This window comes from Lissotriton vulgaris, chromosome 12 (genome assembly GCF_964263255.1).
Source record: "Lissotriton vulgaris chromosome 12, aLisVul1.2, whole genome shotgun sequence".
NCBI classification, from domain to species: domain Eukaryota; kingdom Metazoa; phylum Chordata; class Amphibia; order Caudata; family Salamandridae; genus Lissotriton; species Lissotriton vulgaris.
In genome coordinates this window covers 732,595,163-732,739,341 of record NC_141700.1, presented here as the reverse complement: position 1 = coordinate 732,739,341, position 144,179 = coordinate 732,595,163, and the positions used below count along the sequence as shown (strand labels likewise).

General features: G+C 44.6%; 1 protein-coding gene across 1 annotated transcript; it reads right to left on the bottom strand.

The window, feature by feature from the left end:
* Positions 1–50,885: 50,885 nt before the first annotated feature.
* LOC147678425 (uncharacterized) lies at positions 50,886–116,896 on the bottom strand. Its single transcript, XM_086945626.1, has 7 exons — positions 116,875–116,896; positions 115,514–115,630; positions 101,895–102,254; positions 74,283–75,686; positions 70,465–70,692; positions 59,210–59,440; positions 50,886–51,247 (listed from the first exon to the last, which is right to left on the bottom strand). Exons 1-7 carry the CDS (start codon positions 116,894–116,896, stop codon positions 51,009–51,011), a joined length of 2,601 nt encoding a protein of 866 aa, XP_086801752.1. The 3' UTR covers positions 50,886–51,008.
* Positions 116,897–144,179: the final 27,283 nt, after the last annotated feature.

Below are 144,179 nucleotides of genomic sequence, written 5' to 3'. Positions count from 1 at the left end.
GTAGATTGGGACAAGTTGACGGCTTGCAAGCAGAAAAAGGATGAGGCGGTCTCAGATTTCTTTACGAGGTTTGAGGAAACGTTCATGGATTTTAGTGGACAGGATGTGTCACAGGATGGAGGGTTACGACTCTTTGTTAACAGGTTTGTCACAAATTTATTGCCTGAAATATCAGCCAGACTGCAAGCGTCGGAGAGCACGTGGACGACGTCCTCTCCTTCAGGAATACTAAGTATGGCGCAATATTACGAGCACAGGGAAAATGAGAACAAGGACAAGCAGGAGAAGAAGACTAAAGATTTGAAGACAAGGGTTTTGTTGCAGCAGGTGGCAAGAGGCAGAGGAAGAGGTGCGGCGCTGAGTCGCGGAGGTGGTTTTGGGAGAGGTGAGAGTAGGGAAAGGCTGGGACCGAACCAGTGCGCCAAGTGTAAGCAGGAAGGGCATTGGTGGCGAGACTGCCCGCTGCTCCAGTCTGGTACCGGTCCAGAAAGAGGACGAGGACGAGGTAGTGGTGATTTTGGAAGACAGGCTGCGCGATCAGAAGGAGGCGGGAGACAGGGAGGCAATTACTTTGACAATGGGACAGATAGACAACAGCCACAGAGGGGCCAGTATTACAATGATGATTACTCGGTGGACGATTTGACAGGGTTTTCCCACAACTAGGACAGCGTAGGACAGAGCATGGGACCGGTACTTATGGAAGTTGATCAGAGGGGACCTTATGTCGAAGCCGACTTACTAGGGTCTCAACAGAAATTTCTAGTGGATACGGGTGCAATGAAAAGTTCAGTGGCTCGTTCTCGGGTCCCAGGGGCGGCTCTGTCTGGCAAGAATAACATATCCGTGGGTTTCGCAGGAACTCCGGTGATTAGCCCCATTTCTAAACCTCTCACGTTAACGATTGGTCCTTTTACTGTTGATTCACTGTTTTTATTGACATCAAATTGTGGAGAAAATTTGTTGGGTTTAGATTTATTGAAGAGATTGCATGCCACCATTTATTGTTCTCCGGATGGCGTGTACATTACTCTAGGCCCGAATGTTGCCCGCCCACTACAGTGCTTTTCAAAAGACGACCCACTGCCACCTGAGTTTCGAGGCATACCCGACAGCTTGTGGGCTGTCAGTGATAATGATGTAGGGAGAATGGATATTGCCCCGGTGTCAATAAGAGTGAAGGTGGGAGCCAAATTGCCCAGAATTCCACAATACAGAATACCTAGGGAGGGTGAGAAGGCCTTGTTACAAATAATTCAGGATTTAATACAGTCTAGTGTAGTGGAAGAAACTGATTCGAATATATGTAACAGTCCCATTTTGCCTGTACTTAAAAGACGGTCACCTGATGCTACTGATAATACTCCTGATGTTTATAGATTTGTGATTGATTTGCGGCAGGTAAATAGAGTGGTGGAGCCACAGTATCCGGTGGTCTCGGACATCACTACAATATTGACTATGATTCCACCTTCGGCCAAATATTTCTCTGTCCTAGATTTGAAAAATGCTTTCTTCAGTATTCCAGTACATGAGGAAAGCCGTTATCTCTTCGGATTCTCATTGGCTGGCCGAAGCTTCCGCTTCAAGAGAATTCCTCAGGGGTACACTGAGAGTCCTAGTATATACAGTCAGGCTCTAAAGGCACAATTGGACGACCTGGAACTTCCACCTGGCAACGTAATGTTGCAGTACGTGGATGATATCCTCATAGCATCGGATGATGAGCAGGGTTGTCGGGATGCTACTGTAAAATTGTTACACCATTTGGCGAAAAGGGGGCATAAAGTGTCCCTTCCGAAATTTCAATACTGTCGAACGGAGGTCACCTACCTCGGTCACCTCCTTTCGAAAGTGGGGAGGAGATTGACGCCGGAGCGCATAAAAGCGATCACTAACATGCAAATACCTAACACGCAGCGAGAGGTGCGCGCGTTCCTAGGCATAACATCGTATTGTCGTCAGTGGATACCTAACTATGCGTTACTAACAAAACCCCTATTGTATCTGACTACCAAAGAAGTGCGCAAACCCCTACCCTGGACCCCCGCATGTCAGGAAGCGTTTGAGTTACTAAAAACGTCTTTGTGTTCGGCGCCAGTTCTTGGAACACCTGATTACCAGAAGCCTTTTGTTCTTTACGTGCACGAGGCGGAAGGTTGCGCGTTGTCTGTCTTAACTCAGTGTTTTGGGGGGAAGCAGAGACCGTGTGCGTACTTCTCTGCAATACTAGATAATGTGGCAAGAGCGCTGCCGAGTTGTCTGAGAGCTACGGCGGCTGCTGCGGTCTCTATAAGACAATCGGCAGGGCTCGTGCTGGGATCAGACCTCACAGTAATGGTACCGCATGCTGTGGACATTTTATTGAACAGGACACAGACGCAGCATTTAACAAGCGCTCGTCTGACAGGTTACGAGATGACTCTTTTTGCACCCCATGTAACAATTAAAAGGTGTGCCACATTGAACCCCGCCACCTTGTTACCTATCCCCACAGATACTGACACACATGACACAAATGATGATGACATACATGACTGTCTGTATAGGACTGAGGAAGAGACAAAGGGGAGGGTGGATCTGACAGACAGGCCCATGGAAGAACCAGACGGGGAACTGTATGTCGATGGATCCTGTTTTAAATGACCAGACGGGACATCGACAGCAGCATATGCAATAACGACATTACAGACGGTGGTAGAGACTTCTAGAATACCTTACAATTCTGCTCAGGCTGCCGAGATTATTGCCTTACTGAGAGCATGTGAGTTGAGTGAGGGGTTGGATGTGAACATTTACACCGATAGCCAATACGCCTTTGGCGTGGTTCATAATTATGGGCGACTTTGGGCAGAACGGGGATTCTTGACCTCCCATGGACAACGCATCCAACATGGTCCACTGATATTACGACTGCTAACGGCACGGACTTTACCCAAAAGATTGGCTGTGATAAAATGTAGCGCACACAAGACAATAGTGGACGATGTCGGGCGAGGCAACGCTTTTGCCGATGAGACAGCAAAAGAGACTGCTAGAGAAAAATTACCACGAATGTTTGTGGCAGGGCCAGCACGATGGGTCCCAGATGTTCATATGTTCGCAGACACGGTACAGAGTGTCAAGAACATACAGGGCAAAGCGACGGATGAGGAATTGAGAGCATGGAAGGATGGGCAGGGACGACTGGATGCGGATGAATGTTGGACGGATGTGACAGACAAGAGACGATGGATGTTACCGAATGCGTATGTCCTTCCAGTAGTGACGATGGCACACGGGCCTGCCCATGTGAGTGCCAAGGGTATTTGCAAATTGTTAGACCCGGTGTGGAGCAATAAAAATATCTCTAAGATGGCCACCAATTTGGTTCGTCAGTGTATGGTGTGTTTGAGACACAATCCTGGAAAGGGTACCCCTGTCCCAACTGGAAATTTTGCACCCCCCTCTTTCCCTTTTGAGGTGATTCAGATGGATTACATCGAAATGGAAAGAGTCAATAACTTGAAGTACGTCCTTGTAGTCGTATGTGCTTTTAGTAGGTGGGTGGAGGCGTTCCCAACGAAAGACTGTACGGCCATGTCTACTGCGAAAATGTTGATAAAGGAGTATTTCTCCCGCTTCGGATTACCTAGGGTGATCTGGAGTGATAATGGCACGTCCTTTAATGCAGAATTAGTGAAACAAATTAGTAAAGGTCTGCACATAACGTAGAAGTTCCATTCAGCCTTACACCCTCAGGCAGCAGGACTCGTGGAGCGGTTTAATGGCACGCTCAAGCTCAAGATGGCCAAAATATGTGAGAGTACAGGTCTCCGTTGGCCAGATGCACTTCCCTTAGCTTTGCTTTCCACGAGAGTCACTGTAAATGCAAAAATGGGCGTTTCACCACATGAAGTGGTATTCGGCCGCCCGGCCAATATCTGGGGAGTGCCTAGGCCTAAATGTTTTACTGAAATACCTTACCCTTTGTTGACAGATTATCTGTATGCTTTGACTAAAGATCTTCGTTCTATTCATCAGCAGGTAGCAGACACTCTGAAACCGTTGCCAGAGGGGCCTGGACACACCATCCTCCCGGGGGACTGGGTCGTCGTCCGAAGATATCAGCGGAAGTCTTGTTTGGAACCGAGGTGGTCAGAGCCTCGCCAGGTGCTCCTCACTACACGCACGGCGCTTCGGATTGACGGCAGGAAAGCGTGGACCCTTGCCTCTCATGTGAAGAGGGTCCCGCTCCCGTTGCCCTATGATCAATGGGTACAAGATGGCATCGCTGACCAGGAGTGTGAACATATCCCGAGGTATGTTCCTTTCTCGGATGCTCCACTGATTGGAGAAGAGCGAAGCGGAATTGAGAATACTGTGAGCTCTACCACTCCCTCTGTTGCTAGCAAAGAGATATCGGAAAGTTCAGCATCTGCCGCTGATACACCTGCTTTGTTTCCTGACCCCGAAGTGCCAGGGAGCACTCGCTATAATTTGCGGCCCCGAAGAAAATAAGTAACAGTGCTGGAATATGATGGACGAAGGGCTTAGTGGACATTATGTAAAAGAAGATTTAGTGGTAGGGATGGACTTGTAAGAGCCCTGGTGTTTAGCCGAAGATTGTGTTCTTTGAGACTATAGAGTGGCGCGGGGCCCGAATTAAGTGCTTCCCTTGTTTCAAATAATTGAACAGCGACGTTGGAGTAGGTATGGACGGTAAAAGCCTGCCTGTGAGGCTTTGAAGGACACAGGGAGAAGATCCCTTTTTTAAGGGTTGAAGAACCCCTCTGGCCGGTTGAGGATTGTCTGGGACTATTTTTTTAGTAACAGTGTGATTTTTATCTTTTTGGATTTTTGATACTTTTGAACGATTATTAGAAATGTATCCCTTTGGGCGGCCCATCCCTGATGAGGAGCAGCCTTTTGCAGCTCCCCCGAGACGTGAGCCCGATTCCCCCTGGTTGGCCCTTCCCCGAAAGGGAAAAATAGTAGTGATCATAATAGTTTTAATTGCCTTTCTGGTGACTCTTGGAATACTGTTTTTCCTAGATAAACACTATCCCGTTCATACATTTGCACCCACACCTACTGCTGTTCCGGAACACAAGATGATAACTGTCGATTATGGAGAGAGAATGATACGTAAAAATTATAAAGACAATGTTTTTATTAAAACTTTGCATCATGCACATGCCACTACCAACATGACAGATTGCTGGGTTTGTGGGCTTTTACCTTCTGCTGCCTATAAAAAAGATAGGTTCCTCGCTCTCCCTTTAACGCCAGTGAATAGTTGGGGTGGGGTGTGCTACCTGGCTTATATGATTCCTCCCGTGTATGTGGCTCCCTCTGATTACCATAGAACTCATCAACGATTCCCCAGTCCTCAGGAGCATCCGCAAGAGCAGCGTAAAAGGAGGGAACTTCAGGTAGAGGACGTTGATCAGACAGATACCTCGTATCAGCAATGGACTGATTTTTCTAAGGGTTTGCTTCCTTTCTGGGGTCCTATATTCAACAGTAGAGCTATTAGACGACTCTCTAGGGTAATGGAAAAGGTGGTTCTGGTTGAGGCTGACATTACGACTAACATCTCTGTTGAGGTTCAGGCTATGAGATTATTTACGATCCAGAACAGGATGGTTCTTGACGTCATACTAGCTGATAGGGGCGGGGCCTGTCGCGTCATCGGGACCTCTTGCTGTGTTTATATCCCTGACTCCGCCCCGACTGTTAACTTGGCAGTGCAAAAATTGCATAGATTAGCGACTGAACTACACCAAGATAATGGGACATGGTCTCTCCAAGGGTGGCTCTGGGGTGCCTTTTCTTCCTGGGGCTGGAAAATATTGATGGGTTTGGTTGGAGTGGTGAGTGTAATTCTGTCATGCTGCCTTTGCATATATTGCCTCCCTCCATGTTGTTCAATGTGTGCTGCGAATATACGTCCGAAAAAGAAGTTACATGGTCAATATGCCACTTCTATGATTACTGAAATTCCTGCTGATGCAAGTTGGTTAATGTTTATTGCAGAAGATGTTCTAGACTGAAGAAATAAAGTATTGCCCCTAGAATGGATGTCGGCACTACCTTTTGCAAATAAATGAGGCTATAGTTAGCCAATGATGCTAAAAGGAGGGTCTGATAGAATTCACTTTTCGATGCCCTTATTACCCTATGATGACGTGCGAGTTAGCATCATATGACTAACTAATGCAGTTCGTATATGCACTTATGCTGAATTCATATTCTTACTTATTTTCTTATATTCAAATGTATGCGTGACCATATTAGTTTCTTAGCTTAGCCTGTGTGCCACCATTTTGTGTAACTCTCTGTGCCTGCGGGCTCTGCTCGCTCATGCCCCTCCCGCAGGAATACAGAAATATACTAAGACAGCAGTTTTCGTTTCTCGGCTCACTGTGGCCGAAACTAACACTTCTCGTTATCTGTAATGTTCTCATGCCCAGAGACGCCGAAGCCTAGCTCCATGGCCTTGAGCAGAGATAATAATGTATCCCTTGCAGGTGCAGATGCCTGCTGTATGAGAGCATTGTCTACTGGTCTGAGGCTCAGTAACTTTCCACAAGGGGCGTACCCCATTTACTGTATTGCATTATAATGTATTGCTGTGATGCAGAGAGTCAGTCCTCTCGTTCGCACTCCTAGGAGTGAGGTCGGACAGGGCCCTCTCATATGAGTGTTGTTTGGCCTAATAAAGACTTTTGTTTATACTTCTCCACTGTCCGGCTGACTTCCTATAAGGTAATTATAGGTGAGTGCTGTAAGTCACTCCAGTGGATTTTGAGCCACGCTTATCAGATGTGATTCTGAAAATCTGGCATGGATTAGGCTCTGCTGGATTTAGGCTGGACACCCCTGCTCTGGTTACTTTCAACTACCAAGGATGGGTTGTTGACATCTATGCTGAAAGTTGTGCCCACACAATGTCTATTTCAGTAGATGGCAATGCCAAGGCCTTTACTCTTCTAAACAGGGTTCTGCGAGCATGTTGGGAGCATGTTATTCTTAGTGCCGCTGTTCCTATTTACAACCCTATTTATAGTATTATATATCCTGGAAGCGCAGTATTTATGGTGGTGGTTTTTGTGTGTTTCTTTATTTTAAATCAAATCGCTGCCTTCCTGTTGGTATTTATTAAGTGCATGCATTCATTTGTGATGAGTATTTTCACAGCTGGACAACATTTTGACTTATGTAAGATGCTGACCCTTCTCTCGACTGCCTGTTTTGCAAAAAAATTGGCATAAAGACACAATTTCAATTAGGAGTGTTAGCACTGTAAATGAAAGACCTCTAAATGACACATATATTTGGCAATATTTACATTATAATGTACTACTGAATGCCATTTTGCAAAAAACATGTTTACTAGGATTTTGCACCCACTGAAGGAATTGACAAATTCACTATTGACACAAAATAAAAAAAAGAGGTTTTATAGAGCTGGCGCCTTTATGCCAGCACCTCCACTCTAAAAACTGCTCCAGCACAACTCAGTGGGAGTGCTTCAGCACCCCCAAAATATCCATGCTGTAGTTCAGAAGGTGAGTGGGCAGTAAAGGTGCCTGTCATTTTTTTATTTTATTGCATTTGTTTTGGATTTAATGATAAATATCCAATGATTGCTTCTTATTCTTTTAACGTGGCATAGGTGTTTACTTTTCTTTCTCTGATGCAAAGTGAGAGAATTTTTTTAAAAGTGAACTGTGCCCCAATCTTGGTGGGGTTAATGTAAAGTGAAAGAAAAAGCTGTCGGATGCTACTTTTTTTCTGAACACACAAAATGAAAACACCTGTAAATGAACTGTGAAAATATGTCAGCAATTAGGAAACATCCTCTAACTGCAAGATGAGAGGATTCTTAAAAGAGAATTGTACCAAAACTTTGCTGGGGTACAGGGTGCTTGAAAGAAAAAAGGTGTAGGATGCAATTATTTTTCGAATGCACAAAATGTAAGTACCTATAAATGAACTGTAAAAATATATCGACAGTTAGGAAAGCAAAAATGATGCACATTTTTCTTGTAATTCTGAAGTGTACTGAAAACATTTTTTTTGATTAGGATTGAAACAAATCTATACACTTTACTTAGTGATGCACAAAGGATAACTAGTCACTGAAACCCAATGTCCCCAACCATCCTTGTGCACTACCTAGTTTTATCAGTAAAATTTCATATCTGTACAAATTTCCATGGAAAGGTGCTGTATGTAAACGACAGCGCACTACTACACCATGTTTCAGTAATATATTTGCGACAGGCTGTTCCAATAGGCAACACTGGTGACATGCCACAATCTTACCACACACCTGCTGAATGGGCGTGGCTAATTTACTACCCTATCAGCCAGATTCATCAAGCGAAATGCGCTCGCAAAAGATTCTCAGATTCTGAGAATCTGGCCCTTTGCAAGTGCAATTTTTGCATTTGGGATTCATCATCCCAAATGCAAAAATCGCTAATAAAGAATTCGCAAATTTGCGAGGATTAGCATTTAAGGAATCTCTATTAGAGATTCCTTAAATGCTATTCATGAAACATTTTAAAATTGCGAATTCGCAATTTAGGACCGCTATTTACCACGAAGTCAAACCTCGTGGTAAATAGCGAAAACTTAGAAAAATGCATTTAAATGCATTTTTCTAAGTTGCATGTTGCGCACACACATGTCCAAAGGACATGTGTGTGCGCAACACTAATGTAGATTACATTTCAGGGGTGCTTCAGGGTGTCCTTTGGACACCCCTGGCACCCTTGAAATCGCATCCTTGTTTGTGATTAGCAATTTGCTAATCGCAAATAAGGAATGTGTAGGAATCGCAATTTATTTAGCGATTCCTACATGAATCCCGTTTTGCAAGTCCTTAATAGCGATTCCTTAATATTCGCTATTGAGGACTCGCAAATCGGGACATTGATGAATCTGGCCGTTTGTGTGACCCCTGGATTTCCACAATCCCTATGACTTTAGTGATGTAACATTGAGGGCAGCACCCCCACTCTGAAAATTGTTAGACCACCACTGTGCGGGAGGGGAACAAAGAGGGCACAGTGCCAAACTCAGGAGCCAGACAGCACTGGGGTCGGTAGGGGGCGCTGGGTCGAGCCCGGGGAGGGGTGTGTGGGTGGGGGGCAGAATCAGGTGCTGCACAGCTGGAAATGCAGGGCTCTCAAGTTCCGAAAATTCAATGACACAGCACGAATTCAGGTCTAAAACAAGGGTGCTGGTTTCATACAATTAATGGTGTAGCCCGAGTCGAAAGATCTAATTTCGAATATAAATTGTAAAGAATTACAGGTAGGGAGGGAGTGGGGAGGGCCAGTCCACTCCTGAAATGTAAACAATTGTATCCATTCTAGATAATGCTTGTAACTTCATTACCACAGTCTCTGCTCCAGCCCACACAGCTTCCACCGCTCCCTGCGACCTCCAGTTGCCAGTCGTAACTGGTATTACCAAGCAAGCTAATTCAGTGAGCCCGAGTTTTTTGGGCAAAGGAGGCAGCAAATAACATTTTGAAAACAGAGGGATCAAATAGAGCAAAGCCCAGTATTGATGGTGTGTTTGCTAAGCAGCCATGGGCTCGGAGCGGGCACTGGTGAACTCTGCCAGCACCTTCATGGGCACCAAGGAAGCCTGACCATCTTTGGGGCTTGACCCCATTTTCTTCAAAATTTGCAATGGGCTCACCCCATATGTCAGGAATGCCCTCCCGTATACAAGGGCAAGAAGTTTGTCATGGGTGTCCCCCTATGCCAAGAATTACATACAAAATGGCAGTGGCAGACATTTGCCACGGTGCCATATATGTAAAGAATTCGCTCCAGTATGACAGGCAGTGCTTAATTTGTAAAAAAAAAAAAAAAAGAAGTGTCAGGGCCCTTTTCAGGATGCCACTGCAGTTTGCACCAGACATTGCCTATGCCAGCGCCGCCAGGGGCAGTGCTAACACAATTATTAATCATCACACTCCAACATGTAAGTCAATTCAGCCTATTCCAGTCCCCCAGAGCCATAAGAATGGTTTGGGCAGCAGTAATTTTTAATGTACTGAATTAAGAAACAACTGTTGTGCTGATCTCTAAATTAGACAGAACAGTGCCACCATGTGGCAAAATGTTACAAGCCCTGGCAATCAAGTGCTGATGCAGAGCACCAGACACCACTGATGCCAGGGTCCAGCGCACTCACAAAAATAACAAGCATTTACAATGCAATGGTTTCGCCTTTGGAAAAGTTAGAGTTATTGGCATTGTAAATGAAAAAATTTGTATTTATGTGTTGGTTTTGAAAACAGATAAATAAATGGCATTGTCATTTACATTGCCATTAGCTTAATCTCTGCAGTCACCACTCTGCACTCCCTAGTCACTCTCCACTCCCTAGTCACTCTCCATTCTCATTTTAAGCCTAGATTTTCATGATGTCCACTTTATTGACTGGTCCGAAGTTACTAGTTTTAACTAGGTGCAGGCCCACTACCCTGAAAATCAGCATGCAAACTATTTCAACAATTGTGGTCTGAAAAGTAGAGAATCGGTTTGTATTTTGACCATCCCACACAATATTATAACCTTTGTTAATTCAATTAAAATGAGTACATTTCTCACAAGAATTACAAAGGTATGGAGAATTGTAGGCATCAGCAACAGGTACTGGATATCAGTTTGTGCATTAAGAATTCCGGAAAAGAGTAAGTTAAAACGCTACTCTACTGCCACTGAGAACTGTACCTAAACCAATAACGAGCACTGGCAAAGCCAAAGAGTCTGGCTTTATTATCCGGCCTTAACGCTTTTGGCTTTTGCAATGATGGTTTTGTTTGATAGCACTTTATCAGTTTTCTAACCAGGTAAGCCAAAGAATTTTTTCAACACGTCGGCCATCTAGGAACAGTAAAATAATTAAAGTACGGGGGAAAAAAACATTAGGAAAACCATTAAAAAAAGACCAATCCTGCATATGTACATACAGACAGCATGCTCTGAATACTTTGCTAACTTTACCATTCTTTACCCTTCCCAAGATGACTAACGTGTTATGGATCCATGAGTGACCCATCTTAGAACGCAAAATAATTAGAAAGAATTTTTAAAAAAGTATTCAAAGATAACACCCTATGTTTGCACACCGATGAACAGAGTCTTGATTGCCTGCAGGCTTTTCTTCAACAGTAAGCCTTGTCAGCCACTAACACATTTGAAGTTGTAAGGCAGTGATCTATTTAACACTTTCCAATCTGCCTGAACACATGTCTTTTCACTTTACCACTCACTAGTGTGACGTATTAACTGGACCACTGCTGCTAACTCCAAGCTGCATTTCAACTAATATTGTAATCGTAAATGTAAATTAAGGAGTGAGGCCAAAAAAACGAACCAGTTATGAGGCTTGCAACCGTAGGATTATTGTGGATACTTTTTTTTTTTTATTACTGGTCGAGTCATTTCCTTATTACTCTCTCCATGTATTCGTCCCGTACATGCAAAAGCACAATAAAATTCAGAACTTGCCACCCAAAAGAATCAAACAGCATACATGTTTCCATAGTAGAACTCCTTACAAAGTTGACAAGTGCCATCTAACCTACACAGCAGTCTTTGACACCCTGGAACATACTCAGTGATGAAGGCAGATTATTATAAGGCTCAGACTGACGTATACCCCGATTGTCATAAAAACGCAATTGTGTACGCTTAAATAACTGTGAAGGAAATTGATTTTTCTATACTTATGAGCACAAGCAGTGCATACTGTGTTAGTTACAACATTGTTGATCCTTCCACAAACCCCAAACCGGTTTATAAACATCTGGGCGTGAGAAAATACGAGTGACTATCCAAGGTGCAAAAAACGTTTGCTAAATCTATTTTCCGAGGGGATGAAAGAACCGCAAATCCCAGCAGACGCCGCTATTCTGCAGCTAGGGATGATGTCATCTACAAGTCGGGCACACGGACAGCGGGGGGGCGGGGGGGGCGGAGGCGGACAGCGGCACCGATTTGGAAAAATGATACGGTGGTACCGTATTCCTTCTCAACTGTAACTCTCACCCCTCTGAAGAGTTAGTTCACTTTAGTCATGCCGACTATATAACGATGGCAAGGGCTGTACTGTGCGGGAACAGACATTCACTCTCATTAAGGTTCAAGGCTGCCCGCACAGCTTATGGGGTTTACTTGGACATGGGGGAGGGGTCCAATTTTTGTAAGCAAGGGGGTACAGATACCGGTGAGATGGTGCCAATCTTACAAGTGTGTCACTTTCACGCCCTTAAATAAGTGTGTCTCAATGCACAAATAACATGAACAAATTCATTAAAGAGAATCCCTTTCTTTGAAAACACAGTAAAAACAAACATTTTAGAAACACTTCATTATAAACATTATGCACGATCATCTCACACCCATCTTCCAGCTCCTCGATAGTGGAACATGTTAAAATCGTAAAACATTGACGACATCTATACACAAGCACCATACTTGTAATGGAATCCCTTTAACACAACATGCATTGAGCACTGTTCCGGGGACAGTGCTTACGCATCTCTTATCATAAACCCACCTTCGGCTCAGTCTACTTTATCAGTGGACCACTGTAAGTAAATCGCAGACCCCGGGACGAAAATCCTTGTTCTGATGACCGTCAGCTCAAAGGTAGAGGATCACACACTTACACGCATACGTTACTGCATCCCAGCCTTTATTACCATTTTACTTAAAATGCAAACCGTCCACACGGGCATTGTTTTCTTCCCGCCGACCACTATACTCTCACCACCAGTTTTCTACCCGCCAACCACTATCCTCTCACCACCACTCGGTGTTTCTCAAGACCCCTTGAACCGGATGCCAGCTTCCAGTTACCGCCAGACAGGGATGTACTTTGTAGTGAGAATTACAGTACCACCACACACTATTATGAACACTGTCGCACACAGGCATCGAAGGGCCCTTGTACAGCACAACTAAGGAAGGTTCTTCATAACTAGGTGGATTTCAGGTTCCCAGATACACAGCAGATTCCGAATGCACGCTCGGTCTATATTTATTACAAGCTCAAAAGCTAAAAGTCTGTTAATCTTTGGTAAAGACATCTACGGCCCGTAAGACTGCTCACTCGCAGACCCCTGATTTACTTCCCCAAACACACACTTTCATGCCATGGCACCCTGCCGTATAAATAATGCTGCAGAGCCCCCGCCCCCCCCAATTGTGGAGCATCCTTTACCACCGACTTCGCCCCTACTTCTCCCTCCTCACCTGCAGACTCGCCGGTGTTGATCCAGTCGGGGTTGGCGATGCTCGCGATGGCAAAGATGTCGGCGGCTAGAAAAAGACATCCTGATATGATGGTCAGTATATCCATATCTCGCTCACCGCGGCCTCAGCTCGCCCCGCCACCGCCGCCACTGGGCCTCAGAGCGGGGAGCAGGCAGCGCCGGAGGGGAGAGTCCCCTCCACTGGCCGCGTACGGGAGCCAGCGGCAGAAAGCTGGCCGGAGAGCGCTGGGACGCCGTACCGGAAGTACAAGTCCAGCTCCAGTGCTTCCCGGAAGTACACCACCCCACTGTCTGTTCTCATGAGTGTTATGGGTTTTCTGCGCTAGAAAAAGAAGAGTGACAAAACCCACTGTTTCCAGGTCCAGAAAAAAGCATGCCCAGGCACTGAACGCAAAGACTAAAGCAAGCCCCACCTACAAATGAAAATAAGCGGCTAACAAAGTGAGCGATAAAGTGGCTGGCTTAATGTTTCAAAAGTAACACAAATACCGAAGCAGAACTCTGAAGTTTTCAAACTTCATGCGAGAGTAGCTTATCCTCATCATCAGCTGCGGCTCGGCTCGGGAGGCGGGGATCTGCTGTGGGAGGGAAGGGGGAGAGCGGAGGCCGTGTCACAACGGCATCGGGACCGGCTGCGTCTCGGGAGGCGGGGATCTGCTGTGGGAGGGGAGAGGGAGGCGGGAATCTGCTGTGGGAGGGGAGAGGGAGGCGGGAATCTGCTGTGGGAGGGGAGAGGGAGGCGGGGAGAGCGGGGATCAGCTGCGGCTCGGGAGGCGGGGATCTGATGTGGGAGGGGAGAGGGAGGCGGGGATCTGCTGTGGGAGGGGAGAGGGAGGCGGAAATCTGCTGTGGGAGGGGAGAGGGAGGCGGGAATCTGCTGTGGGAGGGGAGAGGGAGGCGGGGAGAGCGGGGATCAGCTGCGGCTCGGGAGTCGGGGATCTGATGTGGGAGGGGAGGGAATGCTGCAAAGACAATGGGACACAAGGGTTGTTTTGCTTCTGTGGGAGGGGAAGGGGACACGGACGGCCGGCGGGAAACGTGCACAGGACAGCGAGGAGGGGGGAGGGGGGACGGAGGGAGGAGGGACACAGAGTAAGGCAGGACAGCAGCAAGCACGGCCCGGCCGGACCAGATTCGGGGGCGTTCCCGGCTTTTGGCTGACGTAGCCAAAAGCCAAAGATTCTCGGGAACGCCCCCGTGTCTGGTCCAGCCATGACGGACGCCTCTCTGTTCCAATGGCTAGGCTCCATTTATGGAGCTAGCCAATGGGACGGGGGGCGTGTTCCAGAGTGCTTACTGTAATCAATAGATTTCTCTGGAGGCGGAGCCTAACGGCTCCGTCCCCCAGCGAAACCTAAAAACACACACACACTCTTGCACACCCTCTAAAACACTAATTTGCGCTCTAACATTCACTCTTGCATACACACACTGAGTCTCACACTCCTATTTTTCCAAACCACTTGCATGGTCAGAAAAGCTTGCACTGCTGCATTTCCTGCCAGTGAAACATTTCTATACATGGCATTCAAAAGTCAAAATAAATGGCATGATGTGAATGAAATGTGCACTTCCATATAAGAGGTGAACAGGGTTTCGATTAGTTCAGTAGGACAGTAATTGTATTGGGAAAGGACTAGACCGCGTTGTAAAATATAGAAATGTGGCACCCAAGTGATGTTCTGTCATGTGTGACTCTTGCAGTCTTTTTGTCAGTCAACATTTTGCTGGCTGGCTTTTTCAGCTCCTATTCAACGTTGGGGGGAGGGAAGGGGGAGACTACATTTCCCAGGATGCAGCATTGGGTTGCTTCTAAACCCAGAACTGATTGTATTGTAATTGCATTTATATAGTGCTGATGGGGGTGTTGAAGCGCTTTTTCAGCAGGTAGCACCCAGAACCCATAAAGGATTAGTGGTGAATTAGTATAGTGAAATCTGAAAGTAATTTGAGTGCTGGATATGTTAGTCAGTTGTTTGGATTGAGAAGGATAGAGGATAGTGGACAGATAGAAGAGGGGAAAAGGTTTGCATTCATATAGCGCTTGCTACCCCTGATGAGGTGTTGAAGCGTATTGTTCAGTGCGTAGCACGGTGCTCCGGAACCCGTAAAGGATTAGTGATGAATTTGTATAGTGAAATCTGAAAGTAATATGAGTGGTGGATATGTTAGTCAATTGTTTGGATTGAGAAGGATAGAGGATAGTGGACGGATAGAAGAGGGGAAAAGGTTTGCATTCATATAGTGCCTGCTACCCCTGATGAGGTGTTGAAGCATTTTTTCGGCAAGTAGCACACTACTCTGGAACCCATAAAGGATCAGTGGTGAATTAGTATAGTGAAATATGAAATACATTTAAGTGGTGGACATGTTAGTCTGTTATTTAGAATGAAAAGGATACTAGAGGGATAGAAGAAGAAAGGATTTAGAGCTTTTTTTCATTTCTTTTGAAGCTCATAGCAGTAAGAGTAGGCTTGGTATGCTGCTGGCTGTGTTATCAAACCACTGTATACTCTAAGCAGAATCTGCTGCTAGCTCTGTTATCAAACCATTGTATACTGTAAGTAGGAGTGGCGGATGGCACTTTTATCAAACTACTGTATACTAGACACAGACGGTGGTGCCGGCTTTGTTGCCAAAACATTGTATACACTTAGGAGGTAGGCGAGAATGGGATAAAACCACTGCACCATACATAAGAGGCTACTGACACTATAGTTAAATGCCTCTATCCCCATACACAAGGGGCTGTTGAAATTAACAATTACCCAACGACCATTAACATCGCATTCATGTGAAACTGTAGAAACATGTAACTTTTTATGAAACAAAATCAAAACGACATTTTTCTTACCCGCAGCAGGAGAGAGAAATACATGTCCCACCCAACAACGTTTGAGTTTCAAAGCCTCTGCCTCTGAGAGATGGGATTCTTGAAGGAGGGCAACATCACTTTTAAGTCTGGCGAGATGGGATAACACCTGTTGCCTTTTAATCGGATTATTTAAACCTTTAACATTCCAAGTAGTAACCGGGAAAGGTGAATCAAAGAAAAATATAAAGCAGTAGTATGCTTACTTAGTACAGAAAAGAAAAAGTGTAAAGAACAATGCAAGAATAAGGAAAAAGAAGCCAGGGAGTAAAGTGAGAGAGGGAAGAGGAAAGAAAAAAGAGAAGCAGAAGAAAAACAAAGATGAGGATAAAGAAGTGAAGGAGGAAGAATTGTTGATGAGATAAATAAAGAATAGAAAGAGATAAGGAACAAAGAGACAGTACAGGTCCAAAACAGACGACTGAGAAACATACTTACGAGAACAAAAGAGAAACGAGGGTGCCTGCGGTAAAAGACGACGGCGACAACAACGAGAGCGGACACCAGACCTCCGCCGCAAAAATGCCAAAACATCACAAAAACAAAGTGACACACCGGGAAAGGAAGAGGGAGAAGACACCTGTAAAAAAGAGAGAAAAAGTATAATATAAAAAGAGGAAACATGGAGTCAGGACATTTCCGAACAAGGGATAAATATAAAGGGTAAAAGAGAACGACAATCAGAACAGGAACAACGAGATATGAGCAGGATCAACAAGACCAAAGTGTTATCGAGTCCAATTAAACTTTTCTGGAAGTGTCCATAGCGTATGCTCCGTGATGACGAAGGAATTCTTGTAGAGCTACAGGATCTTCAAACGTGGTAGTCTTATCCTTGTAGGCAACTTTGAAAAGACACGGGAGAAGTAGACCATATCTAGCATTGAGAGCTCGCAATTGTGGACGCATGTCTAGAAATTTCTTCCGGCGGTCGGCAGTGGCTTTAGCTACATCTTGTGACAGGAAAAGATGATGACCTTCCCATATAATTTTCTTCTTGGCCTTTGCGGCTGAAAGAACCTGTAGAAGGTCTGTATATTGTAAAAACAACATGATGACACCTCGAGGTTTAGTAGAGATCTTGAGACCAAGGCGATGAGCTCTCTGAATGTTAATGGAAGATAGAACAGGTGAGTCCAAAATTTTGGGAAGAAAGGATTGGAAAAAAGCAGTAGGGTTTGACCCTCCCGAAAGTTCAAGAAGTCCATAAAGGCGTAGGTTGTTTCTGCGATTTCTGTTTTCCAAATCCTCCGCCTGTCTTTTAAGTTGAAGTCTGTCAACCTCCATGGATGGGATACGAGAACAGGAAGATTGAAGAGACTCCGTCGATTGCTCTATAATCAGAACACGAGAGTCCAGGGATGACCATTTATCATGCATAGTTTGTAGGGTTTTAGTGGTCATTTCCATAAATGGCTTGAGAGCTCGTATCTCCTCCATGATAAGATCCATAGATGAAGAGGATGAGGCATTACCTGGTGAAGGAGGGTCTTTCTTGAGGCGTTTAGTTGACGCTGAGTTTGTTGGTAGTATTTTACCATTATGAGGTTTAGGAATTGTCCCAGGTAACATTTCAGGTTTTGACGTTGAGTTATCTTCCATATCCTGTATCGCAGAGTCGGAATCAGAGCAAGCAGGCAACTTGTTATTGGTAGAGAGCTTCAAGTTACGGAGTTTCCCCATGAAGGAACAAAGAGGACTAATTAACCAGTGCACAGGCCACCAAAAGTAATTCCATGGGTGAGCAGTTAGTTAAAACAAGGAAAAAACTTGAGGACTGAGTGGAAAAACAGACAAAATGGTGGCAATCCCGGTTGAGACAGGATAATCAGTGAATACAAGCATTGGAAATGCAATAGGTCTCGCACCATTAGAGTTAGTGCTTTTAGAATTGTTTATGGGTTTTTTTTGTAAATGTTTAGCATTTTTGTTTCCTGTAGCCAATGCTAAAGAATTACAAATAAAAAAAAGCCATAAACATTTCTTAAAGCTGTAACTGAAATGGTCTGAGACCTATTGCACTGTGTGAGGGTGAGGGGTTGAGGGTGAGTGAGGGTGAGTGAGGGTGAGGGGTTGAGTGTGAGTGAGGGTGAGGGGTTGAGTGTGAGTGAGGGTGAGGGGTTGAGGGGTTGAGGGTGAGGGAGGGTGAGTGAGGGTGAGGGGTTGAGTGTGAGTGAGGGTGAGGGGTTGAGTGTGAGTGAGGGTGAGGGGTTGAGGGTGAGTGAGGGTGAGGGAGGGTGAGGGTGAGGGAGGGTGAGGGAGGGTGAGGGTGAGGGTGAGTGGTTGAGGGTGAGTGGTTGAGGGTGAGTGGTTGAGGGTGAGTGGTTGAGGGTGAGTGGTTGAGGGTGAGTGGTTGAGGGTGAGTGGTTGAGGGTGAGTGGTTGAGGGTGAGTGAGGGTGAGGGTGAGTGAGGGTGAGTGAGGGTGAGGGGTTGAGGGTGAGTGAGGGTGAGGGGTTGAGGGTGAGTGAGGGTGAGTGAGGGTGAGGGGTTGAGGGTGAGTGAGGGTGAGTGAGGGTGAGGGGTTGAGGGTGAGGGGTTGAGGGTGAGTGAGGGTGAGGGGTTGGGGGTGAGGGTGAGGGGTTGAGGGTGAGGGGTTGAGGGTGAGTGAGGGTGAGGGGTTGAGGGTGAGTGAGGGGTTGAGGGTGAGTGAGGGTGAGGGGTTGAGGGTGAGTGAGGGTGAGGGAGGGTGAGGGTGAGGGGTTGAGGGTGAGTGAGGGTGAGGTGTTGAGGGTGAGTGAGGTGTTGAGGGTGAGTGAGGGTGGAGGGTGAGGGGGTGAGGGTGGGTGAGGGGGTGAGGGTGGGTGAGGGGGTGAGGGTGAGGGGGTGAGTGAGGGTGAGGGGTTGAGGGTGAGTGAGGATGAGTGAGGGGTTGAGGGTGAGGGGTTGAGGGTGAGGGGTTGAGGGTGAGGGGTTGAGGGTGAGGGGTTGAGGGTGAGTGAGGGTGAGTGAGTGTGAGTGGTTGAGGGGGAGTGAGGGTGAGTGAGGATGAGGTGTTGAGGGTCGGTGAGGGTGAGTGAGGGTGAGTGGTTGAGGGGGAGTGAGGGTGAGGGTGAGTGAGGATGAGGTGTTGAGGGTGGGTGAGGGTGAGTGAGGGTGAGTGAGGGTGAGGAGTTGAGGGTGAGTGAGGGTGAGTGAGGGTGAGGGTTTGAGGGTGAGTGAGGGTGAGGGGTTGAGGGAGGGTGAGGGTGAGTGAGGGTGAGGGGTTGAGGGTGAGTGAGGATGAGTGAGGGGTTGAGGGTGAGTGAGGGTGAGGGGTTTAAGGTGAGTGAGGATGAGTGAGGGGTTGAGGGTGAGTGAGGTTGAGGGTGAGTGAGGGTGAGGGGTTTAAGGTGAGTGAGGATGAGTGAGGGGTTGAGGGTGAGTGAGGGGTTTAAGGTGAGTGAGGGTGAGTGAGGGTGAGGGTGAGTGAGGGTGAGGGGTTTAAGGTGAGTGAGGGTGAGGGTGAGTGAGTGTGGGGGGTTGAGGGTGAGTGAGGGTGAGGGGTTGAGGGTGAGGGGTTGAGGGTGAGTGAGGGTGAGGGGTTGAGGGTGAGTGAGGGGTTTAAGGTGAGTGAGGGTGAGTGAGGGTGAGGGTGAGTGAGGGTGAGGGGTTTAAGGTGAGTGAGGGTGAGGGTGAGTGAGGGTGGGGGGTTGAGGGTGAGTGAGGGTGAGGGGTTGAGGGTGGGTGAGGGGTTGAGGGTGAGTGAGGGTGAGTGAGAGTGAGGGGTTGAGGGTGAGGGGTTGAGGGTGAGTGAGGGTGAGTGAGGGGGTGAGGGTGAGTGAGGGTGAGGGGTTTAAGGTGAGTGAGGGTGAGGGTGAGTGAGGGTGAGTGAGGGTGGGGGGTTGAGGGTGAGTGAGGGTGGGTGAGGGTGAGTGAGGGTGAGTGGTTGATGGTGAGTGAGGGAGAGGGGTTGAGGGTGAGGGGTTGAGGATGAGTGAGGGTGAGGGGTTGAGGGAGAGTGAGGGTGAGGGGTTGAGGGTGAGTGAGGGTGAGGGGTTGAGGGTGGGTGAGGGTAAGGGGTTGAGGGTGAGTGAGGGTGAGGGGTTGAGGGTGAGTGAGGGTGAGGGGTTGAGGGTGAGTGAGGGTGAGGGGTTGAGGGTGAGTGAGGGTGAGGGTGAGTGAGGGTGAGTGAGGGGGTGAGGGTGAGTGAGGGTGAGTGAGGGTGAGGGTGAGTGAGGGTGAGTGAGGGTGAGGGGGTGAGGGTGAGTGAGGGTGAGGGGTTGAGGGTGAGAGAGAGTGAGGGTGAGTGAGGGGTTGAGGGTGAGGGGTTGAGGGTGAGGGGTTGAGGGTGAGTGAGGGTGAGGGGTTGAGGGTGAGTGAGGGTGAGTGAGGGTGAGGGTGAGGGGTTGAGGGTGAGGGGTTGAGGGTGAGTGAGGGTGAGGGTGAGTGAGAGTGAGGGTGAGGGGTTGAGGGTGAGGGGTTGAGGGTGAGGGGTTGAGGGTGAGTGAGGGTGAGGGTGAGGGGTTGAGGGTGAGTGAGGGTGAGTGAGGGGGTGAGGGTGAGTGAGGGTGAGTGAGGGAGGGTGAGGTGTTGAGGGTGGGTGAGGGTGAGTGAGGGTGAGTGAGGGTGAGGAGTTGAGGGTGAGTGAGGGTGAGTGAGGGTGAGGGTTTGAGGGTGAGTGAGGGTGAGGGGTTGAGGGTGGGTGAGGGTGAGTGAGGGTGAGGGGTTGAGGGTGAGTGAGGATGAGTGAGGGGTTGAGGGTGAGTGAGGGTGAGGGGTTTAAGGTGAGTGAGGATGAGTGAGGGGTTGAGGGTGAGTGAGGGTGAGTGAGGGGTTGAGGGTGAGTGAGGGTGAGGGGTTTAAGGTGAGTGAGGATGAGTGAGGGGTTGAGGGTGAGTGAGGGGTTTAAGGTGAGTGAGGGTGAGTGAGGGTGAGTGAGGGTGAGGGGTTTAAGGTGAGTGAGGGTGAGGGTGAGTGAGGGTGAGTGAGGGTGGGGGGTTGAGGGTGAGTGAGGGTGAGGGTGAGGGGTTGAGGGTGAGTGAGGGTGAGGGGTTGAGGGTGAGTGAGGGGTTTAAGGTGAGTGAGGGTGAGTGAGGGTGAGGGTGAGTGAGGGTGAGGGGTTTAAGGTGAGTGAGGGTGAGGGTGAGTGAGGGTGAGTGAGGGTGGGGGGTTGAGGGTGAGTGAGGGTGAGGGGTTGAGGGTGAGGGGTTGAGGGTGAGTGAGGGTGAGGGGTTGAGGGTGAGTGAGGGTGGGTGAGGGTGAGGGTGAGGGGTTGAGGGTGAGGGGTTGAGGGTGAGTGAGGGTGAGGGTGAGGGGTTGAGGGTGAGTGAGGGTGAGTGAGGGTGAGGGGGTGAGGGTGAGGGTGAGTGAGGGTGAGGGGTTTAAGGTGAGTGAGGGTGAGGGTGAGTGAGGGTGAGTGAGGGTGGGGGGTTGAGGGTGAGTGAGGGTGGGTGAGGGTGAGTGAGGGTGAGGGGTTGAGGGTGAGTGGTTGATGGTGAGTGAGGGAGAGGGGTTGAGGGTGAGGGGTTGAGGGTGAGGGGTTGAGGGTGAGTGAGGGTGAGGGGTTGAGGGTGAGTGAGGGTGAGGGGTTGAGGGTGAGTGAGGGTGAGGGGTTGAGGGTGGGTGAGGGTAAGGGGTTGAGGGTGAGTGAGGGTGAGGGGTTGAGGGTGAGTGAGGGTGAGTGAGGGTGAGGGGTTGAGGGTGAGTGAGGGTGAGGGGTTGAGGGTGAGTGAGGGTGAGGGTGAGTGAGGGTGAGTGAGGGGGTGAGGGTGAGTGAGGGTGAGTGAGGGTGAGGGGTTGAGGGTGAGTGAGGGTGAGTGAGGGTGAGTGAGGGTGAGGGGGTGAGGGTGAGTGAGGGTGAGGGGTTGAGGGTGAGAGAGAGTGAGGGTGAGTGAGGGGTTGAGGGTGAGGGGTTGAGGGTGAGGGGGTGAGGGGTTGAGGGTGAGTGAGGGTGAGGGGTTGAGGGTGAGTGAGGGTGAGTGAGGGTGAGTGAGGGTGAGGGTGAGGGGTTGAGGGTGAGTGAGGGTGAGGGGTTGAGGGTGAGTGAGGGTGAGGGTGAGTGAGAGTGAGGGGTTGAGGGTGAGGGGTTGAGGGTGAGGGGTTGAGGGTGAGTGAGGGTGAGGGGTTGAGGGTGAGTGAGGGTGAGTGAGGGTGAGTGAGGGGGTGAGGGTGAGTGAGGGTGAGTGAGGGAGGGTGAGGGGTTGAGGGGGAGGGGTCGAGGGGGAGGGGTCGAGGGTGAGTGAGGGTGAGGGGTTGAGGGTGAGGGGTTGAGGGTGTGGGGTTGAGGGTGAGTGAGGGTGAGGGGTTGAGGGTGAGTGAGGGTGAGGGGTTGAGGGTGAGTGAGGATGAGTGAGAGTGAGGGTGAGTGAGGGGTTGAGGGTGAGTGAGGGTGAGGTGTTGAGGGTGAGTGAGGGTGAGGGTGAGGGAGGGTGAGGGGTTGAGGGTGTGTGTGTGACAGTAACTTGTGTGTGTGAGGGCAGTGTGTGTCAATGCAACGGGGCTCATGTTATCGACCTCAGAAGCATTAAAAGTGTGTGTCTTGGAACGTCTGAGGGCAGCTCGTGTTACAAGCTTGCTTTGAAGATGGTCATGCAGTGCTGGGAGTGGAGCAGATGGTCCTGTTTATGACCTGCAGAGCACGTGTGAAGTGGGCGCGGATGAAGTGACTGGGGGGTGAGGGGTGTGCACGTTTTAAAAGTAGATACGGCCTCCGGCCGTGAATAATTAGGGGGTGAGAAATGCGCTGGGAGGGCTGCCTTTGATGTGGGAATGCGAGGCAGGCAGGCAGGCGGCTGGTGGCATTGTGCACGCGCTTCATGCACTGCAAGGAATCGCCAGCCAGTGGTGTGTGGATAAAGACTGGATAAGCCCCTATATAGCTTGCCAGCTGTGCTGCGCACAACAGGCGAGCCCTAAAAAAGCAGAAAAACCATGTAGCGGTATAAAACAGAAAAACAGTGCTCAGGTTAAATATAGAGTGCAGGAAAAATCATCTGCAAAATGGGGTATAACAAGGAAATAATTGCAGCATCTTCGCGCTTCAGGTAAAGAACCCCGCGAAGTAAAGAAACAAAATTGGCGGCCGGGATCGGGAGATCCGAGTCGCGGAAGAATTAGGGTCAAACTGCAGCCAAAACAAATAAAATTGAGGGCGCTGGGCTCACCTCATCCTTAGAACAGTAAAACTGCGTTTTGCTGCAGAAATCCGGCAATAATGCCGCTGGAAGCTTGATTAAGACGGAGGTCGGCGCCTGAGCTCCGCCGCTACGCCGCCATCTCAGGCGACGCGTAAGCCACGCCCCCAGCCCACGCTTCTCTTGAGCCCACTTTGCTATGAAGAGCTTGTCATTTCATGCACAGTCTATTTAGAGCCATGAACCACAAGGCCCTTTTGTCTCCTGCATGTCTCAGCGTTCTATATTGCAAGACATCCACCACAACTATACATTCTGCTTTAAATGGATAAGACTATTTTTAAGAATGTGAGACGTGTAACACACCACTTTCCTGCATAGCGAATGAGATATTTCATCACCACATCCATTGCTGTCCGTCTTGGTAAATGTTTAGGTCTGCCTGTATTTAAAGAGACTTGGGTACGGGGAAATGGAATCCCTAGAAAAGGATATCTGAAGCATTGAAGAGTCACCATATAAAAAAATCCCTTTTCAGCTCGAGAACCTGTTCCTAAGTTCAGCCAGGTACATTCATTTACATTTTGATGTAACAGCTGGAAGGAGTTTTTAAGTATGGAGCTCTCATAATATTTTAAATATTTAGATTTCACTTAGTTTTAAGATTGCCAGGTCACTTTAACCGTGAGGACAATATTTAGGGGTTAATGCAGTGCATTGATTTATGCACATCACTACCTCTACACGCAACAAACGTGCTGGCTTGTTTATTTCTTGCACTCTCCATGCCTACTCCGCCTCGAACGGTCATGTGCACGCATGTGCAACACACCTGCATTCTGGTACTTGTGGTACCCTTCCCCTGCCCAGCACCGGATGCGCCTGTAATGTGAGCCCTGTGCTCCGACTCAGTAGAATCACATCATATCCTGCTTTCTGCCAAACCTCCCCTGGAGATTCAAATTAATTTACAGAAATGTAATAGTTGAAGAATAGGTTCTTATAGCTTATTTCCCCCACGTTTAAGGACACACAGACATAGCCTGATAAAATTAAGACACATTATTATCACCTTATTTTGAACCAATTGTTAACTTTGCATGCTGGAGAGTAAAGTTACTTTACGGCATCAAGAGGGACTTCATGTCTGAGTATTGTGTGAGTGCAGCCTTCTCCTGATTATTTGTGATTGGGTCTGAGGTGAAAGTTACGAAGGAGATGTAATCTTTTAAAGATATCCGTGGTTGTATGCATTTGATTAGACCTGTTTGGTTTAGGGGAGGTGCCTGGTGAGAAAAGATTTTCTAGGTGAGCTATTTTCGCAACATGCAAAGCAGACCACCCTGCTCCAAAGTGCTCGGTAAACAAAGCTAATGATTGCTCTTCTTGGTAACTTACCATAAGATGATGCAGACATCCATGTCATTGTCTGTATAAAGTCTAAATTTTCTGCTGTGGTCCTAAGATGCAAACGTTCACAACTTTTAGCCTACTTTCAATGGTTGTATTGGGAAAAGAGGGAGGGCAGATAGCATACTCCGAAAAAGAACCCTGCCTCTCCAGTCAGTGTTGGATAAAGAACACTGGTGGACCTACTGGTCACTGCTGTATTTCTCTTTTAGCATCAATCATTCAAACCTACATGTGCTGGCCATTTTTTTTTTTTTTTTTTACTTTTCTAATATAGAATTTCAAACAGTGACTTTTTTAAGTTGGGTCTTTTTTGTGTAGCTTTTAATTTTACATTTAAAAGAAATGTAAAGAATATTTCTGTATTTCACTCACTTTCCGACATACACCTGTTACATATTGCACATTTACGACATGTTTTGTTGCCCCCGTTTTCACTGGACTTGAGAGCACACTCTTTGGTCTTCTGTGGTGATACATTCTGCCCACACACTCTCGCTTGAATCTCATTACAATTGGCTGAGGGAAACACAAGTGCTCTATATTAAAGTCTCATGGAAATATGCAAGGAGCTCATATGGGGCCAGATGTAGGTGGCCATTTACCGACCGGTAAATGGTCATTTGTGATGTAGGGGCCCTATTTTACCGAATCAGTATTTTTACCGATTCGGTAACTTGCAGATGTAGGTGGGACTCTTCTGAGTCCCACAGGCCTTACAGAATCGGTATTTTACCACCCAATCCAATTGGGTGGTAAAATACCGAATCCAGGTGTGCATGCACATGTGTGCATGCACACCTATGCCATGTGACAGACAGACATGCCCTTAGGGCATGTCTGTGTGCCACATGGCACACGTGCCTGAATTCGGGGTGCTAGAGGGTGTCAAAGTGACACCCCCTGCACCCTTGCAACATTCGGTATTTACCGATTGGGTAAATACCGATTCTTACAGAATCGGTAATTCAATTACCGATTCTACCTACATCTCCCCCCTTCTATTTTACCGATTCATAAATACCGAATCGGTAAAATTCGGTATTTATGAATCGGTAAAACAGAATTACCTACATCTGGGCAATGGTCTTGGGTTTCTCTCATGACCCATATTCTTATCTCTGGCTCCATTTTCAGCATATATGAGTAGTCATTCTAGGAAACAACATTCAAAGGTATATCACTGACATATCACATATTTCCACTACACAACTTCACACCACACAATTCCAAAACAAACAATTTCAATCAAACACATCTCTCCCTTGCACTTCCAACAACCCTGTCAACTCTCTCTCGCACACCCACTGCCCTTCTCATCTCTTCTTTACACTGCCACTACCCTCTCATCTCGCAATCCCACTGCCTCCTCTCATCCCTCCCTCACACTCCCTATCTCCTCTCTATACTGCCTGCGCACACATAGTAAGCACAGTTTCTTTCCTGTCTCATTTCAAGGTTTCTGTCCCTCAAATCCATGATCTCCTCCTCATCTTGGGGAGTCTTCTTTGTATATATGCGCTCTTTATGCATCGTTATGCATCTGTGGCCTGCTCTTCCCTTCTTTCTCTCTTTCCCACACTCTCTTTCTGCTCCTCTGTCTGGAGTTCATTCAACACTTCCTGTACAAACTACCAAACTACCAATCCCTCTCTGTCTTCCTTTCTATCTGTTCTGTGCAGATATAACCCCTATCTATTCACCATGCCATATAATTCTACTACACAAATTCACTCCATACCACACAATTCCACACCTAACAATTCCAGTCCCGCCAACATACTTCTACTCCAAACCACATACATCCTTTCCACTCCTAAACAAAACATGAGTAAAAGACATTGTCATTACAACGCCAATAGCTCTAACTCTCTCAAATGTGAGACCCGTTGCATTGCAAATGTTTGTTGGCTTATATAATTGGAAGTGTTCCACCTTAATCGGGTCTGATGGCATGTGTTCTATAGAGCAGGGACAGCTTTTAGGATGTACGACCTGAGCCCAGGCGCAGTGCGCAGATATTCTGACAGCGCACGAGCTGCATTAAGATGGTGCTTAATTTGAGCCAGTAGTTTCCAGTGCTCAGCACCGGCATTCAATTGTCAGCACCAGCGCTTGTGACAACCTGCCACAAGGTGGCGTTGCCTAGCTAATTAAGAGAGGAGCACAACAACAGTTAATTATTATTGCTATATTTATTAAAAATTACTATCACCTGCTGCCCAAGCCATTTTATAGCTTTGGATGCTTGAAATAGTCAGAATGGTCACACTTGTAGTGATGTATGATGGTACAACGCGTACCTTTACGACGCAGGTTGAACAACGCAAGTCGTTACAACGACTTGCGTTGGGGGGTGCTGGATAGTGAATAGTTTAATTTACTATTCTAACTCCAGTCCCCGCGGATAGTAGGGATGGTGTTGGACAGTAAATTAAACTATCTCCTATCCTAGAGCGCCCTCCAGCGAAAGTCGATGTAACGACTTTGGTTGTAAATCCTGCGTTGTAACAGTGCCGCGTTGTAACGTTTCCGTTGTAAAGGATGTTTCCCCACTTGTAGCAGTGGGATTGTTAGTAGTTGTGTTGCTACTATCATTGGCAGCATCGCAGGGGCACTGTGTGGTGGAAGCTGCAGAAGGGCCTGACAAATTAAGCACTGCTATGGTTATGCCAACAGCAGCGCCCCTCTCATCTTGCTCCAGCCTTGCCCCTGTGTGTGTGCTGGTTTCTGTCTTATTTGCCAGTTTAAAGTGGTTTTAATCCTTCATTATCACAACCGGGGCCCTGTTTTTAACACATTGCCCTCCCATCCAATCACTGTCTTACTCCTGCTGACACACACCAAAAAAAGCATCATCAGGTACCGTGTGGCAGCTAAGCAATCATGATGTAGGTGTTCTGGGTGAGGTCAGGAGATGTTTGTGCACAGGGGCCAGTCCCTGCTCTGCCAGGGCCTGACCGTGAAACCCCCCCCCCCCAATGCTGCCTCATTTAATTTGCTAGTGTCAGGAAATGCATACAGGTTCCTATACCTGGCAAAACACCTTCCAGCTTTCCTGTGTTTTACAAGTTTAAAACTGCTCAGATTTTCCAATGTGGGCAACTTTATGGCTTTCTGATTCGCTAATGCACATACGTCAGATAGGAGCCATCATGGTGACATAGCGCGCTATACAAATGACGCAGGCGGGTGCGTCTATCAGACTGAGCACGACCAGGGCTTTAAGTGGGCAGGGTCCTGCCGGTGCTTCTTCAATGCAGGTGCTGAGACGGGTCCCTTTCGGGCTCTCCATTTGTACCCTAACGATCATGTGAAATTGTGCAAAGGCTCTTTGACGTATCCTGAGCTTTGCAAAGGGTCCGCTGATTGCTGCCCGAGAGAAGATTTTCATTGGAGCCCTGCTCAGCATGGTCAAAGGTATGGTCAGTCAGTCAAAAAGCTTTATTATCGGTTAAAAACCATAAAAGCACATAAATACACAATACAGTTAAAAACAAGTCACAAGGCAACAGTAAGATACATTCATAAAACAGCCTATACGCATAAAAGGGTTAAAAGGTTAAAAGGATCCAATGAAGCAGATTCAAGAAAGAGCAATCAATGGACAGTCCCTGGCCAATTTATGTGTAGGGTACCGTCTGTGTTACAGTATTTATGCTAACACGGGAGAGGCAGTTTAACATTTTTAATTTTAGCGCCTCTAGTGCACCACATAGACAGTAAAAATCTAGCAGTCGCAAACACAATCAGGGGGGTGGTGTCATATTTTAAGATTCTAAATCCCTGAGACCCCTAGACTTGCAGAGTTGAATGATCCTTTTAGCTCTTGCTTTGGAGTAGGAAGGGCAGAAGAGCAGAACGTGCAGATCTGTCTCTTCACTACCATCACACGCCAGGAAATTGTGCAAAGGCTCTTTGACGTATCCTGAGCTTTGCAAGGGGTCAGCGGATTGCTGCCCGAGAGAAGATTTTCATTGGAGCCCTGCTCAGCATCAGCATGGTCAAAGGTATGGTGTATCTTCCTCAAAACACAGCACAGATGGTAAGACAGACCTTGTGACATCTATTCAAACAAGAAGCCATTAGCAAGGCTGTGGATTGGAGTACAAAGACACACGGCATATTGCACATTTCTAGTTCCTTAGGCAAGGTTACATATGAGAACTTTAGTAACTCATCGTGTGAAGTTCTGGAGCCCATCATCAGTTGAGTATGATAGGAACATTCCTATCCCAAGGCAGACCCCAATGCAATATCTATGGTGGCTCAAGACATCCTCTTTGACCAATGAGCTTTCATTGAATCCCAATCCTTCATACATCCTAGCAACCGATGCCAGTGTAACAAGATGGAGGAACGACTCTGGAAAATTACATGGTTCAAGGAAGAATGGTGGTGAAATAGAAGCCACAGTCTTCAAACTGGAGAGAGCTGTCGGCAGTCTGGGAATCCTTAAAGACCTTTGAAGTTATTCTAAAGCACCATCATGTTCTCATCCAGACCGACAATTGTGTAACCATAGCTTACATCAACAAAGGGAATCAAAATCCACTTCCTTGAATCTGATGGCATAAAAGATAGGAACGTGTGGACAGAAGTTCCCCCTGTCTCTGCCAACCACATCTATCAAGGGGAAGGGCAATGTCAAAGCAGACTCCTTGAGTAAGAAGTTTCTAATATCCCAAGATCTGTAGCTCGCACGAAGGACATTCAGGGAGATATGTCACAGATTCAGAGAACTGCTCTAGGGCCTGTTGCATCCCGCAGCAACACAGAGCTAGAGAACGTTTGTGCAAAGTTTCTAACCCCATGGACATGGGTGGGTGGATGCTCTGGTACTCCCATGGCCTCCAAAAATTATTTAAGCAGTTCCTCCCTTCTCTCTGATTCCCAAACTACTGTTAAAGATTCAAAGGGAAAGGCAGGCGTGGTGGAGGTAGAACCTTTCTGGTCAAGGAGATCTTGGTTTACTCTACTTCTGTCAATGTCTCTATTGCCTCCTAGGGAAATTCCTGTGTGTTTCCCTCTCCTCTAGAGAATAAGGGGTCTCTTTCTATAGGTCATTTGACTCTTTAGGTTTGGAAGTTGAAAGAGGTAGGTTAATAAGAACCGACTTTAGGTCTGATTACGGTGTCGGTCGTAAAAGGCTCTGAACGGCATTTTGTTTCATCGGAATCCATGTCAGAACCCGTGTTTACGACCAACTCGGTAACATTTCCGAAACATTCTGAATCGGTGCTGACCAGCATTCAGAGAGTTCGAGTCAGTCAAAGCCCAATCGTAGAGCTCTTTGGGCCATGTTTCCAACCGACCGATTACGATGTCGGATTCTGACAGCTTTCCGACTTGGGGCATATTATCAAGATCGGCGATAACATTATCGCCGCTTCCCATACAAGCCCAGGTTCTGGCGTTAACCTGGGCTGCTATGGGAATTCACAAGGGCATATTATCAAGCCCATTATTGCCGCTTTAGCGGAAGTTTCCTGCCGCTAAAGCGGCAATAATTTGATCGCCGTTTCTTGATAATATGCCCCTTGGTCTGTGTGTCATGAAAAGGCTGTCAGAGACTATTTTTGGGGGCCAGTAGTACACCCTCCTTCACGTGAAGGCCTCCGAATAGGCCCCATGTGAATAATTATGGGACCCCTCTTTACAATCATGCACAGTGTGGCAGGCAGCAGGGGGTGCCCGCCACAGGGTGCAAGGTTTTCCAGAACAACCCATTTTTAGGTCGAGCAATTTATTGCTCTGAACCTATTGGGTTGAAAACAACTCTTTGACCAAGAGCGGATTCCTTCCAATGCATGTTGTCTAATGAACCGTGCCGCTTCACCAGGAGCGCGCTTGGCCTCACTCACACCTTCAGATTTAAAAGGAATGCTCTCCCCCGCCCCCCCTCTGCGCAATGCCAGAGCTTGCCACTTCACCAACCCATCAGCCTTGCTACCACTTGCTCCCCGAGCCAGGCATCAGAAGCTTAAGACTTCAAAGCAATCCCTTCCGCTCCCCAGCCCGGGCCACACCAGCCACATCACACCACCATTTGTCGCTTTCCTGCCTCGGCTATGGAATTTGCTTGTTGACGTCATTTGTGAAAGTTATTTTACTTAAGATGTAGGGTTAACGTTGGTATTCATAGCGTTCAAATTAACCTGTCACCAACGTAGTTCAATACAACATCAAAGAGATACAGAGCACGCACTGAATAGCCTATAGGCGCTGCTAACATATATTGCGGATATACATACAGCAGCACTTACTACACCCATTGATTTTTTTAAGTGTCTCAGTGATGAGATTGTTATCATGCAGTATTGATGCTTCGTATCTTCTGTGGTCGGAAGTGGTTCACACACACTGTATCAGAGCTGTGTCTTCTGATAAAACTTTAAACTGCTCTTCCTAATCCCCCGCTTCTCTCTCCCACCCCTCGCTCCATCACCCCAGAGTGGCAGAGTTTGCAGCTGCTCTGGCGTGCTGAATAGCCACGTGCTGAAGACTGCTTCATGGCGTCAAGTGAGCGATGGTGCTGACCAGAGACCCCACCAAAAGTTAACTTTTGTCTTTCCCCGAACCTCGAGAGAGGACCCTCCTGGCTCTTTCGGTTTAACATTGCCTCAGAGCCTTTTTATTACTCTCCTGAGTGGACCCCATACTTCAGAAGGCACATTGCACAGCAGCGCAAAAATCGTTAATATCTGCTTACAAGACTGCGTCTGTTCTCGCTCTCCCAGCACATCACGTTAATGAGCGAGACATGCTACCTTTTAATTCACATAAAACGTGTGCCAATAGAAAGGCAGCGTTCCTTTCTCTTGTTTACTAAACGACTACAATCATTCCACATCGTGTTGATAGTCTATTACAAAGTATGTGCATGCTTTTTCATTTTGACTAATTTATTGGTGCTGTGAAACCATTTATAAGTCTGTCTCTCTCTCCCACATGCTTTAAGGTAAAATGCCGTACTGTCTTTTCCTTCTAGTTCGCAAACAATATACGGGGGGAAAAAAAACATACCATAAAAGGTGATTTCTCCCCCCCCCACCAAATCAATGTAACTAGTTGGTTTACAAACCATGAAATACAGGAAAAACACACCACATGCGGTTTATTAGCTTCACCTAAATTATATGTAGCTGGTAATTTAGGGGTATAGCACGTTGGGATATATTACCTGTGTTTATGGCCACTTCAGTAAAGATTTTCATTCCCAAACAAGTTCGATCTGTTGTGTAGAAGATGAATAGCAACATTTTCTAGTTTTATCTTACTCTTGCGGAGCGGCTCCCATTCTACGGAGGCCAATTTCAGCCACTTCAGCAGACTTGAGGCGGCGAGGGGTGACATAAAGTGTCTTCATTCGAGGCTTTATTTATTCGCACAGCTGCTCCCACTGCACAAAGGGGAGTGGAGGGAGCAGGGAGAGCCGTGGCTGAGCCTCGCAGATAGCATAATGGCAGAACCCAGATCCTGCATAATCGCAGATGTGCGTGAGGCTAGCATAGACGCAGGCACTGATTGCGTACTTTGTGCTCTAAGCTGTCTCGGTGACTACCATTCATCAATACATCCCTCTGTGTATCCACTCACTCACTCATCCATGCATCCATTCTTCCGACCACCAATCCATCCATCCACCACTAACTGAGCCTTCCATCCATCCATTCCTCCACCCCCCACTTCATCCATCCATCCATCCATCCATCCATCCATCCATCCATCCATCCATCCCCCCTCCATCCAACCATTCATCCCCCCACTCCATCCATCCATCCATCCATCCACTTCATCCATCCATCCATCCATCCATCCATCCATCCCCCCACTCCATCCATCCATCCCCCATCCATCCAGCCATTTATCCCCCCACTCCATCCATCCCACTCCAATCAACCATCCATTCATCCATCCATCCACCCATCCATCCATTCATCCCCCCCACTCCATCCATCCATCCATCCCACTCCATCCATCCCACTCTTTCCATCCATCCCACTCCATCCATCCATTCCCCCACTCCATCCATCCATCAATCACTTCATCCTTCCATCCATCCCTCCACTCCATCCAGCCATCCACTCCATCCATCCATCCACTCCATCCATCCATCCATCCATTCCCCCAACTCCATCCATCCATCCATCCCTCCCCCGTCCCACACTCCATCCCTCCCCCGCCCCACTCCATCCCTCCCCTCCCCACCCCACACTCCATCCCTCCTCCCCCACACTCCATCCCTCCCCCGCCCCACACTCCATCCCTCCCCCGCCCCACACTCTATCCCTTCCCCCCCACACTCCATCCCTCCCCCGCCCCACACTCCATCCCTTCCCCGCCCCACACTCCATCCCTCCCCCGCCCCACACTCCATCCCTCGCCCCACACTCCATCCCTCGCCTCACACTCCATCTCTCGCCCCACACTCCATCCCTTGCCCACACTCCATCCCTCGCCCCAAACTCCATCCCTCCCCCACACTCTATCCCTCGCCCACATTCCATCCCTCGCCCACACTCCATCCCTCGCCCACCCTCTATCCCTTGCCCTCCCTCAATCTATCGCCCTCCCTCTATCTCTCGCCCTCCCTCTATCTCTCGCCCTCCATCTCTCTCTCGCCCTCCCTCTATCTCTCTCGCCCTCCCTCTATCTCTTGCCCTCCCTCTATCTCTCACCCCCCTCTATCTATCTCTCGCCCCCTGTCTATCTTTCGCCCTCCCTCTATCTATCTTTCGCCCTCCCTCTATCTATTTTTCGCCCTTCCTCTATCTATCTATCGCCCTCACTATCTATCGCATCACCACAGCATCACTCGGCACCACCACAGCATCACTCAGGGGCACCACAACATCACTATGCGCTACCACTGCATCACTGAATGCCACAGCATCACTCGTCGCCGCCACAACATCATTCAGAGCCACCACATCATCAATCTGTGCAACCATTGAACAACAACTGATTCAAACATGTTCTCTCAATGTTTCAAGCTTTATTACAAATGTCACAAAAAGATGTTGATATTTCACTTCTGTTCTTGGATTTTGTCACAATAAAATACACTGAACATAATCTTCACAAAAGTTATTTACAAAAGTTTAAGCTATTAAGCTATTGCCATTATAAATTACAATACCTTTTATTTAAGTATTAATTATTTAAAAAAATTAAAAGACATTGTTATTTGTAATATCAATACATCTAAGTCACTTAAAATACAACACATATTGCATTACAAATGCTATAAGTGTCACATTTGCGAAAGTTAAAACTATTGGCATTGTAAATGACAAAGCTATTAATTTCGCTATTTTCAAAACCAACACATAAGTAAAAAATGTGTCATTTACAATACCAGTTGCTCAAACTTTCCTGATACGAGACCTATTGCATTGCAAATGCTTGTTTCAATGGGAGCCTGTGTTGTCAGTCCGAACACAGGCTCCCATTGAAGTTAATGGGAGTCCGACCGAACGGTGTTCAGACACATCGTAATCGGTCAGTCGCACTCCCTGAACCCAAATCGGTGGGAAAGCATTCCAAAACCGAGTTGATCGGAATGCTTTCCGACCAACATCGTAATCGGCCCTCTAGTCTACAGATTGTTAGTTTGAGGTGGGTCTGCAATTTGTGTCGGATGGTTACAACAACAGTTTATCAGTAACAACATGAAGAGCTCAATGGGCAGCGATAGGAGCCTTTAGAGAGCCTTGAGGAGAGGAAGGACAGAAGGAAATCTGGGATGTAAACTTCTGAAGTTTCCCTATTTCCAGACCCATTGTACACCACCATTCTTTCCTCTGAGATACTGACTTTCGGTCCTTAAGACCTTGCAAGGTTTTTATTTTGAGCCGTTTTCCATGGTAGAGCTTAAGTGGCTTACTTTGAAGGTGATTTTTCGTCTTGCAATCACTTCAGGCAGGACAATTGAAGAATTGGCTTAATTATTTTCTGAATAAAATGTAAGGATTTTGGAGGAAGGAATTCTTGACTAAAGTTCCTTCGTTGCTTCACAGAAAGCAGGACATTTTTCTCCCCTCTTTTTCCCGAAACCATTGTGATAGGAGGAAAACATGCATCACCCTATGGCTGTGAGGAGAGAGATGTTGCTACAAATTAGATCATACCAAGGTATTAAGGAGGAAAGATCATTTGTTTGGTATGTTTAGTGGAGTTAACAAAGGTAGCAAAGCATCTGTTATTTCTATAAGTATGTGGATCAGATAAACCATCTCTTTGTCTTATGAGACTTATAAGGTTAATCTTCCTCATAAGACTCAGGGCATAGCAACAAGAGGCGCTTGGGCTGAATATAACAGTGAAATCAGTAGTGCCAGGATCTGGGCAACTCCTCACACCTTTTTGAGACATTACAGAATTCAGGGGCATATTACCAAGCAATAGCGATAATTATTGCTATTGCTTGGTTAGAGACAAAAATGTATAGCTGAGCTGCGGCGATTTTTATCGCAGATAAACCTTGGTATTACCAAGGTTTATCGCAAATACGATAAAAAACGGCCGCAATGCATGAATATCGCTGAAAAGTCAGTGATATTCATCATTACCGAGCTAATGCTCTTAGCCATGTTATCCACCTCCCATTGGATAACATGGCTAAGAACTGCTCAGGGCAGGTGTTAGCTTTTGGAGATATCTGCGCTTAGCGCGAATATCTCCATAAGTTGGTAATAGGAGATAGCGATGTTAGCGACTGTTTCCAGTCGCTAACATCTTGACACGCCCACTTTGCATGTCATTAGTGATAAATATCACTGACATGCAAAGTGGGGCCCAAGATGGTCGCTATCTCCTACTAGCTGTCTCTAACTGGTGTTAGCGACAGCTGGGTAATAGGGAGATAATTTTATCTCTGCTTTCTTGGCTTTTAAAGCCAAAAAAGCGGAGATAAACCCCCTTGATAATATGCCCCTCAGTTTGTAGGAATGTCAGCTGGCTTCAAATTTTTACACTCTGGTAATAATGGATTTTTTTCATACTAAAACCTTGATATTTTCTTTTGACTTTCACCATTAAAATGTTTATTTTTAATAACAGTGATTTCTTTCTTGTACTCTACAGCCAGGCTAGCTTTGATATTCCTTATAAGTAATGACTGGGACATAGGGGTAGTGCCCAGTATACTTGCAAGGAATCATCATTATCTTTGGTCCGTAGCGTCCTCGTCACAATATTTACGGAATGTCGCCCCCCCTAGAGCTTCTGACCTCAGAGGGCTTGGAAGTTCAGGAAGGATTGTGACTGGCGATGACTTGCTTCTTGAAAGTGTTTAGGCAGTGAGAACTGCAATAGAGAACATGCATAAGTACTGAAGAACCAGAGGTCCCTTTTGAGGAGGCACATGCAGAGTGAGTGGTGCTACACTAGCACGCATGCTTAGCCGAGCACCGCAATTTGCTGTCTTTTCGAGATCAAGACTGTCTGTTTCAGTATGTACATATTTGTTGTAGAAAACAGTTCTCAAGCCCACATACGCATGAGCGAACCGGCTATTTCCAAAGCACTCATGAATGTTCGACGAATCGCTTAACTTGTTTGAAGGTGTCGGTTCTCTTTGTTGATATGCATTTGGAGAACAACAAGAATTCAATTTTATTCCTGCTTAGAGATAATATTCACAATTGTGCGAACTACAGATTTTGCAGAAAGGCCAGGCGATCTCAAGGAAGACATCTGCAGGACCTGCCTACTTCTCAACCATCTGTTCCCCAATTCCAAACTCATTCAACCAAGAGGTTGAAGGAAAAGGACAATGCAATGGAGGTGGCAGAGGCAGCATCATTCAACTCCAGATCATCTGGGGTATGGAAGTCTACCTAACGGAGAAACCACATTTAAAGACTGACCGTCATTTACACAGTATACAGCACCAAGCTTTTCAAGGGGGGTGGTAATGAGGGAGGGTAATTGCCCACTGCTACTTTGGTTCAACACCAAATGGTATCTGGGAAGAACTAAAGAACTTCTTCCAGAAGAAAGCATGTGTAGCACAAGGAGCTCAATCTACCTCACCAGCATTTACAATGGGACCCAGGATTCATGAATCTACATCAGAACATGACCTGCAAGCAATTTGTTCTGGTTTGCACCAGTTTGACCAGCCGCTGTAGTGAGTGTGGGTTTACACTTTGAGAACTGTGACAGAAATCCACTGCCAGATCTGACACCCCTCATATCTTTCTGTTTGTAAGTTTCCTGATTGAGGACATGTTTTATTCATTCAAGGATTTCGAAGAATAAAATATAAAATACAGATTCTTGAGTAAAAAAAGATTCTTCTAGTGAATTGAGCATCCAATCACCTGCCAATAGAGAAAACACCTCTTACAGAGTTCCCATCTTCACACATATGAGAGTACAGATACTCAGTACTTGTGTTATCAGTGTAATGGCAGGTTTAGGGTGGAGAGGGAGCTGTGTTGGATGGTTCTAGTCTCAGACAGGGTCTCTCAATCCTCCAAACTGCCATGGGGGCAAGCAACGAGGCCAAACGCTGACTGGCGTAGGAAGGTAGGGCTGATTTTTAAAGAGGGCCTGGTCACAGCTACATGGGCATTTTTTCAACCATTTTGCGACAGTCCCTTTACATAAAGAAGAGGTACAGATTGCAAGAACAAAGAATATTGGGCAAAGTTCCTTGGATGTGCAGCTGTGCAAGATGCTCCTGTCTCTAAGGCAGGAGGTGAGAGAAACAGGGTAGTTGTTATGGAGATAGCACAATGCTGTCACAACCATTATTTATTTTCCTCATTTCACAGCTGAGAGTGTCACAGAGCAGGCTAATGGCAAGGTTCTGGTTGTGGTTATACACAACTCATGGTCAGGGGAGCCAGTGAAGATCATCAGAATGTATTTCCCCCATCCTGTCGGAGGGTGACCTCAACTGCACCATAAAGACGGATGGAAACACTAGAGCAGACTCTGTAGAAATGGATGCAATGTCCAGCCTACTGATGCAAATGGTAGGTGAGGCATCCCTGCAGGAAATCATCATAGGTATGGGGGTAAATACCAGGAATTATTCCTGGAATTGCCCTCATGCCTCTGTGTTCTTGGATTGACTTCTTATTCACCTCATCAGTGGTAAAACCTGTTCAGACCCCCATAGTTTTTTGTCCACTTCTCTGACCACAGAACAATCCGTTTTGAGCGGGAACCTACAGACATTCCCCGCTGGCTCAGGCTTCCGGAACTCAACCGCACACTATTGGGGACTGAGGAGTTACCTCAGAGCTGCATATATATAGTAGGTAGGCATAAAGGTTCTCTTTCACTTTACTGGCGAGTGGCGGTAAAGGATGATGGGCAGGTTCCAGAGCTTCTTTCAGGCTGCAGAGCAGCTGCACGGTAAAAGAAGAGTACGTTCGGGAGGCTACAAAGCCTCCTACAGCAACTGTATGAATTTAAGCTCAGGAAATGGGATGTGGGTGAGGAACTTGAGGGGATGTGGAAAGGATTCTCTGAGTACTTTTAAGAAGAATCTGATGAAACCATCTTATAAACCAGAACTGAGAACCTTGAGAATTATAAGAAATGCAACCTGTACTTCTTTAACCCCTTCGACGCTCATGACGAGCTCAGCTCGTCATCAGTTACGGTTCTCGTACACTCATGACGAGCTGAGCTCATCATGTAACGCAGGTTTTAAAAAAAGTCAGCGCGCAGCGGGAAAAGCTGCCGCGCGCATGGTGTTAAGAAACCCCATCTACCACTTCCACAGACTATCATTAGCACTTAGTGCTCTTGGTGCTATTTTTGTCTGTTTGTTTGGTGTCATTTTTTAAATTTACATTTAGCCAATTTTCTAATTTGTTTTCGGATGTATATTGTTTTGTGTGTTTGACTTTTGCCCGGTTTTGATACTGCATAATTACTTTAAACATCGCCTGCAGGTAAGTCTGTCTGCTCCGTGCCATAGCTACCATGGGATTCAGCTCAGCTTAATTAGGTCACTTTGGCAATCAACCCGACAAGTTAGTGTTATCATCCCTTGAGGTGGTCAACCACCAACCGCAAATAATAATCTGCTTTCTTACAAGAGTTATATTCATTTGGAATAACCACTATTGGTGTTCGCATCAACCAAACAGGAGGAGGCCTCGCCATCGTCCACAAGAACTCCATCCGCATCTCTACCAGCTCGGACGTCAACCTCTCTAGCGCCGAACACCTTCACTTCCAGATCCACACCGACCCCAAGACCACACTCAGAGGCACACTCCTCTACAGGCCACCAGGACCCCGTGCACAATTCACTGAAGACATCACTGACTTTATCACCCAACACGCCCTCTCCTCCGAGGACTACATCCTATTGGGAGACCTCAATTTTCACCTGGAAAAGAGCAACGACAACAACACCACCACCCTTCTGGACAATCTCGCCAACCTCGGACTCAAACAACTCGTTAATACCCCCACACACCTCGCAGGACACACTCTCGACCCTATCTTCACCTCCAGCAAACACATCTCCTTCACTCACACCACAACTCTCCATTGGACTGATCACAGCTGCATTCACTTTGTTTACAATAAGACCACAACCCACAACCATCCTCAACCTACCCTGCGAAGAAATTGGAACAAAACCACCATCAACCAGATCTCCACATCGCTCCTTCAAAACCCCCCTGCCCACTCATCGAACCCCAACCAAGCAGCCATTAACCTCACCCATTGGCTAACCAACACCGCCGACAACCTTGCACCTTTGAAAAAACGTCAAATCAAACTAGGCAGTAAACACGCCCCCTGGTTCAACCAGAACCTCAAGAAATCCAAGAAACTTTGTCGATCTCTTGAGAAGGCCTGGAAAAAAGACCCAAACACCAACACCAAGGACGCCTTCAAAAACGCCACCCGCATACACCACTAATTGATCCGAACTGCCAAGAAAACCGCATTCAAAGACCGACTAGACAAAAACGCCCACAACAGCAAGGAATTATTCAACATCGTCAAAGAGTTTACCAACCCCACTGCCAACTCCAACGACATCACCCCCTCTCAAACCCTTTGCGACTCCCTAGCTTCGTTCTTCCACGACAAAATCGCCGACATCCACAACAGCTTTAACAACCTACCCGAATACCAACTCACCCAACCCTCTACTGTACCTTCACCCCCCCTGAACATCCTCAATGACTGGAACCCAATCTCCACTGAGGACACCATCCGCCTGATGAACTCCATCCATTCAGGATCCCCCACAGACACCTGCCCTCACCATATCTTCAACAAAGCAGACTCCATCATAGCACCTCACCTCCGAGACGTCATCAACTGCTCCCTCAACTCAGGCACCTTCCCAGAAAGCTGGAAACACGCCGAACTCAGCGCCCTTCTGAAAAAACCCACAGCTGACCCCACCGAACTCAAAAACTACCGCCCCATCTCGCTCCTTCCATTCCCGGCCAAAGTCATCGAGAAAGCTGTCAACAACCAGCTCGCCGCCTTCCTCGAAGCCAACAAATCCCTCGACTCCTCACAGTCCGGTTTCCGAGCCAAACACAGTACTGAGACCGCACTCATCGCAGCAACAGACGACATCCGAACTCTACTGGACAACGGAGACACAGTCGCCCTCATCCTCCTCGACCTCTCTGCAGCCTTCGACACAGTTTGTCATAACACCCTGTTACAAAGACTCAGAAACATCGGAATCCAAGGAAAAGCACTAGAATGGATCACCTCATTCCTTGCCGGAAGAACCCAGAGAGTACGCCTCCCACCATTCAAGTCAGAGGCCACTGAAGTCATTTGCGGCGTACCACAAGGATCTTCACTCAGCCCCACCCTCTTCAACGTATACATGAGCCCCCTCGCAACCATCGCACGCCAACACAACCTCAACATCATCTCCTACGCTGATGACACTCAACTGATCCTCTCACTCACCAAAGACCCTAACATCGCCAAAACCAATCTACATGAAAGAATGAAAGAGGTTGTGGAATGGATGAAGCAAAGCCGTCTGAAACTGAATTCAGACAAAACAGAAGTCCTTATCTTAGGTACCTCCCCCTCCGCCTGGGACGACTCTTGGTGGCCAGAGGCCCTTGGAAAAGCACCCATTCCGACGGATCACGCACGGAACCTAGGCGTCATCCTGGATTCCTCACTTTCGATGACCAAACAAGTCAACGCTGTCTCTTCATCTTGCTCCAACATTCTTTGCATGCTCAAAAAAACATTCCGATGGATCCCCACCGAAACTAGAAAAACGGTCACCCACGCACTGGTTACAAGCCGCCTGGACTACGGAAACACCCTATACGCCGGTACGTCGGCAAAACTTCATAAAAAACTCCAACGCATCCAGAACGCATCAGCCAGACTCATATTAGACATCCCGCGTAAAGAACACATTTCTGGTCACCTGAAAAACCTCCACTGGCTCCCCGTAAATAAGAGGATAACGTTCCGCCTCCTCACCCACGCACACAAAGCCCTTTACGAACTTGGACCCGAATGCCTCAATACATGTCTTTCCTTCTACACCCCCCCCCCCGCCAGCTTCGCTCTTCCAACCAAGCCCTCGCTGCTGTTCCCCGCATCAACAAAACCACCATGGGAGGAAGATCATTCTCCTACCTCGCAGCCAAAACCTGGAACTCACTTCCCTTGCACCTTCGCCTCACTCAAAACCACCCAGCATTCAGAAAGTAACTTAAAACTTGGATATTCGAGAAGTAACTCCCCACCCATCCCCAAGCGCCTTGAGACCCTCTGGGTATGTAGCGCGCTATACAAATTTATTGACTTGACTTGACTCTTTAGTTGTAAAACCAGATATTCCAAAATGCATATGAAATCTCCATACACCTACATGGTAGGTAAATAATCAGGCCACCATTTTGTAAATCCATGTCCTCATTCCTCTCTTTTCCTTTTCGACCTGTCTGTGCAAGCCTGCACTACAATGTTCTTTGTTCACCACACCCATTCCAACCCTGAAATTCTTCAACATCCATGAGTGTAACTGCCCACGTGAATAGGACTCTTACCTCAATCCAGCACAATATGAAACCATCCTGAATGTGGCTACAAACTTTCAGCATGCCATTGACTGGTCAAGCGTACATCGGTTTGTATTCAGAACTGTTCCTAGACAGAACATTGCTTCAGTCTTAGAGACTGGCGACTATAGGAAACCTAGTTCCCAGATCGCTTACAATAAGCCTGGATACCATCAATATTTAGTCAGTTGTGGCTCTAATGTTCCAACTTGAATCAGGAAAATAAGTTACAGTAAAGTCAAATTGTGAAAAATAAAATGATCATTTTGCTTGGCTACCATTCGTACACTGCAAGTTCTACTGACAGTGAAAATCCTATGATCAGTCAGGATTTCAAAAGGTTCCTTGGTCCCACTCAACAAATATATACACTCAACACAAGCTTGTTTACAGCTAGTACTTCCCTTTCCAACACTGAATAGTTTGTTCACTGTATGACAAGACTTGAGACAGAAAGAAAACATGATGCTCTTGTCCAGCATCTTCATACAATTGTAATGAAACCGCTCCCACTTCTCTTTCAGAAGCATCAATGACCACCTTAAATTTCTTTGTGGTGCCAAGATGCTGTAAAAGAGGAGCTTGAGCGAACATTCTCCGGATCCCATTAAATGCTTCATGAGCTTGAGTCCCAACGAAAGCCAGCTTTTAAATGTTGACATCTTTATTGGATCCATCGACAAAAGATGCATTCAACCTAAATCCAAGAGACTTGGCTTCTTCCTTCTTGAATTCACATTTCCTTTGTTGAAGTCTATATAACACTGTTGATCCAGTATCTAAATTTTCAGTAAGGTTTAAGGAAAATACTAAATGTTATGCAGGTGTAACAGCACAAAATAAATCAATTCTTCAGAAAAAACTGAACACATGCAGAGTTGTAAAATGCTCAAACAGGTGTGAAAAGCCATTTTCTATTAATTTCCCTCCCTTATTCACAGGAGATGGTAGGAACCACATAAATTGACTTTGCTAAATAGGTAAATACTTGTGCCCCTTGCACAGATTTTAAAATGTTTTAATAAGAGGTACTAGATACGGTTCCTTATTTGTCATTTGATTTAACCCCCTAAAGTGGGTCGATACAAGGTCTAAGCTCTCACTCTTTCTTGAGAAGAAACAATAAGGTTGTTGTAGCAAGCAATTAATACTGTATAAGTAACTCATGCTGCACATTTTCTTTTATTTAAAACTTAAGAAACTTCTTCTTGGTCCCAGTTCATAAATCAATGTTCCCAAAGGGGACAGAAGCCATTTTATTTTTAAAACAAATAATTTATGGGTTTTATTTCGACACAGGTGCAACACAACCCACATCGACATGGTCAACATCACACCTTTATCACAAAAGCATGCAATGCAATCATCCCTTCTGCCCTCAGTCAGCCATTACATGTATCCATCACATGTTCCCCTGCCCGCAGAAACCACTCTGATTACATAGCTGGTTGAGAGCCAGTGTTCTGTGGTGGCTCCCAGGTCCCTGGTATGCTAATATGGAGACCGCAGTGCAAATCAATTCAGGTGGATGCATAGACTGTAGGCCCCCCAATAGCTTGACATGTACGTTTGAAATGCTTTCTACCCTTTGCTAAATTTTGCTTGTGTTATGAATGGCTGAAAGTTTCTCCATTGCGTAAATTGACCAAATCTTGCTCCACCAGAGATGTAAGGGTGTTGTTTTTTGTTGTTTTCATATGTGCGTTAGCGACATTCTAGCAGCCAGAAGGAGCTGTGACATTAATTTGTGCATTGGAGTAGGTAGCAGGAATACAGGGTAGTTGCTTGGGTCACCTTAAAGTATCACCATAGGATCAAAGGGTAGCTGGGTCCCGTGATGTGGCAAATATGTGTTGAAATCTCCCCCCAGCATTTTAGGTTGTGGGTGCAAGACCACCACATGTGAATCAAGGTGCCCTCTCTCCACATTCCTTCCAGCAGAGCTCAGAACTCCTGATAATGGTGTGAAGCTGAGTGGGAGACAGATAATATCTCCTCAGCAGTTTATACACATTCTCCTTATGAGACACACTAATGGAGGCCTCTGCTGCCCTACGCCAAATTTTTGACCCAAGTCTGTCCCCAATCTCCCTCCCCAGGTCTCGCTCCCATTGCATTATATATGTATGTTTGGATTTCGTGTATAGCTCCAGAAGGGAACGTTGGAGCCAGGTGATACATTTTTATATGATACCGTTTGTGAAACCGTTCTCTAATGGTGGTTTTTCCTGTCCCAATAGCTGATACACCTCCCTTGAACTTGCCCAGTGCCACAGCTGCATTATTTGATAGTGATCACCCTGATCTAGCCTCCAATTCCAATTCTCCATTAGCTCCTTCTTGTTAACCAGAGTCCTCTCCACAGACAACTCCCTCAATGTGTGTGGACACTCTGTCTCCCATACTTCAATACCTGGGATCTTCTGGCCTGGTGGGAAATCGGGGTTATGTCTGACAGGGATCATGGTGGAAGGGAAGGATGTTGAGCCTGTCTTCCTCAAAACCTTATGCCAGTATTATAGGAGCATTGTCATGGAGGAGAAGGGTGGGAGAAATCCTGCTGTCTCGCCCTTTGTGGGAGCCAAAGCAAACAATGTAGTGGATATACGAGATGCTTTGTTTAACCAGCTTTCACCCCGACCCTTCCCTGGGACACCAACCTGATCACAGTTTAATGCGGGGCATATTTGGGACGCATGTACATAAGTTTTCATGTCTAGGAATTCCAGGCCCCCATGAGCGACTGGGCTTCAAAAGCATAATCTGTGGAACTCTGGGGTCATAGTTCCACCAAACAAAAGCAAAGTTTTTATGTGTAAAAGTAATCGTAGAGTCATGCATCCTAAGTAGCAGGCATTGCAAAGTGTAGAGGAGATGGGGCAAAAAATTCATTTTTACACTTGTCATACGCCTTGAGCCAGGAATTTTCGAGCTTTTCCCTCTCCTTTACAGATCCTTAAACATTTTAGCTTTTCCCTCTCCTTTACAGATCCTTAAACAATGTGTGTAGGATCAGGGGGATGTTGGATCTATACAAGTGGGCTGATCTCAGTGGTAGATAGGCCCCTAGATATTGGAGGATCAGGGACCGAGTAAAGCCACTCTGGGCCAATGCTGTGTGGCCTCTTGATGCAAACCTGCAACGCTTATTCCGTGGGATTTAGATACGTTTACCCTAAATCCTGACACAGGCCAGCTTGAATCCTTGGTCGCCCAACACTATACTGTTTATTGCGGGTTATTTTGTATTTTTTGTGTGAGGGGTTCCATTGCGAGGGCATACAAAGATGGCGACAGCGGACATCCCTTTCGTGCGCCCCTATTCAACCTTAACATTGTGGCTAAAGCCCCAATTACTTTTAACTTGGTCTCGGGGAACTTATAATTAGCCATGAACCATATGGTCATCTTGGGTTATAACGTGTTTTCTGGAGGATCTTAGCCCGAAAGGACCAGTTGACTCTATTGAAGGCCTTCTCTGCATCGAGCGAAAGAAGAACCACCAGTTGTCTCTGTCGTTGGCCTACCTCTATCAAGATGGCATCAAGCCTAGTACTGTCCCTCACATGTCGGGCTTTCATAAATCGCTCAGTTGGTTTGGTATCAATTGTGCCCAGATCTCCCTCTTGAAGTCTGGAGACTATGATAGCTGTGAAACCTTAACATCAGTGTTCAGTAAGGCAATGGGTCAATACAAGGAGTATAATCTGGGACCTTGTCCAGCTACTCCTTCAGCATCAGCTGTGACTCCAACATGGTAGCAGTGACCGTGTTTGTGGTAAGTAGATCATTAAAGAACTTGGCCAACAGAGCCACCAGTAACCCTGAGCATGGTCCTGTTGCCGTCTGTCCAGGGAAGCATTTTATTGCATTTCAGAAATGCCATCCTCCAGCTCAAGATGGTCCAGTCTGAATAGCTCACAATGGAAGTTATCCAAGTTGTGATCCTTAGCATCTGTGTTAATTAAGGCCACGCTCAGTACAAAGGGAACTATGGTATTCTGTGAAGACCGTGAGGATGTTCTCTGTATTAGTGCGTTACTGTGAGTCACGTCCCTGCATAATCTTTTATTGCCACAATATGGTTTCGGGAGTAAAGTTGCCTAGGTTTGTATGCCAAAAGTCTGTCTCCCTTATTGCCCTTTTCATTGTATTTCTGTTTAGTGTACAAAAGTTTCTTTGCAGTCTTCCTCATTACTAAGTGCTCCAGCTCTACCCTTGCCTTTCTAAGTACCCTAAGAGTCATCAGGGAGTTGTCTATTTTGTGTTGAGCTTCAAGACGCTTTATTTCTGTCTCTAGGTCTTGTTTTGTCTGCTTTCCTAGCCGTTCAAATGTTGCCATGTGGGATAATAACTCATCCTTATTACAACTTTAGCTGCATCCCAGATTGTATCCCAGCTGACCTTCAATGTAGCATTCTCATGAAAATAATGTGTTATGGCCTCCCAATTTTTATGTACCCAAGAGAGCCACTTTGCTAGCCTGCCACTGTCTAGAGAAAGGTGGTTGTGGGGTAAGCTTCTTAAGCTCCAATTTGACCAATGCATGGTCTGATAAAGTCTTAGCTTTAATGGAGAGGCAGGCCGGTACCAGGTCATGTGATAACAGAAAGTATTCTATCCAGGAATGCATTCTATAGACATGTGAAAAAATGTATAGTCCAGTTCGCCTGGATGTTGATGTCACCAAACGTCCACCGGGTCGAGATCTGCACTTCCCTGTAGTAAAGATGGGGGGGAAGTGAGATGTGTAGGCAATGATGGAGCCCTATATATTCCCCAAGTCTAAAATTGTGGTAAAGTCGCCACTGATAAGAAGGTGTCCCTGACTGAAGTGTGATACGGTGGGCAATACCTCAGCATAAAATTGTTCCTAGCCCTCATTAGATGCAGAGAGGTCAAAGAGTGCGATGTGTAGGGACCTTAGATGCAGTCCTAGCCCCATATATTTACCCTCTTTATCCTGGTGGTTCACATCTATGTCATAGTGTAGGCTTCTGCGAAACAGCTTAGCCACCCCTCTCGTCTTTGTCGTGTAGGTAGCATGCAATTAGGATGGGAACCAGTATGATCTAAGTTGTTGTGTATCCTTTTGTAGGAGGTGAGTTTCTTGTAACATCTCTATATCAATATCTTTGTGCTTCAGCCTTCAAGCAGAGCTCTCCATTTAACTGGGGAATTGAGGCCTTGGGTATTTAAGGAAAGTACAGTCAGACCCTGCATATTAGGAAGGTTATATGGCTATATGGCCACTCTCCGCTTTCTAGTATAGTGCAGTGCCGGTGATGCATTGCCTGGTGGGGATGGCAGTCGGACGAGGGACCTGGGCCCCCGGCTCATATTATGTTGCCCCAAGTATGAGAAAGTGTTGAGAATTCCATGTGGTGGTAAAACAAGTGAAAACAGACGAAAACAACACATAACTGACACCAAATCATCTTGTGAGTCAAAATCTAAAATTCAAAATAAAATCACAAATTTGAAACCAATAAGGAAAGGAAAACAAAAAGTCAACAATGTGCAGCCGGAACAGCTGTTGTGAGGGCAAGCTCCAATAAAGGAAATCGAGCCCCCGCCGATAGTGCTAGTGGTTTCTCTCGGTGTGCCGTACGGAGAAGGCTGCCAGACACCTACAAAACCTGAGTTGAATCTCCGCTCCATCTCCACACTAGGAAATTCAGGTCTGAACAAGCTGGGGCCACCAGGGCCACAGATCCATGTGGCAAGGCAGCATATGTCAATTTCCATCCTGCGAGAGTGAGGGCCATCGTTCCTCTATTTCATTTTGATGTCAAAGTCTCCTCTTTTTGGAATGAGATCGATTAGCTTTGAGCCAATAGCAAGGCCCAAGATTACCTTTGCTTCGCCAAGTGTGAGGTTCCTTCATATGTAAAGCATAATCGGAAAGGGTGTTCCACGCAAAATTGTATACTTTCCTTTTTGAGGTGGGATATAATTTCTCTAAACTCCCGCCTACGCACCAGCATTTGCGAGGGGAGATCCTGAAAAATCGAGGGGGGTTGCCCCAAAACACCATGGGGTCCTGTTGGTGGTCCACCTTACAGGGGAGCTCGTTCCCGCGGTCCCGTTTTCGGCAAGCTGCCTCTGCCATGGCGCCCTCTCTACATGATTTGGGAAGTCGTGAGACCACCAGACATTAGCCTGTGGAGTAAATTCATGTTTTAATTGATCCGTAGGCGTTTCTGGACTAAAGACTTTCAGTCACCCAAGACCACCACCCTTGAGTGCAACACCACCTGAACACCTGGCTGACAATGGCTCTCTAAATTTGTGATTTTAGAATTTATTTGTTTGTATCTCTTCCTTAAGTCACTCTACAACTTGTACATTTGCATTTTTTTCCTCCTTTCACTCCACTTGTATATATAACTCAAACCACTAGTATATGTAGTAGACCTTTGTACTTACTACCAATTCTATGTGATTTTAGAGTTTATTTGTTTGTATCTCTTCCTTCAATGACTCTACAACTTGTACAATTGCAATTTTTTCCTCAGTTCGCTCCACTTGTACATTTGCAAAACGTTTTTTTATTTATATCTCTTATGTAACTCATGTAATCCAAAGTCCTTATGTAACGCAACTGGTTCTTTTGTAAAGCGCTCTGACACCTTCGGGTAATGTTCGCGCTATATAAAATCGCATTAAATAAAAAAAAAATTAAAAAAGAATGTGACTTCCTTGTCTTTATAGAATGCGCTATGGTGGGGACATCCGGTGTCAGCTTCCGTTGCTGCTAATATATTGAGAAGACCCTATGTGTACGGTATGATGGAGACTTTTGGGGCCGCATTCTATAGCAAATGTTTAAACTAGTCCACAACAAAGCCCTCCAAGTCCCAGTTGGAGATCTCAGCTGAAACCCCTTGCATGAGAATATTATTTTGCTGTGACTGATTTTCCAAATAATCCACCTTGTCCAACAGCTCTGCCTGTTTGGACTCCAGTAGGGACACCGTTTGCGACATTGTGTCTTGCTCCTGGATCATGGTAGTGTCTGTTTCTACTTTGTCTAGCTGAGTCTTGAATTCTTTTGTACCAGAAGCAATATCTGCTACAGCCTTGCCAACATCCTGTTTCCAGGACCAGAACTCCCGGCGAAACTCCTGTACCAGGGTAAGGAGATCAGCGTTCGTGGCTGGTGCATGCAGCAAAGGGTCATCCTTTTATTGAGAGTCAACCAGCGGCTGGTCTGAGCCCACCCCATTCCCCCCTCCTCTGTCCTTTCAGTTTCCATGAAGCATGTCTCTGTTATTTGTGGACATCACATTTTTTCCCTTGACTTGTGCAATAGTGTACTCCATGAGCAGTGGCCCTTCGGGCCCACCATCTGTTCCCGAGCTCTCCTCCACTCAAGGACCCCAGGCCGGCTCTTAGGGATTCCCTCTAGCACCCAACCTCCTCACAGTGCCACAAGCAGGGGCCACATCAATCCAACCCTGCCTCGGGTCCACGCTCCCAGGCTTCAGCAGAAGAGGGGAAAATGGAGGCAAGATTAGGTTCCTCACCCTTCTGCGCTGCCATAGATGTCTCAAAGTCAGCAGGGTGGGGTTATGCCATAGGCTCCAACAGAGAGGGGGTGAGTGGGGACAAGTCCAGCCTCCCCAACACTTTATTCTGTTCGTCTCCCGGCTGAAGCTAATCACCTCAAAGATATTAGGGAGCGGTAGAACCCCCCAATAGGACACGCAGATTGGCCCCTCCACCATGCCCACTACTTCCTCTCACCTCCTTTAACGAAGGCTACCGGCAGTTCAATGCTGGTGAGTACACTGCCCAAAAGTCTCTCGGCTGCGCAATGGGAGCCTCTCACAGGGCCGATGCCAACGAACACACATGCATGCCAAGACCAGAACTACTGCACTCTCCCCTCGCCGCCCGGGCCTTATTTCCGTGCCAACGTGATGGCGCAGCTGGACCCGGGACACTCCGGCGCCGGAGAAGAATGCCAACTCTAGTGGAAGGGCTCTCAGTCGCATAAGCAGGTGGCAGTGGCCACTTTGATGATTGGCCTTCACGGAGGCCCACACCCAACGGCCACCTCCCGCAGGAACATGAGCCACCACTGGGAACCCAGCACTCCACCCCACCCCATCCTGGGGACTTCCGGAGGCAGCTCCCTTGAATCCGCATTTCTGGTAATTCTGAGTGAGTTCAGGTGCACCTTGTTGGGTTCGCGTCCTGGCCATGCTCCCCAGCACCTTGTTTCACTGGTACTTGCAATCATACTTCTGATGCAGGGGAAGATAACACACCTCAGCTTTAGCAAAAGCCTCATCATATGCAGGATATTGGCCTGTCACTGTAAAAGATTTATCAATATTAGATTTCAAGCAACAACGTTTTTTTCAGTTTAGGAGAGCGCACACTTTCAGACATATGGAAATGATAAGACAAAACTGTGATGAAAATACTGTTCCAATAGCCTAATTCAGATAATGATTGGGCCTTTTCAGCCAAGGAATTCCAAAACTCACAGCACAGTTTGGAGAGGAAATTAAATCAAAACAGAGTATTTCCCTAAGATCCCCGAAAGAAACCTATACTATAAAGGAAGTTTCCTTGACTGGCCCTGAAGCCAACAGTGTACCATCAACAATCTGGACTACATAAGGTACCTGCTCAGCTGCCTTATGAATATCATATGTATTCACCCGATTATGTTCAATCCACATTCCATGCCCCATCAAAGACAAGTACTGCCATATGTTTAGGAGTGCCCAATACCTACCAGGTACTTGTCATATGCCTAGCTATTTCCTCCAAATGTCACTTATTCCTATATGCCTAGGTACTCCCACCACCACATGTAAGATATTGCTACAATTGTTTCAGGAAATTTTATATAATGCCTTTAATTGCCAACATGTGTCCAGGTCTTACTACTGTGCACCAGATATTGACATTATTTACATTGGCATTCTAACCACATTCCAGCCATTGCCATCATTGGCTCATTTACTTCCACTACACAGAAGCTATAATCAAATACCTAGAAACAGCCACCACCTGCAAGGTGTTGTCATCATATGACCAGCTTCTTCCAATCACACGTGGCATAGATTTTTTCACTTCAGCCCATTTACAGAAAAAAACATAGTTCTTTGCATTAATTAATGATTAAAAAAATGCTGACTATAAAACCTGATACCCCCATTAAAAATATTTACTGTGCAAAAGCCAAGTCAGATTGGTAATGGACCAGATATTGATTATTTTATTGATATCTTCAATCTCAGAATAACAGAACTCCTTTCTTATTCCAGGGATGGTTTGTACTTGGGCTAGGCTAGAGACAACATGACTGCTTTTAGAATATGCGTGATAACCAATACTTTATGCCGGAGCGGCTCCGCTTGCTCTTGGCACCTCGGGTGTTGCGATATCGGCGCTGGCTCTTTTCGTGGAATATCACATCATCCGAGTGGCTCAGCTGGGGTCGAACGTTGCTCTCCAGGGTGCCACTCTGTGATGGAGAAGCCACATTTCTCCTTGTGGTAGTACCTTTATTCACTGCATTACTGGCATTACCTCTTCTGCTTCTCAGTACTGCAAAAAAGGAAAACAGCGATCACAGTTAAAGAAAGAACAAGCAATCTCTTTGGGAGCTCCAGAAGGGTTTGAGGGACAGATACATATGCCATAAACAACTAATCTAGGTAGGTTAAACATCTTGTGCAGCCCCAATTATAAAAAGGTTCTTAAACTGATAAGATCAAAGAAAGAAATGTGGCATCAGTGTGTCCCAGATATTGAAGAGCGTAGACAACCATTCAGGCTTCACCTGCAGGAAAACACCACATCGAGTTGAGCGGACCAGCCCTGCCACATTCACTCTGGAGGCAGGCGCCACTCTATTTCTGCCTATCAGAAAAAATATCTGGGACCTGCAGGAAGCCACCACATTGCATGGATATCACCAGGTCACCCACATTAACCCGAAGGAAAGCACCACTCCATTTCTGGCTACTGGAAAGAAAATATTTTGACTTGTGTAAGCAACTACTTCACACATCACCTGGGCTGGGAACAGCAAAGAGACATTACTGCACTCTCACTAATAGGTATGCATCATATTTCGTTGCAGAGGAAATTAATTAAGCCCCTAATAGCACAAATGTCCATTCCCTGGAGGAGTATAATACTAGAGTCCCAACCTTTGAAGACAGTGTAGAGGAGATAACTATGCAAATCACAGCTTGTGACTGGGCACCACATTGCATGCAGGAGACAACTACACCAGACCTCACCATATACAAAGCATGGCATTGTCTGGGAGAGAATATCCCCACCTCTTGGAAGATGCCACACTGGTTTAGAAAAAGCTGCTTCAGTCCTCCTCTGTAAATAGATATTTGTTAGACCTGACATCCTTGGCGTGGTTTCACCCAAGCTTTTTGCCTTCCCTCCTCTTGTTATGTTGAATTATTTTTTGTTGGCCTTAGGGATCTGCACTTTTTACCACTGCTAACCAGTGCTAAAGTGCTTGTGCTCACTCCTCTAAACATGGTAAAATTGGCTTACACCCAAACTGCATATTTAATTTAGTGGTAAGTTCCTAGTATAATGGTCTGACATGTACCCACAGCCTGTAAATTAACATGCTACTTGTGGCACTCATTGTGCCTCCCTCTGAAGTAGCCCTTCAAAACATGTCTCAGGCCTACCATTGCAGCTTGTGTGCAGTTTTGAACTGCCATTTCGAACTGGCAAAATAAACCTCTTGCCAGGCCTAAACCTTCGTTATTAATACACACTAGTCACCCCAAGGGGAGGTCCTAAGCATCACATAGGGCAGGATAAAGTATATTTAAAATGTTGGGCGTGTACGTTGAAGTTTTTAATGTCCTGGTAGTATAACCCCGTTCACACAGGATAGCATTGGTTACCTTATTACATTTAACAAGTGATCATTTTTGTTTGGCAACAGGTAGAAATGTCATATTTGGCCTCTAATGACATGTAATTTAAACCCCTTGTTAAAGGTAAAGGCGCATTTTAATTCACAATTCTGAAAACGGTAGTATGCGCATCCCTTGAATCCACTTTGGCATTTTAACCAACCATTTTGGTTGCATAACAGATGAGATAGAGGGGCTTCTTTCTTTGTTTCTGAACATCCCAACAATTACTAAGACCACTGGATCCTAGCAAATACGGTACTGTCCGGCCATACTATGGACCCCGACCATATATACACTGTTTATTAACCTAAGGATAAATTCACATCATTTTACGTACAATATCAACCATAATATGTCAGTACATAACATACACAGGTGAACAGTAACAAGAAGACACAATGGTGGAATTTTGTGTCCGCCACTGATCTTTTGTCAATAAAGTTTTTACCAAAGATTTTGTTGTTGACCATTTCGAAAAGATGAATTCCGTTTTGAGAGTCACGTCAATAGAGATGAGATTCTCTTTGTCCACCATCTATTATCGTCACAAAAACCCAATGTAACTTTTTTGGTTTTGTGCGCTGAACCTCAACCTGAATCACAATCTGACCCGGAAGTAAGAACTAGTAGCACAATTCGCGGTCTAGTCTTTCTTTTTCCACTGTGAAGCAAGCGTAATGCACACATGTTTAAATAGATACCCCGCCCGCGGCTCCAGTAACAATGGAGCCAAAAGCGAGTGCACACAGGTCTACCGAGAGGGAGTAGCCTTGACGAAGTAAGTAGGGGCGTCCTGCCCATCTCAGGACACACGCTCTTTTCAATGCAGCTAAACACTGCTTTCTTGACATTTTTCTGGATCTCCCTGTTTGGCTTTGTTTGTAGGGTGTGACTACAGGCATCCCTCTTTAAACTCCTCGAAGGACTCATGGGGCCAAATGATGGTCGCATTTGAAGTATGTATCCTTAGCACGACAATGCCGGTGACATGACGTTATGTTTTGTGTTTGTATTGTCTTGTGAGTCCCATTTTTTACAGATTCACGCACAGTAGGCATGGTTTGAAAAATATATTTCACCACCACAAACCACGGAATTACCACGGTTTTATTAAATATAATATAGACCTTAGGGTTGTGCATTTTTTAACCTCTTTTCCTTTGTACCCTTACAGGTCTTTTGATATTTAACTCAGACCAATTAGGTGCTGTATATTTATTTCTATTTTTCATTATTATTGTGTTCACTGTGACAACTGGAGTGGGAACATCAGTTCTTCTTTCTAGGTCCTGACGTAATGCCTTGGGGTAGGGCATGAAACTAGTTGACCATAAAGGGAAACAATAGGTATTCACGCCTAGGGTTTTCCCACACGTCCCCCGATTTTAGTATACCATTTTAGGGGTAGGAAGTAAAATTGTTTTTGGACCCACTAATCTGGTATTTTTAATTTTTCGCTTTCTTCACTAAATCCACTCCCTTCTTAAACACCATAGGTGGTTAAGTGTATAGGGGCACCCCTGTATTTTTTCAATTAAGTGCTCCTTCGCATCCGTTAATAGTAGATCGCCCCTGTCCATAAAGGGCAGGGATGGACCCTATGATGAAGCATGCCACCAAACCCGGGTGGGTGAGGGTTTTTTCTTTCTCTGTGTTCCTGCAAGGGTAAACCGCTTTTCCCTTCTTCCAAACTGAGCTGACCCCTTTTGATTATTTGTATAGTAACGTGGAGGACGGGTCCCCACTTTGCCTACCTCTACTCTCCACCTTTTGATTTGACAGTCAAACACATCTCACTGCTACTTTGGAAGCATTATGCCACTGAGCCAGTTTTACCACTTCTGGTTCCTTCCATCGCAGCATATATTCTGAAAAAATTCCAAAATTTGTCAGATGGCTGAGGGTAGGAAGCATTTGAATCGAGAACATTTTTAATGAATGATAATGGGCTGCTCTGGAAGCAAGCGAGATAGCCAATTATTAAACAAGGACTGGAAAAGCCAATAAGTCTCACTTTTCAGACCTATTGTCTTCGCAAAGCTCTACTGCTTAGAGCATTTTCTCAGCACTGTGCAGCATAATGAAAAAAAGAGACAATGAAACAACTGCAGCTATTGGCTGTGTCATTCAACGATCACATGCATGCGTGTTGATGTATTGAGAGGCGACCCCCGCGCCTAGGGGAGGGGCGCCCTTAGTAGCACCACAGGGCTGAGACTCCTCCGAGGGCCCGGATATGGATGGGCTGGCTGGGTTGATGACATCAGGGGGTGGCACAGAGAAACAAAACTTAGAAGATATTTAAGGCTGTGGCTGGGGAGTTTCGTTCTCTTTGTCCCCTCGGACCACAGCAGGGCTACAGGAGCATCGTCGACCACCCACCCACCCGGCAGAAAAGCAAGGCTTCACAGAGGCGGAGGGCTGACAATTAACAACAAAGGGGCATGCACAACAAGGGAGGTGCAGCCATTCGATGGACCCCAAGAGGGGGTAGATTCCATGTGTGCCCTGGGTAGGCGTGGAGGAGGGACTGACCTGCCGGTAGTCCTGGTCTCCACTGCCCTAGCCCACAATGTAGGGACTGAGTAGAATCTTGGGGAGGTTACCTGTGTTCAGGTACCCCGGTGGGCCGGTGCGGTATGCGGTGCCCAGGATGTCAAGTAATGTAACTGTTGGCTGTAGTGCATTGGGGCCTGCCTGCGCAATATGCACAGCAGAGTGAAATTTGGTGGGCCGAGACGGCCAAGTTCAGATGTACGGCAAAGTTTTAGTGTACTGCTGAGTTACAAGTATAAAAGATATAAAGTTGAAATGTAATGTCGTATCTAATTTTCTTGCTGTCATTGACATCTTGATGCAGAATATAAAGTGATGCTGTGAATAATTGTTATATATCCAAGAAAGTTACTTTTCCCTGGTAATGGTCTGTGCCGAAATTACTTGGATTGATTTGAATAAAAGGCTACGCCGTGACAACATACCCTAATTCGGAGAGTTTTTGGGCGTAGTGGGGTGGCAAGGTGATGGTAGCTGGGGAGGAGGGAATGTCCTGTTGTGCGCTTACTATAATTCATTCTTCAGAATGCATGGGCACACCAGTGGTATGTTATGGGTGGAGTTCTCCTTAATTTTTTATTTACTGATCCAAGATGGTGGATGCCACTTGGACTGGTAAATACAAAAATTAAGATTTTGATAGCACAAAAGTGCAAATTGTTTTTTTTAAAAAGGAGCCCAAGCATGGGGGAAGTAGAGAAGCAAATGGTGGGTGTGGATAGGGGAAAGGTATCGCATGAGGGCAGTGGAAGGATAGAAGCTGGGACAAGAAAAATCATTGACAAAAACACAATTGAATCAAGCAAATAAGAGTGGCAATAAAGTCAAGCAAATGGGCAAGATTTAAGCTCTTGTGAGTATTTGGTAAGCCCGCAATAGGGACCTGATTCACAAAGAGTTACAAGTGAGAAGTCTCAGCACTTGGGGTGGAATCTCTACACTCGGTGTAGAATCCCCGTACTGGAAAGGAAAGGGGTGGTCTAGCAGTTATCTATCATAATTCAATAAAAATGACGTTCAATCCAGCTTCTAATGCAGAATGTGAGGCACTGGAATTTAGCCTCAACTACTCCCACCATCATACCTTCAAGGGCATCCTTCTTTATAGGCCGCCGGGCCTTAGGAGCCCTTTTTCAACATCTTTGGGAAATCTAATGGAAAAGGGGCTGTGTGCCAGCTCATATACCATACTGGGAGATTTTAATTTTCACCTGGAGGCCCATTCAGAACTAGATACTGCGACCTTGATAGATCTAATGAATAGTGCTGAACTAAAGCAGTTGGTTATCGGGCTACTCATACGGTGGGGCACACGTTGGATGGTATCTTCTCCAACAACCCACACCTTTCATTCACAGGCCTGCTGCCCTCAGTCTGGTCAGACCATGTGGCTGTTCTATGTGAGTTAGCCACTTCTAACAATCACATTGCTGGAAACGTAGCTAAGAAACAGAGGGAGTTCAGAGCATGGAACAAAGTGGAGGCTTGTGATTTAGAAGAATCACCCATAGATATCGCTGAGGCGACTACTCTATATAATAACTGGCTGGAGGCAGCTGGTAACAAGTTAGCCCCTAGGAAAGTTCTATTTGCTAACAGGGCACCACCCTCCGCTCCATGGTACTCGCAGGAACTTAAAAGAGTGAAAACTGAGTTGTAAACGTATGGAGAGGAATTGGAGGAAGGAGTATAAATGATTGGAAAAAAATGTTTATTTACAAACAGCTACTTCTTAAGACAAAGCAAGTGTTTTTTGCCAACCAAATTAATTTTGCTAAAAACTCGGCCAAAGAACTTTTCAAAACAGTAACTAGCCTGGCGTATCCCTGCTCACCTAATTTTCTTACGAGTCAGGGTTTTGTGAGAGGAAATAGCCAAGTTTTTCTTTGATAAAATTGAGGCCATTTACTCCACATTTAAAAGCCCAACAACTGGGATAATGGACTTACAGAGGGACACAAAACAGGTTTCAGCCCCAACTCTACTCTTGATGAGTTTGCACGGTTGCCCATTATGGACACTCATAAGCTCTTAATGTCGGCGGAATCAGATTCCCATTATGATCTGTGTCTGGTTGCAGTGTTAAAACTGGCCCGGGAACCTATTGCCCTGACACTCATCTCTCTTATTAACGCAATGTTCGCAGTAGGGTATTTGCCGAAAGCCTGGAAAATAGCATCAATACTACCCCTGCTTAAGAAGCCCTGTTTGGATCCTATGGATCCAAACAGCTTTCGACCTCTCTCGCATCTCCCTCTGCCAGCTGAGGTGGTAGAGAAAAGAGTGGATGCACAATTAAGTTCTTATTTACAAGAACCACTAGTACTGGATTCCACGCACTATGGGTTTAGAGTGGGGCACAGTACGGAATCTGCCCTCTTAAAATCTACGGAGGCGATTAGGGAAGTCTTAGACCAGGAGGTAAGGCTGCTATGATTATATAGGACCTTTGCGCAGCATTCAATATGGTCCATCATGATTTGTTGATGGCCCGGTTGCGGGAGTGCGGAGTCCAGGGTAAAGCCTGGAATCTTCTGAACTCCTTCTTTTCAGACAGAGGGCAAACTGTCTCATTTGGAAAATGTTGTTCCAATTCTTTCTTGTTGCCTTGTTGAGTCAAACATCGGTCGTCCATGAGCCCTACACTTTTTAATGTTTATGTGTCCTCATTGACTCCTCTTATCCAATCCTTTGGGTTTTGGCTTGCTACGTATGCTGACGACACTCAAATTGTGGCGTTGCTGCTACCTGGGCAGGAAACAGGGACAGCAAAACGGTTCCATGGTTGTATGGAAGCTGTGGGTAATTGGATGTCTCATAATTGTTTGAAACTCAATTCAAATAAAACGGAGGTTAAACTTCAGGGCCTCAAGTTGGTGGCCTGATACCTTGGGCTCTCTTCGAAACCCTACCAGCAAGGTAAAAAAACTTGGTAGTTTTTATCGATGATAAACTCAATTTTGGTGACCAAGTGAATGCAGTAATCTCAGCCACGTCGTATGTTCTTAAAAACGTGCAAGAAAATACTGCCTTTTTTTGCCTAAGGATAGTTAACAAACAGTAATTACAGCATTAACTATGTCAAGGCTAGACTATTGTAATAGTCTATACCTGAACATTCAGGATCGGTTTCTGCATAGACTTCAATTTCTGCAGAACGTGGCCGCTAGACTGCTCACGGGTACATCCAAATTTGTTTCAGTATACAGGGATATTAGAAGACTTCACTGGCTACCCGTTAAAAAACAAGTGCAGTTTGTAAATGTAAATGTGTGTATATCACTTTGCATGGTTTAAATCAATTTGCATGGTTTACAAAGACCTTCATGGCGTAGGTCCTAACCACCTAAAGCAGCAATTTCAGTGGTATGTGCCTAAAAGACCACTTCGCTCCCATGGAGCAAAACTGGTGACAGTACCACCTACAAAAAAATCCAGCTGGGGCGGCAAAAGTTTTGTGGCCGGGGCAGCTAAGGCCTGGAATGACCTCCCTTTCCATCTAAGAAGTATTTCGGATTTACTGGCATTCAGGAAGGCCTTAAAAACCTGGCTATTTGATGCATAATCCTGGTCTCATATTTACGGTTCTTCTTGAGGACAGTAGCTTGCGCCAGGTCACCCTTGAGTAACAGTTGCGCTTTACAAATGTCACTAACATAACATAACATACTGCAGTTCAGAGATTCCTCCCTGAGTGCCAAGACACTGCCCCTAGTATGGAGATTCTGCATTCATAACTTTACTACATGCAAGTTACCTTCGTAAATCGGACCCTAGGTGTTTTGCAACCAGGCAACTTGTGCTGTCTGGCATGGTCGACCTAAAAAAAGGGCGGCCTCTGTGATAGAACTATGTCAAGGTAATGTCAAGCTATTCCCAACAGCGGGTGGGATTCTGTATAAGGCCTTTTGGTGCCACCGATTACCTTGTTACCTTACATTTTTTTAAACAAGGAAATATTAGACCAACGTATTTGCAGAAATAGGCTGAGAATTATTTACATTCCCTGATACATCTGTGACTCCTCCCCAGAGATACATGCTCCACATACCTGGTGACTGCTGTCTTTCTTGGGAACCTCCTTGGGTTGGGGTTGTTGTCGGTGTCCAGAATTCGTTCTGAAACTTCCATCTCTGAGCCGGTGGTGAAATTGTTGGCCTGGGAGAAATGGACGACCCACACCGAGTGTGGGCCATCGGAAACTCCTTAGTCGCATTGACAGGGCACTGCCCTCTTCGACGAGTAGGTCTCACGTTTGGTGCTGGGGTAGTCATGCGCGATTCTGTTGACAAAATAGTACCATTACAATTAAAAAAGATCACAAAGGATTGATCACTGACCTACCTCTATTTTAACTTACTTGAACTTTGTATTTAAAGTGCTTGACAAACATTTTTAAATAATTGTTTGCTAGGGTTTGGGGAGGGAACTAGAAATAAATTCAAAGAGTCCATGACACCACAAGCCTAGCTAGCATCTAAACGCCGCCAAATGATGTGAAATGTTGCGTTTTATGGAATTGCCACTGCGAAAGCAGGTGGGTAGATCTCTGGAGTGGTATGATGGTTGGTATAAACCTACAGCGTTATAAAGCTTTGATATGAAGAAAGATTGATAATTTATTGGTTAGTGGAGGCCAAATAGTAGAATCTAGTCTGGTTTGAAGGAACTCAACAATGCAAATTTAGGAGGAGCAATGCTGGAATGCGTTGAATGAAAAGCAAAGGAGTTGAGTCAGAAAGGGTGACGTCATGGGGGTGCAATCATGAGTACCAATAAGAGTCAGGTTTTACCCTATATGTACAAATGCACTATCTTCACAGAATATGTCCCTAAATAAATTGACAATAAGACAAAAGGTGATCGTAAACTGTTGTGGCAAACATATTTGGTCTTAGACCGAATCATTAAACATTTATTAAGGCACCCAATTATCCTGAAAGACTCAGAGAAATATAATGTAATGTGAAATATCTTAGGATGTTGAAGACCTTGCTACAGAGATTGGTGTATAATCTCTGGTCACAGTTAATTTACAGCGTTTATTGCAGAGATCCTTGTGTAACATTTTGGCCACAAATTAAAATCCTGGTAAAATAGCTCAGGGGGGTTATTCACCTTTTGTAATCAGCTGTATGTAGTCTGCACTGCATGCATGGGTACCCTTGTATGTTTAACTCCATCTCTAACTCTTTTAAGGTTACTATGACAAGCTGCATTGAGATGCACAATAATCAGAATTTATTAAGATTCAAAAACTATTTTGTGTTGTGTGTTTATAAAACTTCATGATCGGTGTTATAATACTCAGAGATCTGTATGCCTTACATACATACAACGCATGATCAAGTAAACCACTATCAGTGTTTTTCTCGTTGACAACTTATGAATCATTAGATAGAGTATATCTATGTGATCCCGGCTGGATTGCTGGTACATGGTGAAGTGGAGAGTCTTTAAGAAGTTTGTTGGCTTTTGAAATGGCTCACTGTCTATGAGTCTGGTCGGGCTAACTCAGTATTTCATTCTTTTGAGGATGAGTAGAAATGACTTAATGACAGTAGTTCAAAATCCAATATGCCAAGTCTGATACAGGAGGTATGGAGGAGATACAACTCTACACCAAAGAGCAGGTTCTAAGGACCGTCACTCGGTAAATGCTAAGGAGTTGGCTGATGCTTTTTTGTGTAAAAACCTAAAGAAAGGGATCTTACAGCAAGACATCTTTAGTTGTAATTAACTCACATTTAATCAATAAATCAACTACTAGCGTAATGTATGACATATGGGGTTTAATCTTGTCAATTTCTCTGTTGAACAAGTGCAGCCCAAAACTGACTAGTGTAATGGTACTCCTACTCGTCCTGTGGACTAGTAAAAAAAAAGTGAAAGTTTAACTTCAAACACATATTTTGGATTAATGGAGGATGAAGGATTTCTCAGAATTCTGATGGAGCTGTCTCAAAGAGGCCATTTCCAGACCATTCTTCTGAATTATGAGTAAAGAAGTTTGTTGAAAGACACTCAGTGATTATTGTGACTAACACTTGTGAGATATTTGCCTCGCCTCGTTCCCATGGCAAGAACTGTAATGATACCCTTCTTAAAGCTTGACGTGCAACCGACCACTGGTCGAATATTTCTTTCTGATTGTCCTTCACCATAATTGCCCGTCATTATCTGCAGGTTTGAATATCAGTGAAGATCACATTGCAGTTTCCTCATAGGCTGGAATTCTGGCAGTGTGCTGTGGAAAGTTCTGCCTTTTCTAATTCCAACCATTTCTGGTTGCACCAATGAACTACGGGTTTGGTGGAACAAGAGGGTTCTTTGTTCTTAGTCTCAATAGGTTTCCAGGCGTAGGAGTACTGGTGATATCCTGTTTCCTAAAGACACAAAAATGTATTTTATCCTACGGATCGTTTCAGTTTTGATCAAAGCAAGGCCGTCTCCACTTGCGCAGCTACAATCTTGGACCAGATCCATAGAGACTTCAACACTTCTCTGACTCTGCTGCATTTCCAAAATAAATCCCATCTCCACAAGAAGAGTAACAACTTCAATAGTAGGAAACTACTTGTTCTCCTGCAGCACTGTAATCGATTTTGTAATGTAATCAGGGCTCTCGCCCGCTGTTCAACACACATTTACATGACAGCAAGTTTTGCGCTAAGACGCATTAGTACATAATCTTCATAATTGTCACTGGACCATCAACAAATTTACGATTTACTCTAAAATTGTTGCTTAGTTGTTGATCTCAAAATATGCTTGTTTTCACAACCTCTTCTATTTTTTTTTTTATAACCCACTCCCTTTACATGTGTAACTCTTTCAGTTGACAGGCTACCTAAGATAAATTATGACAAAAAGGATTTTCTGGAACCTCATCTGCTTCACGGTAAAACTTCAGTGGCAAAACAGAGACATCTGTACAAGAAAAAAAGGAGAATGAACTAATCTGCTCAAATTTTATTCTGGGGTACTTCACAAAAGGAATTGAAAAATATCTTCCCTGGTTAGAATGTGACAATGATCTAAGGTAAAGTACAGAATATTGTGCTGCCCATACTGGCTTCTATCAAGTCCATAAAATACACTCATATAATTGGAGAAGATGTACTCTCTAAATAAATTATTTGAACCAATGTCCAGGCTAATGGCAAGCATAAAAAAACAATACATTTTCTGCACTATAACTACACTTATTAACTAACCGAAATCCACTAAATCAAGTGGAAATTTCAAACAGTCAGAAACAAACATCTTCAGATGTTGAAGACTTGCTCAGCTGCAATTAGAAATCCTTCGCTTAGGAGATGAAACAGAAATTCTTCAGAGCATGGCAGAAACTCAAGGGATCCAGATTAACCAGAAAGATGTAGTGGCACAATGCTTCTTTAGCCCCTTCGCTGCGGGGTGTTTTCCGGTGTTTTCAGGGCTCAGCTCGCCACCGCCACATCCGTTTTTAGAACGTTCAGCACAGCGGGGAAATTAGCCCCGCATGTGAATGTTCCAACGGCCGTGACGAGCTCAGCTCGTCATGAGGGCAGCTCCGCTGCGCCAGATGACGAGCTCAGCTCGTCAGCAGCACCCATGTGGTTAAACTATGGTTCCTGCCTTTCCACAATGTTTCTCATTCTTCCGACAGTGTCTTCTTTTATGACGTAAGAAGATTCAGAGAACTAGGAGTTGTATTTTTGTATTCTACTAAGGCGTAACCGATCATAACAGAAGTCTGTCCGCTGAGTACTGTAGTCCTGAGTATTACAAACAAAGAGAGCACCAGCACCATTGTCTATTTGATGTCACTCAGAACCCTTTGGTGGAAAACATCCCCCGTAACTTACTGATATCCATCTATAGTCCTATATGTGAATGCCTGTAAATCCCTAGCCTGACAATGCATATATCACTTACTAAGCATCAATGATACATTAGCACCCATCACGTATTCATAATATTATCAAGGATGCGTTGACAAAAGAAATCCTATTGTTAAAAAACGTAAGTTCAAAAGGCTGCAATTGGTATAAAAGTCTATTGCTGTCAATGTCTAAAGAGAAGAGTTCGAGAGTTTAGTTCTTTAAACAAGCTTAGTTCAAAGTTCAATTTTCCAAACGCATTCATTTCCAGAATACTTCTCTTTGATTTGGTTGTCCTCAGAAAATTCTCAAGAAGCTTTGCTCCACAAATACCACTCACAGATCCGTGGATTAAAGGCTGCTGCAACATAGCAACTTGATTGCCTAACAAGGACATGGAAAGTTACAGTCAATAATCTCAGATGGCCACTGCCATCTGCAAGCAACTTGACAGTTCAGGCTTTCTAGAACTTGTAGTTCACAAGCAAGATTCCATTTGCAACATATTCTCTATAAATGCTTAGACGTCTGCCAAGTGGTGCCTACACTTTGCACGTTCCACCTCAGTGTAGGCTGGTGTTGAGCACAGTGGCTCCGCTACAGTTGAAACATGAACCTCAAGTCCAGCTTCATGATCCATTTCCTGAAAAGGCCTGGGAGTAGACCATGGCCCACAGCAATTCCCTGTCTCAAATGTTTACTGGGCACAACCAAAGAATCTAGATATTGGGGTGAAAACATGAGGATTCTGTGCAACAGTGGGCACTTAAGGCAGGGGAACAGGCAAAAATGCTAGTAATTTGTTCAGTATAGCATAAGAAAATCAATAAAATTCACAAGCAAAGCTTTTGTTCAGCTACAATTTGGTGATTTATTAAGGTCAGTAACTATTGACCATTACAACAAAAACTAAAATATTTGCTTATAAAATGGACTTTATAGTCACGATCTAAGACTCAAAAAATAGCGACATTTGTCTACTATGTTGAGCCGTAACTATGCACTGATCATTTTCTCATGCATGATGTAAGCAATGGTGTGTGATATCTCCAGTGTTATCATTGAAGACGACATCTGTGACATCATGTGTGAGGTCATGAGGCGTAAATTGAGGGGAAGGTTCTGGGTGTGTGGCTCACCTTAGCTGGTAAATTTCAAGAGTTACACGAAAAACTCTACCCAAAAACTAAGAAACCTGTTAGCATGAATTTACCAAGACACCAATAGCCACAAAGTAGGAGGGGAGGCCCAGATGTGAGCTATAAAGGTATGTGATGGATGGGTTGAGATGAAGATACTAGGATCATTGGTGACAATGTAATAGCAAATATTGTGGAAAATGTTTCTTGGTAACTGGATTGAGGTAATGAGTTTCTTATTTATCACGCAGATGCAAATTTCACTATCTTTTTAGTTTTTACATCACAACCATAACATCCCTTTAACTGATGGATTTTAAAGGACATTCTGTGGTTATGTTTAGCAAACATTCTTTTTCTCATCTTAAACAAACAAAATAACTTCCCTGTCAGTAAATACAATTTGCTCTTCTGCGGTTATGATTAGGGTCAATGTCGTGATGGAAAAGCCCTTTGCTTTGTTAATGAATTTTTAGTCATTCAACTGACCTGTATGGCATCTGACATATGATTCACTTTTCTTAGTCTAGCCCTTTACTACAAATTTGATGCAGGATGGTTCCTGGGATTCAAAAAGTATGTGGAAAAACACTTTTGAATTCATATATGCAAAATCCCCAATGTACATTTTTGCAATCATCTGCAGTCCAAACCACTGGACTTTATCTACACTACATTTTGTCACGAAGACGTATAATTTGCAAATATAGATCCTTTTAAGTGGTTTGGGGTAAATTTGTTCAGTTTCTAATAAAAACTGACAACTGCTCTGAAAAGGATTAAAACAGGTCAGAATTTGGGACCCCTAAGGTATGATGATGGGCGAGAGGCTTATGCCTCTCCCCAAGGGAGCAGCAACTGTTTCTCAGTTTTGACTCATCAAACTGAAATACTTACAGTCAATTACACATGAGAATGATCATGGAAGATGGGAGAGAGAGTTCTGCTGAAATGTATGAGATGTAGCGAGCGGTAGAGCGATCTGATACATACTGTTTGGGCATGTGATGGGGGTGCTTACATGCTTGGATCGAGTGCTAATATGGAGACCGCACTACTCAGGGTCCCAAATTCACTCTTCTCCATATCACCACATAAATTGATAGAGATAATAGGCTGCTCCGATGTGGTTGGGGCTGGTGGGGGCCAAGAGGGACATTGTCAAGTTATGGAAAAGTGCAGACACTTAGATTGTTGTATGGGCTTGGAAGTTCCCATTCACATGGCCCAAGGGTGTCCGTAGAACATCACAAAATATGGGCCGAGTGGTCCTAATTTAGAGGAATTCTCCTCAAACAGCATAAAGACCTGCTCCATTCTCTGGATGATGAAATTCAGATCTATGAAAGATCTGTTCCGGCTTTAGGAGTGGGGCAGGAGGGTGATGGGGTTAGTGGTGGTGAAAGAAGCTTTTACAGTGTGATCACTGGGCTGTTTTCTGTGGGGAGACTATGCTGTATATTTACCAAGTTCACTCATGCAATTGTGGCCTTGTGCCTAATTTATATATCTGGGATCAAATCAATGAAACGTTGCATTTGAAAAAAGGTTAGAGTTTACTATATTTGTGCTGATAGGGTATACTGTCTGCTCAGATTGTTCAAAATGTCCAGAATTCTGACTAGTCACCATTATAAGTTATTCGCAAATCTCAACTATCATGATTCGAAAACCTTCCATACAGTAATTCATTTGCAGGGTTTGAAAGGCCTGAAAGGTATGGAAGACATGGTAGCTAAGGTTGGGCTCACACAAATACCAGATCGAGCAAATAAGTTTCACTCGACAGCCTGACTCCCAGGTTAACCTGAACACTTTCAAGGAGTTAGTGGGAGAGTCAGTGTTCCAGGCAAAAATGGAGCAGATGGCTGCCAATGTGTCATTTAGTTGCTGTGATTCTTTGCTTCATTTTAGTTTGCCCCTGTTTATCCTTTCTTGTATTTTTGTTGGTTTCTTCCTATCTGGTCCCTGCGGTTATGGCTTACATTCAAGTCCCACATTGTTTATTTATTATCCCTCATGCTTGATTCTTGAATCTCATTACTTTTAACGGCTCCTTTAAAGCTTTTCAGATTCAATATTCTGCTATATCCATTTATGTTCTAGGACAATATAGCCAGGTTGTGCAATGACCCTATCTCCTAATCGATCTCCCTTCACCAACCATCTTCCTCATTGGCCAGGGATGCAAGAACACTATATCTATTCGCAGTAAGTATACCCTCCCTATGTCTGTCTGTTTCATTACATCTTATGCTGATTTCGAGATCTTCCTTGAAATCCCAACCTTGATCGATCAATCTTTCCTGTCTGGAACCCAGCCCTGCATGATTCACAAAGACTGGCTTATCATAGTTGTTACAGTCTAGCCTTCCTGTCCCCTGTACTAGTCTGATACCTTCCTTATGTAACTCATGCTCTGCATTTACTAATGCTGACTTTACTAACCTTGAACATAGAAGAACCTTGACTACTTCATCCCCTTTCCTATTTACAGTAAACCCACTTCTCTGAGATTCTCAGTGCCTATGTTCCGTAGACTTGCACATTTCGATACGGAGAATAGCAGTTAAGATCCATTTAATGGATTTAATTTCCTCACTTTTTTCCCACCTTTCCCCTGACATTTTGGTTCAAAGAATAACCACATATCCTGTCTGGCTTTATTCTCCATTTCTTGTGGCCCCCCTTCATATCCTCCTCCCGTCTATCAAGTTGTTCTAATTCCTTCCTCTTCCCCATTAGGTCTTTATAAGTTCTTATTCCTCATTGCCCTCCCATCTCAATCCTCAAATCTTTGCTACCCTCTTCCTTTCTCATAGTATACTTCCTAAAGCTCCTTTTTCTATCCCGAGAGTCTCCTGCTTCTTTCTTCCTCCTCTCCACATTTTCTGAGTTACAAAGCTGTTCCCCTTACAGGGATATTTTTTCCCAAAGCTGCTACCAGGACCTTTGTTAAGCTCTTTTCCATAGCTACCTCCTTTTTCCCCGAATGTTTTATGGTTCAACCCTTTTTTGGACCTTTCCTCCATCTCCTTTGTTGTGGTATATACTGCTCATACCTCCTCATTTCTCCCTGTTTCTTTACAATCATTTGGCTATCGTGATATAAATACACCGTGCTCCTACTTCTGCATTGGGGTACCACTCATCACCCCTTCCTGCTGGGAGTTGTCTGATGGGAGCTCTCTAATTTGTTTCAGTTCCAACACTATAATTTGGAACTGTTCTCTTTGAGTTTTTATAATGTCATTATTCATTACCAATACCTCCAGCAGGCCTTGCAGTGTTTTTTGCAGGATTACCATTACTTCCAGCATTGAGGTACTTAAAGTTCCTGTGACCTCAAAGTTAGCCATAGATGGATCCGAAGAGTCATTTACTCTATCATGGGACGTTTCTACTCCTTCCTCCTCTACAAGATGTTACTTTATATGGATATTAAACTCCTTACTTTGAGAGTCACCGTCTATGCCTCTCCCTTCACCCTCCGATTCTTGATCGTCAGAACGAGAAAAGAGTTGGGTGATGAGGATGGCCTTAGGTCCAAGAGTAGCTCAGAAATATTGGGATGAGTTTGGTTTGGAGAGTCCAAATCCAGGGATACCAAACTGACAGATGTTAGCTGTTTTTCTCCACCCAACTGCTCTTCTTCTATCAGTTTGATCCTTTCAAAATGTTTCCCCACAAAGGTTTTAATCAACTTTGTGAATGAGGACCCTCCTTTTACCCCACCTGACTCACTTTTGTGGGGGTTTTTATTCAAGGGTAGTTTTTTCCTTTGTATGTCTTTTTTATGTAGAGTTACTTCTCCGTGGAGACAATTGACTTTTCCCTTCTCTTCCTGGTTTGTTTCCATTCCATCTCCCCCACTTCATTGGCATCAGAGTGTTTATGGCTCTTTAATCCTTTACGCAATTTTGCTTTCCCAGGTTCCTATTTTCTTTGTTATAGAAATCCAACAAATAATGATCTATTTACCACATTATGAGTAATAATATTTACGTAACCCCTAGTATAAACCAAGGGGGGCCGTAATGGATATTTCAAATTGGAAAGAAGACTTGCTTTCTAGCGATGTACAAAATAAATGTGGTAATTTGTTTTTTAGGTTATTTGAATTAGAGAGTGGCACACCTTATATGAAGAAATATTTGTATTCACGTTCTTTCTAGGTGAGTGAGATTGATATACCTACGCCTAGGGAACAGAATTAGCGTGCGTACTATATTGGTTTAACTTTAGCTTGGAGTAAGCACAGGCTCTGGCGACCACTATGGATATTATCCTTGGCTGCAGTAATATATATACGCTAAACTCAAATATATGAGTTTTATTATGAAGAAATTACTTCTGATTAGATCTGAGGGAGCTGTAGACAGCAGGATTGTGAGTTGTATTTACAATGTCTGGTTTTTATGACTTAGACATTTTGCCGAGTTAACAGTAAGAGGAGGTCATACTTACAGGAGAGGATTACTATCTTCAGGTGAATATTCGCAACCACCTCCTGTTTTGATGTTACTGGGTTATAAGGTAGTCATAGATATTAAAATGTGTCTATTATCTTTGGATTTTCGTGGGATATTTTCTCTCTATGAACTTCTCACGTATAATGCCTACATGACAGTTTGCACATAATAATTTCTTGAGGTGAAGGGGACTATACCTATTTTTCCTGAAAATGTTATGATTTGAAGTATTCTAATGGTGGGCAATATATATTCTTGTTACAGCCCTGAGGAAGTCTATGTGTTAGATTTACACACGACGAAACACGTGTTGGCAAGTGTATGGCAGCTGTATTATCCTCACTGAAATTGATGTACTGAAGATATATAACTGGAACTTTGGAAATTTCGTGGAACTTTGGAATAAATCTTTGAAGACGAACAAGAGACATTTATTTTGAAAGAATGGATTTGCAACTATTTTGAATTTTGTGGACTTCTGAGTAATTTAGAGCACATGAATATATTTTTTCGGTACACTAGACCAAAGCATGTATCGTTGAGTGCTCAGAGGTATATTGAACTGTTGACTTCTGTGTATAACGGAAAATTTGGGGTGTAGGATACACGCCCCTCCTCTAGATGCACCATACTTAGACTGATTACAGAGCACATATTATCCCTGATATTTAGTGAGGAGCGCCCTGAGACTGTTAGTATCCCAGTTTTCAAACATGCATTTGTAGTTTCCACTGCCCCTTAGAGCCAGGTTTTAACTGGTGGTGATGTGCAGTGAAAACTGACCCCTAATATCGCCCATCTAAGTGGGTAGAATTACAGGTCAACCTCTGACAGCTCTTACTCTGTCTGGCCATCTGAGGAGTTTAATCACAGCAGAGATAGAGTAGTCTTGGCGGTATGGATACTCTGTCGCGATGGAGTATTCATACCACCAAGATATAAATCGGGAACGAAAACTCCATGTCTAACTCTTAAATATAAAATTAAGGGCCTGATTTAGAGTTACTCCATCTCAAATGTGGCATATGTCCAGTCCATCTTATTAAAAGTGCATTACATCCTATGGCACTTGTAACAAGGAAGTTGGGATACCCGTCATGTTGCAACTGAGAACATTGTCTGCTAACCGTTAAATCAGGCTTTAAGTTATAAATCCTTACCCTGAACATGCAATCTGTAACTTATTCCCCAAAGCCTAAACCTAAACCATTAAGGGTAAACCCCCTTAACTAAAACATTTCAAATTACACCAAGTTCCTAGCGCCTAAGCTAAAACCACTAAGTTTAATCTTCAATGACCAGCACTAAAACCTTATCCTGAATCTCTAAATGTGAAATGCTAAGGCTAAACCAGACACAATTCTTACCATAAACCAACAGCCTTTAAATACAAACCACCACATGAGATTAATCCAAATGATAGTGGAGCAATATTTAGGATTTCCTCATTGAAGCAAATCCAATTAATAATATCCCAAAATATATTATCCGAAATTGAAAGAAAGTCCAAATGAAGTGAGGCCAATCAGGTTGCTCAGTTTGGGAGTGGAAAGAATGGTTTACATCAGTGGAGGCATCTGTATGGCACAATAGTGAAAGAGAGGGTGAAAAGCATTTTAATGTCTATGCTAGGGTGGTGTTTGCTGGCTTTGCAATCAAATAAGATGCTGATTGTGAGACAGGTAAAGCCTTTGGTATCATAATATATTGGAAATTGACATTGGAGTGCCTTAACTTTGCAGTGATGGCGCAGTCTCACTGTTGACCCCTCTGCACAAGTGAATATTTTTATAAAAGGATTCTGCTTGTGAGGGATCATGTTTCACATACCTGGAGACTTCTCCCTTTGCTGGGAACCTCCTGGGGTTGGGTTTGCTGTCCAGGCACTGTTCTGAAATCTCCACCTCTGAGCAGGCATTGTCACTGTCGGCATCCTAGATGTGGGTGAACCGGACCTCATGTTGGCCATATGTAACTCGCTTGATGCCTTGTTCGGGCTAGAACTTCTGCCCCTCTTGGCACATCTCAAATTTAATGCTGAACTTGCTGCATACAGATCTGTTGATGAGATAGCCGAGTTACAAACTTGTCCTATTACAAATGTGCATGTTCTTTTTTTTTTACATTTATATATAGAAATAACTTCATTTCCCTTTTCCAGGTGAAAGTGTGAAACTTTGAATACCCAGGTCATAAGCTCAAGTACAGATTATTTGGATAAGATTGCCCTATTTGGCCCAACATATTGACATGCAGTGCCAACCTAAAGGTGGAATGTTATTCATGATTGTTGCCATAACAACAGGGTGAAGGGTAGACTGCCTACGATAGCCTGGCTCTTACTGTACATGAATAATAGGTGTGATTGGTCGGGGGAATGAACAGGTGTATCTAAGATCTAACACAAGAAAATGCCAGTAAGAATGAGTACGTCTGATGGAGGATCCCAGGCAGTGAGCAGTTGTACTTCCCTACCCCCTGGATATGCCATCTTGGAGGACCCTGGCTTTGAGGAGGTCTCCAAGGGCAGTAAAGGTAATCTGAGGTATGGGCCGGTAAATATAATCAATCAAGCAGTCAATCATAGCATTTGTAAAGCGTGCCACTTACCCGTGAGGGTCTCAAGGCGCAGAGGGGTGGGGAATGCTGCTACTGTTCGAAAAGCCATGTCTTGAGGAGTTTTCTGAAGGTCAGTAGGTCTTGGGTCTGCCGTAGGTGGATGGGGAGGGTGTTCCATGTCTTGGTGTGAGGTGGGAGAATGATCTGCCACCGGCGGTCACTCTTCGGATGCGGGGGACGGTGGTGAGGGAGCGGTCCGGTGTTGTGGAGTGCCTTGTGTGCGTGGGTGAGGAGCTTGATGGTTATCCTCTTGTTGACGGTGAGCCAGTGCAGGTCTCTCAGGTGGGTGTGATTTGGCTGCAGCGAGGGATGTCTTGAATCCGTTTCAGGAGTTTGGCCGAGGCTCCTGTGTAAAGCGCGGTTCCGTAGTCCAGTCTGCTGATGACGAGGGCCTGGGTGATCATTCTTCTCGTTTCGGTGGGGATCCACTTGTGTATCCTGTGGTGCATGTGGAGGGTGCTGAAGCAGGAGGAAGAGACGGCGTTGACCTGCTTCGTCTTGGAGAGGGTGGAGTCAAGGATGACCCCTAGGTTGTGTGCGTGGTCGGTGGGTGTTGGAGCTGTTCGGAGTGTGGTCGGTCAGCAGGAGTCATCCCAGGCCGAGGGGGTTGATCTGAGGATGAGGACCTTCGTCTTGTCCGGGTTCAGCTTCAGTCGGCTATTCCTCATCCATTCGGTGACTGCCTTCATTCCTTCGTGGAGCTTGGTTTCGGCGGTGTGCGGTTCCTTGATGAAGGAGAGGATCAGCTGGGTGTCATCGGCGCAGGAGATGATGTTGAGGTCATGCAGTCGGGTGACGTGGGCGAGCGGTGCCATGTAGATGTTGAACAGCGTTGGGCTGAGGGATAAGACCTGGGGTACGCCCGCGATGATCTTAGTGGTTTTGGATCAGAAGGGGGGGAGGCGGACGCTCTGTGTTCTGCCGGAGAGGAAGGAGGTGCTCCAGTCCAGGGCCTTATCTTGGATCCCGGCGTCGTGGAGGCGTGTTCGGATTGTGCGGTGGCAGACCGTGTCGAAGGGGGCTGATAGGTTCAAGAGGATGAGGTCTGTGTTTTCTCCATTGTCTAGCAGGGTCCTGATGTCGTCAGTGGCAGCGATGAGGGCAGTGTCAGTGCTGTGGTTGCTACGGAACCCGAACTGGGATGGGTCCCGGATGCTGTTCTCCTCAAGGTAGCTGGTCAGTTGTTTGTTGGCGGCTTTCTCGATGACCTTCGCCGGGAACGGGAGCAGGGAGATGAGTCGGAGGTTCTTGAGGTCCTTGGGGTCCGCCTTGGGTTTCTTGAGTAAGGCGTTGATCTTGGCGTGCTTCCAGCTCTCCAGGAAGGTTGCTATCTCGAAGGAAATGTTGATGGTTTTTTCGGAGATGGGATGCGATGGTGGTGCTGGATTTGTTGAAGATGTGGTGTGGGCAGGGGTCTGACGGGGATCCAGAGTGGACGGTGTTCATGATCTTGATGGTGTCATCGTTGTTGATGTTGGTCCAGGAGAGCAGGCGGTTGGTGCGGATGGTGGTCGTGGGGGCGGAGGTCTCAGTTGGTGCCGGGGTTGTCATGGCGTTGAGGCTGTCATGGATGTCTGCGATTTTGCTGTAGAAGAAGGGGGCCAGCGAGTCACACAGGTCTTGCGAGGGTGGGATGTCGTTGGTGTTGGAGCTGGGGTTGGAGAGTTCCTTCACTATGTTGAAGAGCTCTTTGCTGTTGTGTGCCTTGTTGTCTAGGTGGTCTTTGAAGGAGGCCCTTTTGGCAGATCTGATGAGGTGATGGTATCTGCGGGCGGCGTTCTTGTGGGCTTCGTAGCTTTCCGGTGTTCGTTCATGGAGCCAGTTCTTCTGTGGCTTTCGGCAGGTTTGCTTGGAGGCCTGGAAGTCTTCAGTGAACCAGCTGGCTTTCTTGCTGGTGTAGCTGTTGGAGGGTTTCTTGAGCAGGGCGAGGGTGTTGGCAAGGGTATAGGTCCATCTAGCAACAGGAACCTTGATACACCCCCACAAGTCTTGCTGAATGAGGCTACTTTCAATAGGCAAGACTGTGCTAGTGTGTGGTAAGAGGAACAGGAAGTGAGAAGCATGCTTAAGCCACCACACATAGCTGCCATCCTTCTAGGCTAGTTAAGGTATTTGGCCAGCCCTCTACTTTAGTCTAGAATGGGTGCTGGTCCTGAGACTGGTAGCTTTCCACTCTAGTGTCTAGGGAACCCAAGGAGTACTCATCCCAACCATTTGCAGTGGGTGCACTCACATTCAGGAGTGAGAGGAATGATTTTCTCAAGCAATCCACTGGCCATCTACTGAAATCCTTAACACTGTCCTTCACCCCAGGAAAAATCCAGCTGATTGGGGTTTAGGTGATAACACCTTTGGCAGATCGGATTTAAGCTTGCAAAAAAGCTTAGAGGTGCCAATCAAGGGCCCAGAACCCTCCATCAAGCACTTAGGCTGATTGATCCTCGACATTTTGGTGGGAGACCACTAAGGCCTCATGAAACGAAGAAGAGCATACTCCTGTCTTCCAGTATGATTACATATTGATATGACTTGGGGTTTCCTATGGATTGCCATGAAACAATGGCATATAAACACAGGCTCAGGGTCGGACTGGGAACCAAAACCAGCCCCGGCAAAGTGCTTGGCCGGCCCCCGGGGGGAAGTCTGAGCTCTCTGCCGTGGCCGGTTTTCGGCCGATTTTGCAGCTATGCTGCATAAACGGCCCTGTAACAAAAACGGCCCCCAGGGGCCCAAAACCTGCCCGATCTTTGCGGCGCACCGGGGGATTGCCCGGTGCCCGCAACGGCCAGTCCAGGCCTGCACAGGCTGATGGGAGTTAGTGATTAATATGTGGTCTACTCGTTTCCTCACAGAGCAAGGTTGGGGTCTGCATATATTTCCATCACAAAGCACTGTAATAGCCCATTACATCAAGCACCAAAAGCCTCTTGTGTTTACTCTACAGTTAATGCCCTATGTCACTCCGGGAGTATAGGAGAGGCCAACAGCTGGAAGACATAGATGCTTTTGAGGGTACAAATTTTACCTACCTGGGGTCTGCTGCCTTTGTGGAGACACTATCAGACCTCTTTTTGTTGTCCAAGTAGGTTTGTCAATTCGCCACCTGGAAGATGGTGTAGAAGCTGTTGACAAATTAGACTCATGCAAACTGAATGGCATATTAGTGCTCTCTAGATCTCTTCTCGTCTTAGAGCGGCTCTGACTTCTTCTCCTCTTAGCAGGTCTCATATTTATTTCAGTTTTACCCGTGTACATGCCTGCAGGTGGGTCAATGATGTAGCAATCTTCTTCTGGATTGGTATGGCTTTCAACTCTTCTCCTTAGAACTCTGGCACTTTTCCTTCTATTGGATGTGTTTTGGTTTGTTGGGAAGTTCGGCTGCTTCCAATCTTCTACTGTCTCGGCCTGGTTTTCAAAACTCCTACTTGGAGCTCTTCCACTTGTGGTTCTTTTTGTTGTGTATCTGTCGGCTGAGAAGTTGGCCTTGTTACAGTTCTCTGCCGCAGCTGTCTGTTTAATATCTCTTCTTGTAGCCCTTGTACTTGTTCTTCTGTTAGATGTGTATTGGTCTACTGAGAAGTTTGTCTGAGTCCAATCGTCGGCAGACTTGACCAGGTTTTTAACCCTCCTACTCCTAGCGCTCCCATTTGTCATGCTGCTGCTTCTGTGTTGCTCTTTTTGGACGTTTGCCTGCTGCCAATCTTGTGACGGGCTTGCCTGGCTTTCATCTCTCATCCTTGCTATCCTTGAACCTGTTGCTCTATTGGTTTTGTATTGAGCTATTGGAAAAGGTCCTTTATTCAAATCTTCTGCCATCACAGTTGGGTTGCTGTTTTGCATCATTTGTGAAGGGTTCTCACACTTGGCTATCTTCAAAAAACACTCATCTCCTTTAGCCCTTGCAGGGGATATGTTTGTTCCACCGTAAGACATATTAGCTGTATTTTTCTTTCTCATCCTAGAAGCAATGGTTACATTTTTGGCAGTCCCAGATGGATTTTTAGTGTTTGCCACCCTGGCAATCCTCTCATCTCTTCTCTTCCTAACAGGTTTTATGGGTGTTAATGTGTAAAGTGTATGAATAGGTCTCGTATCCATGTGCGGATCAGTGGATCTTATAGTCAAGATCCCATTTGTAGAAATCTTAGCTGAGTTACTATCTTTCCCCTGCATGGAAACTGTGTCACTTCTCCTCTTCCTGACAGGTCGTATTGGTATTGCTGTATATCCCGCATACAGTCTTCGTGGCCTATTAGCTGTGTGTTGATCTCTTGTCATGGAAGGTAGAGTTCCATCTTTTGGTGTGTTGGATGGCTTCTCTTCTTTTGGTGTCTTGATGGATTTTCCTTCTTTTTTCTTCTTAGAATGTCTCTCATTTGTTTTTGTGCGCACATCTTTCCGTTCCACCTCTTTGGCCAACCTTTTCTTCTTTACTGAAAAGTAAAATATATTAAGATATTGTCAAGTCTGCACATAAAAACGGAGCACAGTAGTGTCTGTAAGGAAGTGTTGAGCCAAAAAGTAAAATTACAGTCTTCTCAAATTCTAAGATTCATAATATAGGCACTGGAGCAGTGTGTCCCTGTGAGGATGCACTGTTGAGAGCACCATTTCCTTCCTTTCACTCGACAGGTATCAGGCAAGGAAAATAACCCATGATTTTATGCCCGGTGAATCTTTGACACTAGTGTAGGCTTTGCCTGAGCTGTCTTAGTGAAGGCAGGCCACAGACAACTTAAATTAGTTCCCTGGGCTTCTCAGAGCTATGAAGAAAAAAAGCATTCAGTTCATAAGAACAAGGAGATTCATACCAACCCAAACCTAATTATTTAGTTGTTTTTGTCCTCAAAAATATATTATAAACATTTTGATATAACAAAAAATAATATAGTATGAACATAATGAAAGTATATTGAAATCTTTTTTTGCTTGGGGCAGCTAAAGGGGCTAAGTGTTGAATGAAATGAATATTTAAGAAAAATCATTATTATCTAAGGGAGACCACCCAGAAAAACACACTGCATTGGTAAATAACAAGGAAGATGTGACTTGTGACACAAAAGACCAGTAGATTTACAATTACAGGGAATTGATTTAATGTCTGTTGCCTGTAAGAGTTCAAACAGCTTACTTCTCTTTTTGTTCAGTACAGATTTTAACGTTTTAGAGTTCTAACCGAAATGAGTAGAGGAGGGGAAAATTCCTTTGTAGAAAATGAAACACAGGAATTTATTAGTCTGTATTTTCCGAAGTCCCTGAAGCAGAACTCTTTTGTTACCATTTTGTAACTTATACAAATCCCCAGGGGATACAAAGCTATAGATTGTGACAACACCAAATGAAACATCCCATGTTGTATATCTAGAAAAAAATAAAATGAATAGAGTTGCAGCCAAAGGAGTACTGCAGTTATACCATGAGTCTTTTTTCACAAAAAAACAATCATCAGTGCTTTGCTTGATTTCCTCTGCCATCATTGTCTCTATGTCACCATTAATCATTCTTACAATTATTTAAATCTAGTCTCTTTACTCAAAATCCCCTGTTAGGAGGCATCAAAGGACCACAATGATCTTTATTGTGATGCCTGGATTACTGCAACAGCCTATATTCAGGAGCAAACAAGGTTGTGCTGAAAATACTACAGATAGACGCAGCAGCCTCGCTGGTATTAAAACTACAGAGGAGGTCCTCAGCCACAACAGCACTCAATTCCTTCACTGGCTGCCCATACAGAAAAGGATTCTTTTCAAAATCCTATTAATAATATTTAGAATCCCCAAGAATACAGGATCCAAATACCTAAAATCCAGAATCAAACCATACGTTACCCAACGGCCCCTGAGATCATACTCGGAAAACCTCCTCACACCCCCCACTTTCCACCTCTTATCTAGCGGAGAAAAGTCAATGGCAGTCCTAGGAACAAAATCATGGAATACCTTGCCCACATATCTGAGACTGGCACAGTCTGAACTCCTGTTTAAAAAACTCCCTGAAAACCTAGATCATTGGGGTCCCCGATCAGTTAGTGCTATCACTTATCTGACCTTCTACCTGACGGCTCTAACTATCTCCTTTTGCACAGCCTCACTCGAGTTTCCAATAGTGCCCAGATGCTCCTCGGAGTGAACGTTGCGCTCTATAAATAATACCATTCATTCATTCATATCACTGCCTCAGTTTCTATTAATGAATATAGCGTATCTGACTATAAGACAAGTTGCTCTGTTACCTTATCATCAATACGTACTGCTCTCATTCTTATCTCAATAGCTAGTGCATGCTCTGATAGGTCCCTCCTTCACAAAGCTTCTTTTGGACCTTTTGTACAAAGCTAATAAATACAATACACTGCTTTGCTTGTAGTAGTACCAAAAATGCAAATTTATGTTGGATTCTTACTTCTCTAGGTATTTGCACAATACTGTTAGTTAACACTTTACATCAAAATGACATATGAAGAGATGTTCAATCATCTTCATTTGTTTTGCAATGTTCGGGTGTTCTTAACAATTCAGCTTTAAAATGTTTGGGAGTACACAATGCATCACAAATTAAGAAAAGATCATGGTTGCAAACGAAAGTGCTGAGAAAATTCTGTAAGAGTTGGTTTCTTCTTATGTTGCATCAAGACATTACTCTTAAAGTACCCAGACTGTAATATTTTAAACACTTTAGATAATATGTGAAGAAAATAACTGAAATACTGTATTTAGGCTACAGAGACGGAGGTTCAAAAGCACCCTTCGACTATAGAAAATGCGGAAAGTGTTCTGCAGGCAGATCACTCAAATTCATTATTTAAGCATAAGTTAAAAGAAGATTTATGATACCTATAAATTGTTTATAAAGAAAATAATTCTTAAATACGAATATGTTATTTTACTAGAACATTTAAGAGATTGCAACAACCTAAAATTAAAAGAAACTAAATTAACTAGAAAAGGAATTATCATATTTTGAGAATGCCTTTAATGTTGATGAAATTACAACTTTACTTATAAAAAATATAGTTAATAATCCAAGTTTTGATAATGGATAAACATAATACTCTTCAATCATTAACTATTTAAGCACAAAATTGCTGACGGTATCTTTGAACATAAAGACATAAAGTACTTTTGTTTTACTATGATAGCCTTGTGATAAAACTGAACCTATGCACACTAGCACCACAATTGTATTTAGCCTCTTGATGATATAGTCAACACAGCATTTTTATTTTGTCAGATAATGGGGGATATCCTAACATATTTTTTAGAAAATTGAAACTGGAGGGAAACAGGAAACAAAATTTATGATTTTGGGAATATATTGATTTAAAAAGATTTTTGCGGAGATAATGAATTTAAAAGTATCAACTCCACTCTACTGACATGAACAGAAAAGGGACCTCATCCCCTTTAGAGATTTCAGGATTTCAGTCCAGAGGCGAGCCGCAAAGGGGTCACAGAGTGACTCTTGCAAATTAAGCTCTGTCTGGACCTGCCATTTACAAAATGCTTTTGTGGCGTCATCCCTCATGTAAATCATAGAATTACATAATACTTACAGGGAAGGAAAGGAAGCTTTGGAAGATGGGCAACATTGAACTTGTGCTTACTGGGCTTAAGTCTTCTATATATGTTTTTTGCGAACCATCTGGCTGCTGTTGCTCTTCAGAGCTGAATCAGTGTTGGAATCCGGGTCAACATCTGATCTCATCAATGTCTCTCCCACCCTGGATCAGGGTAAGCTAATAAATCAGACGATGTTGATGTCTCACTGAGTACAATTATACTTTGTGTTGCATGTTCATGAACTTTTAAGCACTTATATCAATCACTTCACTCCCTGCCTAAGAGTCAGTCACAGCACACCAGTCTGCGAGCAGACGTCAGTCCAGACCATGTATTCAAGATGAATCAGCACCACAGAAATCACTCTTGTGTTTTTCCTTCCCGTTCCCCTTTTTCCCTATCTGCATCATGTGAGGTACTCGAGTTCTCAATACCTCTGGAGAGACTCTGGGTCAGCAGATTTACAACATAGGCTAAGCTTGACAAAAAGATTGTCAACATTTAAAAATAAATATATTTAAAATGCCTTTAGTGTGAGAACTAACCAAAAGGATGTCCAAATCTCCCAACATAAAGGAAAAGCAAACTGTTTTGAGGAAGAACATCTCATTTTGTTTTATTTATTTGATAGCCAGATAATCTTGTATATTCTGAGATTATATTCAAGATTAGATAGTACTAGATGATTTGCACAAAGTGAAGGTTATAAAGCCAATAAAATAATATACATAAGAATCAGCAATCTGTGTAGAAATGGGAACAGAAGGAGCACCATATATGCATGTCACCGTATTAATTAAATTAAATTATGCATGACAGTAAATAAAAAATTCCATCAGACATGATCAAACCCATTTTCAGTACAAAGAAAGCTAAAAGAATTTAGGGATCTTAAACATTTGATATATTCCTGACTAATCAGTGTAATAATCAATGTTATCAGAGTAATATTGTTTGAAAGTAACAAGGACCCCCTGAATAATTCCAATTTCTAGGACGGGTAAACCACAATGAGAGTAAATTCCTAGACTTTCATGTAAATAATAAGCAGATGCTAAATATGTGTCTCATAAGCAGAAGTATTAGTGTCAAACAAAAAAAGATGAAAACAAATTATATAAAAAAAACTCTGGAAATATTTCATTCAATTATTCATACTTTGCAATACAAATTGTGCAAATATCGAATACATAGTAATATTTTATACACTTATATTAAAAGATCATACACATCATAAAAACAACCAATATTTTCCATAGAACATAATAGACAAGGCTGTATACTTTTCGACTCACATTTCGGCGTGAGTAACACCTTCGTCAGGAAAGAGTCACAATTCCTGAAATTAGTATTTACAGAGATTTTCATATAATTTGTTGTAATCTTTTTCATTGTTTTTGTTTGACACTACTACTTATGCTTATGAGACACATATTTAGCATCTATTTATTATTTACATGATTGTCTAGGAATTTTTGTCAACAAGTAGTAAGAGCTTTATAATACATGTTACAGTCTAAATCAATGAATTAAACTGAATGATAATTTGCAACAAATCCGGAACATTCCCTAGAATACAAGCAATTCATGTTTTCATCTTTCAGTACAAACAATGATTTGCAAAAGACAGTTGATTTCACCGCATCCCCCCACTAGTGCTGCATTTGAGTCAAAAGTTAGGTGCAGACTCCCTGGGGGTTAACTGTAAATAAACCCTGTTTCTTGCAATGCAAGAACACTGTCATATCAATTCTTATGATTGGGAAAGCAATCTAATATTCTCATTAAATATTTTGAATCAAATCTGTGCCCACTTCAGGATGGTGTTCACAGTAAGTACAGTGGATTGGAATAGGTTGTGTTCAATAGAATCAGAGGAGTTTATTGAATTTCAGGTCATGTTATTGGGGTGCAGATTTTCGCAACCTTTCCTTTTTTTTATAGTGGGCTTTACAGGAGGGGTAAGGACGTATGCTTCATGCGAGTGGCCCATGTTAAATATGGTCACTTTCTGAACTTTTGCATAGGTTGAAATTAGAAAAACTTTTTGAAGCTAGCTGACATTTATATCTAGTGTGTGAGGAAGCACTGATGTCATGACTTTAAATGGTGTGGTTCCAGGCTGGTTATACTCCGTAGCAACATCACAAAATAAAATGGAATATAAATGTAAATGTAAATGTGTTGTATTTGTATAGCGCGAACAGTAACCCGTAAGCATCCCGGCGCTTGTACTCCTACCACAAGGGAACCCCTCCTGGCTTTTCCTTGTGAGGTGTCCACTCCTGGGCATCCCATTGTGAAACCAGGCATCCCTTGTGTATCGGGGGCCGTTGGAATGATGGACGGAGTGTTGAAAGTTTTCAAACACTCACCCCCAGTCACAAATCTGGGTTTAATCCATTGCTATATTGCCCGCCACATCACACCAGTTTGGACCCAACCATAAGCAAATCAGTCTTGACCCTGCTCCCCATGGGAACTGTCCAGTCCATATTGCCAAGCCAGGTACTTCCTGGACAGTAGACAAGCATCCTGGGTCCAGTTTCAGGGTATTACTCCTTAGAGTGACAAAAGCAAAAAGAACAGATGATGGACGGAATGCTGAATAATGCAATCATTCATCCACAGTCACAGATCGGGTTTAATCCATCGTTTGGACACAGCCATATGCTAATCAGTCTTGAACCTGCTCATCATGGCAACAGTCCAGCCCGAATTGCAAAAGCCAGGTCCTTCCGGGACCAGAAACAATCATCCTAGGACTGCTTTCGGGGTATCACCCCTCATCAGCCAGGCTAGCTTAAATCCAGTGGCGCAGCGAGCAAGGGACCCATGACTGGGCATACCTGTAGCCACTTAAGGTGCTCATAGCAACATCATAAAATAAAATAATGGACGGAGTCATAGTCACATATCTGGGTTTAATCCATCGTTATTTTGATTGCCACGTCAGCTCAGTTTATACGACATGCCATGTTATCTCTATTGTACACGTCTTTCTTTTTTCATCTCAGTTTACAATGCTAGCTGCTTAATAAACAATATAGGTTTGGCCATAGGCCTGTCTTTCTAGGTGTTGATCACCATTTATGTAGTGAGTTTTGCGTAATTTTGTTATGTTATGTTATGTTATTTGGGTTCTTCTATAGCGCAACGGCTACTCCAGTAGGAGTGTCCCGGCGCTTTAGCGAAGAGGTCCTTGAGAAGAGGAAACATAACTGCAGAATAAAAGGAACAGCGAAGTTAACTGGTAAACAGCCAGGTTTTTAATGCCTTTCTGAACGACATCAGACTAGGGGCCTGTCTGAGAGAAATGGGAAGCTCATTCCAGGCGCGCGGGGCCAGGTAATGAAAAGAGCGCCCCCCTTGTCTGGTTCGCTTGATGGACGGAACAACCATTTTAGACAAGGAGGCAGATCGCAAAGTTCTGCTCGGCTTGTAAAGAGTAAGGCGCTTCCTAATGTACCTAGGGCCTGAGTCATGAAGGGCCTTGTAGGTCAGCGTCAGGCTTTTAAAGAGAGCTCTCTTGGGTATAGGAAGCCAGTGCAATTCCTTCAACAAGTCTGAAGCACTAGCTCGTCTAGGGAGTCCATAAATAGCCCTGGCAGCTGAATTTTGGACTACTTGAAGTCTCCTCACAAGATATTTAGGGAGTCCTAGATAGAGGGCATTTGCATAGTCCAAACGCGACCCGACAAGTGCTTGGACAATGACCCTTCGATGGTTCAGAGAAATCAAGGGGAGGAATTTCCTGAGCATCCGCAGGATCCCAAAACATTTCCCCGAAAGACAGGATATTTGAGGCCCAAAGGTTAACTCATTGTCAACAATGATACCTAGATTTTTTTTTTTTTTTTGAAAACCTTTATTGAGTCTTCACAGAGTAGTACACAGCTCGTCGCCTACAACCCAACCGGGCCGGCCGCTAAGAAAGCGCATAGGCAAAAAAATATGCATTAATACAGTACATGCGGTCGTGAGGACCTAAGGATGAGGCTCCAAAAGGAAATTGTGAAGAAGGAATCGCGACTGGTCCATGCCAAATTATGAGGTTTTCGTTTTCTGTTTTATACCTAAAAAAAAGGAAAACATTCAAACTTCGGGAAAACACGTTGCCATCGACACAGGAAACTTAATGCCAGTTAGGTGGAAGTGTGCTTCTGAGTCTATTCCAATAGCGCTTTGCACTTCTTGGTAGATACCAAGCAATCGCCCCATTCCGTTATACCGCCCCCTCCCAGTGCAGCCCCCCCCCCCCCACCATCATGCCCTCCCCTCACATTCACTCTTCCTCATCCGATTCTAGTGTGTCCCCTTCAGGGAGTGGCTCACAAATCTCACCCCGGTAAACATTCCATGGGGACCAAACTTTGTTCCACTTGGCCGGGCACCCCCTGGAAAAATACACCGCCCGCTCCGTGACCATGGCCCTATCCATATTCACACACCATTGTGAGGCCTTCGGTAGATCTGCCACCCCCCAGCGCTGCGCGATGTCCCTCTTAGCCATCAGCATACCAATCGTCACCCAGAGGCGGCCATGTCGGGACAGGTCAGTTGGTTCCCACACATTAAGAAGACAGCGACGTGGCTCTGGAAGCACGGAGACCTCCAGGACTTGTGAGACGGTGCGCATGACCTGACGCCAATATGTTTGTATAAGGGAGCAGTCCCAGAGTGTGTGTAGTAGTGTGCCCTCCTCCCCGCAGCCGCGCAAGCAGAAGGGGTCAGGGGCTCGCTGTATGTGGTGAAGCAATGTCCTGGTGTAGTATGTCCGGTGCAGAACTTTGAGTTGGATGAGCCTCATTCTAGAGGATATGCCCGCCTCTTTAGGGGATGCCAGTGCCTCATTCCATTCGTGTTCATCCATCTCCCCCACCTCCTGTTCCCATTTTCCCTTAAGAGGCACTAGCGGGTCTGGGGAATTATTCAAGAGTTTCCGGTAGGTAAGGGAGGTGGCCTTTTCCACCATATAGTCAGTCAAGAGGCGATCCTCTAGCGGGGACGACTCTGGGAGAGTTGACCCCACCGGAATAACCGCCAGCAGAGCATGCCGAACTTGAACATACCGATAGGTTTCATGTGGTCCCATTTCGTAGAGTTCCTTTAGGCGGTCGAACGTGATGACAGCCCCATGGTCCCACATGTCTCCCACTGTTGAGATGCCAATATCGTCCCAGCGGGAGAACCCCTTGCTGGTTCGAAGGTTGCCCAGAGCACGTGAATCCCAAAGCGGGGTGAGCTTGGTAATAGTATCCTTCCATCCCAGCGCAGCAGTGGCTGCATGCCAGACGGCTACCGTGATCTTAGTGGGCCCCTTCAACGATACCTAGATTTTTAGCTTTGGTACTTGCATTAACCGGTGGGAACAGGTCTTGTGGCCACCAACTTTTCCAGTTTGGTTCAGAGACACATCCAAAAAAAAGCAGCTCCGATTTATCGGAGTTGCATTTTAAGCCGTGTCTTTTGAACCAATCAAAGACTGCTTCTAGGCAGCCTCTGATGCGGATCCCATCAAACACCTCATTCTTGTCGTATGTGAACAAGAGCTGGGTGTCGTCAGCGTAAGACACGATCTGAGCGCCGAACGACTCCGCAACCTCTGCAAGGGGGGCCAGAAAGATGTTAAAGAGCAGGGGGCTAAGAATAGACCCCTGAGGGACCCCTACTTCCAGAGTTGCCATAACTGCGGAGTGAGGTGGCGCCCAAATCGTTTGTCGACGGCTAGCTAGAAATGATTTGAGCCAGTTCCACACCGTCCCCCGGAGACCACAATCCCAGAGTCGAATTAGGAGGGTATCATGGGGAACGGTGTTGAACGCCGCCGACAGGTCCAACATGACCAACATGGCCTTTCCTCCAGTATCCAAGACCTCTCTGATGGCAGTGGTGACTTCAAGTAGCGCGGTCTCTGTGCTGTAATTCGCACGAAACCCAGATTGAGTGGGGTGCAACAGATTGTTATTCTCGATGAAGTCAGAGATAGATCTGTGCACATGTCTTTCCGCCACCTTTGCCAGAGCAGGGAGGAGAGAAATAGGCCTGTAGTTGGCATGTATGATGGGATCCAAAGCTGGTTTTTTTATGAGTGGAAGGATGAGAGCACTCTTCCAAGCCTGAGGGACTACGCCAGAAGACAAAGAGGAATTAAGAATGGAATTGATGGGGCCATTTAGCACAGGGGCTATTTTGTTAAGGCAAGAGACCGGGCAAGGATCTAGAGGAGAGCCAGACTACAAGCTTGTCAGATGGTCTAATGAGGCAGCAAGGCTCAGCTGCGGGAATTCCCGGAGGGTGGGTTGTGAAGAGGTGAGGGCACCAAGAGCAGCATCCTGAGGCTGTTTTGAGTAAATGGCAAGAGAGGCTTGAATAGATGTTATTTTATCTACAAAATAATGTGCCAGTTCAGTCAGCCAAGGTTCTGAGTGAGACTGAGCAGAGATGCCTAGGGACGGAGAAGTAAAATCCTTGACAATAATTTTGCCATGCGTATAGTACTACATATGCCACTATAACATGACAATGAGTTAACGCTACTCTTAATCTTACTCCGAAGGAGAAACCTGTTTTGGGTATAGAAAAACTTATTGATTGTTATCTGGGATACTTAAACCATACAACCTTGGGAAACTCTTTAAATATAGATTGCACGTATTACGGGTGATGATTAGCTTATCAACTTGGTTTATATACCAATATTATTTTAATTTTAAGAAATTATGAGCAAATACGGGCCTTGTATAATAGTAATGTGAAATACTTCTATAACATTCGACAATTCGTGTATCTTTTAAGAAATCATAAAAAATATGAATCACGTGTAACTTGTACAGGTTATGGGATATCTACAATGAAAAAATGTTGAAATAATGTTGATAGATTCATATAATTGTAGACACATTGAATAAATTACTATTTAAACTATAGGTTACTTGGTGTGATGAGATTTGGAATAACCCACTCACGATGTAATAACGTCCGAGGTTTTCTGGAAACTATGATCAACTTATTGGCAATATGTAACAAGTACCATATAGGCTGTCATGAAAAACGTATTTACAATACATTATCAAAAATGATAGAATATTCATTTTGAAAATGAATGAATTATTAAGTGTGCTATTGATGAGACATTGTATACCATGGCTTTGAGTCGCATATGTGTATAATGTATAGAAAATGTTATCTGTAGAGACAGTGACCTCTGCCATCTGGGATCAACTAAGTAGAGAATAAGAGGTGTTTGAAGATTGATAGTTTAGAGTAGAGAATTTGTAAAATTGAATAATCATTGATTTCTCTAGTGGTACATGACATGAAGGGTGGATTTTAAAGAATTATTAAGTGTGGAATTATTTAGTGTTGATTTTATTGCTGTGTACTCAATTTAGCTATCAGGCAGAACATTTGAATCAGCAAGGCACCTTGACCAGTTGCACCAACGAGGCAGGGGATTCTGGCAGGCCAAAAACGAATGCTTCTGTAGGGGGGGAGTAGAGGTGCAAAAGCAAAGAGCCCTAAAGTCACTAGGGCAGGCAAAGAAGGCAAGGTTCGAGGTGGGGAGTGAAGCATCAAGTGACCGATGCATTGGGACATTTCAAGGAGGCAGCTGCAAGCACTGCAAAGGTCGGCCCTGGGGCTAGACCTCTGCGTAAATGGGTAGCCTCAAAGGGAGAAGTTAAGCCCATTATTACCAGGCTATCCAATTCTGGCAATATGGCAACAGCTGCAACGGCTGTAGTTGTAGGAGTAGGAGCTGATGTCGAGCAAACAATATCTGCATCCACTCCTAGTGTTGTACTTGTTTCCCCTGACCGTCCTGATGGTCAGGAAAGGCTGCCAGGTGAATTTAACAGCAGTTCCCAAAGTCTCCCTGCTCCATTTTCAGCTGGGCTGCCAGTACAAGCAGCAGAAACTATGTTTGCCCCTTCCTCAACACCCCCAGTCCTGGTTTCCCATTCTGTAAATATACCATTGTCCGCACTAGAGTTAGAAATCTCTACTAAGGATCAGCAACCAGCAGACAGTGAGGAGCCTTCACTGTCTAGAATTATGCAAGTGTTAATTATTCAGAGAGTGGAGGCTGAAGATTATTACCAACAGGCCAAGGCTGACAGTAGAGAGATAAAGCAAGCACTAACGGATGTCACATCCACGGTTACCCAGCTTTTCGCTGAGGTTACTGATTTGCATTAACGCGTTGCAGCTGTGGAAGAGGCCAATACGTACACTGTGAATCTTGCAAAAACACAGGATTCTCAAATGATGCTTATGCAGGCCAAGAGTGAAGACCTTGAGAATCGGCAATGGCATCAGAACTTAAGGATCTTTGGTATTCTGGAAGGAAGGGAAGGCTCTGATCCCCGGGCTTTCATCGTCAGGCTTTTACAGAAAGCTTTTCCTGATCTAGCGGTTTGGGATATGGATACTCAGATTCAGCGTGCACATAGATTGCCTTTGTTCATTTTGCAGGGTAACCAAGCTAGGTCCAACTTTGCTCAGCCAATTCTTGAGTTTTGGGCAATTTCTTGCTACGTCAGCGATTTATTTAAAGGCGCGTCCATCGGCCTCTGTCAAGGTGGACACTATGTCTATATTTGTGTGCTCTGACCTGTGTAAAGCCAAAATGGACAAGTGATGGAGGTTTTGTCAATTATTGGATCCTCTAAAAACTGTATGTTCACAAGTGTTCCAGCAAGAACCAGCTCGCTTAAAGATTATTAAGGATGGCCGCTCACATTTTTTCTTCAACGAGTAGAACGCTAAACAAGCCTTATCAAAGTGGCAGTCTACTGTCAAGGAATGACTCAATGATCAAAGGTGGTACTTTCTGGAACATAGAGAGGAATAACCTGTGACTGCTTTCGACTTATGTTCCTAAAATATTTTTTTCTGCTTTTTGTCTTGTTTTATCATCGTGGGAGACATATTTTGTGAGGCGCGGGCAGGGCGTGGAGGGTCTCGGGTCTGTGGGGGAGGTAGAGGGAGCCTCTTCCCAGGGCTGTCACCTTGGGACAGCAAGGAAGGGGGCAATGCCTTTTTGTAGGTACTGGGGGAGGTAGGAAGTGAGTGGGAGGGTTTGAAAATGGTAGCAGGCCGATACTGGCTGGGTTGGCGGAGCGGCAGTAGAGAAGTGGGTCAGGGAGGGAGGGGTATAAATTGCCACAGATCAGCTAAAGTAACACTGGTAGAGGATCTGGGAAAGGGGTACGTAATGAGGTGGGAGATGACTGGATCGAGTTTACGTACATGTGTTGGAATGTATCAGGGCTCAATCAGGCCAGAAAGCATCAGCTAGCAATGGAGGAACACCGCGTATTCAAACCTCATATATTAGGGCTCGCTGAAACACATTTAGCTTTCAAGGACAGACCTCAGCTAAAACAGCTTGCATATGACACAATTGTATGTACTTCACAATTGTTTTCTATTTGAGGGGTGGCTTTAATGAAGGGTACAAATTGTAGTGCTACGGTGCTTCGAACAATGGCCAACTCTAAAGGGAGACGGGCAATTGCCCAATTGCTGATTTATGGGTGCAAGGTTACAGTATGTATGGTATACAGCTCCAATACTGATTGCCTTAAGGTCATTTTTCATTTATGTTTGGAACTACTGGAGTGGGCTGGCGAGCTGATAGTCATGGGAGACTTTAATTGTATCTTAGATGGGAAGATTGACACCACAAACACTACAACTCGTGTTAGAATGTGTAGGACCAGGGCAGCTATTTTAGAACTTCTACATATACATCAGCTGGGGGACGCCTGGAGGAGATTATTTCCAACTGTAGCGGGTTATACATTATTCCAGGATTTATATGATTTTCACGAATAATATTATGCTGGAAAATGCATTCATAGAGGTATGTCCTAAAATTACATCAGATCACAACCCGGTGATGCTAACAGTGCTGCTTCAGCCGGGGGCTAAAGAACCAGTATGGGAATTCTCTTTTCCTAGACATCTCCTCAGTAACTTAGAGTATGTGGAATTCATGTGAGGAACATTAAGGGAGTATATAGGGAATAATTGGGGCACAGCGCCTATTGCTGTAGGTAGGAACTGTTTGAAGGTTTATGTAAGAGGGGCTACGCAGCGCTGCAATATATTATGAAACAGAATCAACAGAGTGTTTGTTTGGTGGAACCAGGCTATATTTAGATTTGGAGCAACAACATGCTAGAACCATAGCTGCAAATGATACAGGCGAACAGCTGATTTATCAGCAGGTTATTGAAGTGAGAGCCAAGCTTAAGAGAAGGTTAAGGGATAAAGTAACTAACAATTACCATAAGTACAAATCTAAACAATATGAATATGGGAAAAGGGTTGGTCATCTGCTGGCAAATCAGATTTCGGATCAAAGGGCCAGATCGCATATTAAATTAATTAAAGGGGTAGATGGCCTTGCTTACACTCAAACTACTGAAAAAAGCGGAACAATTTAGGCTATTCTACGCAGATCTATGTAGAGATTCGGCATTCCTTAGTCAGCAAATCGCTCTGGATTACATACAGGAGAGTGCAATTCCTGTTTTGAACCCACTGCTCTCTGAGCCCCTGCAAAAAGATGTAGTTTTTGGGGAAGTCGAGGAAGGATTAGTGCTCTGCCGGCTGGCAAGGCAGTTGGCGAAGACACCATTCCGCTTGTATTTTATAAACATTTTAAAGATATATTGGTACCTGTCTTCCTTGCATTATGTAATAGAATTATTCAAGGGGAGGATGCCCCCTCCTCCTGGAATATTACCAATATTATAGTCCTTCCTAAAAAGGGGAAACAAGTAGAGGATATGAGTTCATATCGGCCCATATCGCTGAATAATGCTGAAGCGAAAATCTTCTCAAACATTCTCGCTTTTTGCTTGGCTCCAGTTAGACATCTTTTTGTTTCAGGAAAGCCGCATCGTTTTGTCCCAGGTAGAGACACGGCTGCGCACATTAATACAGCTATTGCTGCATTCAATGTTTCTGGCCAGCTAAATGGACATATTGGGATGCTGATGTTGGACGCTTAGAAGGCCTTTGACTGAGTGGTTTGAGGAACTTAATGGTCGACAATGTCATAATTTGGTCTCTGTCAAAGGTTCATCTCGGTAGTTCAGAAACTCGATAGAAATCCAACTGCCGCTGTCAAGCTTAATGGCCCTCCTCATCTTGCTTTGCTGTTCAAAGGGGAACGTGGCAGGGTTGCCCGTTATCCCCATCATTGTTTGCCCTTTTTCGTGAGCCTTTTATGAAACATCTGTTGTTTAATGTTGAGATTCCTCCAGTGTCTCTTAATGGTCTGGAATTAAAACTAACCGCATATGTGGATGATATTGCATTCTTTTCTACTAGACCAGTAAACGCTATTGCAGAGATCACACAAGAGGCCCAGCGATTTGGCTCCTTTTCTGGCTATAAACTAAACTTGAATAAGACACAGACGATTTAAAATGTTCAACTTGAAACGCCCCCAGCAACACTAGGGATTACAAGAATGGCAACATATCTTGGAGTCTGTCTTAGTAGCCAAGTTGATGATGTGATTACATTAAACTATGAGCCAAAGCTAAAAAAGGTGGTGTCAAAATTGCGTTGTTGGCACCAGCCTCCCGTTAGTATATTTGGGAGGTGCAATGCTGTTAAAATGAATATTCTTCCAAAGTTTTTGTACTTTTTACGCACGATCCCGCTATGGGTACCATTGACATTTTTTAAGCGTTTAGACAGAGCTTTATTTGGGGCTATCGGCTTGCATGGAGAACTCTTCAGTATATTAAATGACCATATAAACAAGGTGGTTTTAAGCTCCCAGATTTCAAATTGTATTTCGGGGCCGCATTTGTCGGCCAAATACAAAGCTACTGATACAAAGATACTGGTACTGTTTGGCTTTCATACCAACGGGTTTGTGGATTAGATGCTGGGGTTTTATTGTACAAAACAACTGACCCCAATTATTTTAAGCGGGTATGATTTAACCCCTTAAGTGCTGCCTCGGTGCGTTGGCCAACGGCAGCACTACCTCCCCAGTGCTGCGCACGACCATTGGACGTCCATTCAGCACTAGTTCCAATGGACAGCGCAGCACTGGGGAGAGATGTTTACTAGCAGCTATGAGGTTAAGGTAGTAAGGGACATTACTAGGATATGGCATGACGTTCGTAATGTATATACATTATCAGAGCTGCACATATATACTATGTTGTGGGGAAATCCCATGCTGCCTGACATATTTCATGACCACGCTGGGAGAGGATGGCAGCGTAAAGGCATAACACAGCTTGGTCAATTGTATAACAGACCAGGATTTTGATCATTTTTAGCCCTGAAAGAGGAGTATGGGTTGCTACAGAATTCATTTTATAAGTACTTGCAAGTAAGGGATTTCTTCATCCACGGTCAGGGCTTATTAGAAATGCCGAATCATTCTGAGATACTATCTTTATTTTTTCACATTTCAGGCCGAGGAACTATTGGCATAACCTATCAGAAACTTTTAGCAGCTGTTAGTGACGATGGCACACATACAGCAGTTCAATTAAGTCGGATTTTTGATATTGACATGACTAAAGAGGCATTACAGGAGTCTTTGGAAATTATAGATTCCGTAGTGATGTCAGTTAATCTGAAACTTCAGCAACGTAAAAAGAAAAAGAATAAAACTAATAAAAAAAAGACTTTAATGCTGTGTATATGATTTTGCAGCTTTGAACAAGTCTGGTGGAATGAAACTTGTTGGCTGAAGGCTCAGTTTTTTTAAGAAAGGTACAATAATATTTTCAGAATTTGAAACTATGTGTGTGTCGGACATTTTTCCTTGACTATTCTGGACCACAATGATATGAACTATCCTGGACCATAATTATATGAACAATCATTTGGACTGGACTTTAATTTGATTTAAAATAATTAATAATAATATTAGAGTGCTTTCCTAACGATAAGAATTGACCTTTCAGCACAAACCTATCAAAAACAATTTTAGGAGAGGAAATTGCCTGAAAAAGGTTTTCAAAATAGAGCCAAAAAACCTTTTGGGCCTGGGGTTTTAGGATGTTTTCAATCTATAATAGCATCTTCAGTTTCTGTCATAGAGATCTGTGAATCTAACAAGACTTCTTCACACACTCTCATTAATCTAAATCTAGAAAGAAAACAATAAATGCCTTCAATTGACAGGGGTTCTAAATTAGGATAAAAGATGAGTAAATGACTCAAATACTAATATGCATATATTGTAATATACATTTTTAATGATTATCAATTAAGAACATATTAATTGTACATATTGTTGTTTAAATGCAAACCAAGTCAGTGCAACAGGTGTATGTCACTTGCCATCTTCTGTAGTACTTTCTTGTGTGCTGTATTTAATGTAGGATCAGAATTTATTAAACTGCTATTTGGTGATTTATTATCTTATATATTTAGAATAAAAGAAATCATACCATAATCCAACATGCCAAGTGTATCAATAACTGGGTGCAAACAGAGTAAAAGAACTGTCTGGAAACCAAAGGAAAATCAGGATAAAAATTAGGAGAAATACTGTTAATTCTTTAATAATGGAATCATTGGGGTGCAAGAAATTAAGGAATTTTATAGTGTGAATGCATGCAAGTAAAGCCTGCACCAAAATGAGACGATTCAAGTAATGATGAAGAAATGTTTCTGGATGGGATAATACATAGTTGGTCTATAAATATTTAATACATGCTATCAATCATAACCTTTGCCATAAACCACTGACCTGCTATGTGATGTGATTGAATATACATTTTGAAAAAAGATTTAAAAAATAATATGGATATAAAGTTTTATTTACCAAAACGATAGGGACGCAGCAAAATTAGAATAACATTATTTTCTCATGTAAGACACCCTAGTATTACAACTATGAACTTATGGTAATGAAACTTACATTTTTGGTTTTTTAAATCTGAAATCTTAGGGCTTTTATCACAATGTTGCAGGCTTTTGACATCAATAGATGCAATTTTTAGTAAACAGTGTTTATGAATCTTTCAACATGGGAAAGAGGTAGATGTGCAAAGAAAGAAAATTAATGTTGGTATCTGAGCAAAATATATTGATAATCCCAATCATTGTGAAATATAAGAACCATAAAATGGGAGAGCAAGGCCTTCCCCATCGCTCTGACCATTCCCAAAACACTAGGGGGGTCATTACGATAGCGTTTTTTCCGCATCCTCGGGGCCGGCGGAAGCCACCGCCGGCCCCGAGGATGCGGAAAAACCGCAGCGGACTGACCAAAGACCCACCGCCACATTAGGATGGCTGGTGGGTCCTGGTTTCCGTCCGCAGCTTTTGCGCCGCGGTCGGATTACAACCGCGACGGAAAAGCTCTAATATGGTGACGGTGTCTTCCAGACACCGTCCACCATATTAGGAGTGAGTTATGCTTTTCCGCGGCGGGTTTTCCGCCGTGGAAAAGCATACGGAACTTCACTGCGGGGGCCCGTTGCGGGCCCCCTAGGTGAAGGGGAGGTGGGGGGTGCACATGGGGGGTACCTATGGTACCCCCCTGCATTTGCATGTAGAAAGCGTCAGGCACCGCTCGGTGCCTGCCTCTTTCTGCATGCAAATACAATGCGTGCATTTTTAACATTGCCACGGGTGCAGCTTGAAGCTGCACCCGCCGCAATGTTAAAAATAGAGGATGTGACCGCCAGGGTGGCGGTCACATCCTAATTGCACAGGAGGGAACTCCGCATGCCATGCGGAGGTTCCCTCCTGCTCTGGGGTCGCGGACGACGCAAGTCCGTCCGCGATCCTAATCGACCCCTAGATGTGTTACAACTCCCTAATCATTAGTGGTCATCAAAAAGCGACTCCATGTGGCTACCAATGTCTCTGCAATCTTCACTAACCAGATACTGCCAAAGGTCACACTGGGGGCAGTAGGTCCCTACCTCAAAGGGTCATTGGTCAAATTCCCTTTAACTCTTCGTAGTTGTATAGTTGTAATTATGCTTCCTGGTGAGTGAGATTAAGAGCAGAGATTTTGGGTCTCTCTGTATGTGAGTATATATATATATATATATATATATATATATATATATATATATATATATATATATATATATATATATATATATATATATATATATATATATATATATATATATGTAAACCAAAGGTTTTACACACGTTATAGTTTGGAAGTAGCATTTACAAAACCTATATATTTCACTGAAAAAACCATAGGTTTGACACATGTTATAGTTAACTGGACATTTTACTCATATAAAACCAATGAAATTCCCCCGTTATAGTTACTTCAGCTAACTATAACTTGCGCGCCCGCAATGCACTGCTGATGACGTCACATATTACATCACTCATGCTTTGAACATTTTAGCTTCTATTTTTAAATGTGTGTATCTAAGGTTAAATTACGCTGAGAGGAGGTCTACCACTCTTTTACAAGGATGATGTCATCAGTGATTTCATCAGTGATGTTATTTCAGATATCATCAGTGATGTCATGAGTGATGTCACTGACCATGTCATGAGTGATATAATATGTGACGTCATCAGCAGTGCTTTGCGGGCGCGTGAGTTATAGTTAGCTGAAGTAACTATAACAGGGGAATTTCATTGGTTTTATATGAGTAAAATGTCCCGTTAACTATAACATGTGTCAAACCTATGGTTTTTTCAGTGAATTTCATAGGTTTTGTAAATGCTACTTCCAAACTATAACGTGTGTAAAACCTTTGGTTTTTTTCAGTGAATTTCATAGGTTTTTTGGATGCTACTTCCTAACTATAACGTGTTTAAAACCTATGTTTTTTTCAGTGAATATATATATATATATATATATAAAATTTCTATGGCAAAATGAAACCCCTCATTTTGTTCCTTTTCAAATTAAATGTATTAAGTGTTACCACTTTATTCCAATCAAGATGACTTCAGGTGTGCCATACTTTTGTCATAAGTAAGACTGTTAGCGTTCTACTTGTTCTTTAGAACACTCTGGGACATTCTGTCATTGGGCTATAGTTGGGCTACATCTGGCTGATATTTGGGCTACATTTGGGCTCTTTTGTCTCTGGTGGCCATCTTGGAAGACTGCAAATCAGAATTTTTTTAATGAAATATAAGAGGATTTGAGGAGTCACTCAAAATGTGCCCTAATTTTTCTTTCTTTAGCACTAATCATAATTTCTATGGCAAAATGAACCCCCTCATTTTGTTCCTTTGCAAATTAAATGTTTTAAGTGTTAACACTTTATTCCAATCAAGATGACTTCAGGTGTGCCATACTTTTCTCATAAGTAAGACTGTTAGCGCTCTAGTTGTTCTTTAGAACACTCTGGGACATTCTGTCATTGGGCTATAGTTGGGCTACATCTGGCTGATATTTGGGCTACATTTGTTTTTTTGTCTCTGGTGGCCATCTTTGGGCTACATTGGACTACATTGGGCAACATTTGGGCTCTAACATATATATAGCCCAATGTAGCCCAATATATATTTTTTCAAAGTAAATTTTCTCAGCAACTACTGAACAGATTTACACCATTCAAAGAATAGAGTAATCTGCGAGCCGGACTCTACCTTTCTACCAAATTTCTTATCAATCCATTCAGCCATTCGAGCTGTAGCCGTGTCAAAACGTCCTATGGAAAATAACATGGGGAAAACACGTTTTGGGACCCCCCTTTTATCTCAGCCTGCACTTGACGAATCCCCCCCAAACTTTCAGGGAAGGAGCGGAGCGGAGTAGGCCATCTTCTTTGAGAAATTCGCAAAGATTCGTCCACCGGCGCCAAAGTTATTCTCAATAGAATGTTGCGGATTTCCTATGGAAACTAGGTCCTAACTACTGTCTTTGGGCTATAGTTGGGCTACATCTGGCTGATATTTGGGCTACATTTGGGCTCTTTTGTCTCTGGTGGCCATCTCGGGAGACTGCATATCAGAATTTTTTTAATGAAATATAAGAGGATTTGAGAAGTCACTCAAAATGTGCCCTAATTTTTCTTTCTTCAGCACTAATCATAATTTCCATGGCAAAATGAAAATGAACCCCCTCATTTTGTTCCTTTGCAAATTAAATGTTTTAAGTGTTAACACTTTATTCCAATCAAGATGACTTTAGGTGTGCCATACTTTTGTCATAAGGAAGACTGTTAGCGCTCTAGTTGTTCTTTAGAACACTCTGGGACATTCTGTCATTGGGCTATAGTTGGGCTACATCTGGCTGATATTTGGGCTACATTTGTTTTTTTTTGTCTCTGGTGGCCATCTTTGGGCTACATTGGGCTACATTGGGCTACATTTGGGCTCTAACATATATATAGCCCAATGTAGCCCAATATATATTTTTTCAAAGTTAATTTTCTCAGCAACTACTGAACAGATTTACACCATTCAAAGAAAAGCATAATCTGCGAGCCGGACTCTACCTTTCTACCAACTTTCTTATAAATTTATTTATTTATTTATTTTTGACACTTGTAAAGCGCTACTTATACCCTTAGGCGTCAAGGCGCTGAAAACCATTATTGAAGAAGTGGGAGAGAAGAATAAACAGGATGACAGTTGAGCAAGGTTAATGAGAGAACAGCCAGGTTTTCAGAAGTTTACGAAACTGAAACAGCGTGGCACTTCGTCTGATATTGAGAGGCAAGGTGTTCCAAAGTCTGGGGGCCGCCACCAGAAAGCGACGGTCTCCCCAGGACACTGTTTTGGTGCGTGGAACAGACAGTTGATTAAGAGTGGCTGAGCGTAAAGCTCTTGTCGGTGTGTAAAGTTGAAGTTTGTCTCTCAAAAAATGTGGTCCTCGATTATTAACTGATTTAAAGACTATACAGAGAGCCTTGAAGTGGATCCTTTTTTGTACAGTCAGCCAGTGAAGGTCTTTTATGTTTTGGGAAATAGGTTCGAACTTTGTTTTGCCGGTAATGAGACGGGCTGCTGCATTCTGTATAGTTTGAAGTTTTGTGGTGACTCGAGATTGCGCATTGAGAAATAAACCGTTACAATAATCCAGGGATGAGAGGACAAGAGCCGAGACCAGTGTCTTGATCGCAGATTCGGGTAGAAAAGGACGAATTTTGCGAATCATTTTAAGTTTTAGGTGCGCTGTGGATGCTGTCTTATTGGCGTGATCCATGAAATTCAGTCCATCATCGAAGATAACCCCCAGATTCCTGACCTTCGAGGTCGGTGTGGGAGGGGTACCAAAGGTCTCTGGCCACCAACTGGTGGACCAGGCTGGGGACAATGGACCGAAAATAAGCACCTCAGTTTTCTCTGAGTTTAGCTTTAAGCAGTTGGTTTCCATCCAGTCTCCTATGTCTAGGAGCCCTTTCTTAAATTTTTCAGCTACTTGCTCTCCGTCACCCTTGATCGCCAACACTAGTTGGGTGTCGTCGGCGTACGAGGTAAGGCTCATCCCATGAGCTTTGATGGTCTTAGCTAGGTCCGACACATAGATGTTAAAAAGTGTCGGACTAAGGGAAGAGCCTTGAGGGACACCACAAGGGGCGGAGAGTTGTGCTGATTGAAAGGGTCCTAGGATGACCGCCTGCGTTCTATTGGCAAGGAAGGAGGCTATTAAGTTTTTGGCAGAGTGACAAATGCCAAATCCTTGGACACGGTCGACCAAGATGTTGTGGTCGACCGTGTCAAAAGCCGCTGATAGGTCTAGCAGCACCAATATGGCAGTGCCACCTTGGTCCCTAATCTCCCTGATGTCATCCGCGGCTTTAATCAGGGCGGTCTCGGTCCCGTGAAATTTTCGGAACCCAAACTGCGTATCGTCCAGGAGCTGGTGAACCTCGATGAACTCAGAGATCTGAGTGTTCATGATCTTTTCAATGGTCTTAGCAATGAACGGTAAGCTGGCAATTGGTCGGTAATTTTTCAGCTCATTTTTATCGAGCGAAGGTTTTTTTAACAGCGGCTTTAATAGCGTGTTTTTGAGCGAATTAGGGTATTGGCCTGACCGCAGTATCAGATTGCAGACCTGTGTGAGAGCCGGTAGGATAACTTCTAAAGCTGGTCTGAGGCAAGGGTCGAGAGGTGAACCTGATTTAATGGTCAGAAGTGTGTTTTTTATTTGTTCCTGGGTAACTGGTTGAAAGCACGGAAAGACATTAGCTAAAGAGGAGGTGACGGAAGATGTGGCGACCGGAAGTGATTTGGAAGAAAATCCATTCAGCCGTTCGAGCTGTAGCCGTGTCTAAACGTCCTATGGAAAATAACATGGGGAAAACACGTTTTGGGACCCCCTTTTATCTCAGCACCCATTTGACGAATCCCCCCCAAACTTTCAGGGAAGGAGCGGAGCGGAGCAGCCATCTTCTTTGAGAAATTCGCAAAGATTCGTCCACCGGCGCCAAAGTTATTCTCAATAGAATGTTGCGGATTTCCTATGGAAACTAGGTCCTAACAACTGTCATTGGGCTATAGTTGGGCTACATCTGGCTGATATTTGGGCTACATTTGGGCTCTTTTGTCTCTGGTGGCCATCTTGGGAGACTGCATATCAGAATTTTTTTAATGAAATATAAGAGGATTTGAGAAGTCACTCAAAATGTGCCCTAATTTTTCTTTCTTCAGCACTAATCATAATTTCTATGGCAAAATGAACCCCCTCATTTTGTTCCTTTGCAAATTAAATGTTTTAAGTGTTAACACTTTATTCCAATCAAGATGACTTCAGGTGTGCCATACTTTTGTCATAAGTAAGACTGTTAGCACTCTAGTTGTTCTTTAGAACACTCTGGGACTTTCTGTCACTGAGCAATAGTTGGGCTACATCTGGCTGATATTTGGGCTACATTTGTTTTTTTTTGTCTCTGGTGGCCATCTTTGGGCTACATTGGGCTACATTGGGCTACATTTGGGATCTAACATATATATATAGCCCAATGTAGAACAATATATATTTTTTCAAAGTTAATTTTCTCAGCAACTACTGAACAGATTTACACCATTCAAAGAAAAGCGTAATCTGCGAGCCGGACTCTACCTTTCTACCAAATTTCTTATAAATCCATTCAGCCGTTCGAGCTGTAGCCGTGTGTAAACGTCCTATGGAAAATAACATGGGAAAACACGTTTTGGGACCCCCCTTTTATCTCAGCCCCCACTTGACGAATCCCCCCCAAACTTTCAGGGAAGGAGCGGAGCAGAGCAGGCCATCTTCTTTGAGAAATTCGCAAAGATTCGTCCACCGGCGCCAAAGTTATTCTCAATAGAATGTCGCGGATTTCCTATGGAAACTAGGTCCTAACTATAACTACCTACTGGCAACCGCCAGTAGGTAATATATATATATATATATATATATATATATATATATATATATATATATATATATATATATATATATATATATATATATATATATATATATATATATATATATATATATATATATATATATATATATATATATATATTTTTTTTTTTTTGTATGAGAGCAAGGAGCTTCAGTTGTGCACATACCTACTCTGAAATTCTAAATGAACAATTACAATAGGGAGCATAACTATGCAGCTTTCAGGATGGTTAATGCAGGGCCTTCATAAGCACCAGGGAAGGGGTAGCTGTGGCTCTTTGCTCCTAATGGAGATAACACTTAATGGCAGCCTGCACTTATGTGACATCTATTTATATAGTAAAAAGCAGTCCTAACCTCTTCCTGCTTGACACACCTAATGATGCTACAGTACTATGTAGCAACAATACTTTGGGCCTCATTACGATGGCCGTCGGTCAGACCGCCACCCACCATTGTGTCAAGCAGGAACTGTCCAACAATGAGTCGGTGGTCCTGCCTGGCCAAACAGGACACACCCCCTTTTTCTACTGTGGCTTGTACTGCAGCCCAGAGTAAGTGCCGTGTCACAAGCCGCAGTAGGAAAAGGCACTTTGTGCACATCCTTGCACCATGGTGCGTGGCACGGGGTGCCTGGATGTGTGTGGGGGCACTACATGTGCCCCCCCCCGGCAACCAAGCAGTGGTCCACCGGCGACAGGGACTCTGCTTGGGACCCTAAAGTCCCTAAACATCTGCTTATTAATTGAGGTGGGACCGCCATGAACAGGCAGTCGGAGAGGGATATTCTAATCCCTTCGGCTGTGCCTGCGCTGGCACCAGCTCGATTGTAGGGTTAGGAATCCGACCACTGTCCTGACGGGATCTATGATCCTGCCGGAGGCGGTGGTTTTTCCTTCGACATTATCACTCCATTTGCCTGCATCGTAATATGGTAGTCGGTCTGATGCCCTGGATGTCGGGTGGACCGCCACTGATGGCGTGTCTGAGGTGTCCGCCTGACATCATAATGAGGGCCTTAGTTTCTTTTTCCAGAGCATACTTGCTTCCTTAATTATGTGTTGCAACTTAGATGGCAATCGAATAAAGGCACCAAATCTTTTTTGGCCCTGGCCCCACAAAAGCTTTTGACAGTCCTGGGTGAATGGTTTGGTTATTTACAGACCTAATCTACTGTAATATACAGAGCATTACCAGGAAGTATAGGGTTTATTACAATGTGGCTCTCAGCGTTGTAAACAATTTGGTAATTTGCAGATCTTCATCTGAGAGTACATGGTCTTTATAACAGCACTGCATGGGCAAATAAATGCAGCTCTTGCTCTGGGGAATGCTTTGACTGTTGTCAGACCTAAGATGATATAATACATAGCTTGTTCCCAGGCTTCATAGGGGTATAACAATGCAGCTTTCGGGCAGAGAGCATGCTTTGGTTAATTTCAGACCTATCCCACAATGACGTAATTTCTAGATTCTTTGCATGTATTTGTTTATAACCATGCAGCTCTCAAGGTGTGAAACATTTTGGGCCCCACTACGAAAGTCCGCCCGCCACCGTAATAGAAAATTGGACCGACCGCAAGAGGTGCGACAGTCCCACGAAGCCAATTAGGATGCACCTGACACACTGGCGGGCGCATTCTTGCCTTTTAACATTGCGGCGGGCAGTGCTGTCAACAGCACCCGCTGCAATGTTAAAGAGGCATGTTGTGCATTACAATGCACAACGTGACAGGCACCATGCAGTGCCTGCCACCTTGTGTATGGCAATGTAGGGGGGTACCATAGGTACCCCAAGTGCAGCCCACTCCCCCGGGGGCCCATAATTGGCCCTCAATGCAATTTCTGCCAGCCTTGAAAGGCCATGAAAAATGCACATCCTAATATGGATGGCAGTGCCTGCACGGCACTGCCACAATATTGTGCCCCAGATCCGCATGGCAGGCAATCATAACGATCATAACTATTGCCTGCCAGCGGAAAAGCGGCGGACAGTCTTTCCATCCGCCACGGTACCCCCCACCATACTAATATGGCTGGGGGTAAATCAGGTACAGATGGCGGCCGGATCGCCACCGATCGGCCCGCCATTATAATAATGAGACAATATGTAGGGTGTTAATCTAAGCTACAGCACATATCCTATTTCCATGCATTTTTAGAAGTATAATCAGGGTGGTGAGTGCTTTCTGGATAGCCTGATGTTTTTTACAATGTAGGCTTGTGTTGAAGAAAAAGAATACCATTTATGTAGATAGAAGGATTCTGTGGTGAAGAAAGAATCCAAAATATCAGGTATTAATTACAGCAATACATTTTTAAAGGTTATGTTTTTTCATCCTCACACTTAATTTGAAATGTTAAACATGTTCTCTTCACCTTTGATGTTTTATATGAGGAATACTGATTTCCTAATTGTGATTATCTCCGATCTTCCTGCTTTCATGTCCTCTTCTGTCCATGGACGACGTTCACCACCAGGAATTAAATAATCTGGAATTGTTCACCTCAACATCTTTTAGATACTGGCAACTTAATCTAACTTATCTAACTTATTGACTTCTAAAGACCTCAATGGCTTTAATCTAGATAGCTCCAAATGCTACAACTTCTAGGCTCATTTCCTTTGTTTTTTATTGTTCTAGACCCATTTTGTTTTAGGTGGCATCTGCATTACTACATATTGATCGTTAGAGAGGACATTTATGTGGCCTTTTTGCAGTCCTAAAGTTGGAATGCAAATGGGTTCAAGGTGTACTTACCAGAGTGGGTTGATTTCCTTACAGGCAAAATGGGGGTTTGTTTTTGCTTCTTAGATACTTCGCTAGCTTTCACTGTCTTGGGAGGATCCCTAGTTGGAGTCTTGCGTGTCCGGCTCCCAGTGCTTGCCTTCTTAGCAGGAGTTCTTACCTTCGCCCTCTTTGCAGGGTTTTCTGCTTCTTGTCCCCTGTGAGGGCTTCCTTCTTTGGTCTTACTAGAATTGCTTCTCCCTTTTAGCGTGCTAGAAAGGCTCTCATTTCTGGCCTTCTTGTCTGTGTTTCCAGGCTCTGACTTCTTTGAGTGGATTGCATCCTTTGTTGTCCTGGAAGAACTTTTGCCTCTTGTTGCCTTCTGTTTATGTCCTGCAAATGACAAAAAATACACAATGGTCAGTTTTTGACAGACATATGGCTTTGACTTAGAAGACGTCATGCACCTCAATAAGAGATAATAAGATCCATTCCAAGTCAGAATCATTATTGTCCCCAGTTAGGGGCCAATTCTATGTTGGATGGACCTAAGTCCGTCCGACATCGGGTCGGAGCTGGAACCAACCGACCTGCTGTTGTCGGTTACAGCCCTGGTAGTACGATGCAACCCATGGGGGCCCTGCTGGGGGCTCCCAGAGACAGCTTCCAACTGCCTTTCCATGCTGGACAGACCGGCACGAAAATGCAGTGAAAAGCTGCCATCGTACTCCCTCGGTCGCACAGAGGCGACCGGGGGAGTACTGGAGGATTTCCGGACTGCAGACAGGCTCTCCAAGCCTGTCATCCGTAATCCGGAAATCCGAGTCGGATTGCTTCCCGACCGAGCCCATCGGAATGGCTTGGTCGGGAAGGAACCTGACCGGGACTGACCGATTCGGTCGGAAGGGCTCCGAACATGGTTCGGAGCCCTTCTGGCTTAAATCGGAATCGGCCCCTTAGTTTTGAACCTCTTAGTTTCCCAAGCCCCTCGTAGCCTTATTGCTGTGCACAAACCCTGGGACTCAGAACAAAGTAGTTGATGATGGAGAGGCCTTGTTGAGAAGAATGTTGTCCCAGATCCTGACCACTTCTCCAACAAAGAGTAGTCTGTTGCTTTACATTCAGCTTAAAGGGAGTGCCATACAGCTTATACCTTCCTGGTAAACCTGTGCATTTTTTGGACAACATAAACATCAGGATTGTGCCAGACTGACTGTGTGCACACACTCAGGATATGTTGACCTATAGTCCTGCTAGCTCACAGTGCACCGTCTGTTCCCCTAACGTTACAGGGTAACCAATGTGTGTGCAACCTCAGAACATGACAACTCTGATCCACCAAAGAAATTGTGGTAACAGATCTAGAACCCTTGCGTTTGGTTACTCATGCAACCAAAAGAATTACACAAGATATACTCAGCAAGGTGTTTCAACATTTATTGAAGCATTACGATGCTTGTATAAAATGTGTGTACTGCGATAATCAGTAGAATGCAACAGAACATCATAATTGGCATTATGAAAATAGTGAAAAAGATTAACAATTCCGCCATTGTGCTATGACAGGAATATATGCTTGTGTACTCCTACCTAGAGATTCCTAAACTAGTTTGCCTAGGGTGGGTGATCTTCCAAATCCCTGTCAGGTGGTCTAACTCCCCATTACCTGAGGGTAAGTGTCATCAGGCTGTCCAGCTTGGTCATAAGTTTGACATGCATCTTCGCAGGGGTAAACAGGAATTAGCTGGCCTAGAATCCCGTCACGCAGCAACCTCCCGGTGTTAGTGAAATGCTCCTCTAACAAGGAAATAATTCTCTATATATAATAACTACACGCATGCTGCAATGCCAAACGCCAGTCAGGCCGCTATTGTTTATCCTATTGTGATAGCTGTCGCCTACTGGACAACACTAAGCAATACCATTTGCAAAATTAACTTTATCCCTAGTACAGAATGTTCAAGGTGTCGTAATAGCGTGCCTACGAAGTGGAAATGTAAGCAATACTGTTGCATAGATTATTATCCTGCACAAACACACACACAAATGTATGTCAAAAGTCACTGTGTAAGTAAGAAGACAACTTAAGGAACATGAGCATGTAAAATGTACTATTTTTTAAAATGTTATATAGAGCGAACTGGACTCGAAGATATATGGTATCAGAGCGCTTCACATGAGCACCAGTTTCGTTACACAAGGACACATTCATTTTTTTTAGGCACGGGGAGATTAAGTGATTTCCCCAGAATCACAGGATGTTGAACGTCATTGCCGAGACTCGAACCGGGTTCCCCAGCTTCGAGGTCGACCGCTCTAACCATAAGGCAACAGCCTCTACCCTACGATTCCCACTCAGTCTGTGCCACAGTAGGGAAAGAGTTGGACACCGTAGGGGTAAAATTTACTATTCCCACTCCAGTCTGTTCCACAGGAGGGAAAGCATTTGACACTGAAGGGGTAACCTTTACTATGCCCACTCTAATCTTCAAACAGTAGAAAAAGGGTTGGACACCGGAGGAGAAAAGTTTACTATTCCCACTCTAGTCTGTGCAACAGTAGGGAAAGTGTTGGACTCCGGAGGGATGACGTTTACTATTCCCACTTCAGTCTGTGCAACAGTAGGGAAAGCGTTAGACACCTAGGGGAAAAATGTTCTGTTCTCAATCCAGTCTGTGCAACGGTAAAACAGGCGTAAGACCTCAGAGGGGTAAAATCTACTATTCCCACTCCAGTCTATGGAAAAGTAAGAAAAGTGTTGGGACACCAGAGTAGTAAAATTTACCATTCCCACTCCAGTTTGTGCAACAGTAAAGAAAGCATTGAACTCCAGAAGGTTAACATTTACTATTCCCACTCCACTCTGTGCAGCAGTAGAGAGAGTAGTTCACTTCAAACAAATAAAATATTTTAACAAGTCTGTTAATTAACCAAAAATATAAAATTCTTAAAATAAAAGTTATATGTCAACATTTAAAAAAAATGATTAAACAATACATAATTCTTACAATTTGTAATAATTAATATGAATAAAAAAAATATTAATTTAATTAAAATGCCTCGCTATATTCTCAACAACATAGCAGCCAACTATAAAAATGTAATTGAAATAAAAAAGTACAACACAACTAACATATTAAGTAATAAATAAAACGATTATTAATAAATAAATACATAATTTTTAATGTATTAATGCTTAAAAAAATGTCCCACCCTATTCTCCTACCAACACAACAAAAAAACCTAATATATAACATAAAAAATAATTGATAAATTATTTGAAAAATGATGAATACATTATTTATTTCAATAAAAGTTACTAATTAATTAGTACTTAACTTACCACCCTATTCCACTATAAACTAAACAACCCACAGCTTACACATAACTTAAACATTTCATAATTACACAATTTACATAATTATGTATCAATAATAAATTATAAATACATTATTTCTTAATTAACTTCCCACTCTGTACCCCTAAAAAACCCAACAACCCACACCATATTATTTACACAATTTACATAATTCATTATCAATGAAATCATTAATATGCATAACAAATTATTGGTTAACTATAATGAATTAACTTCACACCCTTTCCACTTGCAACCCCAACAACCTGCACCTAAAATATAACAAACAATTATCAATTAAATTATTAATATTAATTACAAATTAAATAATAATTACTAATAATTATTTAACTTAACCTCCCACCCTGTAACACTACAAACCTCCCAACCCGGTATGGAACTATAGCACAAGTTACTACTTGTGTAACGATATATCTGTAAGAGACATTAGTTAGTGATAGATTCCTTACCTTAGAATATCCCCAGGCGTCAGACTGGATCCGGAAAGTTTTGCGTATGAGTACCCTTGCGCGTCGGTAGGTGTCGTCTGCGGCTCCGCGTCCCTCATCGGCATCGTGGGCGCCGTGATGACGTCGTCGGAGTACTTAGACTCCACCTCCGCGTGCTGACGTCAGTTCTTAGACACAGCTTTTCCGCAGCAGAAGCGCAGAGCCATGCCAAAAACCAACACTGGTGCCATGAAACTAGGGCCCTGAAAGGGGATGACCTTAACCCTAGATATTGGTTCGCAGAACGGGGAGGATGGGTGGGTCGGTAAGGAATCTATCCCTAACTAATGTCTCTTACAGATATATCTTTACACAAGTAGTAACTTGTGCATCTGAAAGAGACACGTTAGTGATAGATTCCTTACCTTAGAATAGATACCCCAGCAATACCAACCCCGTGGTGGTGGGTCTGCGTACCAATAATCACACCAGAAAGTCCTGGAGGACGGAACGGCCAAAGTAGCCATCCCTCCGGACTTGCAGCGAGGCCCACGTAGCCGCCTGGCAAATGTCCTGCAAGGGCACACCTCGGGCCCAAGGCAGTTGTAGTGGCTGTGGCCCGAGTGGAATGAGCCCTCAGCCCAACAGGGGATTCCTTCTTAGCCAAGGAGTAACACGCCTGGATGCACAAGATGATCCACTGGGAGATGGTCCGCTTGTGCACCGCTTTCCCTTTCTTAGCGCCCGCGTATCCAACAAAGAGTTGATCATCCACCCGGAACTGTTGTGTGCGATTCAAATAAAATGAGAGCGCACGTTTTGGGTCCAGACGGTGGAGCCTCTCTTCCTCTCTCGAGGGGTGCGGAGCGGAAAGAAGGTGGGCAAAGTGATGGATTGCCCAATGTGGAAGGCCGTTACTACCTTGGGTAGAAAGGAGGGCCTTGTTCGTAAAACAACCTTGTCCGGATGGACTGAAAGGAAAGGAGGCTTACAAGACAGAGCCTAGAGCTCACTCACTCTCCTGGCAGAGGTGACGGCTACCAGGAAGGCAGACTTCAAAGAAAGAAGGCGAAGAGGACAGTTGTGAAGGGGCTCAACAGGAGCACACATCAGAAACGTAAGAACCAGGTTCAAGTCCCACTGAGGGATCACGAAGGGAACAGGAGGGAACGTATGAGTGATGCCCTTCAGGAATCGATTAACGATAGGGGACTTGAACAAAGAAGGTTGGTCAGGCAGCCTCAGAAAGGCTGAAAGAGCTGAGAGATAGCCCTTGACCGTGCCCAGAGCAGAGCCCTGCTGGGCAAGAGAGAGAATACAGTGGAGAACCTCAGAAAGGGGGGCATTAAGGGTATCCACAGCCTTTGCTGTGCACCATGCCACAAATCTATTCCACCTGCAGGCGTATACCGACTTTGTGGAGGGACGCCTGGCTGCCAGAATGATGTTACAGACTTCAGGAGGCAAGTCAAATGGCCGCAACTGTCGCCGCTCAATCTCCAAGTATGGAGGTGGAGACTGGACAGGTTCGGGTGGAGGACCGTCCCCTGCTGCTGTGACAGAAGGACCTCCTGAAGAGGCAGAGGAACCGGGGGATCGACTGACATACTGAGTAGCTCGGGATACCAGTACCTTCGTGCCCAGTCCGGAGCCACAAGGATGACTTGTGCCCGGTCGCGCTTGATCTTCTTCAGCACTCTGGGCAGAAGTGGTATAGGCGGAAAGGAGTACAACAGACCGCAACTCCACTCGCGACGAAAAGCGTCTCTGAGAGTGTGCCGCCTTAGAAATTCCAACGCGCAGAACTGATGACATCGCGCGTTCTCTTCGGTGGCGAATAGATCTAACCAAGGCTCTCCCCACTGCAGAAAGAGACCTTGCGCCACGTCCGAGTTCAGACGCCATTCGTGATCCATCATGCACCTGCGGCTGAGTTTGTCCGCCCTGGCGTTCAGAGAACCAGCCAGGTGTTGAACCATCAAAGACGCGCCCTGATGTTCCAGCCATTGCCAGAGGCGCAGAGCCTCCTGGCAGAGGGTCCACGACCCCACCCCGCCCTGTTTGTTGCAGTACTACATGGCGGTGGTGTTGTCCGTGAACACTTGCACTACACTCCCTCGGACAGACGGGAGGAATGTCTTCAGTGCTGGACGAATCGCCCGCAGCTCCAAAAGGTTGATATGGAGCCGGGACTCCGTCGGAGACCAGAGGCCTCTGATCTCTGCCTCTCCCATGTGGCCTCCCCAGCCCTGGAGGGACGCGTCCGTCACAACTACGTGCTCCGGTTGGGGAAGGGAGAGGGATCTGCCGTTGACCCAATCGCGGTCCGTGAGCCACCACTGCAGCTGTCTTGCAGTGCCCTCCGAGATCAGGACATGGTCAGACAGGTTGCCCTGATGCTGGGTCCACTGAATCTTCAGGTCCCACTGCAAATCCCGCATCCGCCACGCTGCGTGATGCACCATAAGGATGCAGGAGGCCATCAGCCCCAGAAGCCGCAGCGTCAACCTGACCGAAACCCGGGATAAAGGCCGGAAGATTGGAATCAGAGCCTGTATATCCCAAATCCGCTGTTCGGGCGGGTAAACCCGAAACTGCGCCGAGTCGAGAAACGCTCCGATGAAAAGGAGCTTCTGAGAGGGACACAGGTGCGACTTCGGCAAATTGATGGAAAATCCCAGCTGGTGCAGGAGATCCACCGTAGTCTGGAGGTGGCTGACGACTGTCTGGGGCGAGCACGCCTTCAACAACCAGTCGTCGAGGTAGGGGAAGAATGAGACCCCCAACCTGCGCAGATGAGCTGCGACCACCGTCATCACCTTTGTGAACACCCGTGGGGCGCTGGTAAGGCCGAAGGGGAGCACGGTAAACTGAAAGTGCTCGTGGCCTACCGTGAACCGCAGGTAAAGCCGGTGGGCCGGCAGGACGGGGATATGGAAATACGCGTCCTGCAAGTCCAACGCTACCATCCAGTCTCCTGGGTCTAGGGCAGCTAAGACCTGAGCCAGAGTCAGCATTTTGAACTTCTCCTTCCGGAGGAAGCCGTTGACGTTCCTCAGATCCAAGATAGGGCGTAGGCCCCCTTTGCCCTTCTTGGGTACCAGAAAGTAGTGGAAGTAGCAACCACGTCCTACTTCTGGCCCAGGAACGCACTCGATGGCCCCCTTGGCCAAGAGGGCTGAAACGTCCTCCTGCAGGAGCCGCAAGTGATACCCCGATACGCGGTGGTGTTGCGGTGGCATGGCTTGAGGGGTCATCTCGAAGGGGAGGGAGTAGCCCCTCCGGACGATCTGCAGCACCCACCTGTCCGAAGTGACAGTGCGCCAGTGAGAGTGGTGATGGCGAACCCTGCCTCCCACTGGCGTCACATGGGCCGAAAAGCACGGACTAGGAGGGTTTAGAGGTGGATGCTGCGGTGGAATGTGTGGACTGACTCCGCCTGTTTCCCCGACCGCCTCCGCGGCGGTTCCCACGGCCGCCGCCGCGCTGGACGACAGTCTGCGGCGAGTGGCAGGCGGCACGTGTGGGGACGCCCCTTCCCTGGCCACGAAAGGAGCGAAAGGCACCCGTTTGCTGGCGCGGGGCAGAGAGGCCCAAGGACTGGCCGTAGTTCTGGAGTCCTTAAAGCGCTCAAGCGCGTGGTCTGCCTTGTCGCCAAAGAGGCGACGGCCATCGAACGGCATGTCCATCAGAGTGTTCTGGACATCTGCCGAAAAATTGGCGGATCTCAGCCAGGCGTGGCGTCTCACCGCCACTGTCGTAGCCATCGCTCTGCCTAACAAATCGGTGGTATCCAGCCCACACCTGATGGAATACTTGGCTGCATCTAGGCCCTCCACAAGGGCTTGGCCGAGTTTGGCCCGTACCTCCAACGGGCACTCTGGCAGCACTTCCGCCACCGTCTCCCACAGAGAATGGGTGTAGCGGCCCAAGAGGCATGCAGTGTTGGAAGACCGCAGTCCCAAACTAAGGGAGGAGAATATCTTCTTTCCATAATTCTCATACCTCTTGGATTTCCTGTCCGGCGGGGCCGTCGGGAATGCGGTCTGGGAATTAGAGGCCTGGATGACCAGACTCTCGGGGGTGGGGTGGGAGGACAGGAAACATGGGTCGCCCGGAGCCGGGCGGAAGCGTCTGGCCACGTCCCTATCTACGGGCGAACCTGTAGCGGGCCTGGACCAAGTGCCCAAAAGAACATCGGTCAAGGCCTCATTAAAGGGCAGCAGAGGCTCAGCCGAGCATGACTGCGGTTTAAGGACCTCTGTGAGGAGGTTAGTCCTCACGGCCGCGAGGCCTTGGCAGCCCTCGTCAACACCACACCATAGGTAGCCCCCTCCTCCGAAGCCACGGTAGGAGGAGAGACAAATCCAGTGTCCGGAGAGGTGTCCAGGCCACTGGCCTCCCCAAGGTCTCCTGCCCAGTCCGCATGAGACTGACACTCCTTGGCCAGAGGGTCCTTAGACCCCTCCCAATCCTCCTCATCACCCATCTCCTGAGATTCAGGGTTGTAATTGAATGAGGTCGGTTCATAGAAGTAAAAATCTCCAAACGCCGTCCCGACGTCGGAACCGAAGCAAAGGAGGTATCGGGGGCGGCGCCGCCCGAAGACGGCGCTGGAGGTGACACCAGACGGACCGGCGCCGGGGGGGTCGTAAGGTCCACCGGTGACGATCCAGAGCCCGAGGAAGGCCCAGCGGCGTCCTGCGGCGCAGGGCCAGAAGGCGCCGGCGGCGCCGGTGCCGCTGTTCCCTGCGGCGCCGGGCCCGAGGGCACTGGCGGTGTCGGGATCGTGGGGCCCTGCTGCACCGGGCACTGCGGCGCCGGCGGCATCGGGGCCGAAGCACCCGACGGCGTCGAGGTCGGAGCCCCGGACCCGCTAGGGCCCCCAGACGGGTCCGCTGGGCCCGAAGGCACCGCGGAGCCCGTCGGAGGAGAAAGGGACCTCATAGCCATGAGGAAGCGCTCAATCTCCTCCGGCGTCGCGTTCAGCCCAGGGACCGGAGGGTATGGGGCGGGACGCGATGCCCGCGACTCCGGAGGAGCCGCGTGGGCGGTGTCACCCGAACCCCCGGCCGCGTCGCGGGAGCGTCGGGGGGAGTCAGAAGAGCGATGATGCCTCTTAGACTTCTTGTGTTTCTTACCTGACGACTTGGACCCGGAGGAGTGGTGCCGACTCCTGGAGCTGTGATGGCTCCATCCCCGCGACCTGTCCCTCGACCTCCCGTGGGACTGGGACCGGGATCTCACTCGGCGCGGGGCCGACTGCCAGAGTTCAAGCCGCCTGCGGGACCGCTCCCGCCTGGCTTTCCTCGAAAGGGCCCGACAGTCGGGGCAGGCCTCGTCGTCGTGGTTGATGCCTAGACACGTCAGGCACAGGCGGTGAGGATCCGTGACCAACATGGTGCGGTCACAATCGTCACAATGCTTGAAACCAGGCATCCCTACGGCACCGATCGGAGTCGCAAGACTTCGAGAAGGATCAAAGTGATCTCAAAAAAGTTAGTCAAAAATTTACTGGGTTACTGCTTTTTCCAGATCTGCGCTGGCTGGCGCGGAAAAAAGAAGAACTGACGTCAGCACGCGGAGGCGGCTTCTAAGTACTCCGACGACGTCATCACGGCGCCCACGACGCCAACGACGGACGCTGAGCCGCAGACGACGCCTACCGACGCGCAAGGGTACTGCTACGCAAAACTTTCCGGATCCAGTCTGACGCCTGGGGATATTCTAAGGTAAGGAATCTATCACTAACGTGTCTCTTTCAGATAATTACACTTAACAATTACATAACATTTAAAAATAACTAACAATTACAAACTATACTTAAAAACATTAACAATTATACAAACAATTTTTAACATATACAATTAAAATATAAACGAAAATACATAAAGATAATTAAAAAAAGATATTTTTTAAAACTATATTTTTGTAAATGACATTAACAACACAGATATTTTTAACAAGGATACCACTTGCCTTATACAATTGATAAAGTAAGATATTTACTCTAAACTATTGGCTTTGCCAGTGCTTTTCTCTTTTGCTACCGTTTTTTTAATTAGTTTTACTGTTGCAAGAAGGCACTTTGATGTGCACCTTGTAAAGGAAAAGCAATGCTAATTTATAACAAAATTAACATAACACAGTGGTTGGGCGGGGTTGAATCTAGCAGGTGAACTGCTATATCCCACTGGAAAGAACAAATCAATCAAAGTAATATATTCCAAACAAATATATTGAAGAGCCACTCTGTGTGGAGACAACAAGCTCTGTAATCATAAGTCACAGGCAATTAATATTACATTAACAATACAATAGACAATAGTGCAGATGGCACAGTGCACATACTAGTGACTGTGAGGATATAACTACACAAAACATTCCAAGTTGTCTAAAGTCCATCATGGCTTTAGATCTCCATTTAGACAACACAATGTGTGTCATCGACATTTGAACCCTTGTGTCAATCTGTGGATCTCATCAGGACAGATGCGTCTGTCTATACGTCTTGTGTTCATTAACACTGGTGCACACTAACAACAAATGCATTCGTTCCACCAGCTCGTCTCTAGGTTGTCTAAGGGTCTTGATATCTTGATATCTGCCTGGGAAGCAGAGGTTGCAAGCCTCAGATCAAATCCAACTTATAGAAAGGGCCATATTTTACTACAGTCACATTCCAATAGCAGCGAACACTTGTCCTTGCACCAAGCTCCAAAGGAAGCCCAATGCTTATTATATGCTTTCAGGGTGAAAGCTGTGCTTCAAGAATTGTAGAGCAACGGCTAGGTGCCGGTAGCCCTTTTTTGTATAGTAGTGCTTTCACTCCCTTGCCAATTGCCTTAGTCTCTGGCACCCAGAGGGGAGTAAGACTGATAATTGTAGTAGACAAGGAACTATCAAGAAAATCAGCTTCTGATAGGATTAGTATGTGGCATAGATGAACCACCAGAAATATCAGAAACTCCCCCTCTCAAGCTCTGTCAAGACTCTAGGAGTAAGAGAGACAGACAGGGATGTTTACAGGAGAAATTCTGTTGATGGGTGAATCCAGGTATCATTGCCATAGGACCCCACATCTTGAAATTTAGAAATCCAACACAGGTGTCTTGAACCAAACGCACAACCCTGAACAACTGGCTGGATCTGGCCAAAATGCTTGCGCGGTTGGACAGGCCCTGTTCGGTTGTTCAGCTTGTCCAACTGAGCACTATCCACATCTCTGACATGGGTAACTAAAGACATAGCATCTCTGCTTGGAACAAACTTCCATAGTCTCAGACAAGAATTGTGAACCAAGCAGTTTGTTCAAATACCCTTTTACCACCATCTTGCCAACATAAACCCTGCTCCCTAGTGCCGCTCTAATGAAGCAAAGTTTTTGAGTACTAACAGAACTATAGACAGCTACATTCAATGAAGATGCTTCCTAAAGTTCCACTGAATAGATGGAAAAAGAAATCAAGGGCAGTTTTCCTAGCGTATTCCTCAGTTTAGGCCTGAAGCATCCGTCATTACAATAAGGAAGGGAGGAAGAAGAAAATACATTAACCGGTCATGAGGATCCAACCATTGAAGCACCAATTGGTGAAATATGGATTGTCAATTGCATCTCCTCTTCGAAATGCTGATGTTGTAAAGTGTATCTCACTGAGAAGCGCAAATGCAGCCTACCAAAGGTACAACGTTTATCATCTCTGCCTGAAAGAGAAGAACAAAAGAATGCATCATGTACATGGGCCACTTTTCTTATACCCCAATGACTTTGGTGCTTACCTAGTTCGCTGATGCCAGTCTGGCCTATTAAAAATTGACAACAATAATGTCTCAGCTTGTCTCTCCAATCTTCCAGTAGGAAGCCGGTAGCAAGTTTGCACTAATGTTTATCCTGAAACCGACTCCTAAAAACTTTAAAGCCTGCATCATAGTCATGAGAGATCTCTACCGATAAGGACCCCATGGACATGAATTGCAGCATTATCTTAGGTGGATGGTAACCTTTTGCTGCGTTAAACACCTACCAAAGGGATGAAGGCGAATCACCATGAGGGCCTTTTGATTGATCCTACTAAGATTGACCTAAGTAATAACTAGCACGGTAGATCCAAAAATATGAATAAATCACTGAATTTCCTATTGCCAGCTTGAGCATCTGGTAGACAAATTTAGCTACACGTCAAGAATATCTAGTTTCTTTATTTCTCTAATTTCTTCTTGAGTCAATTTTCATATTACATGGAGCTGTAAGTACTGTCACCATACAAAAGGCTGACCATCCAGTTGATGATCAGCCCTTAGTTCATGTGAAATCACAAGTGATTCACAACCCTTTCTTTTATTGCTCTACAGGCTGGCATACAACTCTATGACCAGATCACTCTTGATTCTTTTTATTTTGGGTTGTTAGAGTCAATAAAAAAACATATATTTCTGTCCCAAAATGGTCTATCTTTCTGGGTAGATTTGGAGAATCTTTCGGGAGTGTTTTCTGAAGAATGTGTAAATAGTAACAAGACCCTCCAGATGTGGAGTAGCACATTTCTGACTAACATTTATTCAAACAAAACCACTTTCAGGCCCATTGCTATTATAAAGGTCTATTAGGAGCAGGTCCAAATTAACTAGTTGTGGAGTGGAATCAGGGGATCTGCTGCATACAAATGTAGGGTTTTATTCACTCCTATATCTCAAAAAACATTTTCAATATGGTAGACAATCTCGCCCCCTTAGCGGTGAAACACATTTAGTATGGAGTAGCTTTTGTGTGAGGGGCCTCCTTGTACATTCATTATTACTCCAAAATGCTTTATCAGACAAGACACCACGTTTTTGGAGCTTGGATGGGGCAGTAAGTCCTCTGTATGGATAGGAATCTGCATTGCAACCGTGCTGTTGTGAATTTGGAACCATAATAAATGGTCCATATACATTGCTATCATTCCTATTCTAGAGGAGTTCTGTTCATCAATAACAGGTCTACTTTCCATTTATTTAGAGAGGGAGTTAGGAAGTCTTGTATCTTGGGGGAAAGGTACATGTAATGTGATCTTGTTTCTCTAACTTGCCAAGAAGGATTGGCAGGCGTGTCTCATATAGGCAGTCATTCCCATAAGCAAAAATACGTTTTAAAAATTATTGGAACATTAGTGGGGTTATTTACAGAGGATATGCATGGGCGCTACCTGGTGACGCAAAGCATTGGGTTGATTTGCTCAGCATTATATTGTGAGCGCAGTATAAAACTGTGCAGTTCCACTCAAAAGGGCCATATGTATCATTCAAAATTGCGATTGCAAACGCCGAAATTCGCAGAATTTCGGCGTTTGTGATCGCAATTAGGCTTAATGGTATGTATAAAAGAAAAACGACTTCACAAAATAGGGAATCGCAAAATTTGCGATTCCTTATTTTGCGCATGCATTTAAGAAATCGCAATTTGCGATTTCTTAAATGGAATGTATGAGGCACCCAAGTTATGCAAATATGGCATAAGGAATCGCAAAAACCACCAACTACATGTTGGTGGTTGTTTGCGATAGTATTACGGTTGTTTTTCTGTCTCATTCTATGCTTACAGTATTTTTTATTGTTAAAAATCTGAAATAAACTAAACTATGATTTGATTTGAAACCACTTGTAGGTTTGACATAGATTTGAGTGGAGCCTATCAGGTACGTAGGAGCAAGTTGAAGACCTTGTGGAGGTGGGCAGCGGGTTGTCTCAAGAGGTGGACTCACCTCAATACAGTAAAGTTTTGGATTAAAATGATGATGCCTTGGGGGTCAGCTTTCTGTGTCCACAACATTCACTCAGTATTTTTAAGTTTTAGAACTTATACACACCCGAGATGGTTCCCTTGTTTCCCAACACTTTGGGGGCTGCCTTTCCATGCTTGGCAACAGTCCTGCTTCCTGTCCGGTGACGAGGGCTTTGATGAGTCAACCTTCTCCCTTTTGCAACTGCAAAATAAGAAATACCTCATGAATATAACACACAGAGAAGCACTGAATCACACCTACACTGTGCATGTTGGCTTATTGAGCAAAAGGCAAGTGTGAGACAACTGTGTTTCATCATTGTCCACAGAGGAGAGGAGAGAACACAACCACACCTCCCACAATGTTGCATGCAGGCCCTTTACCTGCATGGAGACACACGGGTGGTGCCGTGCCCTCCACATTTCAGTCTCTCACTCTTGCAACCAATAGCAACATGGAAAGAAACGAATGGAGGCCTGACTAGACACTGAGTCGCTGTGGAGAACAGAAGTGAGGATTGCTGCGGAAACTGCTATACTAAGGGTACAACAAGCTCCCTTCTGTCCCCCACAGTGACCCAGTATGTTTTGGTGCCAGGACATCCCAGCAAGCGAGACTCCCCAACACACGCTTTATGTTGGTGAGTTTCCATGGTGAGATTGGCCCTTCACCGGCCCTTCCTCTCCCTGCATTCTGTATATTGCTCTTTTGTTTGTCAAACTTCCATTCTGCAGTTTCCACTACTTGCTTTCTTTTTCTAATATTTTTATTTACAGGGGGTTCCCCCTGTGCCCTTTTATGTTTGTTTCCTTTTTTGGGGGTGTTACGTCACCCCTCCCCAACCCACTCACCACTTTTTTCTTATTCTACATCCGCTTGACCCTTGTCTTCTCATCCTGCAGTGATTATCCAGTGGCGTGCTGGACATGCAAGCAAGGCTACATTCCTCACATCCCCATATCGCAATCTTCCTTAACCACTTTCCATATCTCATTCACCACATGCCCTTCCTCTGATCTCTCATCTAGCTACCTTACACAATGCTGATGTCCAACATTTTTCTCCTCCTTAATCCCTATAGCCACACACAATGTTCTCATCCACCCTTATTTTCCCCTAACGCATCACCCACTCTCCTTAAATCCAACCATTCAATATTCTCTAGCACTTTTTCTCCGTATTGCCATTTTACATTCTCCATGACTCCCCCGCCCCAAACCCTCGTGACTGCATAGCGTTGTTTTACACCCTTCAGCCCTGCCTTCCATGTTGTCCTCATTTCACCATTTCTCATTTTCCACTACTCCCTCTCGATATCCCAGGGGCGTAACACAGGCTCCTGCAGACCCTGTGGTGCGGGGGGCCCCCATGCTCCAGGGGGCCCCTCAGCAAAGCACATCGGCAGAGAGCTCCTGATAGAGTCCGGAGGGGGGGCCTCCACGTACCTTGCAGGGGGGCCACTGCCATATCCTATGCCTCATTCTCGCTAAGAAATTGGGTTATTAGTTGTGAAGAATGTAAGTCCTTCCCAAGTGATAATTCTGCTATTTACTTTTTATTGGGAACCAAGTATCCCATTGTAGCACTTGAATCTCTCAGGCTAACGAAGTACAGCAGTCGAAGGTCTGATTGGGGGAAGTGGTGTCGGCCAGTAACCCCAGAACGCTGGTACACAACAACACTCAATAAATTATTGTCCAGCTGGTGTTTTTTCTTTTGAAAAAGAAAAACTCTTTTATTACACACACACTACTAAACACTTCACATTAAATTACAAATGAATAAAATCCGGTGATGGAAAGTTTTATGGTGACACCCTCTTGTTATGTTACTCCCCTAGTGGGTACTGATCCCGTAACCGCAAAACCCCGCACCTATACTAGATGCAACATCATAACATAAGAGAGTGCTATTATCAATAAGGTAGGCCTACTGGCTTCGTGAGGGTGTTACCACATCAGTAAAAGCAGTCATGTAATGTAACTCAACAGTGAAATACCATTGAAGTGAATTGGATATATACACCAATATTCACTCGCATTCATTTTACTATAAAATTGTACATTGTATAACATTAACTTTCAACAATAAAGTATTGAATTGAACAATGCAACATAAGTAATGTGTTCAGAGTATTTTTCTTTTACTTTTATAAGACAACTACTACTGCAATCATAGGACCAACCACAAAAGGTTGTTGCACTCTAGACTTCAAAAGCAAAAACTCAGGCTCATAGAAAGTTTTGGAAAGTAACACAACTTCTCCTGTTGCAGGAGTACAACCCTATAGGAGACATAGGGCTAGGTTTCAAAAACATTTTTGGGAGGGTGAGGGTGCTGCTGCACTTCCTGCAGCCCCCAAACTACTTGAAAAACAAAGATGGCAGTGCTCCTGCCCAAACTGGGGATACCACTGATCACAATAGGCAAATTAGGAGCCTAGCACAGGGGCTTATATGTGCCCTCATGCAGAAACAGGTAATATTTAATCTGCGGCTTCGACCACTCTTTGTTTACTTTGTGGCTTTCCTTTGTGTTCTCATATTGGGCCATATGTATCAACACATTTCCCCATAGACACAGAATGGGCAAAACCCTTTGACACATCTGGCCCATTGTGTCCATGTGGCATCACAAAGCATTTTTCATTTCGAACCATTTGTAGCCTCTGCCCCTCTAAGTGGGAACCTGGGGTGGGCCTTTTGCAGGGGCAGCGCAGGAAACCCTCACGCTGACCAGCTGACTCCCTGCTCACTCCAATACGTCTTTTGGTGCTAGCGAGGGAGCCAGAAAGAGATTTCTCCTGCCTGCATCCTTGTTGTGCATCCTGCTCCACTCAGACAAAGGCACGGGAACTACGCACGACACACCTTCGGGGGGGAGGGAGCGCATTGTCCCCCTTTCCTGTATCTTCTTTGTTCCAGGGATGGGTCCCTCAGCATTATTGTGTTGGGCTCTTGAAGGCGGAGTCCCCAGGGTCAAAGTTGGCTTGGAGAGTGGGCCCCTACACACACGCCATCTGCCTATCAAAAATGTAATTATGTTGCTTTTCCAACACCCCCCCCCACCGAATGTCTGACAAAATATCGAAATCAAAAATATCGAAATACAAAAATATCGGAACAAAAATATCGAAGTCAAAAATATCGGAATCCTATCCCTAACAAGGTAAGTACAAAAATATCGAAAAAATAATATCGTAGTACAAAAATATCGAAATTAAAAATATCGTTTTTTTAAATGTATTAATAAAAATGTAAAAATAATTATAAAATACATATAATGTTACAAATATTAAATAAAAATATTAAAACATAATTAAAAAATTAAAACTAATACATATACATTTAAAATAAATTAAAAACTTAATAATTTAATGTAATTTTATATTTTTTAATTTCATTTAATTGATTTAATTTAAATTTATTTTATTTTTATCCTGTACGACTGTACCCCAAAAACCCAAAACTGACCCTGAACCCTAAAAATACCCCTTTACCCAAAAACTGAAAACTGACCCTGAACCCTAAAAATACCCCTTTACCCAAAAACTGAAAACTGACCCTAAACCCTAAAAATACCCCTTTACCCAAAAACTGAAAACTGACCCTGAACCCTAAAAATACCCCTTTACCCAAAAACTAAAAACTGACCCTAAACCCTAAAAATACCCCTTTACCCAAAAACTGAAAACTGACCCTGAACCCTAAAAATACCCCTTTACCCATGAACTGAAAACTGACCCTGAACCCTAAAAATAACCCTTTACCCAAAAACTGAAAACTGACCCTGAACCCTAAAAATACCCCTTTACCCATGAACTGAAAACTGACCCTGAACCCTAAAAATACCCCTGTATCCATGAACTGAAAACTGACCCTGAACCCTAAAAATACCCCTGTACCCAAAATTAATTAATATTATTTAATTACCAATTAATTATTAATTAACAATAACAATAAAGTAAATATATTAGCACATTTGCTGTAAATAATTTAATTTAATAATTCATATTATTTTGCCCAATTAATTAATTAAGAATAACAATAAATTATATATAAAAAATTACTATAATTAATGTAATAAAATAATTAATAATAATTAATTACCAACTAATTAATAATTATAAATATGTAAAAAATTATAATAATTAATTAACTAATTAATAGAAATTAAGTACCAATTAATTATTAATTAAAATATGTACAAACATAGATCAATTAATTAATTATTATTAAATTACTTCCCACCCTATTCCCCTATAAACCCATAACCCGCTACAGAACATATTTATCAATTAATCAATTAATTAAAAATAATTAAAAATTAATTCTCAATTAATTAATTAATAATTCCTACTAATTAATAATGAATTTAACATAATTAAATTACTTCCCACCCTATTCCCCTATAAACCCACAACCCGCTACAGTAGTAAAAGACAATATTTAATTAAATTACATTAAAAATAAATAATAAAACATAATAAATACAATATAATATGCACTAAATGTATTTAAAAATTGATATTAGTAACATCAAAGTTATTAATTTCGATATTGTTAACATCGATATTTACAACTTCGATATTACTGATATCATACCAATATCGATATTTAGACTGTCGATATTACTTACCTTCGATATTTGTGTATATCGATATTTAAACTTCGATATTTTGGTATATCGATATTTAAAACTCGATATTTTGTCTGTGTACCCCCCCACCCTCCCCCCACCCACTGGGGCTGGATCTCCCTGAGAGAATGCTAAGGTCTGGCTGTTAAGTGCCACACGCTTTGTTCTTTGCTTGTGAACCTAGGGGACAAGGCTGTTTCCTAGGGGCTAGATGTAGGTAAATCAGATTTACCGATTCATAAATACCAAATTTTACCGATTCGGTATCCATGAATCGGTAAATCTGATGTGGGTAATTATTCGGTAACAAATACCGAATTGGCAGGATTCGGCATTTACCGATTCAGTAATTACCAATCGGTATTTGCCATTAATTCCTATGGGCCTTGAAGCCCATAGGAATCAATGGCAAATACCGATTCGGTAATTACTGAATCAGTAAAAATACCGAATTGCCAAGGGGGACAGAGTGTCACTTTGACACCCTGTTGCACCCCTGTTTCTGGCTTGTGTGCCATGTGCCCTTAGGACATGTATGTGTGCCACATGGCACAGGTGTACATGCACAGATGTGCATGTACACAGGAATTCGTTATTTACCATGCAATAAAATTACATGGTAAATAACGAATTCTTAGGGGCCTGTGGCACTGTTTGCAGTGCCACCTACATCTGGATTTACAGAATCAGTAAATTTACCGATTCTGTAATTTACCGAATCAGTAAATTTACCGAATCGGTAAATTTACCGATTCTGTAAAATAAAGGCCCCCTACATTTCAATACCCAAATACCGGTCGGTAACGGCCGAAATCGGCCGTTACCGACCGGTATTTGGTCTCCTACATCTGGCCCTAGGTCATGTAGAACCAATTTTTTGACGGAAGGTGTTATTTTGCTGATCATGGCATGCTCCAGCCACCAGGAACATCCTCTTCAAGCCTCCAAGGCATCTAAAGGTGATTTTCCTGGGGAACGTAGGGCCATATTATCAAGAAAGGGCGATACATTATCGCTGCTTTTATTGGCAGGAAACTGCTGCTAAAGCGGCGACAATGGGCTTGATAATATGCCCTTGTGAATTCCAATAGAAGCCCATGTTAACACCAGAACCTGGGCTTCTATGGGAATTCACAAGGGCATATTATCAAGCCCATTATCGCGGCTTTAGCAGCAGTTTCCTGCCAATAAAAGCAGCGATAATGTATCGCCCTTTCTTGATAATATGGCCCTTTGTTTTCAAGGATCCCTGCTCCAAATCTATTCACTACCTGTGCTACTAAGGCTCTCCTCTGCTTGGAGGGTGTCTTCCACAGCCTCTACACAGCCAGGAAGCAAACCACCATCCCTGACACACTCCTCAGGCTTTCAGGGTCCCCCCAGAAGGTCAATTCTCCCTACTGTTCAGGGGGCATAAGTGGACCAGCACCACTGGCCCTGGTTAGACCCATTCTAGCCCTAGGATAAGCTGGAGGTAAAGTCATTCAGTCCATCCTTGCAGTGGCATCCAGTGGCTGCTCCTTCTAGGTGGCATTCATTTGCCATTGTCTCTCCCAGGTCTAATGTCTTCTCATCTGTCCCACCCTTGTGTAGGGTATTGTGGATGAAGGTAGGCAGTTATAGAAGACAGAGTTCCTCGGCCTATCCGAGGGTGGCACATCATCACCCAAACCCCTGGTCAAACTCTCCTGCACAGCATATGGTGACTTCAGGTTGTCTGTGGATAGAGTACCCCTGAGAGCCTCGGCTCCCCCAGCTGACACATCTTCCTAATTCCTTCCCACAAAAACCTCAAAGGCGAGCCCCTTTTGTGTTAGCTTCAGAGGTCTGGCCTTCCTCCTTGTTCCTTTGGGCCTGCCAGGCACAGGTGCAGTGTGACAAGCTGATTAGCAGATGCAGATTTCCTTCCCACCCCTTCCTTTCATAGCTGGACAGTACAGAAATTAACTTGTACAGTGAGTGGGCTATGTGGAAGCTGGGGTAAAGGACTGGAAACTGACTCTGAGCTGGGGAAATATGAAGAACTGTAAAGTGTCATGTGGAGTGTAGACATGATCTAAGAGGATATAAATAACCACACTTGGGGTGCATGTTTACCCCTAGTTGGTAATTCACTGCACCTTGTAGGGCTAAGTTGGACAAAATGGTTAGGGTAAAGGCCTGGAAACTGATTATGAGCTGGGGAAATATTAAGAACTGTACAGTGTCATGTGGAGTGTAGACATGATCTATGAGGCTATAAACCCACACTTGGGGTGCATGTTTACCTCTAGTTGGTAATTCACTGCCCTTTAGGGCTAAGTTGGACAAAACTGTAATTTAGGGTACATTAGGCCTATAAAGTCTAATGCACTACATTTCTTCAGTAAATACTACAGGCCAAAACTATGACTGCCCACTCATATTATAAGGCCTACCCGAGGCTAGCACCATCCCCTGAAGAGTCCCCATAGTTAAAGACTACCTGTTTACAGATATCTCACTGAGCAAGAAGGTCAGTTTTTGCAAGATGATCGACCCAAGTAGGAGAGAAACGGCTTTGGATGGATTTCAGCTCGCTGCACGCAATGCTTATTTTAATATTAGGCAAATCAACAGTACAAACCGGCCCAGCACACCATAAAAGAGACCGACATACAGCCAGAAAACCAGACCGTATACTGACCTGTCATATCAGCCCATCTGTCACTGAATGGTTGCCCTATAGGCCAGTCCGGCCCTGATTTAACCTGCCCAGAAAGAGGACATACCGCTAGATAAATGCAACTAGAAGGGTGGTTATGCACTCACCCTGGTGTATAAAGCCATCCACACCTGTACCCTCTTTACCTCCATCAATTTGTAAGCTGATAGTCTCATGTAATTGATCACCACTTAACCTTTTAGCCATTGGCTTAATGCCCCAATTGCCCTGATTTAAACAGGCAACTATCATTCAATGGGGGACCCCTTCCTTACCCTTTTCTCTGACGCCACGTTTGTGTGTGGTTTTATTTTTGACTCTAATAATATCAATAACGTATTTTGTAATCTAAACCTTTTTAAGTTACACGTTTTTTTTCTGGGTTGTTTAGCATTTAATTTCTTTTTTTTTAATTCAAAGTTTTTTTTATTATTAAAAAAAGAAGTTTACAAATCTAGTACAGTGCAGTACAGTAGCAAATGCGGGGGCACATACAGATAGATCCTTTCTTTGGACTCAAAGGGAAAAGAGGTCTGTACAATTCGACGTTTTCACCCAATGCCAAATCCGTTTTATGAAGATTAAAGTACCTTTAACATGAGTGGAACTTGAAATTAGGAAAGAGAAAGAGAATACACGTGATTTTCTCTTGAAGGGAGAAAAGATTGCATGCGTTCTTTAATTACACTGGTTTATGTTGTTGAAACACACACACACACCCATTACGGAAACAAACTGTTCTTGTACTAGTTATTAGGGATGCTCTAAAAACACATACATTTATTAAGTACACGCAGACGGAAAAATAGAATAATTGTGGAAAATGTGCACAATCTGAAGGTTGTTTTACTTTTGTGAAGTTATGTTCAGTATTTCATGCTACACGGCGTACTTGACCGTGCACAAAGGGCTGAATAACCGAAGGACCACAAGCCCTGCTAGTTTAAAGTTTGATTGGTCAGCCGTCGAGGTCAGAGGGCTCTACAGCTTTATCTTCCGTCCCCCTTCCTCCCTCCTCTGTCATTCTCACCCCCTTCTCACTTCCCCATCTCCCACGCGCCATTCTCCACCTCCCACTTAAGTCCCCTCAACACCGCATCCCCTTCCTAGAAATAGAAGAAAGACTCGCGTTTTACCTGCCATTTTGGATCCTTGGTTTGGTCAACCCCAGACGGCCAGCTGCCGGTGTAGCTGTCCCTCTAGGCGCTACCCTGTGCAGGTGCATTAAGTGAGGGCCTGGTGACACCACACAATGCCCAGGCTGGAGATGAGGAGAGAGTGAGGGCACAATGACAGGGGCTGGGGGCGGTGCGGGAAGTGCAGGGAGCCCGGGGGCAACATTTAAAGAAGACAGCAGGAACCTGAGGTGGACTTAATCCCTTCTCAACTGCTGCCTTAAGTTCCACCATTTTGAATGTTAATGACATTTCCAGAAGGAAACTGGTACTTGTGCCCTTTGTTCAGAGCACTTCCTGGTGAGAGGTGTGTCTAATCTCGAGCTTTGTAGATTGGACGGCAGTGATTGGACAAAGTATGCCCTGGTCTCTCAATATGTCTGTACCACTCACACTGAGAATAGAACATTGTTGCCTGGGCCCGCTATGGGAGTTCTACAAACACAGCCAGGCCAAGGGAGTGGATGAGGTGGGATTCTGGCAGGTTCAGGGAGTTTAAAAGATGGGTGGGTTTCTTCGTGAACCACTTTAGATGGTGGCCCGGCCCAGAGGTCGTGTAACTCACCCACTCCTTTGGCTAGAGCGAGAGCCAGCGATAACACATCCTGTAAACGGCCTGTGAGGGCTTCTATCAGCATTACTGCTCCAGCTGTCAGACACCGTCAGAGGTCGGGTTCCAGAACTGGAAGGATGGCTTCCTCTATGTGATGTCTGATAAGGGGATGGAACGCTGCAAAGCAGAACTTCCGGTCCGACATCAGAAACGTGAAGCACTGGAGTAGCAGAAGCCCTCTTGGTTCGAAACTGTAGTGAACCGAGAAAAAGTTATTTGTGTGACTCACAAATTATAGACGGAATTCCCACCTGGGGCCAGCTATCTAAGCCTTTCCTGGTTTCGAGGTCAATATAACGAGTACTACTAAGTTAAACAACACCTGTTATTTACAGCGCTTGACTATCATATTAAACGAGCCTTGGCAAAGCTAATATTTGGCCGCTAGCCTTATTGGCGATTCTTGCTTTGTTTTACCATGGTCTTTGCAAAACGTTATTGTTTGGGAAGCAGCAGGGCCCTCGAGAATCTGAACAAAAACATTGCCCAAAGGCAAAAAAAATGTTTTAGTCTAAAAAAAACACACATTTCCATAGTACTGAGAAGCACTGAAGGAAACTAGTTTGTGTGTGTGATGTGCTCCGAAGTGTATGAAGCCATAACTCATGGATAATGGTTGAATGTCTGAAGTGGACTGGCACATTGCCTCTTGATGCATGCTGGGCAGAACAAAAATGGGAACGATACAGCCACAAACTAATGGGTTCAGTCTGGCTGAAAACCCCTATTAGAAACTATGTTATACACATACGTTTATTAAAATCAAAAAGTCTTGGCTAACACAGAGTTTAAAAAAAGTCAATCCGTCTGGAATTGGCTTCTTCAAAAAGAAAGAAAGAAAAAAAAGGCAAGAAAGAAGGAACGAAGGAGAAAAAGAGGAAAGAAAGAAGGAAAGAAGGAGGAGCAAAGGAAGGAAAGAAAAGAAAAGAAAGAAAGAAAGAAAGAGACAGGAACTGATAAAACTGGAATGTGCTCTGTGCTCTCATTTGGTAGCTCTACAAACAAAGTCAATAATAAAGTAATGATACAGTAAAAACAAAAAACACTGCACTAAAGGGAACTAGTGAAGTAGTGTGGCTCACTGGTTAGAGGCGGCAGACCCGAGAGCAGAGGACGGCCCGGGACCAGGGTTCGATTCCCGGCGCAGCAGGTTTCTGGACCAGAGTCAGCGGACTCGATAATTCTCTCGCCTCGGTGCCCACTCTGATCAGCGATCACACTCGGCAACTCTGGGCATTAGCTTGCCTCATCTTCACTAACGGCCCCACCAGACCGCTGGGGATGCCTGGTCTCACCCTGGAGATACCCATTAAGGGACCATCTCTCAGGGAAGCCAGGAAGGGTTTTGCAGCGGTCGAAGCGCCTTGGGACCCTACGGGTAAGTAGTGCGCTATATAAATGCCAATACATTTACATTACATTTACCTTGTGTGTGTATGTGCTCTTTGTGAAAGGGATGAATGCAGTCACTTAAAGGGAAGCTAGTCAGTAGCCAAAGTAGGCTGACCCATTGTCCCGTGCTGTAGGCGGTACTGGGCAGAAACGAAATGCGAGTGACACAAGAACAGACCAATGGATAAAGAGAGGTGTCTGAGAGTCGATAGCTCGGTTTTCTTTTTAAATAAGGAACAATTTCTTAAGCAAAATAAAACTATTGCCTGAGTAGCAAGACATAGATATATGAATTAAATAAACTCATGTTTTCGATGGTATCAAGAAAGCCTTCACCAAGACAATAGCCAAGAAGCTATGGGGGACAGTTGCATAGGACCCACTTAAATATTCTATGTTAGGGATCATATTTACTAATTTCTGAAGCAACATAGGGTGGGAAGCAAAGTTGCTGCCCATGTTGGGTAAAAGGGAGAGCGCTGAAATTCTCCACTTTCACAAAGATCTGGAGTATTTCTGATTTCTCCTTGTATTGCTGCACCGTGTGCTGCCTAGGGCCATAGCAGGCACCCTGGCACTAGTGCCAGTGTGCCTGTGTTGCAGGCAGGATTGCTTATGTGCAGGAAGGGATACCTTCCGGCCCAAAAACAATCCTTAGATGCCTTATCCTTTTTCGATGTGTGCTGCAGAATGCACTACCTATAGAAAGAGAAAGTAACAAGAAGAAATATACATATTTCTCCTCATTACAAAGGGTCGGGCGTAGCACTTTGACACATTCCCAGGTTTACTAGTTTTAGTACATCTGGGATTGAGCCAAAATCCACGGGTGGATGCATGGGAATGCCCACGATCCACTTATTGAACACCTCCAAGGTAGAGTGGTGTGGCTCACTGGTTAGAGGCGGCAGACCCGGAAGCAGAGGACGGCCCGGGACCAGGGTTCAATTCCCGACGCGGCAGGGTCGTGAACCAGGGTCAGCGGACTCGATAATTCTCGCCTCGGTGCCTACTCTAACCAGGGAACACACTCGGCAACTCTGGGCATTAGCTTGCCTCATCTCCACAACGGCCCCATCAACGCCGGGGATGCCTGGTTTCACCTTGGAGATACCCAGGAGGGAACATCTCACAGGGAAAGCCAGGACGGGTTCCCCAGCGGTCTATAGCGCCATGACGCCTCCGGGTAGCAGTGCGCTTTACAAGACACACACACACACACACACACAAGCTTCAAATGTAATGTAGGAGCAGAAGCAGCTATGGTGTGTTACATTTCTATACCAAACCAAGCAAGGTGGCTCAACTAGCACCTAACATGGCTCTGTAACTATTACTGATGCCTTGGTGTTGTCCTTGCATCATCTTGAGCTGCACAAGGACAATAAAAGGCTTCATAAATTTGGACCTATTTGTGTGAACGGATCAGACTTTCTTACACACATGTCGACAACATGAATAGTTAGCAACCAGATGATTCTCAACGCTACACATCAGCATGTATCATCATGCAAAGTTTTTATTAAATACACTGATCCACCGCCTCCTTCTTGTTGGTTTAGAGCACCCCTTGGAAAACCTCAGTGACTCCCCACTAACCAATACATCATCTTTAAAGCCCTGTGATTGTCTCTTGAGCACCAGAGTTCCAACTTAGATCATCAACTCCACTCTTCTGAATGTACCCAACACCCACCTCTGTGGAACTGGTACAGACCATTCTCTTATTAGGGGGTTGTACTTTAGAACCAGCTTCCTCTTGATCTTGACCATCTACTACGCTGACTTGTGTTCCGAATGAACATTTTGGCATTCCTGTTTTAGCAAAGCCCAGAAAAGGCAAATTACTCTACTCAGAGAGATTCATCACTTGTGGGGGGGGGGGGGGGGGGGGCATGTGCCACAGATGGTTCAGGGGCATGCGTTAGGCCCCTGAGGGTGACTTATACACTGCTGCTTTAGCAACCAGATTTTTTTTGTAAAGGCATATTTTATTGTTTTCACTGGTACAAACAAAAAACAACCGGTATTGAACCAATAGCCATCTTCAACCATGTCCCAGGTAAGGTAGGTTCATACAGTATGAACTAATCTACCTCATAATAATAATACACCCAAATCACACAGGACTGTGAGGCCGGCGTTCATCCTCTTTCCCAAGCTCCTTGAATGGCTGACGAAGTTCCTCCCACCGGTCCCCCATTGGGCGTGTTTGCAGCCTCCTTTCCTCCTCACGTCTCTGGCTCCGCCCAGTGTCCATCCGCCTGCTTCCATGGTGCAAGGGACTTAATGCCAGCAAAGTGACCTGTAGAGTGATAGTGAAAGGATACTGAAATTCTAGACCCAGCATACCATATCGTCATTGTTCTGAGTGTTTGCTTGAAACAAACAGAATTGTGTGTTTACCAGTAAACATTTGCATATGTAAATGGTCTTCACTCATAATTTTGAGTAAAACGTCCCCAAATCACCACTGTAGCACTTGGTGTGAATACGACATAAAACTCACTTAGAAAGGATTGCCTGCGAGAGGTGGTGTATCACACAGGAGGAGGAAGATGCTATTTCTATCACTCACAGACAGAATGTGTACATATAAACTTCCTGCTGTTCTAGTCTGCAGTTTCCTCGTTTCAAACAGTAATATTCCATAAACTAGCAGAAAGTGTCTATGTTTGTAGTGTGTGTACTGCCAACCCACAACAGCTATGTTATTCCCATAAAGAATGCTGAATAAATCGAAGTACCTGCAAAACTTGCATATTTCATTTAAATGGTGAATATCGCAGCCATTGGCAGTTTGTCCTATGGGCTTCTGTTAGGGTCTGCATAGTTGTTCTGTATTTTTAAAAAAATCCATCTCACATTGTATAACTCAGTCACTCTCACGGTTTCGCATTTTCCATCTTACTCTTAGGACCCTCTGTGATTTAACCCTATCCATGCTGATGACGGAACCGCTCCGTCGTCAGCCGCAGTGGCGCTGTGCTGATGACGGAGCGGTTCCGTCATGGCCCGGCCGCCGCGCCGGCGCGGCGCGTTCTATTGAGCGGGCAGGGCCATGACGGAACCGCTCCGTCATGACCACAGCTTAACCGCTGCTGGTGACGGAGCGGTTCCGTCACCAGCATGCGCCCGCCGAGCGCCCCCCCGCCCCCTTAGCGCTGCGGCGGAATAGCCGCCGCAGCGATGTGGTTAAACTAGAACTACAACATGTCTACAGCCTTTGTTATACTCAGATATTGTTTAAGAAACCAGCACCTGCAGACCCTTGGGTGTTAATCACCTAAGTAAACTGTATAACATTTGTAGGTGTGTTCACCCCTCAGGAAGGTGGTACCCTGGGGAACTTTTACAACTGCATCAGATGAAGCCAGCCTGTATTTTCTTAAACACCCATAGCCAGATGCTCCTCAGTGTTTTTCTGCATTTGCCTGCACTGAAGTGATGCTGGTAATTTTCAGGCATTCAAAAGATAATGAATGGTCCCATGCCAAGCGTGACACTACAGCCAGCCCTGAGTTTCTAATCAACGTCCTACTGCAGTGCATTCTGGGAGTTGTAGTTTTGGTTTTGACATTGAAGGTATTGCCTCAAAAACTCAAAAATGAAGAGTACATAATCGGCTGATGGTGCCACACATACTACTGGACCACCTGGCCACAAGTAATATTGGTAATATTTTGTTTTGGTATGTAGAAAGTGTTCACTCATGTACAATGCCACTGGAATAATGTGACACGTTAGGGACAAATTATGTGCCAAGGTTGTGTAAAGTATATGGCCAGAAAAGACAAATGTTGCTGTTGTACATTTTGTGATAGTATTATTTCAATATTTTGTAATGTTTACACTTGTTAATTCTGTTTGCGCATTAGTTGCACATCATTAGGACCAGTATAACACCCACATGTAGCAATGTAGTGAAGTAGTGTGGCTCACTGGTTAGAGGCGGCAGACCCGAGAGCAGAGGACGGCCCGGGACCAGGGTTCGATTCCCGGCGCGGCAGGTTTCTGGACCAGGGTCAGCGGACTCGATAACTCTCTCGCCTCGGTGTCCACTCTGATCAGCGATCACACTCGGCAACTCTGGGCATTAGCTTGCCTCATCTTCACTAACGGCCCCACCAGACCGCCGGGGATGCCTGGTCTCACCCTGGAGATACCCATTAAGGGACCATCTCTCAGGGAAGCCAGGAAGGGTTTCGCAGCGGTCGAAGCGCCTTGGGACCCTACGGGTAAGTAGTGCGCTATATAAACGCCAATACATTTACATTTACATTTAGCAATAAACTACAGAAAAGTTACCAGTCAACCTTTGCAAAGGGCCTTCCACTGTGCGGAAAAACACGTTGCTGCGTTTTTAGAAGCTTTTGAACCTCTTTAGCTATAGACATTTTTTTTTATTTGCAGATTATGCAGTAGATGATACATTATGTGGAAAATGCAGCAACTTGATAATTATACAAAAAACGTAGCGGCTGCATAATCGCATAATTCCAGTGGCCCTGGTCATGTGTTTCACTCCCTCCCAGGCATATGGTGCTCACATACTTCCCAAGTCAGCCAGTCACTCACTCGTGCATTAAACGGATAGACAGGGGATGTGTCATGATATGCATATTAACTGGTAGGCAAACAATATTTTTGGCCAGTTATTACACACAGTGATAGATTAAAAACAATGCCAAAAAATCAAATATGATTGTAATTCGAATTCATTTTTGAAAATGTAAAAATAATGCTTGTAAGGCCTGCATTTCTAGACCAAGCGAAAAGCAATAGGAGAAATAAAATGAAAAGTAAATAATTGTTTGTGACTTTCTTAACACAGGCACTCAGGCAGACTAAACTGAGACATTCTTCTTTGCTTCTTCTACAGCAAAACTGTATTGTCTGTTGTACCCTTGAGTAAGAAATCAAATCTAGCACTGGTTTGCTCACTTCATTTTCTTGTAATGGTATTTTATTTTGTGTGAGTGAGAGTAAATGCTGCTTACCGGAAAGTAATAGTTTCATTACCCCTTCATAAGACCACCTCGTTCTAGTCATTATCTAAAGTCCGATTACGATGGCGGACGGACTGGAATCCGTTCGCCATCGTGGTGGTGACCGGGTCCATCTGCCATGCATCCGGCAGCCCCGCACCATAAATCAGAATGCGACCGCCACCAGGGCGGACCCATTGTGCATTTTAGCATTGTGGCGGGTGCTGCTGACAGCAGCACTCCCAGTGATGATAAAATACCATGTTTTGCATTTCGCTGCACACCGTGGCAGGCACCACATGGGGCCTGCCACTTGGTGCAGTGAAATGCAGGGGGTACAATGGGTGCCCCCCCTGTCCACCCACACCTCCCCCCAACACTAGGCGGGCCCGCAACGGGCCCCCGAAACCAATCCCCGCCAGCTTTTCAATGGCGTTTTGCAGTCATGGAAAAGCTGGCTGGAGCCAGCATCCTAATTTGGCGGACGGTGCCTGCTAGGCACTGGCACCATTTCAAGGATGAAGACCACTCCACCAGGCAATCGGAATGATTGCCTGTGACGGTTCCATGGAGGACGGTCTTTGCGTCTACCATGGTCAGAAAGCGGATCCCACCGCCAACCTCATTTGGCGGTGGGAACATCGCGGTCTGATGTCCGAAGGTCCGCCACCGCATGGCTGGCAGTGGCGGCCCTTCCGCCATCCTAATGACCCCCCTTAGTGAGGAAACCACAAGCAGCCAATGAAAATGTTTTGCACTGTGCATATGCTGGTAATTATATATAATTCATACAGTTACTTCATTTGTTTTCTGACCACCATAGAACCAAAGTTACCAGATCCTGAGTCCACTATATCCAGAATATAGTGATTTACAAATGTATGGTGCGATGCCCATGTGGCCACCCTAACAATATCTAGTATGGAAACCACCACCCCCAAAATCTCTGCTCAAAATGTTGAGAATGATCTTGTTGATCAACCTTGAACATGTGCTGGGGAACCCTAGTCACTGATTTATACTCCTGGAAATAGCTGGAAAACAACATGAGGCAAATATAATAATCATGCTGGTTTTGAAGTGTCCATAACATCAGCTCCAGGAAGTCGAAGAAATTCTTGTAATGCCGCAGGGTCTTCAAATGTTGTGGTGTTTTCCTTATAAGTAACTTTGGAAAGGCAGGGATGTAGGAGACCAAATCTGGCATTAATAGTATGCAGTTGAGGACGAAGATCAAGAAACTTCTTCCGACTATCTGCCGTGACTTTAGAAACATCTTGAGAAAGAAAAAGACGATGACCTTCCCAAAAAATTTGATTTTCAGATTTGATGGCTGACCGAACTTGAAGGAGATCTGTGTATTGCAGGAAAAGCTTGATGACACCACACGGTTTCAAAGAGGTTTTAGGACCGATTCTGTGGCCCTTTGAATATTAAGGGAAAGAGTAGTTGGTAAGTCCAAAAGCTTAGGTAAAAGTGACTGAAAATAATCAGTTGGATTGGAACCCTCAACCTTTTCAGGAAGACCATAATGTCTGAGATTATTCCTGCATTTCGGTTTTCAAAATCCTCCGCTTGTTTTTTAAGTAGGGATAATTCAGATTCCAAATAGGAAATGCAGAACAGAAGCTTGGAGGGATTCTGTTGTTTGTTCCACAACGAGCTCTCGCGAGTCCAGCGAAGACCATTTGTCATGAAGAAACAGCAGAGTTTTATTACTGTCCTCTATGAAAGGTTTCAGACCCCAGACCTCTACAAGAATTAAATCCATAGAGGCAGAGGAAGAATTCACAGGAGAAGGGGGGGTCCTTTTTTGGACGTTTAGTAGATATTTCAGGTAATGAGCTTGCAAGTTGTGCTTTAGGAATGGTGCCTGAAGCCTGATAAGGTTTGTGAGGCGAGGGGTCATCCAATTCGTTAAAATTAGAGTGAGAGTCTGAGTCTGAAAGCGCAGCAACTTTAGTGGAAGGAGAGAGCTTAGTGTTCCGCAGTCTTCCCATACAATTATGAAGGAGTTTCATGAAGAATAAACCAAACTCTTAGGAGACAAAAACCAAAGGATTGTAATTTGAGAGAGCCTCCTTGAGGGGAAAATAATTTAGCTCACGGAATTCAGGAAACTGCAAGGTCAAAGGAAGTGATGGTATTTATTAATATATTTTCACTTCATAAAAAAAGAAGAAGAAGAACTCAAGGGGAGCACAAAATGGTGGTTATTCGTCGAGAAGACTAACCATACTACACTCGAACTATAAGGAACAGTGAAGGGAGCTTTGCTTCAATAGAGAAAAAATCTCAATGCGTGTTTACAAAAATAAATGACAACAGAGTCTTAAGAGGAAAGAACTGACTCAAAAGAAATCATCTTGAAATACATTGGGTGCTGTGAGGAAAACAAGAAACAAAATGGCGGTCATAATCATATGGACCGAATTGCGCCTTAAGAAGTTGCCAAAAACAGGAAAGCTGCATTTAAAAGTATCAATAGGCTCACCGCTAAGTGTAGGTAGATAAGGTAGCCAATACTACACAATGAGACCCAATCCAAATAGCGAGCTAATGTATTAGTGACTCAAGGGGGGTCAAACACATCCTACTCCCCACTGCTCTCTTATCCACATAATAATGAGATAATGCACTGTGCTCTGCCCTATTTAAAATATCTGTTCTCCAGGACAACGCATCAGAACAAAAATGCTCAGAGTGACCCAAATTGTAGAGGTTCACAACAGTCCATACCACACATTGGACCTTACTCTAAAATAGAGGAAAAATGTGCGAGGAGCAAGTGACCCCTCACGGAAACACCACCAAGCGGGGTAACTGGTATGCAATTTCCAGACAGGCCCCTGTCTCATCATCGGTGGTCACTCGCTCCTCGGGAAAAGAAAGGTGAAAGAAAGGAAGACGTGTCCAAAACAAACAACGTATAAAGTGCTAAAGTGAAGTGCAGAAAAATCTGCTAGTGACAAACACACACAGACATAATAGTAGAGTGCCTAAAACCACACACAATACACCAATCCCTTATCCACTTTTATTCGTAGGGTGGTGATCGCGTGCCTTTGAATAAAAAAGGCTGGTAGCTAGTCATGCATACCATTACCTACAGTGCCGACATGTTTCACTGCTGTATATCGTAGAGCAGTTTCATCAGGGCTGCACTCAAGTGCTGCCACTTCACTCTTTTTGGACACTCGGTTATGTAACGTGCTGTCGAGGGAGAACAGGTACGTAATTAAAAACATGTAGACTCAAGGGTGGCCAAAGGTATACTATGAAGGGATGTACAGAGTGGTAATCTGAGGAATATTTACCCAGGAGCAGCCAAGCTTTGCATACCAGCCACTCCGGTATTTACTGGGGACCTTAGATACTTCAGACATAAGTGTGCCCCTTGATTTGTAATAAAAATATTTTATCTGCAGATGGAAGAAACAGATACACAATCGTAGTTTACATTGTGCTGTTGTGCCCCGTAGCACCTCATATATGTTACACCTGTGCTCCAGACTAAGTACCAAGAGCCTTATATATTCAGCGCTGACCCCACAGGCTACTGACTGCGGTTGATACCCCCTAGTAATGGTAAAAAGCTTGGGCGCTGGTTGTAAATACCATTGTACAGCGTACCAAACACATAGACCCACAGGTTATCAGCCGTGCAGCCAAAGCGATCAGAACTTTCCTACTCACTCGCGCTGGTTGTAAATGCCATTGTACAACGCACCACACACATTGACCAACAGGTTATCAACAGTGCAGCCGAAGCGATCGGAAACTTCATATTCAAAATCGTGACCCGCTTCGATATGTGCATGAGAAGCTCCGAGGAGCCGACAGGCTCAAACATGCTGTATTTAGCCCAAAACAACTAGTCAAAAGCATACTTCCCTGGTATTTGATTCAAGGTCCCCGCCTCACCGTGACGAGCTAGGAAGACGCCTTTCCTCAGCCGTGCCGGTGGCCTCTGCGCGGAGCACTGAAAAACACCGGCGAAGCCACGCCCATCGCGTCAAACCGCGTGATCGCGCCTCCAAGCGTGGCGGCCATCTTAGCCTAGTCAAAGGGCTTCTATCACTGTAGTGGTCTACAATGGCACAACCATATCCAGGGAACCCGGTGCTGTACCACTGAAACGATGTCCCGTCCAGGGTCCTGGCTGATCAATAAAGGCTTGGGGGCCAGGGACATAATACTCACACTTGCATAAAATTCGCCCCCTATTCAAAATTAGGAATAGTGTAGTAAGACCCAACCGTGCTCCAGTGTATAGACGAGCAGGATGTGCTGAGCTGGATAAGCACCTGACCAGGGACAGAATATTCATAATTACATGCAATTTGCCCCATATGCATAAAAGGACTAGTGTAGTCCTGACCAAGGACATAATATTCATAATTACATGTATAATATTCATAATTAGATGCAACTTGCCCAATAGGCATAAAAGGACTAGTGTGGTGAGATCCAAGAGAACTCTAGTATGACCCAGAGCCCGGGAGTCCTACGCTGGATAAGGACCTAGCCCACAGGGGGCATCTGATATAGCATCTATAGAATCTGGAATCTGGGCACCAGTTGAGCACAAGCCAAAGCAAACATTCCTCACAAAGCCTGAGAGTATGTAAACCTAGGGGTTGCCCAGGGACATGGTCCATAGACATAGAGGGGGTCCCTGTGTAGGTCTAGGCAAGAGGAAAGGCAATTTATTTCAGCATAAGACCGAGGTTCACAATTTGATCCTGTTCCATTCAATGATCTCGTTGAGCCCAACTCTATCAGTTTTCTCGTTATAGATCCAGCGTGATTCTTTGGCTAACAAGATCTCATCAATGTTCTGAGGGGAGCCTGTGATCTTCTCAAGCACTGTCCACTGGAAGGTGTGTTTTTCAGTGGAACAGTGCTGAACAAGCTTAGTTGTTAATTTACCTGCTCTGATTGTGCTTAGATGTTCCTGTATACGCACTTTGATCTTGCGCGAAGTCAGACCTATATACTGTAATCCACATTGGCACGTTAACCTGTATACCACTTGTGTGGAGTTACAGTTACTAAACTGATTTTGGAACCATTCCTTCCCTGATATGAGACTCACGCTTTTGCTTTTCTTAGTGAGTGGACATACCGAGCATGTACCACATGGAAAGTGGCCTTTGGGTACAGTGGAATTATGATCAGTTAATGCCTGGGGGGCTCTTGAATGTACAAGTTTATCCTTCAAGTTGGACGCCCTCTTAAATGCAAATCTCGGGGTGGCATGTGGAAATCGCTGTTTGACAGAATGGACCAATGCTTGCGGATAGACTGACGAATTTTGGTGGCCATAGGATCGAACGTCATGACCACAGGTATACAGTCATCCCTCTTCTTGATAACCTTCTCTAAAAGAGCACTCCTAGGGGTGTTGAGCGCTCTCTTTTTGGCTTGTTTTACTACCTTCATAGGGTAGTTTCTATTAGTCAGCTTAGATGTAAGTACTTCCGATTGTTCCAGGAAGGTGCTGGTGTTGGAGCAGTTGCGTCTGTATCTCAGGAACTGCCCTACGGGCAAGTTGTCCCTCAAGGCTCTAGGGTGAAAGGAATCGTACGAGAGTAGGAAATTCCTATCTGTGGGCTTCTGATGTACACAGGTGTTAATGGTGCCCATGCTGTATTCGATGTCTAGGTCAAGATACACTGCTTTATGTCTGTCGTATGTCCAAGTAAACTTGAGGTTCACATCTTGTGCATTCAGCCAGTTAAGGAATTCCAACAGGAGATCCTCCGTTCCTGACCAGATGCAAAGCACGTCATCTATATATCTCTTCCAGAGCCGGATATGGCTCTGGCAGGGGTTGCTGTTATGATAGATGATGTGTTCCTCGAACTGTCCAACATAGATACAGGCTATGCTGGGTGCCATTGTAGCCCCCATAGAGGTGCCAGACACCTGGAGGTAAAGCTGGTCTTTATAGCAGAAATAGTTCTTAGTAAGGGCTAACTCAATACACTGCAGTACGAATGTCTGAGTTGTATCATAGAAGCATTCCTGGTCACCCAGGGCGCGGGCCGCTGCCACCAGCGCCGCGTCCTGGGGAATGCAAGTGTACAGGGATTCGATGTCAATAGTGACAAAGAATTCGTTTGACGGGTCATACTGGATGTCTTCAAGTACATTTAAGATGTCAGTAGTGTCTTTTACAAATGACTTTTGGGTGACCACAGACTCTCTAAGGAAGTAATCCGCATATTGGGATAGCGGTTCCAGAATGGATTGAATACCCGCCACAATGGGGCGCCCCGGAGGTGGACGAATGGGCTTATGGATTTTTGGGAGGATGTAAAAAGACGGAGTCCTAGGGCTGGTGTTTACAAGGAACTCCGCCTCTTTGACCGAAATCCACTTTCTTTCTTTAGCCGCCCCGACCATGTCTCGGATGGTTTTTGACAATTCATCCGTCGGATCTTTATTAAGCGGTACATAATTCGTCCTAACACTCAGGAGGCGTAGTACTTCGGCCTCGTAATCAGTGGTGTTGAGAAGGACAATGGCACCGCCCTTGTCTGCTGATTTTATGGTCAGCGTGTGATTGTTTTGGAGGCTTTTGACTGCTTCCCAGTCTTCCTTGCTCATGTTTTTGTGATGAAACTGTCTCTGCGTGTGTTCTATTTTTTCTATGTCCTGTAAGACAAGAGACTCAAAGACCACTATTTCTGGGCTAACCATAGAAGAGGGTGGGCAGAAAGTGGAAGGTTTCCTCAAGTTAGAAGTATAGGTGATGTTCTCTAGTGGTTGCTTGTCCTTGAAAAACTTTTTCAGTTTAATCTTTCTCATTGTTTCCTGGAACTCAATTCTGCATTTAAATGCGTCATGAGTAGGAGTAGGAATGAAACCCAAACCTTTATTCAGTACTCTTTTCTCATTTTCAGACAGGACATGATCCGAAAGATTCACTACGATGTTGCCGCTTACTTCTGGGTCCGGCCTCTGCTGCGGGTCAACCTGGGCGAGAACGTCTGCCATTGTTGGCGTTGCTGGTTCGGCTGATTGGTGTGGTTTCCTCTGCCTCTTCCGCCTCCTTGACCTCCTCCACGGTTGGTTGTTCTTTGGCCTTGGGCTAAAAAAGACCTAAGGAGTGCCCCCAAGTCCTCGCTGTTTTGATTCTGTTGTTGGAATCTCACCCGATTACCTTGAGGTGTTTCTTCCTCGTCCTCACTGGACGTGTTGTCGAAGGTCCACTGATTGGGGGTTCGTCTTGGTTGTTGTCTGCCCCCTCGGCCCCTCTGTCTCCCTCCAAAGGACTGGGATTCCTGAGGAGCTGTGTAGTATTCGTCCTTCACATAGGGAAAAGCCCATTCATGTGTGTATCTCTCCAGATTACGAGTGAGGCCCTTCAATTTTTGGGTTACCATATAGTTCCTGTATTCAGAAAGGTCCTCCTGGATCCTTTGGAGTTGTTCTTTAGTATCCAACAGTGTGGTATCCCTCTGTATCGATTTTTCCAGTTCAAGTATTTCTTTCAGTAGTTCCTCACTCAGCCGCTTGGCCGTGCTGATAATCAAAATCAGCCAATCTCTAGTACACTTGTTGGCGATGAAGCTCCAATCTCGCCTAAACCTGCTATCGTCAAGGAAGATGCGGGGTTCTATTCTGACAAGTAAACTAGCTGGGGCCGCGCCTGCATTGTAGTATTCAGTCATAAGCGCCCCATGTAAAGCAATCCTAACCTGCCTCTTTTTAAGGGTACTAAGCTTCTCCCATTCTTCCCTAGCTGTGGTGGTGCTAAGTAATGGATTGTCAGGTAGTAGTGATGGGCCTGCTAGGATAGCCGCTATCTGTTCCTCTGTGAAGGCCAGACAGTTCTTATCCATTGATAAGTAGGGGCCTATGATGGAGCGGTAATTTCTTCTGGTAATTTCTCAATGCAAAACCCTCATGCTACCTCGAATTTACCGCTCAAAAGGTGTTGGGCCCTTCACACCATGTAATACCTTCAGGAGACTTTAAATAAAGATGAACAGTCAAAAATGCAATTATTATTTTAGGCCAATAAAGAGAGTTGTTGAGTATTTAAAGGGTTTTATTTTCTAGTCAAAAGTTAATTTTTCTCTGACCCTTTATTCATTAATCAAATATCAATCAGGTTACAGAATTTGGAAAACAGGAAAAATAGCATTAATACAGAACACATTACAGTCTGCATATAGGCATAACATGTAGGAATGTGGCGCAAAATGTCATTCAAGACTCAAAGAGTTTCTAAGAAAAATATAGTCTTGCAAGGCTAATCAAAAATCAAATAGTTTGCAAAAATCTCCCATTAAGAAAAATAAATGCATAAGTCAAAAAAAATCTTTTCAGACCTAATTAATTTGTCTAAGCATAACTGAAGTTTAGCATCTAATTCTATTTAATCAGCTGTTCTTCTGCATCTGTCTGTGTCTAAAGAGCAAGCAGGGAGTGAGATAGCCCGCCCTTCACAAGACCTCAAAGGAATGTGGCCAAGATATGACGTGGAAGCAAGAAACCTCCCCCTGATTCTCCTCGGACGCAAACCCTCAGCAATCTCCCGGGACGTTTCTCGTACCTAACCCATAGAAGCCTAAGCCAAAATGAGCAAGAAGCCAGCTGAGCTGAAAAAGCCCGCCCCTGTCAGTTTTTATACACAAAATTTTGGCAGACTACACAAAATGTTGCATTTCAGGAAAACCTGTATGTTGATTGGTTAATCATGATGGCATGAGTTTGCACTTTCCTGACGCATAAAAAAAAAACAGTTTTAACAAAAGAAGCATACATGAATAATACATTTATAAACATTTGCAACATTTACTAGGGAAAATGTTTCATCCTTCCTTTTCTCAGCGCAGTAGGACGAATACTTTAGTTAGCTGGCACATTGGCACAATCAGAAGAATGTACAGTTCAAGCTGTCCTTCACTTCTTGGCATGAGGAAAGCTGCCACAGTCTGCGCATGCTCCCTTCTCATTCAAAGCAAGCCATAGCTTTTGATGGTTTCACAGGCAGCCATTTAATGGTAGGCCCCAAAATAAAATAAACACAAAGATACTATTAGTTTCATGTAAATCAGCACATTATGTTTCCAAACTCCATTATTTATGTACAACATGTAAAATAAATGTGCAATGTGCAACAAAGTAAAAGAGGTGTTATTAACTGAAAATATTTATCAAAATATGCAACAAGTCAAAGTCTTTTAAGACAGGAATAGTGGATTTAGATTACATGGGATGCGCTGGGAAGAGAGAAACACATTCTATTAATCTTCAAAGCTAAAAAGGCCACTTTTCTCTACATTGCAAAAACACATGTTAATTCAGCAAAAGCATGTCAGACTGAATTGGCCTCACTTTCATATTGTGCCATGTTTTTAACTTGCACCAAAATGTGCGTGGCAATTTAAATGCAGTCTGTCTGAAGCACAAAAATAAAACAATGCCTGACTGCAGAGGAAATCTGCTCCATCACCTACACTAAGAATGAGAAGAAGAAAGGGAGAGAGAGCTAAGGACGCAATTAGTCACAGGTTCCTACACACCCCCCAGAAGAAAATCTGTTTCAGTAGTACAGCACCTCACCAACCACAGGGTCCACATGTAATGAAAAATTTAAAATTTTAAAAACCGATCCTCCAGGTAGGGGGATGCTAAGCTCTCACGGCTGAGCCGCCGTACAAAGCACTCAAACAATAATGGAGCTGAGAGGGAATACGGAAAGGGTCGCCCTCCACTCACAGTCAATACTACACAATGAGACCCAATCCAAATAGCGAGCTAATGTATCAGTGACTCAAGGGGGGTCAAACACATCCTACTCCCCACTGCTCTCTTATCCACATAATAATGAGATAATGCACTGTGCTCTGCCCTATTTAAAATATCTGTTCTCCAGGACAACGCATCAGAACAAAAATGCTCAGAGTGACCCAAATTGTAGAGGTTCACAACAGTCCATACCACACATTGGACCTTACTCTAAAATAGAGGAAACATGTGCGAGGAGCAAGTGACCCCTCACGGAAACACCACCAAGCGGGGTAACTGGTATGCAATTTTCAGTGCTCCGCGCAGAGGCCACCGGCACGGCTGAGGAAAGGCGTCTTCCTAGCTCGTCACGGTGAGGCGGGGACCTTGAATCAAATACCAGGGAAGTATGCTTTTGACTAGTTGTTTTGGGCTAAATACAGCATGTTTGAGCCTGTCGGCTCCTCGGAGCTTCTCATGCACATATCGAAGCGGGTCACGATTTTGAATATGAAGTTTCCGATCGCTTCGGCTGCACTGTTGATAACCTGTTGGTCAATGTGTGTGGTGCGTTGTACAATGGCATTTACAACCAGCGCGAGTGAGTAGGAAAGTTCTGATCGCTTTGGCTGCACGGCTGATAACCTGTGGGTCTATGTGTTTGGTACGCTGTACAATGGTATTTACAACCAGCGCCCAAGCTTTTTACCATTACTAGGGGGTATCAACCGCAGTCAGTAGCCTGTGGGGTCAGCGCTGAATATATAAGGCTCTTGGTACTTAGTCTGGAGCACAGGTGTAACATATATGAGGTGCTACGGGGCACAACAGCACAATGTAAACTACGATTGTGTATCTGTTTCTTCCATCTGCAGATAAAATATTTTTATTACAAATCAAGGGGCACACTTACGTCTGAAGTATCTAAGGTCCCCAGTAAATACCGGAGTGGCTGGTATGCAAAGCTTGGCTGCTCCTGGGTAAATATTCCTCAGATTACCACTCTGTACATCCCTTCATAGTATACCTTTGGCCACCCTTGAGTCTACATGTTTTTAATTACGTACCTGTTCTCCCTCGACAGCACGTTACAGAACCGAGTGTCCAAAAAGAGTGAAGTGGCAGCACTTGAGTGCAGCCCTGATGAAACTGCTCTACGATATACAGCAGTGAAACATGTCGGCACTGTAGGTAATGGTATGCATGACTAGCTACCAGCCTTTTTTATTCAAAGGCACGCGATCACCACCCTACGAATAAAAGTGGATAAGGGATTGGTGTATTGTGTGTGGTTTTAGGCACTCTACTATTATGTCTGTGTGTGTTTGTCACTAGCAGATTTTTCTGCACTTCACTTTAGCACTTTATACGTTGTTTGTTTTGGACACGTCTTCCTTTCTTTCACCTTTCTTTTCCCGAGGAGCGAGTGACCACCGATGATGAGACAGGGGCCTGTCTGGAAATTGCATACCAGTTACCCCGCTTGGTGGTGTTTCCGTGAGGGGTCACTTGCTCCTCGCACATTTTTCCTCTATTTTAGAGTAAGGTCCAATGTGTGGTATGGACTGTTGTGAACCTCTACAATTTGGGTCACTCTGAGCATTTTTGTTCTGATGCGTTGTCCTGGAGAACAGATATTTTAAATAGGGCAGAGCACAGTGCATTATCTCATTATTATGTGGATAAGAGAGCAGTGGGGAGTAGGATGTGTTTGACCCCCCTTGAGTCACTGATACATTAGCTCGCTATTTGGATTGGGTCTCATTGTGTAGTATTGACTGTGAGTGGAGGGCGACCCTTTCCGTATTCCCTCTCAGCTCCATTATTGTTTGAGATAAGGTAGCCAACCTGCGTTAACAAAAATAGAAAGTGTTTCTCATCATCTGGAAACACGGTGTTTGAAATGAAAGAAAACAAAATGGCGGCCTTTATTAAGCAGGGGCGAATTATGTTGTCAAAAATGCCGAAAAGCGATGGAGGCGGCATTTAAAAATATCAGAAGGCTCACCGCATTGATAAAAGATGATGCCTGACGTCCAATACTCAAAATGTGAAGTGCTTCTCTCTCAGGGCGAAAGACATCTGGTGCTGGTTTATAGAGCTCTAAAGCTACGTGGCCATCTTGATTGGCGCGCAAGCCATGCCCAGGGGACAGTGAACAGACAGTACGTTGTGATTTAGAATTTAAAAGACTAGTGCCAAAGCTGGTCCCTGAGGTTTGTTGTCCTAGCTTTACCACGGGGACTCACAGGGCTGGATGCCACAAGCCCTTCCAATGTGCTCAATCAAAAAAAGGCCTGCAGGTCCAATGATTCTTCCAGCAGCTGCAGACAGGAAATCCATGTAACAGAAACTCCACTCACCCCACATGGAGCACAAATGCCTCACATCACAAATCGTAATATTGCACAAAAAGTGCAACTTGTAAAACAAGCATTGGCATAGCCAATAGGCCACACCAATGGCTTTGCCAATATGTTTTATATCTGGTGTATATTAGTATGTTTGTTATTCAGTAGGGTTTGAAGTGATTATTGTGAAGGGGGATTGAGTGAAGTATGGAAATGCTGACTAGAATATAGTGTTATGGTGTGTTGTGAAGTAGAGTGGTGTTAAGTTGAGTTGAGTGTTATGCTGTGTTATGGAGTGGTGTGTAGTGTTATGTTGTGTAATGTATGGAGTATATTTTTTTATATTGGAAGAGAGTAGAGTTGAGTGTAGTATATTGTTAAAGTGTAGAAACTTTTTTGAATGCTTTTGAGTGTTGTAAAGGTCTATTGATTGTGAGTGTGCAGTGGCATAGAGTGGAATGGTGAAGAGTGTAGTGTTCTATGAGAGTGTACTGGTTTACAGTGTGGTAGAGCGTTGTAAAGTCTAGTGGTGTTGACTATAGTGGAGTAGTATAGACTGCTGGAGTGAAATAGAGTTGTGTAGAGTGGACATGTAGAGTGGAATAGTGTGTTGTATAGTAAGTGGCATAGAGTGTGTTGTGTAGAGTGTTGCTGCATGGAATAGTATTGTTGAGTGCTATAGTGTGATTTTGTGAGGTGTTTATTTGATTGGTAATGTGTGTTTTCGTGTTTTGTTGAGTTTAGTGTTATAGACTGTATTTGAGTGGTACTTTGGAGTATGGTTTAATGTTTTTTATCTTACTAGAGCTGAATATTGGTAAGTTGTGTTTCCTTGAGCGTAAGTAGAACTTTCTTCTGTCCCACTAACCATTGAGGGGAAAAACAGAAAAGACTGTTCGATTGTAGCGGTCGAGAAATTTTTAAATCAAAGAATATGCCAACACGCTCTGTTTCCGAGATAAATTGCTAATTTCACACCAAAATAAATAATTTACATGGAAAGCCATGCTGCCTTTGAAATATAGTGAAGGTCTTCTTAATAAGAAAATATCCAAATAAAAATGAGGGCTCCCTTCTAATTGTTATAAAGTTATGAGTAACATCTTGTAATTTTTGTTAATGTATTATTAAACTACACAAACATGCACTCAAAATAAATCTGT

Bases quoted from the DNA above. Each gene is read 5' to 3' on its own strand.
- LOC147678425 (XM_086945626.1), bottom strand. From the start codon at position 116,896: ATGGCAGTGGCCCCCCTGCAAG. The intron at 75,687-101,894 runs GTAAGTACACCT...TTTACTTTTCAG, and splicing joins AAGGAAATCAACCCACTCTG to TAAAGAAGAAAAGGTTGGCC. The intron at 70,693-74,282 runs GTAGGTAAAATT...TCTCATCAACAG, and splicing joins ACAAAGGCAGCAGACCCCAG to ATCTGTATGCAGCAAGTTCA.